Source organism: Sinohyriopsis cumingii, chromosome 16 (genome assembly GCF_028554795.1).
Source record: "Sinohyriopsis cumingii isolate HCF-2022 chromosome 16, ASM2855479v2, whole genome shotgun sequence".
Lineage (NCBI taxonomy): Eukaryota > Metazoa > Mollusca > Bivalvia > Unionida > Unionidae > Sinohyriopsis > Sinohyriopsis cumingii.
The window spans coordinates 34,475,912-34,620,090 of NC_142976.1; the positions used below are offsets into that span (position 1 = coordinate 34,475,912).

Consider the following 144,179-nt stretch of genomic DNA (forward strand, 5'->3'; position numbering starts at 1 on the left):
ACCGAATTTCTGAACCAAGCTTTCCAAAAAGAATTAAAGAAACGTGACATTCATTTTTTTACCACCGAGAATCCCGAAACCAAAGCCAGCATCGTGGAACGTTTTCAACGTACTTTGAAAGAACGCATGTGGAAATATTTTACGCATCACCACACTCTGAAGTACATCGACATCTTACCGCACCTGGTGCAAGCGTACAACCAATCTTACCATCGAAGCATCGGACGTGCCCCGCAAGACGTGACTCCCGACAACGAAGTGCTGGTGTTCGAGCGCCTGTTCGGTACGTCCCCGACGAGGGCTGTCCCCGAGAAAAGTGGAGTGTTGACCGTAGGAGATTGGGTGCGCATTGGCAAAACCAAACGCACTTTCGACAAAGGTTACTTACCTAACTGGACGACCGAATTGTTTCGCGTCACTGGACGAGTGCATGGCCGTCATCCTGCCGTCTATAAATTGGAAGACATGAACGGAGAAGTGCTCAAAGGAACGTTTTATTTGCCCGAGTTACAACGTGTCACCAAAAAAGAAGACGACGTGTACGACATCGAAAGCATTCTCGAACGCAGAACCCGTAAAGTGGGCAAACGACGTGTCAAAGAAGTCAAAGTACGTTGGAAAGGATATCCACCCAGTTTCGATTCTTGGATCGACGCTTCGCAAGTCATCGACTATAAAAAGAAGAAGTGACCATCATGCCCTTTCACACAGCAGACGCAGCTACGTCGACCACTCCTTCTTCCCCTAGTTCTTCTGTGCAAGATTTACAAAAACAACCCTTGTGGGTGTGGTGTGGAGAACGTGTGCCTAAAACGCAAATCGTCTTTTTCTGCCAAATCTTCGTGGTGTATTGTGTCATCGGGGCAGCCATCGCCAATTTGAGTTTGCAACAAGGAGACAAACAATTGTGGACCATTTTATTGAGCAGTTGCATCGGTTACCTGCTTCCCAATCCCTCCCTGAAATTCTCCTCGAACGGGAACGTTGTGTCCAGTGCCAGTGCCAGTCACCACTCCAACAACAACCAGAACCCCATTTTGGGTGGAGACACGCCTCTGACGTCCAGTAATATCCCCTCGGACAGCCACAGAACTCTAGAATTATGAGTCACCAAAACCAATTTTACTTAACCTTACCCAGTGACAGTTCCACGGAGGTGTTTCCCAATAACACGTTGTGCTGTTACACGGCCAAATTACCTCAAGCCATCCCCTTAGATCACGAAGCCCATTGGGAAGTGGCTTTAGTAGAAATGATTCACCCGACCCAAGTCCTCAATGTCCTTCCCAATCAAAATAAATTTGATGTGGAAGTTCATGACGAGCAAATGCAGCAGTGGATGGATACCCATAGCAAATATGACAAGAAAACCCGTACACCAAATTCAAAGTGGACCACCTATCACTTGTTCATTCCTCCAGGCTATTATTTTAGTGGTCAACATTTGGTCAACACCATAGCCACCAGGTTTAATAGTGTGTTTCTGAAAGCTTTGGAAAGTGTCAAAAAAAGTGTCACCCTGGAGTACCACAAAACAGCTCGTCGCTTCCTGATGAAATTTCCTGAGGGGCCCAAAATCATGTCTTTCTTATTTTGTCATGAATTGTTTGACATGTTGGGCGGTGACATGGAGCTAAGGAAGAAAGTAGAACAAGAAAAAGGTGAATTACCAGTCATTTCTGACAACGATTCTTTTGCCAAGTATTTTCGTACCCCGGTAGAACTGAACCAAGGACTGAATTTGATGTTCGTGTACTCCGATGTGGTGGAGTACAACGTGGTGGGACACACCTCCGTACCGTTACTGCGTGTCATTCCTTTCAAAGTGGATTCTGCCGCAAACGCTGACGAGGAAGGTGGAAACACTTACCACGTCCACCGCGAATTTGTCCATCCTCACTATTTACCTGTCAGCAAGTCGTATTTGGACACAGTCAACATTACTATAAAAGGAGATTTGGGACAAAATATTCCATTCACCAAAGGAAAAGTCACGGTGAAACTCCATTTTCGAAAACGGTTTTCTCACGACTCGTAAGTAAGTCATGTATCCAGTGTACCGAGGGGTTGCTCGACAGCGAGGACACGGTTTAGGAGACATGTTAAAATCGGCCTTTCGTTCGGTGGCCCCAGTGTTGAAACCGATGGTGACACGCGGATTGCACGCTTTGAAAGATGCGGCACTGACGCAAGGCAAAGAATTTCTCCAAAATGTCATCATCGACAAACAAAACCCTAAAGAAGCCTTCATGAGGGCTGGCAAAAATGTCTTGCTGCAAACGGGCAAAGACATTTTGGGCCGACGAGACACACCTATAAATGTTCTGCACGCTACCGAGTCAGGCATTCAGCAAGGACAAGGCAGAAAGAGACGACGAAGAAAACACCCTTTCACCAGACTTCAAGCGAGAAAGGCTAAGAAAAGAAGAACCGTTCGAGACTTAGACGTTTTCGATTATTGAAACACAGAGAAAAAATGATGCACCGAGAGTCTTGCGCTTGTTCCAAGACGGAACTGGATCTGTTTGCCATGCCCCCCACCATGATGACGATGCAAGAATCTCAATGGGTGGAATTTCATCCCGTCTCCTCATTGACAGCCTCAGCTCCCATCGAGTTTGAAATCAAAGGACAGCCCGAAGATTACATCGATCTGAATAGCAGTTACTTGTACTTGAAAGTCAAAGTTCTAGATAAGGATGATGGTGCAGTAGATGACACTGAGAATATAGCTCCCGTCAACAATTTCATGCATTCCTTGTTTAGTGGAGTGGACTTGTACTTGAATAACAAACTGGTCAGCAGCAGCATGGATACTTACCCTTACCGTGCCTACCTGGAAAATCTCTTGACGTACGGAATAGATGCCAAGGATACCCATCTCAATGCTTGTGTGCTGTGGGAACCTGACGAAGCGGGCAAGTTCGACCTTGTAGATGGAACCAATAGCGGCTTTGAGCAAAGAGAACTCAAAATCTTAGATAAGAAGAGTTTAGAACTGATGGATCGTTTGCATTTGGACATGTGGTTGCAAGAGAAATATTTGCTGAACGGGGTGAATGTTCGCTTGAGACTGAATCGCAACAGTGCCGCTTTCCATTTGATGGCTGATCCTGATAAGACTGGCATTCCTAAAAGCAAAATCGAAGAGGCCAAACTCTACGTACGACGCGTGGAAGTGTTACCCAAAGTGGCAAACGACATCAGTCAAACGTTGAGCAGAACGACCGCCAAGTATCCCATACGACGCGTGGAAGTGAAAACGTTCACCATTCCCGTTGGACATCATTCCATGATCGAAGATCATCTGTTCCAAGGACAGCTACCCAAACGTTTGATCCTTGGTATGGTCACGAATTCAGCCTTCAACGGAGCCTTCGCTCAAAATCCTTTCAACTTTCAACACTTTAACGTGAAGAAAATCGAAGTCAGTCGCGATGGCAAAACCTTGTGTACCCGACCTTTAGAACCTGACTTTAAAGAGAAGAATTACTTGAGATCGTACTTGTCCCTGTACGAAGCCACCGGACAGTTAGGAACCAACACCAGTCACGGTATTACGTACGAGGATTATGCAGGAGGCTACGCTTTGTGGGCTTTCGATTTCACTCCAGACCAAGGCAGCGACGAGGGACATTTACACCCTATAAAATCCGGCCATATTCGTGTGGAAATTCAGTTTAAAGACCGAGACCCTGATGAAACGGTGAACGTCATCCTGTATGCAGAATTCGATAATACCATAGAAATCAACAGTTTGAGAGAAGTCATTCTAGATTACTAGAAACCATGGAAGACTGTTGTCCCTCTTTACCTAGTGGAGAAACTTTGGAGATGGAATGTGAGGAAAAAGAAGAAGTGATCATGATGAAGTCGAGATGGCCAGAACAAGAAGCCCATTTAGTCTCCTGTTTTGCCAAACACTTGGTTGACAAAATGACGGAATTGATCAAGAAAAATTGTTATGGATGTCAAAACGATCATCCCAGTCAAATTCAACACGATAAATGCCTGATGTTGAGTGAAGAAGAAAAATTGGACGAGTATCTGGACGAAGCTTGGAGTCTCATCTCAAACAAAGACGTGTTGCACCAGTGGTATAAAGACTTGCGTGAACATTCTTGTCCACCATTAACCACTCAAGAGATCCATCGTATCGAAGCTCTCCTAAATCAGAGTGAGGAAACAGAACGAATAACCGTTTATTCGTCAGACATTTTCAAGCAAAAAGTCAGGATCGAATTGACAACTTATTATTACCTGTGAAGAAGAAGAAAAAAACAACACAGAAAACAATGGATACCTGGGAACTTTATTACCCTTTGAACCACAGTTCGTATACAGCTTCTTGGAATCCTGTCGTCTGTGCTAAAGATGAACTCCCTCATCGCAAACCTAAAGACCATCAAGCTTACGTGATCAACACGGACGACAGTCATCTCCCAGGAACCCACTGGGTAGCCGTCTACTTTCCTCAAGAAGGATGTGTGGAATATTTCGATTCGTACGGATTGCCCCCTTTGGAAGACGATATCATTGACTTTATGAGAAGAAATGCTCAAACCACCCGATTCAATAATGTGAAATTACAAGGCACAGATTCCTTGGTGTGTGGACAATATTGTGTGTATTTTCTGCATCATCGCAGCCTGGGCTATTCCTTAGAACATTTAGTGACTCATTTCGATCCTCGTTCTTCTGCTAGAAACGATGTGAAAGTAGATCGATGGTTTTGTGACCATTATGCTTATCTTTTGTCTCAAGCTAGGAAACGTAGTGTCCATCAATGGCCTAATGATTTCCAACAGTGGAAATCACAATTTCATTCACAACGTTGTCAGCCCTGTTCAAAGTAGTTAGTATTTGAAGAAAAAAATGTTTGTGATTAGAAAAAGGTTGTTAGATGTTATAGTGTTGGATTATTGTTAAAAATGTTAGAAATGTTGTTGTTTAGTGTTAAGTGATTTTTGAATAAAAAATGTTGTGTTTAGAAAAAAATGCCTTTGTCTTTTGTTTAGCTATAAGAATGTTGGATTGATGCTCTTTCATTTCTTACTATCTCTCTCATGAACGTTGCGGCAGGAAAAAACCGTGTGGGGGGATGTTTTCCTTCACGTCCGCGCTTTAACTTTAAGAACCGGTTTGTTCCCAGTCTAACCATCCATTGTCGACTCATCCTCCTACGAAGATGTGCTCCAAACTAGCTAAGCTCAACGAAGCCTACGTGAATTTGCATAGGGTCAGACACAGTCTGATACCGAAGCCAGAAGAAATAGAGAATGTGAGAATGTTAAAAATCACTGAAGACCTGATAGAAGAGCTCTTCAGAGAAGAAGTGAACAGGGAGAAAGAAGAATGGACAGAGAAGTACAGACTTCAAAAACAGCAACAACAACAACAACAACAGCAGCAGCAGCAACCTGAACCTGACAGAGGCTTTGTCGATTGCCGTATCGACACCAAAGAGTTCTTCTTCTCTTTCCGAAGAAGCAGACCTATCGCCAGAAAGTCTATCCTCAGAGGACATCGCATTCTTAGAAACTAAAAAAAGAATGCCATAGCAAACAAAAAAACAGCCCTTTTCAGGGCTACCCCAATACTCTAGAAAAGAAGTAACGATCGATTTGCCAATGTGTGTAGGTAGAGTAGTGTGAAAATAAACACTAACTCTTTATTAATAGTGGAAGTGTATGTGTTTGTGTGTTTGTAAGTGATAAAGTAGGTTGGTGTGGATAGTAGATTAAAATGATGTTTGGTTTTTTTGGGGCTGTTTGAGGTGTATATTTGGGGTTAGATTGGATTGCCTTGTGTATGTGAATAGTCTATTGAAGTGATTTATAAAAAATTTTAAATAGTAATGGGTAGCATAAAAAGTGAGTGAGTGTTTCTTTTAGGTCCGCGCGTTGTTGTTTTTTTTGGTCATGATCTAGGTAAGATGAATTTTATGTTATTAGGGGGATGTTTTCCTTCACGTCCGCGCTTTCAGTATAAATTGAAACTCGTTCGGCAGTCCAGCTACCCTTGTTGATTGATCAACACCAAAAAATGAACACGAGACTTGAGAAACTGTTGGAGCTTCATGTGCATCTGGAATATGCCAGGCGCATATTAAATGAACTGGCCGCGGAAGCCATTGTCGAGGAGGGAAGGATAAGAGAGGAGGAAAGAAGAAACAAAGAAGAGGAGGAGAGAAGATATAAAGAAGAAGAAGAAAGAAGATATAAAGAGGAAAGAAGAAACAAAGAAGAGGAGGAGGAAAAGGAGAGAAGAAATTTCAAAATCCCAGAGAGCGAAAATTGGGATTCTGAAGCGACATATCCTGCCTCTGCTCTCTCCCCCCAAAAGGTAAAAAGTAACTGGGGGATAAGATGTGTATGTGGCGCCAGGCCTGGAAGGTGCCACCATTAACCAGGTGCCCATGAAGTTCCAAACAAAACAGCCCTTTTCAGGGCTACCCAATACTCTAGAAAAGAAATAATGATTGATTTGCCAATGTGTGTAGGTAGAGTAGTGTGAATATAAACACTAACTCTTTCTTTAAAAATGTGAGGGTAAGTGTTAGTGTGATTGAGTGTTTGTGTTTGTAAGTGATAAAGTAGATTATGGGTTTCTTAGAGTATGTGAAGAGAATAGTTGGGGTTATATTATATGAAATGAAAAAGTAGGGGGATGTTTTCCTTCACGTCCGCGCGTTGTTGGGTCATGATCTAGGTAAGATCAATTTTATGTTTTTTAGGGGGATGTTTTCCATCACGTCCGCACTTTCAGTATAAAACTAACAGTGTTGGCCATTGGAGCTCATTCTACGGAATAAGCAAACAAGAAGATGCCAGCAGCTTCAGCTTTATATAACGATCTTATGGGAAGTTGGTATTGGATGGTAGATGGATTGAGTGTAGCAGAAAGGGTTGAACAGGAATGGAGGTATGAAGTGACAAAAGACTTCGTGTCAAGACAAGTAAACAGCCTGCACTTAGCCGTAAACATCGTGAAAGAAATGATAGAGGATGAGGAGAAGAGAATCAGAGGTTTCATTAACCCACCGTATGTGAAAGTGGGTAAGTTAAAAGAAGCAATAGATCATGTGACAAGTGCAAGGTGCTTTTTAGAAGACGTTGTAGAATGGACAGATTGGTGTTTCGCAAAGTGGGGGTTAGAAAAACTTAAGAAAGCTGAAGAACTAATGAGGAATGTGCTGACCAAAGAGGTCAAGAAGATCAAAGAAAAGTGGTCCAATGAAAGAAAAGACGAAGAAAATAGAAGAAAAAAGGATGAATTCGAAAAACTGAACACAAACTGGATGAAAATCCAAGAGAAGTTCAGGGCCATGGGCCACCCGGAATGGTTGCCGGAAACAGAAAAGAAAAAGAAGAAAGGAATGATGGACAAATTAAGAAGATGTTGGAAAAAGTTAAGAAGATAAAAGAAGAAGAAAAACCCAAAGGCCCTTTTCAGGGCCAGCCATATTTCTCGAAAAGAGATAGTCTTTGAATTGCCTACCCCTTTTTTAAAAATTTTTTTTTTAAAAAAAAAATCCCATGTTAAATTCCCCTTGTCCCTAAACAAGCCCAAACTATTCCCCATGTTAAATTCCCCTTGTCCGTAGAGTGACCCACGATTTATCGCCATGTTAAATTCCCCTTGTCCGTAAAGTGACCCACGATTTATTGCCATGTTAATTCCCCTTGTCCGTAATCTGACCCACGATTTTTCGCCATGTTAAATTTCCATTGTCCGTAATCTAACCCAGGGGGGTCTGTAATGCTAATTCCCATTGTCCGTAAAGTGCCCCCCTTAACTACTATCATACATGACCTGAGACAGAGTTGTGAAGTCATATTAATGGTGAGGACACCTCCAACACTGCGTCAAGCACCGTTGTCACTACCACCACCACCAAGAGCCACTGTCCCCATATTGAAAACTGGGAAGAATAGTTACTGAAGCAGCGGAAAAAGAGGGAGCCTCAGCTGCAAAAAGAGCAACCATGGGTGCCACCATCATCCGAGGGTTTGGAATAGAAGAAGGTGAGAACAAGTCTTCACTATCCCTCAAACTGAGTAATGGGATAGTGAAGCCACTCAAACCCCATCTGCGCTCCCAACAACAACAGTCAATTGGGAGAACGATTTGAACTGACCTTGCGTGTGTGGTGCCCGACCTGGGAGGAGATGGCATTGACCAGATGCTTCTAAAGTTTAGAAAACAGCCCTTCTCAAGGCTAATCAGATCTCTAGAAAAGATCAATTTACCAAAAATATGTTTGTGTGATGATATTGTGTGTATGTGTGTGTGTCTTTTTTCCCTTAACAAAATCATTGTCACTGCACTAATGAGTGTTTATTTTGTGTGAAAGGGAAGTAGTATGATTTTAAACACTTACCCACTTTTTTGGTGTAATATTGTGTGCGTCTGTTTGCTAGAATTGATGATTGTAAGTAATGGTTTGAGTATGATATTTTTGGACAGAAACAAAACACCCCTTCTACACTATGTGCTGGTATGAAGTGTAAAGTCATTTATTGGTAATAGTGTGTTGGATTGTAAAACATGTAAAAAAAATATTTTAGGTTATCATTAGCTCTTAGGGTTGTTTAGTATGTAATATGTGTAGTTGGTGTAAGGGGTGTTTTCCTTCACGTCCGTGCTTGAGACTTATAATGCGTAGCGTTCGTCATTCGCGCCATTCAACATTGGTTAATCAACGATGGCGAGCAATCACGTCAACAAATGCATAATTGCAAGGGTTTGTGGATAATTTAGTGATTGTAGAAGAGACGTTATTAAGAGTGGAGTATTGGTGTTATAACCCATACATAGTCAAGATGGAGATAAATAATTTGAGGAAAGCAAAGGGAAAGATTAAGAGAAGTGATAAAACAGGAAAAAGAGGAAAAGGAAGACAAGGAGGAAAAGGAACAGATGAGAGCTTACAATGAGAAATTGGTGAACGAGAAGGAAAATGAGGAGATGAAACAAGAGGAAGAGAAGGAGGAGGAAAAAGATGAGAAAAGAAGAATAACAACATGTCCTGGAGAAGATGAGTTGTTGGTGGAGAAGAAGAAGGGAAGAGAGAAAGTAAAAGAAATCCAAAGACCCTTTTCAGGACCACTCATATGCCTGGAAAAGATGTTTTTTCTCTCTTGCCTAATTTTTTTTTTACATACAAGATCATTTGTATATGTATGTCTGTCCAATTCCAGTGTCGCTAGACAGGTCCTATCTTCAATTTCCTTTGTCGCTATACAGTCTCAATCTCTTGTCGCTATGTTCAATTTCCCTTCTCGCTATACGGTTCCAATCCCTTGTCGCTGTGTTCAAATTTCCCTTGTGGCTATACAGTCCCAATCCCTTGTCGCTATGTTAAATTCCGCTAGACAGGCCCACCTATGTTCAAGTCGCTTTTGTCCCCAGACTAACCCATGTGAAATTTCCATTGTCCGAAGACAGGCTCACCCATGTTAAAATTCATTTTGTCCCCAGGGTACAACCCCCTATTTTAACATTGTGTCCCCATTGTCCTCACCTCTGTCTGCGTGGGTTCGTGTCTCAGGCTCGGCTAACGTGGGTACGTGAAAAAGCTTGCCAGAGCGTCTCGTGGGTCGGTATTTCTTCCCTGGCTTTCCCAGGGTTCTTCCTCCACCAGTAATACTGGTCGCCATATATAGCCTATCTTGTGCTGAAACATGGCGTTAAACCATACAACAACAACAATATATCCCAATTGTCCCTACGACGCCCCCTTAACTACCTATAATGAATTTTAATTTCTAAAAAACAATAACAAACAATGCAAATTAAATATACGTAACAGAGTATGTACTATTTTATAATAACTTGGTCATTGTTCTAAGTTCAATATTATGTTGATTTATTTATGATAAGGTCTCAGTATGTTATAATTGAATAGGTGCTCTACTAAATGTCACAGTTATTTGTTTCATATATCCGGTCCACTTACGAACTTGTTCTCTTTCTAGGCAAAAGAGTTAATAATTGACAATTCTTGCTGATTAAAATTTGCATGATTTTCGCCTGCTGATTTAAACGGTGGAAGAATATTTACTTGTTATTATGTGGATGGGCATACATTATAAAAGAGGGACCAATATTTATTTGTTGTGCCGGTGACGGGCATCCTTTTCCAAAACATGGATGAATATTTATTTGATTTGTTGGAGATGGAATACTGTTGTATTTTCTAATTTTATATTAACCAAACAGAAAATAAACAAACATTACTTTCAAATAACAATAGCGATTCGTTCCTAACATCTTCGCTGTCCAAGGTTCCAATATGATAACTCTATCTACATTAGGCTATGACATCGGAACCTTTGTTAGCGAAAATGCATTTCAAAGTGAGTCAGAAAATATATAAGATATTTCGTCACATACCTTATATATGATTATAACGTAGCTCGTTTTAAATGCGAAATAAATAAATAAACGATGAAAGGAAATATTAGCATTAAATAAAATTAAAACTACCATACACCATCAATTGCTAAGAAAAATATAAACGTGAAAGTAATTAGATGGGACAAAAACAAATAAATTATGTTAATTAAAAGAATACCTAACCCTAACCTAATAACCAATATATACAACTGGGAAATAGGATCACGATCATCGAACTGTCAGATATATCAGTTTGTATGGATAACACGTGTAAGTTAAATCACAAATATCCAGCATACAATCATCTTTGGTTTATGGGACAATCGCTGGAATAAAGTTTCTTCAAATCCAAGCGATATTTACAAACATGGAACCAATATATATATATATATATATATATATATATATATATATATATATATATATATATATATATAAACAACCCAAAAGAAAACAAAAACAGGTCCACATTTCTGGTCACACACACACACACACAGAGTATCAATCACATGTATGCCTGGCGTGAGACATACAATTTTATTAAACGTATAATGCACACTGAAATTTAAAACGGATTTAAGACCCAAACGGTAGATATAGCACAATAACTTTATAACTTATGCAAACAATACAAATAAAACAATATTGTACATATACAATTATCAGTACTGGATAATACACTAAACTACATTATCAGACAAACCGAATAAGTACGGGTATAAAAAAAGACGAAAAATAATAAAAGGAAAATATATTGAGTCACTAAGGATAAATCTCAAAGTTTATATATATATATATATATAAATTTAAAAAAACCCACCTAAAAACTCGTTTTCATTTGGTTGTGACCAAGCCTTGAAATGTGCCTATTTTATAAGCAGGGGCATAGTGTTGTGGGAACAACATTCCCTTCTCTTTATTTGCGCGTGCGTCCCCTTACTTATTTTGCGTTTGATATCCCTATCCCACCCATGTGAGTAACATTGTTATTGCGTTCGCTAACTTTTTTTGTAGCGCCACACCTCTGTTTATGGGCATTGTTCGTTATTATTTCGAGGAATGGTTGGCAACAGTCCTAAATCCATTGGTCAGCAAGATAATTTAAAAACTGATAAAAGTCATTTAAGTGAAGAACAATTTTTATTTTTAAAAAATTATTTTATGATTGGGGAGGGAGGGGAGTACCTTATCAACATCAACCTAAAACAGAAGTCGTTGTTTTGCTCAAGTACGTTCTTTAGGGAACCCCAAACGTCTTCAGCAATTTCCGCCAAAATGTTTCCGTTGACCTTGCCTAGGATAATTCTTGATTCATTAAATGCAGACTTTTAAATTCGATGACAACATTTGTAAGCGAATCCTAATTTTTAATGAGCTTCAAATGTTTCACAACAAAATCTTGCCAATAGTTTCGTTAGGAGTCGGAGTTGTTATCGGAGTCAAATATCGGGAATGGCTAAATTCCTCAAGCAAGATTTACCTTCCCACCGTGTGTGCCGCAGCTTCTAGTACAAATAAACCCAGCTTAACAGATACGGCAGTAGCATTAACACTGTCACCAAGTAAAAGAAGTGCAGAAATAATGAAATACGGTTATCCAGGATCCGATGTCAGAACTTACGACAATTTTGTACTATCATATGACCGGAGGAACAGAAATGCACATTGGGTATTAGAGCATCTCACACCAGAACTACTGAATATAAAAGACACAGATAGGAATAAATCCACATTTTTAGAAGATTCATCGATACATTATCATTTCAGAAGTACCAACGATGATTATAAGGGCAGTGGGTACGATCGAGGTCATCTTGCCGCAGCAAGAAATCATCGTCATTCGCAAAGAGCTCTTGACCAGACCTTCTTTCTGACAAATGTTGCACCCCAGGTATGGAAGAATATGTTGGTCTCATAAGTCGTTGATTTTCTGAATGTATAATATCTCTAAAAGTTTATTTAACAGAAATTTTAGTAAAATAAAAAGTATCATCTGTGATCATGTCATACATTTTGTTGTTGTGGGGTTTAACGCCATTTTTCAGCACACGATAGGCTATACATGGCAGCCAGTATTAATGGTGGAGGAAGAACCCGTGAAAACCCCGGAAAGAACCAGCGACCCATGAGAAGCTACTGGCAAGCTTTCTCACATACCCCCATTAGCCAAATCCGGTTCTTTCAGTACCTAATTATTTTTCGCTTGAAAAATGCTGCTAACTTACATTTGAAAGAAGAATTACAAGCATTTCCACAATTTTCATACTTATTAATCCATTCATGGTAATCAGACCGCAATATCAGGAGAACTACTCAGGGCAATTTAGCTGGTAGGTTAAAAATATTACCTATTAAAAACCAAATCTGTCTGAGAAAAGCCAGGGGCACCTTTCCAAGGGATAAAGAATTGGCAGGTCATTACATTGTGATTCGGGACCCTGGGTGGCAGAGCGGTCTATGGCAGTCGCCTTTTACATATTACCAGTGGATCACTTCTGTCTGTGTGTGTTCTAGTCTCAGGTTTGGCCAACATGGGAATGTGAGAAAGCTTGCCAGTAGCTTCCCATGAGATGGTGATTCTTCCTGGGATTTTTCCAGGTTCTTCCTCCACCAGATGTACTGGCAACCATATCATGTGCTGATGAATTGTAGCCACAACAACATTATGACTCCAATTAAATTATTGATAGTCAGCCATTATGTTGATATTATTTGCCTTATAAATATAGAACCTACGCAGACAGAAGTGAGATGGCAGTGATCCGTAATAGAGAGCGCTTAGACCACTCGGCCACTCAGGGACCCATACATTTTGTTCATGTGATGATCTGTTAAAACGGGTACTTTTTTTCTCAAGTAGTTTGAAGTATTGAATAGCAGTCACAGAAATCTGAGAATTAAAATTTGATTAATTAGACCTGAACCTTGAATGATGTGTCAGTTCTTTTGGGGTTTTAATTTTAGTCTGCTACTGTAAGTGAGAATATTTCATAGCATTCATCCAGGTTTGATAATAAAATAGGTCTATACCATAAAAATATTAAATGGCTTGAGGAAGGCAAAATTAGAACCATTCTAATACAATGACTCCTTAGATAAATATAAAAGAAATGGCATTTTCAGTTTGCAGCCCTTGATTTTTTAATTGTTTTAATTTACAGTCACTTTTCATTAATCTAGGTATCATTCTAATGGGATAAGTTATGCTCCTCATTGAGCTTTCACACATCTTTAAGAGTTAGACGTTGCAATTACAAGCCAGAAAATGTCACAAGTTATTATTTTGTCATCTGGTCAAAAAGAGTTTTATCAGTTCCAGATTGCAGCTTTATGGATCCATTATCCTGCCAAAGCAAAGATTAGTATCAGCAGATATTTCTTTCAGTACCTAATTATTTTTCGCTTGAAAAATGCTGCTAACTTACATTTGAAAGAAGAATTGCAAGCATTTCCACAATTTTCATACTTATTAATCCATTCATGGTAATCAGACCGCTATATCAGGAGAACTACTCAGGGCAATTTAGCTGGTAGGTTAAAAATATTACCTATTAAAGACCAAATCTGTCTGAGAAAAGCCAGGGGCACCTTTCCAAGGGATAAAGAATTGGCAGGTCATTACATTGTGATTCGGGACCCTGGGTGGCAGAGCGGTCTATGGCAGTCGCCTTTTACATATTACCAGTGGATCACTTCTGTCTGTGTGTGTTTTAGTCTCAGGTTTGGCCAACATGGGAATGTGAGAAAGCTTGCCAGTAGCTTCCCATGAGATGGTGATTCTTCCTGGGATTTTTCCAGGTTCTTCCTCCACCAGATGTACTGGCAACCATATCATGTGCTGATGAATTGTAGCCACAACAACATTATGACTCCAATTAAATTATTGATAGTCAGCCATTATGTTGATATTATTTGCCTTATAAATATATTACATATTTGACACTCGTCAGTGGAGACACTTAAAATTCTTCTTTTGTGTGTAATTTAGGAATAGGACAGTAAATTCTGCTTTACGAGACCACTCCTTCTGTCAACAAAATGTGATCTCTCAAGACGGGTGATGTTCAGGTCAGTGCCAGTTTGCAGGACTAACTGAAATGTAATCAAACACAACATATTAAAGAAAAAATTAGGGCTAGGTCTTGAAAATGTTATGCTTTAATTGTGAAATATTTGAAAATGTAATACCACTAAAGCATTTTAATTCACCAGATTTTTATCCCTCAGGTGGGTTCAGGTTTTAATCATGGAATCTGGAACAACTTGGAGAAGTATGTGAGGGCAAAAGTGAGAAAGAATAGAAATGTATATGTGTGTACTGGACCTTTGTACCTACCAAGGTAAATATTTATTCGTTTTCATTACTCATTTTACCTTTTTATGGTTTGATCAAATTTAAAGTTGAATGCAAAATTAGAATGTAACATTCATTGACGTGGATACCTTCACCACCCTCCACAAGCCAAGCTTGAGAAAGTTATGAATGCAGATGCATGTATGTTACACAGCTGAAGTGAATAACTCTACATTTAATTGAATACTTTTTGGTGAATATTCTAATAGAAAAGTGTTATTTTAATGTTCTCTTGTTTACTTAGCATGTTTTGATGCATGAAACCAGACCTGCAGTCAATCCTGCTGACCATGGTATGTTATATTCAGTAGCACTTTGTAAGAGAGAAACAGACAAGGCACAATACAAACAATGCAGTACTGAATTAACTAACAAGAGGATAACTGCAACCACTAAATCACCTGCAATTCAAGCACCTGCTCACAAGGTAATCATAATGTCCAAATTTTAAACAGTCACATTGCCAAAGACATTTCCATTTATATTAATTTCCATTCCAACACTTTTGAAGGGTAATTTATAGTACAGCAGTTTGATAAATAACATGGTATCAAACAGGGGACTTATCAAAGTAAAAAAGCCTTTTGATAAAGTAACTTTATATGTTTGTATCTATCTTTGTATATGTATGTATCTGTGTATGTATCTTTCTATGTATGTATGGAGGGTTGTCACAAGTTTGTGCTGGATGAAAAACTGCCCCATATTGTTGACAAAAATTCCATACACTCCATATAATAGCATGTTCCCTCGCCTGGTGGTCACCTGCATTGCCAACAAAAACATTTATGATGTTCCAGTATGTATGTATGGAAGGATGGATGTAAGGATGCATGCAAAATTTTGGCAATTTAGTGCCCAGCAAAACCTAGATAGCATCAAGTGATACTAAAGGCAAAGGTTGTGCAAAAAGCTTCAGGAAAACAATTCAACCAAACGTAAATGTGCACAATAAGATGCATGTATTTAAAAAGTTTAACATGGTATGGAAGACACAAAATCTTATACAGTGGCCAGATTAAGGCAAAAGAATGGTAAAATCCCAAGATCATAACCTTTCCATATAAATCACACCATAATTTGGAATTAATGCATGATAATGACTTACCTGGGCATGTTGACCTTAGAGACTGACCATTTAATTTTCATTTTGGGGTTGGGGGTAGGATGTGGGATTTCCTTTTGAACCAGGATTTTTTTCTTTAACTGCCAAATAATTTTTTAAAACTTATATGATTGATATAATTTTTGTCTTTTTAAAAAGCAGGGTCGCTCACCGAACCTCTGAAAATTAAAGCATCATTTCCGCATAGCAATAATGACTGCCAAGTTTCAGGGCAATTTATACAAAGCTCTATATTAGAATTATAATAAACCCTAAAAGGGCCACAACTATGGAATAACAAATTAGAGCATCAGAACAATCTGTGAATGTTAACTTTATATCAGTAATAATGTTGATCAAGTTTCCTGTCAATTCATGTAAAGCTGTGGCACAAGTTGTAGACATCAGTTATAAAATGTTCTGGAAGTATTTACCTTTAACACCAGAATGATGTATAATGCTTCAGAACATGACAACAGTCCATGGAAAATTGCAGGAGTATTCCATATGTGATGGGCAGACAAAGTTCTATTTTTGGTGGTAGACATAACAGCAAAAACTTGTACTTTATTCATTAAATTTACTTAACTACCAGTAAACAATAAATATACTTTTGGATAAATATTAATTTAAGTATTTAACAGCTTCCATTTTGTAATGAATTTATTCTTCTTCAAGCAACATGCAGTAATATCATATGGATAGAACAAAGTGTTTTGAAGGAGAGATGATATGAGCTCCTTTTGTACCTCAAAACACTAACTATGTTTTATGAGTGCATACATTAAATTTAGAGTGACAGTTATGTCTTTGATGAATTGTTTTTTGAAGATCAAGACCGTTTTTCAATTTCGATACCAATCTGAGACAATAAAGTATATTTTTTGAAATCTTTATTTGATATATTATAAAGAAGTTCTCAATTTTACATAAAAATTTACATCATACTTTTTCTCTCTTTCAGGAAAGAGGGTGATGGCAAGTTATATGTAAAATATGAAGTAATTGGACGTAATCATGTTGCTGTACCAACACACTTCTTTAAAGTTGTCCTGATAGAAGATAATAATGGTGACTTTGAACTGCTTTCCTTTGTCCTCCCAAATCAAACAATGCCAGACAACACCCCACTTAAAAACTTTATGGTTCCAGTAGATAGCATAGAGAAAGCAGCAGGTCTGTTGCTTTTTAATTCGTTACCAAAAGCCAAGTTGAAATCCATTAATGGAAACAAAGTATGATATTAAAATTTATATATTAGTGAGTTCCTTAATTTTTTCATTTTAAAAATAAAATTAATTCTTACCAAGATTATATAGTATATCATTGGCTAAATCAGGCTGTGGAAATGGGATGAAAGTCTAAAACACATGCTGAGGTAGCTGACCAGTTGTGGTTCTCTGGAATGAAAGTCCAAAAGACATACTGAGGTAGCTGACCTGGTTGCGGTACTCTGGAATGAAAGTCCAAAAGACATACTGAGGTAGATGACCTGGTTGCGGTACTCTGGAATGAAAGTCCAAAAGACATACTGAGGTAGCTGACCGGTTGTGGTACTCTGGAATGAAAGTCCAAAAGACATACTGAGGTAGCTGACCTGGTTGCGGTACTTTGGAATGAAAGTCCAAAAGACATCCTGAGGTAGCTGACCTGGTTGCGGTACTCTGGAATGAAAGTCCAAAAGACATCCTGAGGTAGCTGACCGGTTGTGGTACTCGGGAATGAAAGTCCAAAAGACATCCTGAGGTAGCTGACCTGGTTGTGGTATTCTGGAATAAATGTCTGATGTTCTACCAACTGACCTAACATGGAGTCCATCTTAAAAGAACTTCGGCAATAAATTATGAAGTACAATACACAAAACTGAAACTACCATGGCTCGCATTTTAAAAGATGTTTGGTAATAAATTAGGAAGAATAATACACTAAATTAGGGCAGAAATGTGTCATTTATGACACGTAGGACTTAATTAATGTCATGTTACTAAAACGATGCTTAGTTATATATGCAGAGTTTCAAGTCATGCCCAAATTATAAGTCTGTCAGTCTATTTTAAAAAATGATGAGAATCAAACGTTAGTTATGTTTTCTTAATATAAAGCTGAAATCTGTGAGGATTATGGAAAATTTATTGCCATTTTTTAAATAATATTTCAGAGGTTGTGATAATGCTAAAATTCACATTTTTCAAGTATTTTCTATAAATGTTGTGCATTTTTGTTTGTTACTTTAATATATGCATGCAAAAAAAAAAGATTTTGTGCCCAAATGTTTTATTTTTAAAAAGTTCAGAAATAATTATTTGTTTGGTTTCTGCACGCCAAGTTTGGCTTTAGATCATCATTTTAAATATAGCTGTGAAAAGCTTGTAATTCTAGGCAGTGAATTTGAAGCTTGAGAAGAAAAAAAGAGTCCTATAAACTATACGAGACATTTGTTGTCTGTTATTGGCACACTGTTCAGTGTTAAGAGGCATTTAATTTTGTAGTTTGTTATTGGCATACTGTTCAGTGTTAAGAGACATTTAATTTTGTAGTTATTGGCATACTGTTCAGTGTTAAGAGGCATTTGTAGATTGTTATTGCACACTGTTCAGTGTTAAAAGGCATTTGTAGTTTGTTATTGGCATACTGTTCAGTGTTAACAGGCATTTGTAGTTTGTTATTGGCACACTGTTCAATGTTAAGAGCCATTTTTATTGGCACACTGTTCAGCGTTAAGAGGCAGTTGTAATTAGTTATTGGCACACTGTTCAGTGTTAAGAGGCATTTGTAGTTATTGGCATACTGTTCAGTGTTAAGAGGCATTTAATTTTGTAGTTTGTTATTGGCATACTGTTCAGTGTTAAGAGGCATTTAATTTTGTAGTTATTGGCATACTGTTCAGTGTTAAGAGGCATTTGTAGTTTGTTATTGGTACACTGTTCAATGTTAAGAGCCATTTTTATTGGCACACTGTTCAGCGTTAAGAGGGAGTTGTAATTTGTTATTGGCACACTGTTCGGTGTTAAGAGGCATTTAATTTTGTAGTTTGTTAGTGGCATACTGTTCAGTGTTAAGAGGCATTAAATTTTATAGTTATTGGCACACTGTTAAGTGTTAAGAGGCATTTGTAGTTTGTTATTAGCACATGTTCAGCGTTAAGAGGCATTTGTAGTTTGTTATTGGCATACTGTTCAGTGTTAAGAGGCATTTGTAGTTTGTTATTAGCATACTGTTCAGTGTTAAGAGGCATTTTTATTGACATACTGTTCAGTGTTAAGAGGCATTTGTAGTTTGTTATTGGCATACTGTTCAGTGTTAAGAGGCATTTGTAGTTTGTTATTGGCATACTGTTCAGTGTTAAGAGGCATTTGTAGTTTGTTATTGGCATACTGTTCAGTGTTAAGAGGCATTTGTAGTTTGTTATTGGCATACTGTTCAATCAGTATGATGAATGTGTTTCCAAATCTTGAAACTGTTTTCTTGCACAATTCCACTTTGTGATAAAGCCAAAGATGTGGGTGCTTTATGCATTTAGATTAAAATAACTGTTGCATTTTGATATTAATAATGGTGGGTACTCTAAAATGATAGAGGTAAATATTAACTGTGACTGAGGCAATACATGTCCATTCAAGTCTTAGACTTAATACCATGTTTTATTTTGTGTTGAAAACTAGTCAGTTAATTATCATAATTACTGTGGATCCATGCTGCATTTCTTATGTTAAAATTTATTAGGGTCCAAGACTCAGCATGAAACTATAACTAGTATACTTTGTGTAAATGAAGAAGCAGTGCAAGTGAATGACATTGCAATTGTCTTTGGCTGTTGATAGTTTTTGGTGTATTAATTTGATATTATTTATTTCAACACATTGTAAAAAGTCTGATATTATATTATGGTTACTGGCCAGGGAAACAGGGTGATCTTATATTATGGTGTCTGTCCAAACAAGCAGTCTGCATGCTAAATTTCAAGAAAGAACATTTTTCTCATACAGATGTGCAGAAGTAACCATTGCCATTGATGTTTTTGAAGTTATGACTGTAGGTATTATAAAACGTCAGTGTATTGTAGACTTGTGAACACCCAGATTAGGGTCATCATGTAGATTGAAACCTCAATGAAGCTTTTAAATCCTGAAAGTTTGAAGGAGGAAGAAGAGGAAAGAGAAACATAAGGACAAGAAGCATAAGATACAGATGAAGAAAAAGAACTTCAAAGGGGTCAAATATTATTATTGACAATAGTGTTTAACATCGTGTTCCCAGTATGAACTACCAAATAATCAACAAAGATTTATAACAATACATTTGCATTAACTTTGCATATCAAAGGGGAAACGTGAAGATCAGCTGTATTCTTCACTAACATTTATTGAGATCTCACATTACAGACATGTTGGCACAGTGGCATATTAGACTGGTCCTTCAATCCTTTGGAAAATATAGGATATGGAGTGGACATTGTGGTAACCAGTCTGCTTGACTATTCTCATTGCATGAGTGACAAGATTGGCTGTACAAATATGTTAGGGCAAGCACACAAATGATCAATATAGGAATTGTATCTCAACTGACTAAAGAGTTGTGAAACCTTCTAAATTTCCCATTAGAACTGAATAAATTTAACTTGTGATCAATTAAGTTATGATTCATTTACATTTTTTGTCTGTCAGTGCAGTCATCAAGTGGTGACTGACTGAAAATTCTGTTTTTTAATGACTTTGATCAGTGTTTGCTAATATAAAGGGTTTATCCTAAGCAGTTAAAAAATTATTCTTTTCTGTTAATTGTATCCCCATTTCCCAGTAGCATGGGAATTCTGTTAGTTGATATAGATTGATTGATGCATGTGTAACAAAGGTCTGACTAGGACCTAGAGTAGCTAGCAAGAGGTGAAGTTGCTACAGGATTTGAAGAAATGTAGTCCTACATAGTAGGGTGGTGGATTGACTTAGAGGAGGTGAAGAAATTTGGTCTGGGATAACCATGTTGAGTGACTGGTTGGCTAGAGGATAGGAAGAAATTTGGTCTGGGATAACCATGTTGAGTGGCTGGTTGGCTAGAGGATAGGAAGAAATTTGGTCTGGGATAACCATGTTGAGGGACTGGTTGGCTAGAGGATAGGAAGAAATTTCGTCTGGGATAACCATGTTGAGTGACTGGTTGGCTAGAGGATAGGAAGAAATTTGGTCTGGGATAACCATGTTGAGTGACTGGTTGGCAAAAGGATAGGAAGAAATTTGGTCTGGGATAACTATGTTGGCTGGCTGATTGGCAAGAGGATGGGAAGAAATTTGGTCTGGGATAACCATGTTGAGTGACTGGTTGGCAAAAGGATAGGAAGAAATTTGGTCTGGGATAACCATGTTGAGTGGCTGGTTGGCTAGAGGATAGGAAGAAATTTGGTCTGGGATAACCATGTTGAGTGGCTGGTTGGCTAGAGGATAGGAAGAAATTTGGTCTGGGATAACCATGTTGAGTGGCTGGTTGGCTAGAGGATAGGAAGAAATTTGGTCTGGGATAACCATGTTGAGTGACTGGTTGGCTAGAGGATAGGAAGAAATTTGGTCTGGGATAACCATGTTGAGTGGCTGGTTGGCTAGAGGATAGGAAGAAATTTGGTCTGGGATAACCATGTTGAGTGGCTGGTTGGCTAGAGGATAGGAAGAAATTTGGTCTGGGATAACCATGTTGAGTGACTGGTTGGCTAGAGGATAGGAAGAAATTTGGTCTGGGATAACCATGTTGAGTGGCTGGTTGGCTAGAGGATAGGAAGAAATTTGGTCTGGGATAACCATGTTGAGTGACTGGTTGGCTAGAGGATAGGAAGAAATTTGGTCTGGGATAACCATGTTGAGTGGCTGGTTGGCTAGAGGATAGGAAGAAATTTGGTCTGGGATAACCATGTTGAGTGACTGGTTGGCTAGAGGATAGGAAGAAATTTGGTCTGGGATAACCATGTTGAGTGACTGGTTGGCAAAAGGATAGGAAGAAATTTGGTCTGGAATAACCATGTTGAGTGACTGGTTGGCTAGAGGATAGGAAGAAATTTGGTCTGGGATAACCATGTTGAGTGACTGGTTGGCTAGAGGATAGGAAAAAATTTGGTCTGGGATAACCATGTTGAGTGACTGGTTGGCTAGAGGATAGGAAGAAATTTGGTCTGGGATAACCATGTTGAGGGACTGGTTGGCTAGAGGATAGGAAGAAATTTGGTCTGGGATAACCATGTTGAGTGACTGGTTGGCTAGAGGATAGGAAGAAATTTGGTCTGGGATAACCATGTTGAGTGACTGGTTGGCTAGAGGAGGTGAAGAAATGTGGTCTTGGGATAATTATGTTGGCTGGCTGATTGGCAAGAGGATGGGAAGAAAGGTGTTCCTGGATGGTCATGTTTGTATCTTCAGCCTATTTGATTGCACATGAGCAGTAATTGTCAAATTTTGAAAGGCAGGTAATCCATGATGCTCTGTGCCCAAGAGAGAAAGGTGATGGCAGCCATGTTTGATGGTGGGCTGGTATTATTTTTGCAAGTTTGAAAGCCATTTATGTCCTGATGCTTTCTTTAAGTTATTTGGTTATTTAAATAGGTTTTTTTTTATAGTCACAGTGGCTATATCTGATGGTATATATGAGCATCATTTGTATAAAATTGAAAGACCCCAATGCTATGATGCTTTTTGTCACATTCTGTTGAGTGATTCTGTGAAGCAGTAATTTGAATGTCTTTTTATGTTTTTCAAAGTGACAGTAGACATATTTGATTTATATTTCATGCCAGGAGTAAAAATTGGTCAAATTCAATTGTAATGTATAGTTAATTTGTAGTTTTTGTTAGTTTTGTTCTCTCCATGATTATGTTATGGATAATGTATTTTGGGATTTACCTTGTCGAAAATCAAGTTCATTGTGTACCTGACCAGTAACTATTTTTGTAAACAAATCATACTTTGTATTTCTTTCTATGTATGGGTTAAATATTAGGATAATTATCAATAGAGGTAAACATGTTCATTTGGGTCTGGGTCTAGGAGATTGGGATTACTGGTCTAGCTTATGTTTAATCACTTTATTATAAATTTAATAACAGATTTTATCTTGCTGACATGAATTTTCTAGAAATGAACTCGTGGCTCTCATCCTGGTTCTACATTTGTGTTTTAGTTTTTAATATAATATTGTTTACTTGAGAAATTGCTCATTCTTGCATTTGACAACTGAGAGAGAATTAGTTTTATGTTGAGTTCAGTGTTTCATTGGGTGGAATTATTTATTCAAGTTATTATTCACTGGAAACACAAAGTACTTATCTATAATATTCTTGGACTGGAAGATTAATTTGGAATTATAGTGAATTCAGACAAGAACATTTTTGGATTATATTATTATGAAAAATTAAAAGACTTAACACACCAAAGCATTAAATATTGGAACTTATTTGGGGTACCACTGTAATTCAATTGGAAACTGGATTTGTAATAAGACTTAAGACTATTAGGGATTTAATTCACAATACTGTCAGTTCTTTTAAACTTTCTCTTTGTATTCTAGGGAATTGAATTATTTGCAGAATTTTACAAAACTTGTTGGTTGTCAGTCATTTACGTTACTTACTAGTAGAAGTCATTTAAAGGCCACATTTGATCAACATAATTAGTACAGATCTGATTAGTCTTCATGTCTATATGTTTCCTGCCAAGCTCAGTTGAAAATGGACTTGTCGGTTTTAATAAGTTAAAAATAGCACTTTTTGACAGATATATGGGATTTACTGTGTTTTAGTAAAGGTGGTGATATTTGAAGGAAGTTTGGTTTCTTACGTTCATGGTTCTTCTGCCAGGCTGCATTCCGTCAATTTTTTTTTCAGCATTCTTTGAAAAATCATTTAAAGTGGGTTTTGTCATAAAATTTTAGTAATGCTGGCCATATTGGACATATCAGTATTATCTGTACAAACATTTCATTATCTGTATAATGTTTGTAACTGGGGCATTTTTTGATGTATGTGGATATGAAAAACAACACCTGTTATGAAGTAAAAGATTTTTATTGTAATGATCAGTCTTTTAATGACAAATATGACCCTTCAAAATCAGCAATATGATAAATGGGATATACATTTACTGGCTGTTATGGAGAGAAATCTTACATACTGGGTTTAATGTGGGATTATCAGTTTTTGTACAAGAAGATACAGTATTTTCCAGGACCATTCTGGTGGAAGTCTGTGCAACTAAAACTTTACATTCATTAAGAATGATGATGGTACACTCTTATATTAAGATGACAATGATTTGATTGGTGGGAGGGAGTGGGAGAGTATATTGTTCATTTTAGACAAAAACATACATATGTATACAATGACAATAATACCTACCCTAAAGGCTTCTTTAACTTCTTAGCATGTCAGATTTAACTACAGTTACAACACTCCTTCGAACTTCATCTGTACATTAACAAGAGTTTTCAAGGGGACTAATGCTCTGCTGGATGAAAAGAATTTCCAGGAAGTCAAGATAAAGCCATGTATTCCATTTAACTTCGAGTTGTTGAAGCCATCTGATATTCTTCTGTGATAATAAGGTTTTTAAATTGGCTGCTTTGGTGGACATATTGGATGACAACTTTGCACCATTTTCATTTAGGACCAACAAGACATCCTAAACATTGTTTTCGAGGTGGAATCACCATGTTGATATGACATTTTGTTTTGGAGAAGCAAAGATAAAAAAAAAATTCAGGATGGATGCCATGGTGGCCATTATCAATATCTGATAGGCAACATTTCTGTTTAACACCAACCAGACTACAGAAGAAGTCTTTTGGTGAAAGCACAGAGTCAATATGATCTTCATCGGTAAGAAGTAGTGATAATATAATTTTCAAGATGGCCATTGTAGCGGTCATTAGAATTCAGATTGGCAAAAGTTTAAATTCTGACCAACTTTACATCATAAGAAGTCTTTCAGTGAAACACCCATGATGATATGACCATTTATTCAGAAGAAATAGTGATAACTAGATTTTCAAGATGGCCACTGTGGCATCCATACTGACTATCTGAATGGGATGCATCGGTCCAAATAGACATAAAAAAAACAAGTTGATACCATCTATTCAGTTATAGTGATAGCAACAGTTTTAAGATGGCCACTGTTTTTGTCATGTTGGACATAAACTTGATACCATTTTCATTTAGGACCAACTAGACAACATAAAAAACCCCTGTTGAACAAGCATCTATTATTCAATAGTATTGATAACATTTATAAGATGGCCACTGTGCTGAGCATCAAATTGATACAATTTTCATTTGGGACTATCACACAAAAATCTTACTTTTCATTATACATTTTATTTCACAAGGAGCAGTAATAATATGATTCATAAGATGAACTACAGCTCACTATAGATACAGATTTTGTGTGCTGAAATGAGTGCTAATTTTAAAATATTAGTATTATTTAATAAACAAAACTGTCTCAATCCCTTTGACATGGTTCCCCCACTTTTTTAAAGATAAATTTCCAGATTTTTTCCAGGATGACATTGGTGTTTTCAAGGTTCACATATGACCATTTCTGATTGGAATCAAAGAACATTTTAGCCTATAAAACGTGCATTTTTTAAAAATTTAAATGAAAGATGTTTCTATTTTGAGACTGCCAAAACATCTAAGTCAGAAAAGATGATTATGCACTAAACCACAAATGTATCACATGAAACGAATTTGACTACTGTAAGATCATTTCAATGTACACGATAAAAGTTCTAACTTTACTTGGCTGACCTACATTACGTTCATATAAGGAAACAACATAATGAAGATAAATTACTTTTGTTTCCTTTCAAACATTTAATTTTAAACAGATCAGAATAATCAGTTGTAAATAAGATAACAGTCTGCATGCATGTTATACAAAATAAACATTTCCAATCACAGTATGAAAAAAAAAAACTATATGAAAAGTATTGAAATTTTATCTTTTAAAGAAAAAAGTTTAAACCCTGAATTAATCTGTGCCAGTAAAACCCAAAACAAGATTTTTCAAACAACCTAATCTCCTTAAGATGATCTGGTCAATACCATGATTTAAAAAATCATGTACGAAAATGGTTGATTCAATTTTGACAAAAAGACCTTAAAAATTATATACTACTTTATAGAAAAGAACTTATTTTTCTGTAAAATCAATATGTATAATTTTATTGTGATATGCCAGTCCCAAAAACCTGTATTAATTCTCACAGGAGCTCGTCTCATTTTGTGATATTCAATAACAGTTTACGCACCAAAGTTCAGTTCAGAGATTCAACATTCTGGACTACAAAACTGACTTAAAACAAATGTGTCTGTTTTCTAATCCTGGTTTCCTCAAAAAATTCCCACCACATTTAGGATGAGATGTGGAGTCCGAAAAATTGCCTATAAAAAATTGGAAGATGCCACCATAGTGCTGTTATGAAATATGGTAGTAGCTTACCAGCGAGTCTAGCAAACTTAAATGATGTTACATTGAGTCATACCTGCATGAAATCAATAGGAAGAATGATTTATTTCTCAGAAATGGCAAGTATTCGTTATGTCTTTAATCTGCTGACAGACTAGACAAAACTGCAGTTTGATGAAACCTGACCCAGTATTCGCCATTTGCATTACAAGTCACATGACTACCCCATTGGAAATCCAATAGTCATGTGATATTACAACAAACACCTAATGTTCTACAAAAATTCAAATATACTAAATCAAAGTCGGATACCTTTTGTAAAAACCGGAAAGAACATAATTCTCAAAATATTTATTTCGAGAACATTGACCAGAAGCTTGTCCTTGTAGTAACAAACAGGACAGTCAGATTCATCATGCAGCCCTCTCAGTCTCGTGTTACAATAAACTCGATGTAGTTGTTTTCAGAATCAATTTATAAAGAATTTTTTGTCTTTGTTCTTTATTATTACAAGCAGTATATGACTCATTTTATATTTATATTTTTTTTCTATAACAATTGAAATGGATTAATACTAATATCACTTGACTACTGGAACTATGATGTCATGAACATGTGGGTTGCAAAATTTGTTTACTCATGCGACAAGGAATGCAAATCGTGAGTACCAGGTCATCAACGCCATGGTTTCATCGTCTTTCAGCAGACTAAAGATATAACGATGTAAATTTTCTGCAAAAATAAATAATTTTCAAATCAATTTCAAGCAGATATGATGTGATATAACAGCATTTAAGTTTGCTTCAACATCTTGTAAGTGGCACTGATTTGCCAACACCATGTTGGCGTCAAGTGATGATAGACTGATTTTCAACTTTAAATTTAAAAAAGGATGCCGATATTGAGCTTGTATGTTCAACAAACAGTCTACAAGCCAAATCTAATCCACTGAAATGTTTGGATTGGCTTGACAAATATATTTATGGCAAGCTCATAAATGATCCATTCTGCAACCTCCATATATTCTGATCATAAATCGATAAATTTAACTCATGATCAGTTTAGTTATGACTAAATTACATAATTATTTATGGCATCAAGTGTTGGCTGAAAATTCCCGGGTTTTTCCAAACTTTCATCAATATTTGCAAAATTCAAGGACTTTTCCCGGTCACACAGGAAATACTTATAATTTCTCCCGACTTTTTCCTGATATCCCGGTAGCGTGGGAACCCTGCTTTGGGACCCAACAATATCCATTTACTCCAAAATAAATACAGTACACAGGATGAAAACTGGCAAAAAATTCTAAGATTGGAAAATTGTGCATTTTTTTATACTTTGAAATAGTTTTATTTCCCATAATTACACCACAAGATTAAATCTTCACCATATGACTAGGTCATGAAACTAATTAAATAGCATGTAAACTTTCCCATATAATATATATTTACAAATCTTGAACTTTAAAGAATGAATTCAGTATCAAATGTTCAAGTTTGCTGACACATGTGTAGCTAATGAGCATAAATATTGTATACATTAAATCTCTTGATCTGCTCTACAGAAGTTATTTGATAACAGCAAGGCATTACTCATACGCATGAATCCCATTGTTAACTGGAGTAGCCTATAATGCATGGAGTGGTATGAAGGACAAAAAAAAGCTGAGGCAGGTGTGTATGTAAATGGTTTCATTAAATGCAATGCATACTTTCATGCCACAACACCAGATCAATACTGGATTGGACAGGACTGAATTCTGTAACTGAATGGTTTTGAGCCCAAGCTAATGGCTGAATTATCATGTGTCGGGAAAATATGGGATGTGGATGATGCATACAGTGAAAGTACCACTACAATAGTTAACTGAAAGGTACAATAGGTGAATTGAGATGGATTAAGCTTTGAAAAATGTTTAGCTAAGAAGAACTTACCAAATAATTATATGCAGATTCAGAAATGTATTGAAAAGGCTTGTAGTCTTGGTAAGATCTCAACAATGAAGTAAAATTAAATGAAGATTGTGTTTCTGATATTTTTAAAGAGTAAATTGTTGTTTTCTAATGAAATGAGTTTGGTTTGAAATCCATGTACATGTACTTTTCAAATACTACCGAGCATTTCCCAGCACTTTTTTGACCTGACATCAAATTCAAGCACTTTTTCGACCTGACCTCAAATTCAAGCACTTTTCAAGGCAATCATTCAGATCCAAGCAACTTTAAAGGCAATAACCCAAATTCAAGCACGTTTTGAATCTGACCTCAAACTGAAGCACTTTTGAAATAAATTGTCCAAATTCATGCACTTTTCAATGTAATCACCCAAATTCAAACACTTTTCAATGTAATCATCCAAATTCAAGCACTTTTCAAGATTGTGCAAACACAGAGTTTTGTCCATATGATGATGTGCTCTGCATGACCCATCTACAAGACTCCACATACAACAGTGTTTGAAAACTGCACAAGCTAATGACAAATGACATTTACATTACTGTTAGAGACGGTGTTTAAGAAATTATACTCAAGGTTTACCTTAACCAAAGTGTTGACATTGAACACGTGGACAAATGAACACAGTTATCACACAAATGAACACAGTGACATCATTAATCCATAGTCAAAAGCAGCTTTCCATCAATGAATACAACAACACTCCTTACAGCAGCCCAGAATTAGCAGAAATACATTGCAGGCAAATAACTGACACAACTTTTTATATAAGAACAGTAACAAAAACACTGACATTTGTTGACATACATTAAGAATAAATCAAAGTACTATAGTATCTCTAACTTTCACGGGGTACCAATTTTTGTGGATTTCTTTGTTGCCTGAACCACAAATTCAATGACCCAATGAAAAATCATCAACATATGATAAAAGAGTGCTTTCTCACGATATTTCTATCCTGTTGACATTAGATTCTTCTTGTATTTGGTTTCTTTCAACCCTTTAGAGGAAAAAATTGTAATGCATTTTATGTTGTTCCATTCACATACATCTATATGGTATCCATTATCTGCAATTTCCACCCACTGCCTTAAATCAATATGATGTGATATAAGGATAGAGAGAATGAGAAACAAGAAAAAGCAGAGGGTATGCAAACTTTGGCAAAACCATAAATTTAAGTACCCGCAAATGTTTTTTTTTTCTTTTTTTTATAAAACCATGAAAATTGAGACCTATGAAAACAAATGATACCAAAGTAATGAAAGTACAGATACCTTGGCCAAAACAATTTCAATTTAAACACGATAAAAGAACTAAGAGATATCGTTATTAATTGTCCATTTTTACTATGGTACAGATGCTTCTTTAAACAATCTTAATGATATTTGTCAACAGTTTCACTCAAGAATTTATATCAACATTTCAAACATCATTTGATAATTATAGCAATTTCCTTAAAAAAAGCATTTCCTATTGCTTGAATCATTAACATGGGTGAGATACCAAATGTAGAAAACTACTATCAGGTCTAACCATTTACCTAAGTTTAGCTCTCCCTCGACAAAACTGACACGAAAGACTCGTGAATATTTACTGTTACCAATGCTAGCAAGACCATATTTTTTTATCATTATTTTTAGTAACACAAAAAGGGCACTGTACAATAAGCAATGAGGGACTCAAATCCATACAAACTTTAACTTATGATGAATATAGCGATAAATACCAAGTTTGCTACAACATGATGGTTCATAGTATTTCCAATGTGCTTTGGCAAATGTTTTCAAAAAACAAATTGTAGTATGATCATTATTCTTAAGATTCTAGACCAAATGAAATACAAAAACTGAGCTTTTAAGTCTAAAGAAATCTGTACAGTTGACCCCTCTTGTAACGTCCTTATAAAGAAAGGTCTGATCATAGACCACCTTGCCTGACACCAAAATAGTACATTTTGATGCATTTATTTTCCCTCAAGAGAGGCTAACCGTTTACAAGGCCAGCTTTTCATTGCAGAAGTGGCAGTGATCTTGTAAGATAGGGACCACTGAAGCAACTGCAATTCTGTTGTTTGAGTACAACTGACAACAGAAATCTGAATGCACCAAACCAGCTGCATTGTAAAACTGGCCTAATGATGGAAACAGTCTGAAACTGATTCAAGATATGTGGGCAAAAAGTACCTTTCATGTAGGCCCCACTATAAATGTAACAAAATTTTAAAAGAAATTTAAATTGTTGATTATTAGCAGAGATGGAAGAAACATGTTTTATCAATTATCTTTATTGGGCAATATTTACTTCATTTCAAGGAATAATCAATTTTCACCCAAAACGTTTCACTAAAACGCTTTAAACCATTAAGTTTTACCAAAAACTATGGACATTTCAACTTTCACTTCTGACAGGTTAATTGTGCTGGACCACACCCAAGATGAAATCAGAAAAGGCAAACAAATACTTACTTTTTAAAATTTAATTTACATAGAGGTTTCTGTTGCATACATGCTGTTATTTAAATTGTGTTTAAACACACAATTAGCCGTTAGCCAGAAGGACTGATAATTTACAAATACATGGTTCTGAGACAAATACATCTGATTCAGTATTACATAAATTTAAAAAATACATGTGTTTAAAATGTTTACAGCAATAAAAACTATTATACATGCATCAAAACTTTTCACATCTCTGAGAGATAATACATAATTTACTTTTAAAAGAATCTATTCTTTCTCATTAATATACAACAAACAAATGATAAATAATATGTACATGAAATATACGATTCCACAGAACTAAATATGTGCATCTCTCACCAGCTTGTGCTATGTGTTAAACAAAAATTTTAAAAACTGCAAACGTAGAAAAATTTCATAGTTGAAGAAATGATTCTTGCTGCACATGTGCGATACTCTGCACATGCAGTAATAAAAATGCATGTAACATTTTAACTGAGTAACAAAAACACTGATGGCTTTAAGTGATACTAATTTACACAAGATGGGGAAGATAACTAATGCATAGTATAGTAATTTACTTGAATTAGACTTGCCTCCTTGGACATAAATCTGACCTGAAATTTCAGTATTTTCTATTCAATATTTGTTACACCATGCAGTTTGTTAGTATTGTTATATACGCTTTAGTAGGTAAAGAGGACTGAATATTTACTACCTTTTGCCTCCAGGTAAAAAAAAATCACAACTTTTACGGAAAATGCTACATAAATGTTTGTAGTATTATAAGAGAACGACAAGCTCGAAAGAAATCTAAAACCATTTAACAACAAAGAAAAATGCTGCATTAAATGTCTTCAAAAGTTACATTTGAACATATCACAAAATGTTAGACATGTTCTGGAACTCAGAAAAGTCATTAAACAATTGGCTCACCTGATTCACATAACAGCTGACTATTTCACTATGCAGTATCGTGTAGTAGTACACACATTCTGTGTAATCTCCCAAACTTTATATTATGTTGAATTTACCCTTTTTACTATGCAGTATCTTGAAGTAGTACACACATTCTGTGTAATCTCCCAAACTTTATATTATGTTGAATTTACCTATTTTACTATGCAGTATCTTGAAGTAGTACACACATTCTGTGTAATCTCCCAAACTTTATATTATGTTGAATTTACCTATTTTACTATGCAGTATCGTGAAGTAGTACACATTCTGTGTAATCTACCAAACTTTATATTATGTTGAATTTACCTATTTTACTATGCAGTATCATGAAGTAGTACACACATTCTGTGTAATCTACCAAACTTTATATTATGCTGAATTTACCTATTTTACTATGCAGTATCGTGAAGTAGTACACACATTCTGTGTAATCTACCAACCTTTATATTATGTTGAATTTACCTATTTTACTATGCAGTATCGTGAAGTAGTACACACATTCTGTGTAATCTACCAAACTTTATATTATGCTGAATTTACCTATTTTACTATATCTTGATTTTTAAAAATTCAAAAGATAAAGGTGTAATTAACATGCACAGCTTCCTGCTCATAACTGAAGCCATCCAAGATATTGGTGATAATAAATCAAGCAGATTAAAAATGAATTGGAAGCAAGCCAGTCAATATGATGCAAGAAGATATATCATTGATATGCATCAATCTTGCCCATTATTAAAACACTCCAAGATCCTGGAAATTGGAGCATATATTCCAAGCCAGATGGCCAATATGGCTTCCACACTGGTAACAAGACCAGCCATCAGATACAAAAGTACATTATAAATATGCATGGCTCTTGCTCATTATCAAACCCAAACATCTTAATAATATAAGCCAATGTTGTAAGTTTAATAAAAATCATATCAGAATGATGTCTTCCAGAGTAGTAAAAAGCTATGCCAATCTGATACAAGATCAACCAATTATTAATATGCAAGCATCTTATTTATTATTGAACCTGTACAAGAATTTGATGAAATAATCATGCTGTACTCCATGTTTGATTAAAACTTCCTCTGAAAATCTATCTTCACAGTGGTAATAGGTTCAGCCAATCAGAAGCCAGATCACCTCATCAATAAGTGTGGATCTCATTCATTACAAAATCCATGAAGATTTTGATGATACATGCATATATTCCATGTTTGATCAAAATCCGATCAGAAATATCGCCTCCTGAGTGTTAACAAGGTCATACAATCAGATTAAGATTATCTCAGTAATCTACAAGACTCTCACTAATTATCAAATCCAAGATGTTTTTAATATATAACCAATATTGCAAGTTTGATCTAACTCAGATCAGAAATATGGCATCTAGTGGGTATGCAAGCTCAGCCAATGAGATGCAAGGTTACCTAATTAGTATGCATGGATATCACTCATTATCAAAATCGTTTCAGACCTTAATGATATAAGCATATATTCCAGGTTCATCAAAATTGGATCTCATATAGAGCCACCAGTGTGATGACAAGCTTAGCCAATCAGATGCAGGATAAGCTAGTTATTATCAGTGTATTTCACTTAATTACTGTAATTGTCTCTGATCTGAAAGATATTAGCATATCTTATAAGTTGGATCAAAAATATGGCCTCCGGAGTGGTAACAATGTTAGCTCATGATATGCAAGATCATCTCATTAATATGCATGGTTCCTGCTCATTATGTGCAAGATCATCTCATTAATATGCATGGTTCTTGCTCATTATATGCAAGAACATCTCATTAATATGCATGGTTCTTGCTCATTTTATACAAGATCATCTCATTAATATGCATGGTTCTTGCTCATTATATGCAAGATCATCTCATTAATATGCATGGTTCTTGCTCATTATATGCAAGATCATCTCATTAATATGCATGGTTCTTGCTCATTTTATACAAGATCATCTCATTAATATGGACGGTTCGTGCTCATTTTTGAACTCATCCTAATGAATGAAACTGAAACAAAAATATGGAATTGTGTGGTAACATGCAATTGCTGAAGGACAAATGTACACAGAAGCAAGACCATACTACACATTCCACTGGCCTTAGGGTTCTGTCAGCTAAAATCTTGCCTTTTTAAAGACTGGGGGCACAGATTGGTACATACAATGTCTTAAAGGACATCTCTGGAAAAATTACAGTCAGCAATCACCTTTCCTGTTTAACTGTCCACTATACTTCTACAAATCATATCCAATCATGTCACAATGGTTTTAAGTCTCTATGGAATGGTGACAGAAATGCTGCATAACAAGCATGCTGCTCCAGATAGGTTGATTACATAATCATCAACATTTTCTTTAAAATTGCAAGAATAATGATGTTATCTTTAAGATTTATGAAAAATTACATGTATGAAAATACTGTGAAAAGTGGCAGTTAATGTAGGTGAGGCAAATATGCTACATGGTTCCTAATTGATTGGATATTATTCTATTCTAGGTCACTAACATACCAATAAACAAATAATACTATTAGCAGGGTTCCTAATTGATTGGATATTATTCTGTTCTAGGTCATTAACATACCAATAAACGAATAATACTATTAGCAGCTTACTATTTGCTAACAGTGATAAATACATATCATGCATTAGGATCAATTACAAGAGCTGTACACAGCAAACTATTTAAATTCAACACTTGTTTTGTTCTGGGAACATTCAGTGTAAAGTCTTAGCAGTATATTTATTACATGGTTCCCACACTTTTCTAAAGATAAATTTCCAAGTCATTTCCAGGGTTTTTCCAGGATGAAATTATTTTTTCAAGGTTCACATATGACCATTACTGAATGGAATAAAAGAACATGATTTTAGATTGTAAAACAGGCATTTTCTAAATCTAAAGATGTTTTTTTCAAGACTCTCCAAAACATCTAAGTTAGAAAAGATGATCGTGTACAAAACCACAAAATGTATCACACGAAACAAGTTTGATTATATTCCTATAAATTGGCATGTAAAGTCATTTCAATTTACAGAATAAAAATTCTAACATTATTTTGCTGACCTGCATTATGTTGCCAAGTGCGAACAACGTAATGAACATAAATTAGTTTTTTGTTTCCTTTTAAACCTTTAATTCTAAAGAATCATATAGCGATATATATATATCTTATAGAACGTAAACATTTCCTATTACAGTATATAAAAAAACAATAATGCAAATAATTAAAATCTTGTCTTGTAATGAAAAGAGTTTAACCCTAAATTTGTCTGTGCCATTAAAATCCCAAACAAGAGTTTTCAAACAACCCAATCTCCTTAAGACGATCTGGTTAAAAATCCATCATTTAAAAAATATTTTCAAATGGGTTGATTTAAATTTTGACAAAAGACCTTAAGATTATATACTGTTGTATAAACAAGGACTGAATTTTCTGTAAAATCAACTTGTCTTCTTGTAATTCGTTAAACCAGTCCCCAAGCCTGTATTGATAAAGGGGCTTGTGTCATTTTTAAATATATAATACATGGAACGACAATTTCTCATTTCAGCTCTGAGATTCAACAATTTGGACTACAACTTTGGCTTAAAACGAATAGCGGTGCATTTTCTAATCCAGGTTTCCTCTGAATATTCCCACCCCATTTTTCATATTTGGACATTTAGGTTGGGGTGTGGGGTCATTGCAATTGCATATCGAAAATCTGGAATTTGCCGCCACCGTGCTTAACGGCATATGGTAGTCACTTACCAGTGGGCCCAGCAAATTTAAACTTAGGTTATATCAACTCATACCTGCATGAAATCAGTAAGAAAATGATTTATTTTCTCAGAAATGGCAAGTATTATAAATGCTGTCTTTAATCCGCTGACAGACTAAACGAAACTAGGGCAGATGAAAATTGACCCTGTACTCGCCATTTGCATAACTAGTCACATGACTTCACAAATCTCAAACAATATCGGAAGTCCAATAGTTATGTGATATCAACAAAAAAATCCTTTTTGATGAAATTCAAGTATATTAAATGAAAGTCAGATACTTTTCGTAAAAACCAGCATTCTGGCCAGTCTGAGTTATCAAGCAGAGAGCACATGTCAACAAAACTCCAGAAGTTGTTCATGGAATTATATAAATATGGAGAATTTTTGTGTTCTTTTGTTTTTGTATTTTTATTACAACCAGCACATGACTTTCATTTAATATTTTTTTCTTTTTTTTTCTCTAAGACATTTGAAAATGTGGGTTGTTTGATTTGTGTACTCGTGCAACTAGCAATGCAAATCGCGAGTACCAGGTAACATTTCATCAACGCTGTAGTTTTATTTTGTCTTTCAGCAGATTAAAGACATAAAGATTTTAATACTCATAATATCTGAGAAAATGAGTAATTTTCATATCGATTTCATGCATGTAACACTCGATCTAACAACATTTAAGTTTGCTCGGCCATCCGGTAAGCGGCTACGTTTTGCCATGACCATGTTGGCCTCTTGTGATGCTAGACTGGTTCTCATACTTTCTATGTATCAAGCTGAGTTTGAAAATAAAAGTCTGCTAGATGAATCTAATCCCTTGAGCATTTGGATTCACTCAGCATATATGTTTATTGCAAGCACCCAAATGAGCCATACTGCACCCTCCGAAAATTCTGGTTAGAACTCGATAAATTTAACTCACAATCAGTTTAGTCACAACTCACTTACATGATTGTTTCAGGCATCAAGTGGTGGCAGAAAATTCCTGGGTTTTTGCCAACTTTCATCAATATTTGCAAAATTCAAGGAATTTTCACGATTGGGAAAAAAATTATCATTTCTCCCGACTTTTCCCCAATTTCCCGGTAGCATGGGAACCCTGTTATTAAAATAATTTGCAAATACTCTTCTGAAATATGAAAAGATAATATAACATTTACAGACAAATATGTTTCTGGGCTTTTATACTTTGTATGAAAGTTAATGACCACTGTCCATCATGGACAAAAGATGACAGTATTTTTTTAATATGTGGGACAAAAAGAGTAATTAATATATACCAAACCTGAAATAACTACCTGCCACTGAAATATGACTGACAATATTTTATGATGTATTTCATGACGTGGCCTTTTCTAGACTGATTACTGCAAACATAAATCAATAAATTGTATAAGGACTTTGTTTTTAACTATTCATTGTCCTAACATTTGTCTGAAATGTTAAAAACCATTCAGAATGAGGTATTCAGCAAGTACATTTTGATGTGCTGTAGTTATTTCAAATTTACTATAAACGTGAGTTTTTGTTATTTCCCTTTTCCCAGTGTTTATATATGGATTTCTAATACATAAGCATAATAAGAGCAAAATAAACTGATTCAGTAATACACGTCTTGTGAGCTGAAGATGTCTTATTCCAATGTTCAAGATCCAGAAAAACCAAGCTGGGAATCAGCAATTTTGCTTGGGTCATAGTCCTACAACTCCCTCTATCTTGATCTTGATAATTAACAAGCATCATTAACATAGGAAATATCACATCTTGATTGTCTGGTTTTTGAGTTACATAAAATGCACTATCATTTAGAATGAGAACAGACAGATAACATTCTTTTCAATTTGTTTTTTGGGGGACCAAGTTGACCTGGTTCCAGACCTAAAAGACATTAACAAAATTCCATGACACAGGGATTACATTTTTATGAAGTTTAAAGACTACTTAAGTCTACTTTGGATAGCTTCAGTTATATAAACCATCAATTCCTACTGACTTATTAATCAGTAACAAGCTCGAACATTTCATTTATACTTGTTAAAACAAAGCCTTGATAGACACAGAGCTAGCAAATCAAACATGCCTGCTAGAGTTAAAACAAAGCCTTGATAGATACAGAGCCAGCAAATCGAACATGCCTGCCTGCTAGAGTCATGCTTACAAAAAGGTTTACTGAAAATGTTGCTCGTTTTGAAACAGAAATTTGACCAAGTCCAATATGTTGATCCTGATAGTGATAACAAAGTTTTCAATGGAAAGAAGTGAAGTAACTTAGTATGTATGCACTGAAGTAACCTAGTATGTATGCACTGAAGTAACTTAGTATGTATGCAGTGAAGTAACTTAACATGTATGCAATGGATTAATAAGAAGATAAGCCATGCATGAAGCTTTGGAGACTATCGCCAAAGTCTGTCATAATCTGCTGCATTAGAAGTATTCCATATCTGAGGTGTGTTCAGGAGCAATCAAATTTATCTGCTGTCTCTCCGACCTGATGCTGATCCTCCATTATTTCATCCAAGGTCCTTGACATTTTCTCCTTTTAGAAGCTCAAAGAGAAGTCCACAGGTCTGAGAATTTGAAGGCATCCAGCTCTTCAAGTGATCTTTCAGCATTAAACTTATTCGAGAAAGTTCCGACAATCGCAGTAACATCTCACCAAACTTGTTTGGAGACTGTATGTAGTGGCTGTTTGTGTACACCTGTAAAGCTTCGCAAATCTTTTCCTGCAGTTCTTCAAGTTTCTTCTGTTCTCTTAAACCTCTGACATCTGTAAATAATTCAAAAAAAATAAATGCAGTTAAAACTGACTGTAAGTCAACATGACTACAAGTTGAATATTACAAAGATGAGATACAGTGATAGCAGCAAATACTTTGCACAATCCAATATGGTGGCTGAAAACTGGCATACCAGCCTCAATTTCGAATCAACCAATCATATTTTAGAACTCTATATTCCTATATGCATGCAATACATTTGCTCTAAAAATGGAACCAGGGATCTTTCTAAACAAAAAATTACAAGGAAATGTTTTCTTAAAAAATGTTTTTTATTATGAAAACATACACCCATATTAAGGTCTAAAATACAGTACAAATATGGGGAAAATGGAACACTTGGCATCTAGGTATGTGTACATAGGAAAATATTTAATTGCATCTTTGTATAGATACCTATTGTTAATGGACCCATGTGTACATGGGTAAATATCCAGTGAAACCTGTGTATAAAACATAAAATGTTAAAGGCTTCATGTCAACATAGTTAAATAATTACAGTCAAGCCTGTTTATAACGACTTAAAGATGATGTGTTAATGATCCCTTTGTACACAGGTAAACAATCAGCCTTGTACATAATGGCCAAGTGTTAGAGGTTCCTTGTGTATATATGTAAATATTTAAGTCAGCCTTATGTATAAAGACAGGTAAATAATTAGTCAACCTTGTGTATAAAAGCCAAGTGTTACAGGTTCCCTGTTCATATATGTAAATAAGTCATTCTACCTTGTGTATAAAGACCAAGTGTTATCGGTTCCATGTGTACATAATTTTATGTAAATAATTCAGTCAACCTTGTACATAAAGACTAAGTTTACACAGGTAAATAATTAAACAAACTTGTGCATAATGAAAGGGCAGTAGAGAACTGGGAAAGACGGAAAGAACTGGTTCTTAAGTCAACTCTGGTGACCAACGACCACATGGGTTATTGGATTGATGATGATAATGATGATGATGATGATGATGTGCATAACGACCAAGTGCTAAAGGTCTCATATGTATGAAGGTATATAATTACAGTCTACATTGTGTATTGAGACCAAGTATTAGTGTATGAACAATTCCAGTCAAGCCTGTGTATAAAAACCTAATGTTAATGTTCAATGTGTATATAGGCAAATAATTAGTCAAGCCTGTGTGAAATGACCACTCACGAAATCATCTAGAGGTGTTATTTCAGTGTTCTTCCTTGGGTTCTGAACAAATAGCAGGAATGCTACATTATCATGAGAGGTTAACACTATTCAAAGACGCTGCAATGCTCTGTGATCTAAATGTTATGCTTCCATGACACTGCAATACTTTGTGATCTCAATGTTATGCTTCAATGACACTGCAATGCTTTGTGATCTCAATGTTATGCTTCCATGACACTGCAATGCTTTGTTGTCGCAGTGCTACGCTTCCATGACAGTGCTATGCTTTGTGTGTGATTTAGATTTTTAGCGTAGCTTTTAAAAAAATCAGTTTTATCGCTACAATGTCTGCAGTGTGGCAGTTTATAGTGATGTCTAGCACTGGGGCATCATGCTGCAGACATGTAGCATTATGTCCCACCCAGTCATATTATCCTGAAACCAGGCTGACCAGTCCTAACACTAACCTCTTAAAGCTGAGTGCCAAGCAAGGCAGCTGTTAGTACCATTTTTGTAAGTCTTTGGTCGGCCGGGGATCTCAATGTTATGCTACCAAAATGCTGCAGTGCTTTGTTATTTCAGTGATATGCTTCCAAAACACTGCAATGCTTTATGATCTCAATGTTGTGCTTCCATGACACTGCAATACCTTGTGACCTCAATGTTATGCTTCCATGACACTGAAATGTTCTATCTCTGTGCTATTCTTCCATGACACTGCAATGTTTTGTGATCTCAGTATTGTTTCCATGACATTGCAATGCTTTGTTATCTCAGTGTTATGCTTCCAAAACACTGCAATGCTTTGGCATCTCAGTGCTATGCTTCCATGACACTGCAACACTTTATGATCTCAGTGTTATGCTTACATGACACTGCAATGCGTTGTGATCACAATGTTATGCTTCCATGACAATCTTGATACACTGGATGACGTACACCAATCAGTATACATGTAATGCTTGAATACTGTCATCTGTTTTATTGTGATGGCAGTCGTCATCTATTTCCATTAAAAGTGAAGATACAATTCACCTCTCAATAAAGATACAAGCACTATCTTGATTATATATACTAAGCACTTGATCTATAGAAAAGTAAAGTTGAAGGAGTACTGTATTCTTTTAGTCAATTAAGCATTTTGTCAAGAGTTGAAGATCCCAGTTAAATATGATCAGAGAATGAATGAGATCACATAGTGTGCAGCAATGACTTAGCAGTTCTACAGCATAAAAGAACAGAAATCACAAACATGCATGCAAGTAATCCATTTAAAATCCAATGACATCAAAAACAAGCACAGCACTTCATATAAAGCACTAATCCAAATGGAATAAGCACTGTTCACTCTGTACACTGTATATGCCTGGCTTCAAAACTGCAATTCACTCATCACACAACATAAATTGTCAATCAGGTAACTGAGTTCCTGATGTTTCAATACACTCTAAACCCTAATTTCCCATTAAGGTGACATCTAATTGTCTTATTGGACCCAATTTTTAGTCGCTACATTATGTAAATGAGATTCTATCAGTAACTGTCCTGAATACATTGCAGTACTTCAGTTGCTAGTTTTGCAAAGCATAAAAGGTTACTGATGGCCTCTGTTTCTTGCCACATAGATGGCAACAAATCACAGGAAGGGCTAGCAAATTAATGTTTTAGATGTGCCTGCATTATCAGCAAGATGTGTCTACAGAGCTCAAGCGTATGACATGCTGGATTGGCACATTCTATGCCTGTCCATTGTTTATTAGTCCTCGGTGTAGATAACTAAAGTTTCTGTGTTGAAACCATTTTTATTCTTTATCATAGTGGCTCGGACATTTCACTTTTCACCTTTTTCTTACCCCTTAACCATTTTCCTTAATTTAGTCACAGCAATCTTGACCTTTAATGTTTTGAACCCAAATCAATAATCTTCTTCCACAGCCCAAAGGTGTTGTAGTTGTTGTAGGGTTTAATGCCATTTTTCAGCACAAGATAGGCTATACATAGCGGCCAGTATTAGTGGTGGACATTGAAAACAGGACCCCTACTGTGTGACATGCAATAAAAAACCACATGTTGGTATGGCCATTCAGATAGGAAAAGTAGCTATAACAAGTTTTGATGGTGGATATCATGCTGGCCATATTCAATGTCAGATTAGTACCATTTCATTTACAGCCAACCAGCCATGATATGAAGTCATGGTGAAATCCCCACATCACTATGACCACATGTTAAAGAAAAGTAGCAATAACAAGATCTGGGGACCATATTGTAGGTCAGATTGGCAGAACTGATGGGATGACGGACAGGCAATCTTTTCAATTCAGGATCAAGATCTTGTGTTTTTTAGCGAAAAGCCTGTCTTAATTCCATGAAAATTCTGCAGTACCAGTTGTAGTATAAAGACTTTCAAGATGGAAAACATGGTGGCTATATTGGATTTCAGATATGCACTATTTTCAATACAGAAAATCTTGGAGTGAAAACCCCAAGCTGACATTAGTATCTATTGAGGTGGAGTAGTGGAGACATTGTGACCATGTTAGACATCAGATAAGTACCATTTTCATTCTGGAACAACTAGACATTGTAACAAGTGAAAACCCCATGGTGATATGATCATACATTCAGGATAAGTAGCAGTAACACTTTCAAGAAGGCCACTTTTGGCAGCCATATTGGCTGTGTCAGAGGGCACTATTTTCATTAGGACCAACAAGATATTGAGACGATTATGTGTATAAAAGCTTATGGCAACCCTCCATGTAGTTTACGCATAGCAACACTAACAAAATACTTGTAACTTCTGAATGTTGTAAAGATGAAAGGCTGTTGCTTTAGACCTTTTCTATCATCAGTGGAGCTCATTAAAAAGTACTTTTGGATATTTTTAACTGAAGCTTATAAAGTGTTATTTAACATAGGATCCTGACAATGTATGATTTCTATTAAACTAGACTGTGACAATGTATGATTTCAATCAAACAACTAGATCCTGACAATGTACAATTTTGATCACATAACTAGATCCTGAAAATATACAATTCTGATCACACAACAATTCTGACAAGGAATGATTTTAATGACACTATTAGATTGTGACAATGTATGATTTCAATCACACCACTAGATCCTGGCAACATACAACTTTGATCACACAACTAGATCCTGACAATGTACAATTTTGATCACACAACATAATCATGACAATGAATGATTTCAAACACACCTATCTCCTGATGTATTATTTTGATCACACAACTAGTTCCTGATGATGTACAATTCTGATTGCACAGCTAGGTCCTTACAATGTATTATTTCAATCACACTAGACCCTGAAGATGTACAATTTCGGTCACACAACTAGATCCTGACAATGTATGATTTCAATCACACAACTAGATCCTGACAATGTACAATTTGGATCCCACAACTAGATCCTGACAAGGAATGATTCCAATCACACAAAAAGATCCTGATGTATGATTACAATCACACGAGATCATTGCAATGTACAATTTTGATCTCATAACTGGATCCAGATAATGTATGATTTCAATCACACAACTAGATCCTGACATTGTTTGATTTCAATTACACAACCATAACACGATACCTAATGATTTCATTCACACTACTAGATTGTGACAATGTATGATTTCAATCACACACCTAGATGATGACAATGTATGATTTCAATCACACACCTAGATTGTGACAATGTATGATTTCAATCACACACCTAGATTGTGACAATGTATGATTTCAATCACACACCTAGATTGTGATAATGTATGATTTCAATAACACAATTAAATCCTTACAATGTATGGTTTCAGTAACACAATTAGATCCTAACAATGTATGATTTCAATCACACACCTAGATTGCGACAATGTATGATTTCAATAACACAATTAAATCCTTAGAATGTATGATTTCAATAACACAGTTAGAACCAAACAATGTATGATTTCAATAACACAATTAGAACCTAACAATGTATGATTTCAATAACACAATTAGATCCTAACAATGTATGATTTCAATAACATAACTAGATCCTAACAATGTATTATTTCAATCACACACCTAGATGATAACAATATATGATTTTGATCACACAACTAGATCCTTACGATGTACGATTTTGATCACACAACTAGATCCTAACAATGTATGATTTCAATAACACAACTAGATCCTTATGATGTATGATTTCAATAACACAACTAGATCCTTACGATGTACAATTTCAATCACCCAACTAGATCCTTACAATGTACGATTTCAATAACACAACTAGATCCTTACGATGTACAATTTCAATCACCCAACTAGATCCTTATGATGTACGATTTCAATCACACACCTAGATGATGACAATATATGATTTCAATCACACACCTAGATGATGACAATATATGATTTCAATCACACACCTAGATGATGACAATATATGATTTCAATCACACACCTAGATGATGACAATATATGATTTCAATCACACACCTAGATGATGACAATGTATGATTTCAATCACACAACACCTGAAAATGTACGCCAAAATTTTGTATCCGAAGTAGTTCACAGAAACCATCTGGTGCATCTTCTTTTGATTATGAAAATAAAACTAAAGAATAACAAAACAAAACCACAAACTAGTTTCTTAGTATCTTTGTACAGACACATACTGATGACTGGAAGTAGGTTAAACATTATGCAACAAAATAATGGTCTTGGAAGCAGATTATAAACTCTATGCAACAAAATAATGGTCTTAGAAATAAAAGAAAAACAAACTTTGCTGAAAATGTGAACTGTAATTTTAGGTAGCAGTTGGTTGAAAAAGAAAAGGTGGTGATATACGAATTTTAATTAAAACAATCCTTATGCTGTGGCCAAGTTGATGTACTTTTCCCTCATTATAAAGTACCCCAGTATAGTGTATGAAATACTGCACAATTATGGTCACAGATCCAATTGTTTTGGGTGCATTTAGTGTGGAAATTCATTCATGATCTTGTTGTTGTTATAGGGTTTAATGCCATTTTTCAGCACAAAATAGGCTATACATGGCGGCCAGTATTAATGGTGGAGGAAGAACAAGGGAAAACCCTGGAAAGAACCACCAACACACGAGAAGCTACCGACAAGCTTTCTCACATATCCACATTGGCCAAGCCCGAGACTCAAACCCACACAGACAGAGGTGAGATGGCAGTGATCCGTGATGGAGAGCGCTTTAGACCACTCGGGGCCCCCATTCATTCATGATCTTGTAAAGTTATTCTGCATACATGTACTAGATACCATCAGCTTGTTTATAAATTATCTCTGACAGCATAGTGTTGCTTCATCCAGACTTGTTTACCCAGAAGTCTATCCGAGTCCTGTCTACCTGTGTGTAGTTTGCAATCCTAACACTGATGGCTACTCCACGCTCTTTATCAAGCATATACAACGTATATATGTGCCTAAAATTTCAGAATATCAGCTAGTACCCCTTTACACTAATTGAAGTGTCTAAGGCAAGGTAATAATTCATGTTGCACAGGCTCATTTCTATTTATCAATAAACAACCACAAAATCTCAGGCCTTTACTTTGGCTCAAATACACCACATGGTGGCCCAGATAGCTGCCTGGCCGTGTAAACAGACCATTTAAAAAGCTCAGCTGTTTCCTGCCTGTAATGTCATATGTTCTTGGTGACTCCTGAATATGCCTAAAGGCCAGAAGGGGGTGAGGCATATTTGCTCATTTTATTTTTTTTCTAATTTATCAGTAGAGACATTGCCATAACATGCCAGTTGACATAGTGAGACATGACAAATAACTGGCCAAGAAAATAAGCATAGTCTGCATTAAATAACGGATTTTGTCTGGTAAACCATCTGTAAGCAACGCCCCTTTCAGAGTCTATTTTCTACTTAAGTGAGAGTAACTTCTACCTGAACAACAATCCTGACAATGGGAGAAGAAACATAATTTGGTACAGTAATATTATTATATTTACTTATGTTTTCAGACTGCAATAATCATTTTTGGCTATCCTAAATGACTTCATTTGGTGTTGAAAAACAATAGAAGACAATAGATCAACCCTGAATAAAATCTGAACCTACTATAATGTACTACCAATGGAGAAAAAAAAGTCAAGAGCAACATATATTACTTCCCCTGTTACTGTATTTGATATACAGTATAATCAAACACCTGAAAATAGTCATACATGAATCAGTGCCACAAGTTTGTGTGCTTTCCAAGAAAACCGACATGTTTGTTATCTCTTGCTACCAGTTACTATTTAATTTGTACTCCTAAAAACCAACAAATGCAAAATGTTTCATCAGCGTGTTAAACAAAGTTTAGTTAAGTATTTTTGGCTCACATTATTCTGTAAATGTAGTTATAAAATTACATAAGTTTATCAATTCACAAAAGTATGATAATGAAGCAACAAACTATCTGATAGAAGCACTGACAATTCAGACATACAAGGAAAGTGAGCTTGGGCTTTCACAACGGACACTTCAATTATATAGTTTGTGTAATCTAATTAGAGGCTGCTGACAACTAATCACACAGAGTTTACAATTGGATAAAACAAGTACCCACAGTTAACGAAATATGGGATTCAACAAGGGTACTGAATGTGTCAAATCCAAAGACCCAATCAAAGTTGTCATCTATGAAAACAGTGTGCTGCCTTGTAAGCTAAGGCTTTAGTTACAACATGAACTGGTTGACCATTCATGGAGTGTTACCTGTAAAATATGTGTGGTTATGAAAGGAAGCAAAAACAAATTTAGTCAAGACCTTTATTGCATTAGACAAAAGGTTAACAGCAAATACACAGGAATGTAATACAAATATGGAACATCTGAACCTGCACGAAAATGGAAGCAAAGTATACCCACAAGTAAACACTTGAGGTTATTATTTTTTTCTTTCCTTCTTTTTTCATTTGTTCATGTTTGTAAAATAAAGAACTAGTTAATTAACTCTATAAGAAATGGTTAATAATCACCTAACTTTAATTTAAAAAATGTAAAGATGAAAAAATCAACTGCTTGATGACGTTTTGCACTCACTATTATACATATATTTCACTGCCATCATGGCTCGACTTCATGTCAGAGACAATGTCATTGTGGCCTGCATAAAATGGCAGCCATAACAATTGGGCAAATCTTCTCTCGCAAAGCACACAATGGATTTATAATAACATTAACTATTCCTAGGTACATAATCAGATTAAATACTTTTTGCTAAGCAAGCTCTGGTGTTTTCTGCAGTACTTGGTACGTATTCACAACTGATGGAAACGACCTTGTCCATGTAACTGCATACAAACAAAACTGAAACGTTTAATTATAAATAAGACCCCAGAACTCTGGTAAAACTAAAGTTATTATGTGGAAACACAACACAAAAATATACATATGTAAGAGTTTGTTGGTGGTGGTCATGGTTTAATGACATTTTTCGGTACAAGGTGTCAAGTAAATCTGGTGGTGGAAGAACCCATGAAAACAAAGTGTGCATTAGATCTATAACAACAAATTATTAGAGGCAAAAGAAGTACAAGTCAAACTGACAAGAATTATTCTTCCTCTTCCCTGGCCATCTCTTCAGCTTATATAGCTCTATTTAATGATTTCCAGCCTTTACTCCACTACCACATCTTTTTATGGAAGATTCGAGGTGAAAGATCTACTCAAAATTTTTTAAAAAAGCAGTCTGTTGTAGCTTTTAATTCATTTTGCTCGACTTTGTTTCTTCACCCAATTTTTTTAAAATCAGAACTTTGCTGGCATGTTCAACATTAAGTTTACTTGGTAAGCGATTAGTACAACTGCAATCATGGAAAGTACACATCATATACACTGTAAGTAAACTTGCAAGAATATTATACACGTGTAGTTAAATCTAGAATAATATACCCATTGTAGTTAAACTTACAAGAATATTATACCCATGAAGTTCAACCTATAAGAATATTATATCTGTAGTTAAACCTACAAGAGGGGGCCCCGAGTGGCTGAGTGGTCTAAAGCGCTCTTCGTTACGGATCACTGCCATCTCACCTCTGTCTGCGGCGGTTCGATTCTAAGATTCAGCCAATGTGGGCATGTGAGAAAGCTTGCCAGTAGCTTCTCGTGGGTCGGTGGTTCTTTCCGGGGTGTTTACCAGGTTCTTCCTCCACCATTAATACTGGCCGCCATGTATAGCCTATCGTGTGCTGAAAAATGGTGTTAAACCCCACAACAACAACAAAACCTACAAGAATATAATACATGTGTAGTTAAATCTACAATAATATACCCAATGTAGTTAAACTTACAAGAATATTATACCTGTGTAGTTAAACCTACAAGAATATTATAGCTGTGTAGTTAAACCTACAAGAATATTATAGCTGTGTAGTTAAACCTACAAGAATATTATAGCTGTGTAGTTAAACCTACAAGAATATTATAGCTGTGTAGTTAAAACTACAATAATATGATACAGCTTAGTTAAACCTACAATAATATTATACCTGTGTATTAAACCTACAAGAATGTTATATCCATATAAATAAACCAACAAAAATATTATATCTGTGTAGTTAAATCTGTAAGAATATTATACCTGTGTAGTTACACCTACAATAATGTTATACCCATGTAGTTAAACCTACAATAATATATCTGTGCCATTAAACCTACAAGAATATTATACATATGTAGTTAAACCTACAAGAATATTACACCCAAAAACTTTATCCCTATTTCTTCAATTTGAAAATCGCAATCAAAATTGGTAACCGTAATGTTGATATATTGCCCGTTTTATAGTCGAAAACAGTACACAGGACCGGGAAATTTTAATCATCATTTTGAAATTATCAACTTCTAATAAGAAGTCATATAACTGGTTAAATTTTCTTTCCAAACAACATTCTTAGAACACCGTAATTAAAGATATTCAAGTTAATTTTGATCAATGAAAATGTCAATTACACGTGGTGTAAGCAGTATAATACTACATCAATATTTCAATGCCAATTAAATAATTTTTATTAAGTGAAATTTGTATTTTAATTCTCTTTTAATTCCTCTAAAGTGTAATCTTCATTAATGCAATGTGTAGGTAAACGTAAAAAGGTGTCAATATACCTTAACAGCTATGTCTGCAAGCGTTTCTCTGAGAACCTAATCAAGTGCCGGCCATGTTTTGATAACTGACTTGTGGAAGTATTTGTTGTATTGCTGTACTGAATTGAAAGCTGGCCTCCTTTGTATTATCACATTAAATATATCTTCTGAATCAAATAAAGGAGGTGGAATAAAAGAAAAGTTAAAAGGCATGCAAATCCTACATGCATAAGATTTATTGGCCCCGGTCATATGTCAGGTGAACTCACTTCATCTGATCAATCGAACATTGTTATAAATGTTACTGTGTTTAAATAATTAACTACCTTAAATTATCCAACTCAATGATAACTGTGATCTAAGATAGCAAGGCAACCAAGCAAAATGAATACTTTGTAAAATTAAGAGCTTGGTTTCACAGATATGGACCATAGTGGGCAATAGAGTTTCAGAGAATTCCGTAACTGGCACTTACAGATATCCTCAAGGATGATAAGAAGTTTCACTATTACTTTCAGTGAAATCACAACATCAATATTGTACTAACTGAACAATACAAAATATTGATGTTCGATGTTGATGATTGTCTCACGAAATAAATGTCACTAGTTTTTGAGAAAAAAACGGAATCTTGTTTGGTGGTGTGACAACAGTTAGTCTAGTTCCCTGCTACTCCGACTCCTGACTTGGGACTATACTATTAAATACCACTCCGGGAACCAAACTATTCAATAATACAAAAAGGAGTGATTTAATACACGTATGTTTTTGCATACACGTGATGGTTATTGAAACCAGTTTGAATGATGTCTCACCATGTTGGACATTTTGAAAATAAATGTTATTTATACAGAATAATGAACAACTTCATTATAAAAAGCACGTTATTAACAAGTTATATCGACACGATTATAAAACGAGGATTCAGCCATTAAACAGCCCAGTTCCCAACTCCCACTCCAACCCCGTGGTTTTCTCAAAGTCTAAGTGGATTTTTTCAATTTTTGGAGATCCCTCTGTAACTCACACCCTCGCTTACAGTGCAGTCTACGTTTGTGGACCCAATTGTGCACGAGCTATCGAGGGAGAGGTGTAGTTAAACATACAATAATATCATACCTTTTCAGCCTATCCAACAGTCCAGCAGACTTCAATTCAATAAACCTGACTGTAAACATTTATCTACTAAAAAAAATTATTTTGTAAAAATTATTCTGGATATATTTTGATTCACCTGCAGCAGAACAAACATCTCCCTTACCATAATTTCACCAATAACATACTAACATTTGCTAACGTTGTCAAATGAATAAAGAGATCTTCAATCGTATGTGACAAATCTCCATATCCTCAAATCTTGTTAAACAAGAAACTCTAGTTCTACACCAAAACCCTCCAAATCTAATATTAGTAACAAGCATAGAGAATACCTAAGTCATATCGAGCTGGCAGATTAAAAGAGGGATGTAAGTTAAGAAAAAATATGGATGTACCATGACTGTAGCTATTTTTTAATTAAATGTGTATACCATCAAGCACACACACACACACACACACACTTTTTTTAGGTTCTTACAGACTGCTATAACTATACTGCAGTAAAAATACCAGTTTATTGAATACAAGCACATGGAATGATATCCAATTCCATAACAGTTATTCCTAACAAGTTTTACTTGGTAAAGACCTTCTTACCTGGACCAATCAAAATTAGAACTTTGAGCGCCACATATTCATACTGATCAATCACAAGACGTCGTAGATGGTCAACAAATTCAATCAGTTTTATAAACAAATCCATAATTCCCAAATATTTGGCTTTCTTCTCATCAATAACTTTTGAATTGTATATATGAATTTCATCATGTCTGTGAACTGATCGCCAACAAGAGTTCAAGGCCAAAAGATCACACCAGCAGTTTTGAAGTAACAGGATCTGATCATCTGTCTGAAAAAAGAAAACTTTTATTATTCTTATAGTCATAAAAATCTAACATGTTGACTGGAAGAAATATAGTACATAATAGGCTAAGGTCAAGAAAACTAATATGCCAATTGTTGTTGAAAATGTGATTAGTAGGGAATTTAAAGAGACTGACGAGTGCAAAAGAGACCCAAATCAGAACTATGTTTTACCTAACTACAGAAGGCCAGCCAATGAACCAGTTCCGCACATTAATTGAACTGCAGGTAACAATTTTATATCTCAATTACTTTATTGTTTTAGAAAATAAACTGGGTCTGAAAGCTTTGTAAAAAGAAAAATATTTATGTCTGATACAAAAACATAATTCCTATGATGTTATTATGTTATATATGCAGTGGATAACACAAAATCCAGTTTGATCAGAGTTTCTTATTACCGAAAGTCACATTTTTTTTAGAACTATTATAATTGTTCAGATACTGTCATTTTTCCCCATGATATTAATATGTTTCTTATGCTCATTTATGTTGTCTGTTATTATGCAATTTAATATTTTGTACTTTATGTATTTATTTGTATGTCATATTTATATGTTAAGATACAGAACTGGTTTTGTCTATATACAACATTTTAAAATATTTCTTTTGTTTTTACCAATTTTGAAAATGCAATCAATGCACAATGACACATGCAACACATTAACAATTTTAGTATTTTCCACCCCCATCATGAGGATGAGAAGTGGGAGATTAAAAGACATAAAGCAGAAGTCACAATTCATTTATTTTCTTTCTGAAACAAAATAAGTGTACTGGATTCAGCATGTACCTTGGTGGGAAAGTCAAATGTTGGATACAATCAATGTGACATTAGATGAGAAACTAAACAGTACATTCTTGTTTCAGATTTTACAGCAATGATTGAAGATGAAAGTACTGATGTGACATAAGAAGTTAAAGGTATACAACAACTTTACAGATCCGAAATGGAATTAAGATAATTAAATAAATTAATATAGAAAAGTAATCTCTTCCTTGATTCCTTCTAACTGCACAAAATTAAAGAAAGGATAAGTAAAGTAATTGAGAATCGTTATAGTCGTAAAATCATAAAGAATCATTTAATTGTTTATCATGCTTATCAACTGCCAATTTTTCCATTCATTTACTAAAACATTAAATAATGGTGACACAACAATATATACACAAGGAAAAAATAATTGCTAATGAGATGTGATCATCATAATATTTACAAAATTTCATTGCAATCAATCAATACTATGAAACTAGTTGTGCTAACATGATTGTGTCATACACTACGTTTGATTATGAAATAAAAACACATTACTCGTGATGTACATTTTTGGGGGCAATATGTGCATCTTGAGGTGATTAACATAATACATGTATAGTACTTATTATGATTAAACTGTGCACTAATCGAGACCACATGGTCGATTAGAATTGATACTGTAAAGAAGCAATTAAAATAACCTTATCCTGAACTAAGCCATAGCTGGATTATAATAAGCAAGTGTCTGTGATAAGTTAGATTTTCTTGCATAAACAAGAAAGAGGTAAGGATAACAGGAACCCATTTTTATCTAAATGACCCCCACCTTTTTACCTGAAAGGAATTCTGGGTCTTACTTTTTCCATTTCTGAAAAGAACACTGCTGGAGTCACAATTTGAAAAACCATTGAGATGTGCACCCAAGGGGGCTGTGCTGGCTCAGTGGTTAAGGCACTGGACATGTGACCAGAAGGTTGCAGGTTTAAGTCCCACCATCTGATCACCCTGGATCAACAAACAAATATATAAGAATATTTTTAAAGGTCAGATTTCTTTTGCTCTTTGCAAGTCAATTCAGAAGTGTTTCAGGAGAAAAAAACATTCTTATTATCATGATTATATTTTTAAAAAAACAATATTCAATGCTTACAAAAACAAAATATATATCTGAAGTAATTTATGAGTAACAGCAATGAATATATGAAATGCCTTAAAAATAAAGCACAATCCATATGAAGACAAACAAAAGTCAACTGAAGATGAAAAACAATTTCAGGAGACCACGATAAGACCAATTTTTCTTTCCTTTTATTATTTGTTTACAGCTAAGCATTGAAAGTATCTCTGTTATTCTTGAGAAACTTCAAAATGTTTTCTTACAGGTTTAAGTTAACATATCCAAAAGATATTTTTGATTGCAGTACAAAATTTATTGTCATGTCCTTTGACCCTGAATTTGTCTCAAATAATGTCAAGATGTTCAAGACCCTTTCACAGAAGTGTAGATATGTTGGTCATCTTCGGTCAGAACCAATTAAATATTTAGTGAAAATCCTATGACAATGCCACCATTCATGCAAAACAAACAGTTACATGAAGATTTCTAAGATTGCCACTATACTAACCATGGTTCATAAAGCTCCAGTGGGTTGTTTTTTCTCCAATGACCTTTCCATGAGTTTACAAGAACTTTCATAAGTTTGCAGGAAGTATTTTTTTCTATTGAAAGTTAAACTATTTCCATGTTGCTGTGTTTATAATTGCATAAATATAAAATAACTAACTAGCATGCTACAACAACAAATGCACACTATTCCATCAGTCATTTGATCCATCCAGTTTTAATCCATTTTAATTTTCATTTCTTTTTACTTGGAAAATATGTAAATAAAAATCGTAAATTTAAAACGTGATATATCCAATTTAGTTCTTACATTCTATGTTCCATCAGACTGATTCACTGAGCTTGTAAAAACAAATTTCAATGAGAGTGACAACAAATTAAGGAGTTTTAAAGGACAAAGCCAACTTTTTCAAAATTCCGGGAGTTTTAAGATTCAATCTCAAATTCAAGGACTTTTTTGTACAAACCATATGCAACATGTCTTAAGTCAGAAGAACACTATTTTCATTCAGAAGCGGCAACATATTACTATAAGCGTTTCACCAAAAATCCCATGCTGATAAGACCAGATACTCAGCAAAAATCCCATGCTGATAAGACCAGATACTCAGCAAAAAACTCGTGTTGATAAGACCAGTTACTCAGTGAAAACCCTGTGTTGATAAGACCATCCATTCTGTCAAAACCCTGTGTTGATAAGATCATCTATTTGGTGAAAACCCCAAATTGACAAGACCATCCATTCTGTCAAAACCCTGTGTTGACAAGACCATCTATTTGGTGAAAACCCCAAACTGACAAGACCATCCATTCAGTGAAAACCCGAAGTTGATAAGACCATCCATTTGGTGAAAACCCCATGTTGATAAGAGCATCCATTCAAAGAAAATCATGTGGTGATAAGACTGTCTATTCAGCAAAATGCCCAAGTTGATAAGACCATCCATTCAGTGAAAACCCTGTGTTGATAAGACCATCTATCCACAAAAACAAACAAAAAAACAGGATAATACAACCACCCATTTTGTGAAAACCTCAAGTTGATAAGAGCATCTTTTCAATGAAACCCCCATGTTGATAAGACCAGCCATTCAGAAATAAAACCCATGTTGATATGACCATCCATTTGGTGAAAACCCCATGCTGATAAGACCATTTGTGAAAACCCGGTGTTGATAAGACCACCCATTCAGCCAAAATCCTGCGTTGATAAGACCATCCATTCGGTAAAAACCCCATGCTGATAAGACCATCTGTGAAAACCCAGTGTCAATAAAACCATCCATTCAGCAAAACCCCCCGTGGTGATAAGACACTCCATTCAGTGAAAACCCCATGTTGATAAGACCATCTATTCAAAAGAATCACATGTTAAAGAACCATCCATTCAGACCCCAAGTTGATAAGACCATCCGTTCAGTGAAAACCCCAAGTTGATAAGACCATCCATTTAGAGAAGAAAAAAAACCATGTTGATAAGACCATCTATTCAGCAAAAAGCCCATGCTGACAAGATTATCCATTCAGCAAATATTCCATGTTGATAAGACCATCCATTCAGCAGAAACCATGTTGGATGATAAGACCATCCATTCAGCAAAAACCCATGTTGACTGGACCATCAATCAGCCAAAACCCCAAGCTGATAAGACAATCCATTCAACAAAAACCCCATACTGACAAGATCATCAATTTAGCAAAAACCCACGTTGACTGGACCATCAAATCAGCCAAAATCCGAAGATGATAAGACAATCTATCCAGCGAAAACCACATACTGACAAGGTCATCAATTCAGCAAAAACCCATGTTGACTGGACCATCAAATCAGCCAAAACCCCAAGATGATAAGACAAACCATTCAACAAAAACCCCATACTGACAAGATCATCAATTCAGCAAAAAAAAACATGTTGACAATGTCATTCATTCAGTGAAAACTCCATGTTGACAAGCCCATCCATTCAGCGAAAATCAAATGCTGTTAAGATCATTCTGTCAGTGTAAACCCCATGCTGATTGGTCCATCTATTCAGCCAAAACTCTACGTGGACAAGACCATCCATTCAGTGAAAACCCCATGTTGATTGGTCTATCTATTCAGCCAAAACTCCAAGCAGACATGACCATCTATTTATCAGAAGACTCAAAAAGATTTTCAGAATCGTCATCAAGACTGCCATTTTTTTTTTACTGATATCATCTTCATTTTAATACAGGAATAACTTCATAATGCAAGAAAGAAGTGTTGTTTTGTTTTTTAAACAGCAATATGACTATCCATTTCAGAGATGCAGCTGCTGTGAAATTGGTAACATTAACATCATCTTCACACAGGCCCAAGTACTTATAAGGAGAAGTACTTTAGTGAAAACTCCATGATGGTACAACCATTCATTCATGAGACGGAATAACAAGATTTTCAATGATGACTATTGCTCAGTGCCCTTTTTTTTAGTATCATCTATATAAGGTAAGAAGTTTTTTGTGCAAACCTCCAGGTCTAGAGGAACACATGTTCAGAAGAAGTAGCAATAATAAGATTTTGAATATCCTACCATACTGGCCATATTGTTGGTCTCATCAACACTATTTTATTTGGAACCAGCTACATATAATACAAAGTCTTATTTTACTACAACTATTAAGTTTGGAGAAGCAGTGGCTACAGGGCCGATACTTGTTTTTTGCTTTCTTCATGCACTTGACTAGGACAGGTGGTATCAGAAAAATTAGTTATTCCCACCTACCTTTTACTTGTCCCAAAATTTACATCTCTTGCCCAGATTTGATGAGAAGGATGAACTTTAATCTAATATGTTATGTAAATTTAATTTAATTATTTGTTCGTTTTTTTTTTTTTAAATTTATTTCATTACATGCTACCAAAATGAAACATTGTATGCTGAACTTGACCTTGTCCAAAACTGAGTTCATTCCTGCCTGACCTAACTTTTTTTAATACTTCATCTTATGTCAGCAACTATTACATAGCTAAATTATTCTCTGTGCATTCTCTTGGCTTAATATCCAAATCATTATTAATAGAAGAGGTAAGTATGTTTATCTGGGTCCAAGTTTTGGAGTTTCCTAAGTAAATTTTACATGATCTACTTTATTGTGTTGTAAACACCAGGATCATTCTAGAAGGTCATTTTCCATAAACTGTAAAACTCTATCCAACTTTTTCAAGATGGCTTCCAAATATTTAAGAATTAAAAGTATGGTCACTCTTCTAGCAACATTTCCCTACAAATAAATTTATAAACTTTTAGCTTTTTCTAGTAAACATATGTGTAAGAAATTATGGTAACTAAATATATTTATTGATGTGCATCAGAAAAATATTTAGTTCTTCTACCTTGAGGCTACACTGAATTGTTAGTAAATTTTGGCACAGATATTTTTCCAGAGTAAAACAATTATTGCTGTACATCAAAGATATAGAACATATTGTTTTGGCTGGAACTAACTATACTCTAAGATGTTTTGCCTAATGACACAAAAGGACAGTTGTCCAGTCTGCTCTGGGAATCAAACCCAGTACTCCTGTGAATGAGTCTGGCATGCTATCCACTGGTAGCCACAAACTAGTCTTATAAATATAACATTAACAAACTATTATTAACTTAAGAGTCTACATATTCTATAGTTATTTTAAATCTTTCTTCAGTCTGAATTATACTTCATTGATTATAATCCCTAAAGCAGATGTCTCAAACTCAAACCACCCTGAGGGCCATATGAGGGCATTTTTGATGGCCCATGGTCGCACCACCTTTGTTATCTCTCATGACACCTTGTAATGAAAATCATTTTGCAGGCCGCATGAAACGTCTTGGTGGGCAGCGTATTTGAGACCAATGTCCTAAAGTGTATTATTTACCATTTCCATAGCTTGCTCTTATGAAATGCATGCATCTTGTATTCTAAAAGTAACTAAGTATCTGTTTTAATAATATTTTTCTGCAAATGGAAAAACTGCTGCATAATCCCAAACCTATAATTCTAAACAGTCCCTATCATAGCTTACTTCACTAGCTCTGCTCAACAAGAAAACTGGCAGCACGTTTTCTGTTAAAATGTATTCCAATGCTTTTGATTGCATATATTATGAAAGCAACTGTTCCAAATGCTTTTCTACTGTTACTAACAGCAGTCAGAAATAATAAAGGTGAAACAACAACAAAATTTAAGAGCAGTTTCTGATATGGTAGCACAAGTACTGCCACCCAAAATCAAAAGCAGTCATTTAAAGTTTATATTATTTTAGTAATTACAGCCACATCTGAAGGTGGATCTTCATCATTTTATAAATCTGAAAGCCTTTAAATTTAATGGCAAAATTCTTTGTCAAATTTGATCAAATTCTGTTCAGCAGTGTTTGAGTCATTTTCTGGCTTTTCTACTTCATGCATACAAAGTCATCTACACCCGGATACTGTGTTAAATTTGATCAAATTCTGTTTTTGAGAAGTCATCAGGTAGAAGTTTTTCTGCTGAGCAGTTGTTTTTAAAAATAAGAAACTGTAAATAAGTTTCTCTATTTTTTTGTAACTGTAGCCATATTTTACGATGGACTGGCACCATCTGAACAACTCTGACCCTTGTACCAAGATGGTTTCCACCAAATTCTGATAAGTGGTTTTTGAGAAGTCATTATGTCAAGACATTATAGAATTTAGTGCCCAATAAATTATCGACTTCAACATTTGGCAGTTTAGTGCCCCCCCCCGCCTCCAATGACATTGCACTCAGATTGGTCATATTACAAGTACATTTCATGTACATGCCACCAACAACTTTAACACAAAACCTATGCATTGTTAATAAAGCAGATGTTAAACAAAAGTGATTTCTGCTAATGCAGGTGAGACAATAAATCAACTTTTGCAAATATAGTCAGATCTGTGGATATTGACCGCTCAGAGAGGATCCTAAGTAGTTTTATGAATAAGTGCTCCCTACCAGATGTAACTTTGTGCTAATTAAACTAATTACACCTGGTTGTGATCATAAAACACAACTGCAGCATGAGTTTCCACTATCAGCCTATCAGAAGTAACCTTTCAAAAGTAAAGTCATCAGTGATAGGCTGAACAAAACATTGAAATCAAACTTCAAGGTCAAGAGTTTTATGATTTCCATGCCAGGTCTTTATGCACAGGTGGGCCTTATATGCAGGTGGTTGCTAAGGCATTTTTGACTGCATGACAATATCATTAAATATATTAAAACAACTTACTGCAATACTAGCAAACTGAGGTAGGTTTCTTGCCCATCTTACGATCTTATACAGTTTCAGTTCTGTCAACTGAAGTACTGTCAAAAACAAATTTGGATCATCCTCAGTAAACTTCTCTTCCATCAACTCTGGAGGAAGGTCTTCCTCGCACATTAAGGATTCCAAATTCATTACATCTGTAAGCACTTGTGGCACAAAGGCTTTTCCAAGTTCTTGTGTTGTAGTTCCCTCTCCTTTGTTCAGAATTGCTACAAGCTGGCTGCTTCCATAACTAGCTCCACTTGTAGTGGACAGAAGGCTCATGTTGGACACACTTGATTCAGATGTTCTCCGAACTGGTCGTTGACGTTTTTTCTCAGCTATCAGTGCTTTAGTTCTGCCATGTGAAGAGCATCCATCATAACTACTTCTCCCACCTCGTGTTCTATCTGTTCTTATGGCTGAAAAAATAACCAACAGTATCCCTTAAACTGTATAATAAATTGTTCATGCAAGCTGCTCAACTCCTTTAAGATGAAATCAAACATAAACAAAATTACAGAAACCTCCATAATGTCTCCAGAGGAGTAATGAATGTTGACGATTTTCATGCAGACCACTCTACTAGACATACTCGATACCTAAGCAGTACCATTTCGTTTAGGAACACCTAGACATTGGGATGAATTTGAGTGTCAACTTTCACGGCAATCCTTCAAGTACGCATTTCTCTTCGTTTACAACAAGCCCAAAAACAAATACCACATTATCAGCAAGGGCATGAGTCACTAAGAGACCCAAAACAAAATTAAGAAGGGAATGTGATCACCTCTGGACATCAATCAAAGGGGGGGGGGGTTGGTTTAGTGAGTAAGGAACAGGATGTTTTATGGCTGAGTACTTGTTTTACAATAACTTTGGGAATGACTGTAAATAAAGAGACATTATACAAATTAAGCTGTTTGCTTTGTTGTATATATTAAATTATTTTGAAAGATTGTCAACAACATGGTCTAAATGGTTTCAACAATCGTCATGTATACCTGAAAACTTGTACAGTGGAACCCTGCTATAACGCGCCCCAATTTAACACGAATTCAGATATAACGCGGTTGTGGCATGGCTCCCGATATTTCGCATATTCACACATGAAAAAAATAATTTTTTTTTGAAAGTACATGAAATAGCATATAAATAAATTAGTATCATTATGGAGAGGAGATCGCATATGGATTTAAATTTAATGATCGTGGCGTGGTTCCTGAAATAGGGTGTAAAACGTTTATTATCATTTTGGGGGAAGAGTTTGCGTATAAATTTTAATATAATACGATCGTGGCGTAGCTTCTGAAATTTAACAATATCACCAGGTTCTTAAAGTGTTATGAAAAAAATAAACATTATCGGAAATGTTACTTATTACTGATCCAGTAAAAAAAGCCGCCAGCATGTTTGCTGGGCTTGCTGGTGTTATTAGATGAAATCAGTTGACCAGTAAATTATGTCCGCTTTTTTAGCTGGAAATTGAAAGGGTATGAAATCGAATTTTATATGATTGTGGCGTGGTTCCTGAAATTTTAAATACATGTGTATTTTTCTCGTACCGGGAATTTTTAAAAAATTTTTTTTTTAGGTACGAGAAATAGTGTGTAAAACGTTTATTATCATTCTGGGAAAGAGTTCATGTTTGAATTTTAATATAATATGATCATGGCGTAGCTTCTGAAATTTAACAATATTCACCAGGTTCTTGAAGTGTTATGCCAAAATAAACACAATTTAATAAACATCAAAAAACGAAAGCCGCCAACATGTTTGCTGGGCTTGGCAGTGTTATTAGACGCAATCAGTTGACTAGTTAAAAAATGCCCGCTTTATTAGCTGGAAATTGAAAGGGTAGGAAACTGTACATGCGTTCAGCTTTAATTTTTTAATTTTATAAGACTGACTTGTGGCCATTTGGGTTTACTTATGAACTCGTTATTGTGCAACTGATTATTATCATTTTGGGGAAGTGATCGTGTATGAATTCACATATAATACGATATAGAATACGATCGTAGCGTGGTTCCTGAAATTTTAAATAATGTACGTGTATTTTTCTCGTACCAGGGAAAATACTTTTTTTAAGGTACGAGAAATAGAGAGTAAAACATTTATTATCATTTTGGGAAGAGTTCAAGTATGAATTCAAATATAATACGATCGTGGCTTGACTCCTGAAATTTAACAATTTCACCAGGTCCTTGAAGGGTTATGCCAAAATAAACATCGGAAATGTTGCTTGGTACTGATCCATGAGTAAAGCCAGTAAGTCGTCTTTGTGATTGTCTTCAATTAATTCTGTATACAATCGTTCCTAAAAACAATAGCCGACATGTGTTTCTTCTTTAACTGCATACACAAACAAGCAGCAGCCAATGCAGTGGTTGATAAAAGATTCTCACAATTTAATAAACATCAAAAAACAAAAGCCGCCAACATGTTTGCTGGGCTTGGTGGTGTTATTAGATGCAATCAGTTGACTAGTAAATAATGTCCGCTTTATTAGCTGGACATTGAAAGGGTATGAAATTGTACATGCGTTCAGCTTTAAAAAAATTTATATATAAAAGTGATTCGTGATCACTGCAGGCCTACTGCAAGAAGTTCTCGGGTTTTACATGGGTATGGTGTTTATGAACTCATTATTAATTTCCTATTTATTTTTTTTTAAAAATATTTTACCGTTATGGGAAAGCTAGTTTGCAAACGCAATTCATTCTCTGCACTTTGCACAATGATTAGTATAGTAGTTTTCATACGTTTCTTTCTTTATTCACAAAATCTGAAGTAAAAGTTTTTGCACGCTGAAACCATGTGTTGATTGGTAATTATTCTTGTTGCAGTCATTCAAACGAATAGGTGTACAAGCGTTAATTATTGGAAATTTGCAAACGATAAATGTACATGGAAACACATATGAGAAAACTTTAGCAGTATGAAATTTGTACTGACACCGTTCATAGACCCAGGAACATAATGAACCGTACACGTGCTTCGTCTTTCTTAACCTAATTTTGCTCTTGATTTTTCCCATTGAGTCCAGACACACAATGATGTGTGAAATATTTATTGAATAGTTTACATATGTATGCAATTCTTACAATGGAATTATATATTTTATGGATTAATTTCAAGCCCTGACGGTACGATATCAGACGGCAAGAAATCGGTGTTGATACTCTGTTCATGCTATATATTAAACGCTGAATTCAGACACAATGATCTGGGAAAAAATATTGAATATTGTAACTCTGTGTGCCATTTTTCAATGGAATTACATGCATTATAGATGAACCGAATTCCACGACGGCATGATAGTAAATGGTGTTGATACCCTATTCATTATATACATTAGGCACGAATACAGTGAGTTGTTCTCTGAAAAAAGTAAAATACTTTGAAACCCCACATTAACGCGACCCTGATATTAACGCGATCCAATTTTGTGGACCCCAATTATCACGTTATAGCGGGGTTCCACTGTATTATGTCTATGCTTTTGTTGTTGATTTACAACAAAACAAAATTCGTCTTTTTTAAAAATACAAGTGACAATTTGTGAAACAACAGTCAACAACGGTCAGCATATTGCATTCATTATGATTATAAACTCACCTTTTCAAAAATGATTCAAGTAGTGAAATAATAATACCATGATTTCACTGCAAGTAGGGGCCCCGAGTGGCCGAGTGGTCTAAAGCGCTCTTCGTTACGGATCACTGCCATCTCACCTCTGTCTGCGGTGGTTCGAGTCTAAGATTCAGCCAATGTGGGCATGTGAGAAAGTTTGCCAGTAGCTTCTCGTGGGTCGGTGGTTCTTTCCGGGGTTTTCCGGGTTCTTCCTCCACCATTAATACTGGCCGCCATGTATAGCCTATTGTGCTGAAAAATGGCGTTAAATCCCACAACAACAACAACAACAATCACTGCAAGTAACAGTGAAGTGTGTGTGTGTGTGTGATTTGGATTTTTAACGTAGCATTAACAATTTTTCAGTCATATCGCTACGATGTCTGCATTGTGACAGTTATAGATATGTCTAGAACTAGGGCATCATGCCGCAGACATGTAGCATGATGTCCCACCCAGTCACATTATCCTGACACCAGGCCGACCAGTCCTAATATTAACTCTTAATGCTGAGCGCCAAGCGAGGCAGCTGTTGGTACCATTTTTTAAAGTCTTTGGTATGACTTGGTCTGGGATCGAACCCACGACCTCCCACATCCAAGGTGGACACTCTAACCACTAGGCCACCAGAGCAGTCAGTAACAGTGAAACTTCTTCCCATATTCAAGGAAATCTCTGAGTGCCAATTCAGGAATTTTAAGTTAGCTAAATCATATCTGTGTAATAGCTTTTTATTCACCAAGTACTCATTTTGCTTGGTTGCCTTGTTGTTGATCACCTTTGTGAATAAGTACTCGAAGGTAGTTATATTACTTCATAAAAATGTTAATAACCTCAACTGATCAAAATGAAATGAATTTACCCAACACATGATAGTGACTGCTAAGCTCTTACACAGGTAGGATTTGAATGCTTTTAAACTTTTATTCCATCTCTTTATTTGATTTGATGCAAAGACATAATAAATTTAATACTAAAAACAGGTCTTCTTTTAAGTGAGTGTAATAATAAAACATACACTTCCGCAAGTCAGTGATCAAAACAAGGTCAGCACTTAATTAGGTTCACAAAGAAACACTCGTAGATTGACATTTCTCAAATCTGAGCACAAGAGGGCACATTGCATTTATTATAAGTACACTGAAACTAAATAAAAAGACACAACAAAAATTTTACATAACCCTTGAGTGTATGTTTTTTTAGCCCTCCGATACACATGAAGCAAAGTTACTCAGTGCAGTGTGCTATAAATTGAACAACTGTTACCTATTCGACTCCACACACATAGGCCTGTCTGTTAACTGTTAAGCAGTGTAGTGTATGATACGTTTAACAGCAATTTTAACCATTTTACATTTTTGGTACTCATCTGTTATGTGTGGAAAAATTTAAGATTTAAGTCCAAGCGTTATAGCTGTGTAATTATTTTTCATGCAAGAATTTGTTTTTGTGTTTTAAAATCTTGAGAGAACTTGTTCACCATCAAGTCAGTGAAGCCGCGTGACCAACCGTAGCTGCCATTTCTCATACTCGAAATTTACAAGTTCTTCGTACGCGTCTACATCACTAAGTCATCTGAATTTGATAATTTATAAAAACTAATTGCTACCTACATCAATATCAGAGCCTTTACCTAAGTTATTGAAGCTTTCATAGTTGTTATTCTAATCGTGAAAAGTACTGAACGAAATCCATGACCTCCATTTTGGAGAGTGGAGAATACGACCCAGTTACTTTAAATAGCAGATTTCGACCATAGCATAAATAGCGACCACATGATCTGATGTAATGGTCATTCACAGCAATTAATGAGGTATGTAAAGGGGGTTTTCCCCGTAGGTCGCACAACGAAAACCCGCTAAAAATGGCCAATGTTTACAGCAGATGTCAAAAGGCACTTCCATGCGAATGGAGTAAAGGCATCAAAAGACACTTCCATGCGAATGGAGTAGAGGCGTCCAAAGGCACTTGCATGAGGTAAAGGGTTAATAAAACTTTTTTAACTGGTATTTATGTATTAAATTATTACCACCAACTAGCATTAGTGATATTTTCAGTTACTGAATGTTGTTCAGAAAGAAAATTCAACAGTTTGAAATTTTCTTCAATAAAAAGAGACCAATATTTTTGGTATTTTCAAGTTTTAAAAATGGGATCCATGCCTGACCCCATGTTACAAGCTCGTTCATGAGCTATCAGGGTGTGAGTTATCATGGGAATGGTGTAGTTTAGGAGGAGCAATGATGACAATATTGTGCTAACAGCTGGATACTGGACAGATGACATAAATAGATGAAATACATCAGGGTATCCCACGTTTTCTTCTGGTCTTTGACCAACAGAGCTAAAAGTGAAAATGGAATATCCTGTTTTAAAAGTAACAAGAGTCCCTTGATGCAACTGATGCTCTACAGAGTGAAAAGGATTTCAAGGATTCCAAGATAAGACCATTTCTTTATTTTAACTTCCGAGTGCTGAAACCATCTCACACATTCTTATGTGATAAAAAATTTGTTCAAATTAGTTGACATAATGGATATCAGATTGACACCATTTTCATTTCTGACCAACAAGGTATTATTAGCAGTCTTACTGTGATCCATGCTACAATGATTATCCATCCAAGGTGAGTAGTGATGACAAGATTTTCAAAACAACCATCATCATAGTCATTTTGGAAACACAGCTTGCACAATTTTCCTTTGGGATTAAACTTAGTATCATACTGATATGGGTATCCATTCTGTGAAGCAAAGATAACAAGATTTTCAAGCTAGCCAACATGCAGCCATATTGAAAGTTAGTCATTTTCATTTAGGCTTGGCTTGGTTTTGTGGGTTTAACATTATCTTTTTGTACATGACAGGCTATAAATGGCAGCCAGGATATCTGGTGGAGGAAAAGCCCAGGAAGACCTTACATATACTGTATCATTTAGTATGTAATGAGACAGTGAGAGCTTCCAATGACCAAGTGGGAAAGATAAACCTTATCATAAGAAGCCACAATCTAAATTACCCAAATAATAATAAAAATAATAATAACTGCAGAACAAGTTTGTAAAAAACTATATGAACATAAACTGTCATTTTAGTAAACAACCAAAAAAACAATTACAGCATCCTGTTACATGTCTCCAACCAATTCATACTGTATTTGCCATATATACTGGGACACAATAAAATAGTTCACTTTTTTCCTGTCCCGGAACAAATGGTGAAACTTTTGTCACCTAGGTCACATGTCCAAAGACTTAAGAAACTAAATAAATTTGTGTTGAATTTGCACCACCCATTGCAATGAACTTGATCAACAAAATGCTTATTTCTGATAATAAAATAAACGAAGCTAACCGTGTATTGTTATCATTTATTCCTCTTTATTTACATTGAGCAATTTAATGAAAGAAAAAATCCTAAAACTCCTAATATGTAGCATATGCCAGCTGGCGTATGAATTCGTACTGTACTGTGTATGTCAGAAAACACACAAACATGGAAGGTTTAAATATGTTACCAGACTGAAAACTGGATCCAACAAATCACAAATATGTGAGAGAGAGAGATAGAGTGAAAGAGAGAGAGAGAGGGAAGTACCAACCGATTGCCTTCAAAGCACCTGCCATTCATGCATGAATAATGTAAGACGCAAAATAACCAAGATTGTATTATACCTAACTATATGACAGTATCTCGCAAATAAAAAACATTATTTGAAAATACATTCACTGTGAGTGCAAATTACAATGCACCTAATGTATCCATTATGATTATAAATGATAAAGAAACAGAAGCCCAGGTGGTGAATAAACTCAACTGGCAGCAAGCAATAAACTCATTGTTTGAACTAACTGACAGGACAGCAAATAGATTTTATTACAGAGCATGCTGACCCTAAAAACTGACTTTGGTTTCTTTTAAGTGTGCCAATATTTTATTTTAAATATAAAGAGTTGGCAGACACAGGGAAGCCAACTTTGGTTTATTTTCACTAGTATAATATATTGAAAAAATGGAACAATCTAGTCAGTGGTTCCCAACCCACAGGTCATGACCCAAACCAGGGTCATGAGGATGTTCTGGAGGGTCATAGAGGGTTGCCAGATTATTTTAATCCAATGCACCATCACCTCATCTCCTGCACATGTATGATCCATCCTTTTAGTGCATGAATATTCGTTAACTCCCTCATGTTCTAAAAAATTATCATTGGAGGCAACGCATCTCCAGCTTCAGAAACAGCAAGGACTAAAGTAAGATATTTTTATATGCACCAGTTTTGCGAATTCTTATAATTTTAACACCCTTCTTATCAACAGTCTGTCCAGGAATGAGATCAAAGTAAGCTGGAGTTTCATCCATGTTGATGATCATATTGTCTGCAAAATCATCTTCACTTCTGGCCTTCATGAATTTATAGAATAATTTATTTTTCTCCACCAAATCTTCAGGGAGATGCTCCAATTTTTAAAGGTGTTGTACAGACATTCAATTATATTAAATGAAAGTCAGATACTTTTTGTAAAAATTTGCAATCTGACCAGTCTAATTTATCAATCAGAGAGCACATGCTTCAAAACTTCATAAATTGTTCTCGGAATATATAAATATGGAGAAATTTGTGTTCTTTCATTTTTGTTTTTCTATTGCAACCAGTATACGACTTTCATTTAATATTCTTTTATTTTTTTCCATAAAACATCTGAAAATTTGGGTTGTTAGATTCGCGTACTCGTGCGACTGGAAATGGAAATCCTGAGTACCAGGTCACATTTCATCAACGACATAGTTTTATCATGTCGTTCAGGAGATTAAAGACATTCGATTTTAATACTCAAATTTCTGAGAAAATAAGTAATTTTCATATCAATTTCATGCATGCTTCTCTCAATCTAACAATGTTTAAAGTTTGCAATGCTATCTGGTAATTGGCTATGCTTTGCTACCACCATGTTGGCCTCTTGTGATGCTAGACTGGTTTTCATACTTTCCATTAAGAAAAGATATCGATATCGAGCTGACTTTGAAAATAAAAGTCTACTAGACGAATCTAAAGCATTGTGTGTTTGGACTGACTCAGCATATATGTTTATTTCAAGTAACCAAATTATCCATACAGCACACGCCGAATATTCTGGTTAAAACTCTATAAATATAACTCATGGTCAGTTTAATTATGATTCAATTATGTGATTGTTTCGGCAGTCAAGTGGTGGCAGAAAATTTCTGGGTTGTTCCCGACTTTCATCACTATTTGCAAAATTCAAGGACTTTTCACGATTGGGGAAAAAATTATCATTTCTCCAGATTTTTTCCCCAATTTGCCAGTAGCGTGAGAACCCTGTATCTCTCAACTTGGCGTAATTCTTGGAAATTGTTTTCCATTTCACATGACGACGGCAATCATATCTCCCATCACAAGACATAATCAAATTGATGTGATGTCCAATTTTTGTAATCGTTTCTTTTCCAGCTTTTATTCACAATAATCTGAGTACTCCTATTTATTCTTCTGTGTTGATTAGTAACACTTTTCTAGAAGCTTATTTTCCCCTTAAACACGCATCTCTTTCTGGATGCCATTTTTAAAAATTCTATAATCAAAAGTTTGATTATGCAGATGCTTCACATGAACAAATCGGTGCAGTTTAATGCATCTGGAATGCTTTTGTAAAGTTAGTCTGGTTCCCTGACTAATTTTACCAATTCTAAAATGAAACAGAGATACAAATAAAACATGGATGAACCAATTATCTGGACTTTTTGGCAAAGATAAGTTTTCCTTAGTTTTTGCTAGTATGCCGTAAGTCTGTATTTTAAAGGTAATTTTCATAAGACTTAACAGCAAAATCGTAAGAGTTGTCAGGTCCATAAAAGGTGTCCCACAACATATGACTTGGAAAAAACTAGAAGTCCCAGAACATACAGTGCATAAAAAATTACTTAACAAAATAATTTATGGTGTCCCAATACACATATGGTAAATACAGTAAATACAGATGTTCAATGCAGTAAATAAGAACTGGTCCTTGGTGTGTCTGTATAACACAATTACAAAATCTGTTCCATATTTTCAACACAAAAAAGTGCATTTGCACACAATACCTATAAGGAACTATCTCTGTTCCTATGGAGACAAATTGACCCTAATGAAGTATCTCAAAAATACAAAATATATGGCAACTTGTAATAAAAATGACATTTTTAGAAACCTCTGAGATTCAACACAGATTCTATTGCATCAAATTTCTTTCATCTCATTAGAAGTATTCTCCATCAGCATGTTGCAGGTGGTGTCAGATTTTATCTTTCACTATCTATCTACAACTCAATAACTGCTCGTCTTTGGAAATAAACATTTCCAAATAACATGAATTTCAAAGGCCTGTAAATATTTAACACATTGGTTCAGCCATCAAATGGGCTTTTCTTTCTCAAATTAGCAATGAAGTCCACTTTCACTAATTGTTCAATGGAATAAACTCACTGCCTATATTATACAGCATCCACCTTGGATGCAGGAGGTTGTGGGTTCAAGCCCCAGCAGAGTCATACCAATGACTTGAAATGATACTAGCAGCTGCCTCAGTTGGTGCTTAGCATTAAGAAGTTAGGACTGGTCAGCCTTGTATCAGAATAATTTGACTGGGTGGGACATGGTGCACCATGATGATAGGCATCACTATAAACTGCCACACTTCAGACATCGTAGCAATATGAGTAAAATTATTAGAGCTACATTAAACATCTATAATATGCTGCAACTATCTTTGTTGTTTCAGCATACAAAAAAGTCTTAGGAATAATTCTGAAAAACACTTCCAAATCAATTTGACAGGTGTTAAAATTAACACATCGATATATTCTGATAAAGCGTACCTCCAAGCTTCATCCCCATTACCAAACATTTTGCAAATCGGCAGGCGGGACACCTCTTTCTGTTCTCGATGTTGATCTCACATTCTCCACACCGATGACAAACAAATGTCTTCTTATTTTGGACAGTCCGCTTAAAAAATCCTTTACAGCTCTCACATGTGAATATACCATAGTGATAACCTGCAAAAAAATGTTTGATAACATACAAGTACAAAACTAAATACTTGGTCCCAGATCAAAAGAAAGAACACATGTAATATGGTGTAGGGATATGTCCAATCTGATTAAAATCAGACCTCCACTGTCCTAGGTGAACATCTGACAGCAACTGCTTAGGGATCATGTTCTGGTGACCTTTGAATTAGCCAATGGAAATGCGGCTTTCAAAAATCTAACAGTGAATCAAATCATTCGAAACACATTGATGCGCTTCAACCATACTACTCAGTCTCCAAAATACAAAGACTTCATTTGATCGGCTGATAAAATATGTGATTATGATAATACCATAGGTCACCAGAACATGACCCCTAAGCGGCTGCTCTCAGATCTTCATTAAGGACAGTAGAAATCTAATTTTAATCAGATTGGGGATATGTCATGTCATGACCTTAAAACCTCAGTGAACTCATATACCATATCAAACCAGTTACTCCCTTCCCCCCCTCCGGACTCGGATAAAAACAAAGTGTGGATTTGTATTTATGGCATGCCCTCTCTTTAAGGTTTTCCAAATATTGTTTGATATTCACTGTGAATGGAATTTGAAGCAGATTGGATTTTATTAATATCTGATCAGGTAAAACTAAAAATATCAGCCAATGGCTGACTAAAAATTGTTCCTGTCTAGATGTGAGATACAAAAGAATGAACTCAACAAATGTACAACTAAATGGATTCGAAATATTTAAAGCAGATACATTTTAGAAAAGAATTTAAAAGAATTTAAAAAATTGCATTTGAAATAATGTAAGAACTTGTAATTATGTAGACATGTCTTTTAAAGAGTAAAAATATGCCAAGGGAGTTAAGCATGTAATATACTCAACAGTACACATAGCAAAGCATCCAGCTCTTGAGAAGAAAAATACGTTACATTTGGGAATCTTCTGTCATCTTCCTAAATGCCTTGGATTTTTACATGAAATTTGATGGACATAAGTTTTAGGGTTGAAAGATTACCAACTCTACTCAAAACAGCAAGTGAAAATTCCTGGTGGTCAAGTGGATTTTTCAATCACTCAATCTGATGTGTGCTTCTTCAAAGAGGACCAATGTTTCTTTTTGATAACAAAGATGTTATATCATGAACACGACAGACTTACTGAGAGTCCAAACTTCAAATTTACTTTAATGAACCTCATACAAATACTCTGCTCTCATTCTTCAATACTAATAAATGCTTACCAAATTAAAAACAGACTGGTCTCATTTTGCTACAACTGGTGTTACAAATAAGTTCCCAACAACAATCATCAGATTTATGAGGTTAGCATCCTTAACTTCTATATTTCTATAACAGCTGGCTGATTATAAGTTTATTCTGAGCAAGTAAATATGTTTTGCAAATATCTGATAAGTGGAATTTAAACAAAAAATGCAACCCCTGGATTGATTTATTGTCCAATGTCTCTTGCAAAGGTACATATATCTCATCTACATGTTACATTACTTGTCTTCGACAAAAATATGACTTTGGGCTAGCATTTTAAAAAGCCAAAGAAGGGTTTCTCTCCAAACATAAAATAAAATTTTTTATCTTGTTCGATCGTTTACTATACCATTTATCAAAAACATTAGACATGAACAAAATCTTCATGCAATTATACTGCACACAACCAACCTGATACAACATCTCCACAAATAGGGCAGGGCTCATTGTGATCTTCAAGAGACAAATGATTTCCTGTGCTGATGGACACTGAATCCGATGCACTTGATTGAACCTCTACCTGTTGCACATCGGTCATTTCATCCTCATCTGTTGAAACACGGATAACTCTGGTCATATTCTCTGATGCTTCATCATCTGAAGATAGTGCTGTCTGGAAAATAATCTGACTACCATCTCCATGTCCCAGAATTGATGACCCATCTTGTGAAACATAAACTTTCCTTCCTAACTCTGGATTTGAGCTACTGTCTTGGTAGCAAATGATCACTTGCGGTGAAGATGTATTGCAAGATGTGCTAGCCGAGGTTGAGGCTACTGTATGTAACGCAGACTGAGATGCACTTGTCACTACTCTTGCTGATTCTTTCAGATGCTGTGTAGCTATTGCGGTCAACATGTCTACCACATTTGTGTCTGCACTATCTTTTGCACTCCCTGTGACAATGTTTACAAATTCTTCTCTGTCATCCTCTCTTGAATCATCCAAGTCACCAGAGTCTTCCATATCCTCTGTACTACTGTGTGTAACAAGCTTCATTTTTAACAATGACTTGACATCATTCAGGGTACCCTTGCCAAGTCCCCCTTGTCTTTCAGGATGCTCTTGTTTTATCTTCTGTTGCGAGAGAAGTGAAATGGGCTGCTTCATGCCCTGTATGATGCGTGACATGAGCTTCTGGGGTCTAGACGATTGATCTGAATTCTCCATTTGCTCTTTATTTAGTGGCGCTTTTGATAAGGTCTGGCTTATGACTTGCAGCAGTGCTGGTGAAATTCCACTATCACTGAGTAGACTCATTCTGTTGCGTACTAAAATTTAAAAACAAAGGAAATAAATAATTACCTTCAAAAGTAAAGATACTTCTAGAGATCTGAGAGCTTTCAACACATCTTGGACCTTCAAATGCTAGTCTTAGTCCCCTAACATTCTCTGACTGTGCATCTTGTACTGGATATGAACATGTCTGCAAAGTCATAATTTGCTGCCATTTGGACAATACAAATTCAACAACCATGTGTGCATTTTGGCAGGAATTCCATGGACAGTAATTATACTTCTGGCATTGTTATCATCAAAATAGCACAAAGCTGACTAAACACCAAACAAATCTTTTCCCCCCACTTTTTACCTTCCTTCCTTGAGGGAGATTTGCCATAAAAGTTTACATTTTGCTTAAACTATTAATGCACTGTACTGAAACAAAAGTGGGTTGGTGGAATCAAGGTAAGATGAAGCAATGTTTCCTCAAGGCCTTTAAGGATAGAAATAAAGTTACCCTATCACAATAGCTATCCTTCCAAAGATAGCTTAAAGCCCACATGCCGTGCTTCAGCAATTGTTCTCTAATACAATGGATGTAGATTTTTTTCAATATCAGATGTATAAAAACATTATATATGTACTTCAAAAACAGTGCCACAATGGTTTGTTTTCAATGTAGTCACTAATCAGCGTAAATTAAACATAAACTTGATTAAGGTGCCATAATCCACCTCTCAATACAGATGCAAGCTTGACTTCATTTGCTAAATTGTATATGTGGTAGTTCTGTAAAATTAGAATTGATTCAGTCATGTGATATTGCATAAATCCTTGGCAGTGAACTTCAGTCTAAATATGTAGAGTTATTTGATATAACCACAACCACAAAATGTATCAGTTAAAGGTCCGAGGGGGCAACCGTTAAGCAGTGCAATCCACTGTGACAGCAGAATATCTTGCTAAAAGCATGTCAATAATACACATCAGAGTTCAAAATAACTGGCAGCAACAAAAATGTACATTTCAGCAGCTATAACAAGACTCAAAATGGCTGCCACTGTGGCCATACTTAACATCATATCAGCTCCGTTTTCATTTAGGACCAACTAAACATCATAAAAAGTCTTTCAGTGGAATCCCCATGTAGATATAACCATCCATTCAAAAGGAGTAGCCATAATAAGATTTTTAACTGGCTGCTGGGGTGGCCAACTTGCCTAGGGTGACTTCTGAACTAAGCATTTGATATCAAATGAAAATTGTTGGTCCAAAGTGTTGATCTGATGCTGCTGTTGTTATAAAGTCTCTTTACAGTACGCAATCAATGTAAATTTTTCCAAAATCTGATTTTATGCAAAGCAATGTTATATTGTGTAACTTTCATAGACAATATACAAAAGTCACATTACTATGACTAGCAATTCTGTTCCACAAATGTTATGTTGTTGTTGCATGGTTTAACACCATTTTTCAGCACACGATAGGCTATACATGGCGGCCAGTATTAATGGTGGAGAAAGAACCCGGGAAGAACCACCGACCCACGAGAAGCTACTGGCAAGCTTTCTCACATACCCACATTGTCTGAATCTGCAAATGTTATGTGAGATGCACATGTTAATTAGAAGTAATCAAATTATACACAATCCTCGACTGAAAATGCTGTATTAAATTCAGTTTAATTAGGTGCATGTGAGTGCTATCCTCTTAATATAACAATATACAAGAATCACTAAAAGGTAACAAAGTTTTATGACTGCCATTTTTGTTCCGTAAAAGTAATGTGATTTGCAAACAGGTTGGTCAGAAATAAATATTTTAAATGCACTGTAAGAAGACCAAATGTCGATATTAAGGCTACTTTCAGGCATGTCAACAGGATAAATTGGTATAAAATTTCAGTTATGTTTATAACTACTACAGCTGTATATGCACAACAATGTAACATGAATGAACACTTCCGGTCTGTAAATGTTATGTAAGGCTCATTTCGATGTCAGTCATAAGTGACCATCTCCAGAATGCCAAGAAAATATTGGTGTTTCGCAGAATTCTTTCATTTTAATGGTCATCACATATTTGTAATTAAAGACAAACAATTTATGTTAAGTCTATTTGCTACCCATTTAAAGAATTTTCTTATTTTGTCACATATCACATATCTTATTGGTTCAAATAACCAAGGACTCTGCTAGGCTTAGCATTTGTTGCAAAATGTGAAATAAGTTTGTAAGTGGCACTATTTTTTTTACTGACTGACAAAAGTTGCTGGTGACGAATTTTTACATAGTAAATTTTAGTTTTTCATTGATATAAGTGACTTAGGCCATTTAACAACTTTTTTCACTAGCTGTGGCAGTCAGTGGATCATGTCAGTAGATGATGAATAAGACATTATTCAAACATGAATGCAGCAAGCTGCAAGCTGTAAGTCAATCTGGAGAAGCAATTAAATGTGATTAGTAGGAAATAAGGAATGACCAGGAGATATATTCTACTGATGAACAGTTCAGCAAAAAGATTCAGTGTCATTTGCATATATCGTTAATTTATGTTTATTGCAAACTGTGAGTGTGAGATGTACTTATGACTGCTTAGTGTTTTAGAGATTATTTACTTATGCAACACATTTTTGAACCTGAACTTAACTGAGTAACATAGGATGCCACTACAAGGATGCCAGTCATCGACTGTAAAATGTCTGAGCTGCTTATATCAATGAAAAATTGAAAATTAACTTTATAAAACAAGTTTGTATCAAGCACAAAGAATATGGCTAATATAGCTCTCAAAAACAAAGATTTTTATCCAGCTGCATCTGAGGCAGCTACCAGATTACTTGTTGCCTCTCTTTCTATTGATGGGCCCAGTGTTGAGAATTTTGGTTTTAGGAAGGCATTTAAGAAATTGTTGGGGGAAAAAATGAGGCAGATATTGATGAAAAGTCAGGGACACTTTTCATAAAGTCTAAGCAGTATTTTGTATTATCAGTTATAAAGAAACATTCTTCTTCATTCTTGCTTTTCATATTTGCAATTTTTCATTGATATAAGCAACTTAGGCATTTTACAAAAATGGAAAATGTTCCCATCATGAGTGGCCACTTTTTTCTTCAAATGTATTCAGAACCAATAATTTATTCATACTGTGACATAAGGTAAGTAATCAGAGTATCTCAATCATCGATACATGTCTCCCAATGTCAAGTGTCCGTTACTGAAAGAAGTGTTGACTGAAGTATATGAAACACTATGATTAATATTATATCATTGCCTATAAAAGCGGACATTTACAGGAAATGGGCTAAAAAATATCATGATAGTTTTGGGCTTAACACATGTCGCGTTCTTCTCTTTGACGATTACAACCAGATGTAATTGTCAAGATCATAACAGGGTCAGCATAGGCTAAAAATAGATTTTGTGCATCAACACACACACACAGAAATTAACCTTGACCTTGAACAAAAGTGGGTACCAGATAAAGACCCCAAAAATCATGTTACAACACATTTATCGCTTCCTTTATGAAGAAGGCATTTCGTCGACTCAACAAAAGTTCTGTCTGCATAATTAAATCGCATACAGTAGGCAATATCTGAATAAATCATATAAAACATTAACATGTCATCACGTAAATGGAGACATTATTTTCGAAGAAAGTCGGTTATTCTACTCTACAACATCAGGTGAGGTGGGGAGGGGGAAATAGGCAAACAATTTTATGTAGAAAAGACTTGAATAAACGACGTCATAACCAATAAGGAGGTTATTCAGCAGCAGTGGGAAAAAAGAAGCAAATGGAAAGTGAATTACGTATGCACCAAGATTTAAATGACGTTTTTTAATGGTTTTGCAATGTGCATGACAACAATACCCACTCACATATCAAGCTTACGTCAAGAATAAGAACTGTTAATGTATTGTATATTCAGCTGAAACAAGTCTATTATTACAACAAAAGGAACCTTTAATAATGAATGCTACTTTTAAACGAAGATATTAAATGCTTTGAAGTATGTAGCTTTCTTATTACTTACATTACATATACTTCTCACAAATTTGTTTTAGCACCCCTCTGGAAAGGCCACCCATCTTATAAGGCCACTTTCCTGGTGCAGAAAAGGTGGTCGTATAAAAAGGGGACCACTGTATTTAATTTACTGGAAGTATTATGACAGGGCCAGTTGTTAAACATCACGTAACTGGTTGGACAGACACATCACATATAACAGTGGGGTGATAAAATTCAATTTTTAACATCAAACTTCCATAGTTTTATGTATTTGTAATGATTAGAAAAAAAGCTATTTTAATTTTAATGGAGTCAATCATTCAAAACAAAAACTACACAAATATAATGTGGACAAATTATGCCACTATTCACAATAACAACAATTCTAAATGAAATAAAATAATAAATCCTCAACATAACATTTTTGGCTTAAAAGTTAAAGTACTAAATGACTTCTTACCAATATGACTTGGGGTATGAATTGGATACTGGGTGAAACAACCATATTCATACAATAGTCCTACCTGTAAGACCCGACGCTGATATTTATGTTTTGGGCGTCAGGGTCTTGCAGCCTAACTAATGGCGCTGTGTAGTGTGTTTTGATGTCGACTAACATCGTTACAAAAGTAAAATTTTCATGAATATTTCACACAACTGACAACTAAAATAACGACGCTTTTCTACAAAGTAAAGTTATGATGTTTTAGTCAGACTTTACTTACTATGATGCCTTTTCTCTAATAAATTCAAATTTTCACAAAAGAAATGGACCCGTTTTCAAGTTTCTTTGGCATACATTTCAGTTGGCTGGAAAGCGATGAAAACCGAGAATGCCGAAATCGAATAAAATTGAAAAATTAACTTTTAACGAAACGAATACAACATATATTATGCCTATTGGAACTGTAAGCAACGGTTCGTTTTGTTCAAAAAACAGATCCCCAACATGAACCTACTTGAACTTACTTCGGCATACCTTGACTACCGCTGCATTGCAACAAATTCAAATGTACATCGACAGAACGTGAAAATGCATCCATTTGCTAGTGTCATATTTTCATTCCACCAGGATAAAGACAGCACAGTAAGTATATTAATTGCACATAAATTAGTGGAAAAATGTTGATATAGGCTGCCAAGTGTGTGAGATTTTCCTGAAACTTTGATTACTCATTTCGATGTCAACAACATCGGAACACACTATACAAGGCCGTTATTTGGATAGTAAGACATAGCACCCAAACAAAATCAAAATGTGCTATGTCTTACATGTAGGACTAATTCATAGAACTGTTTGGTTTTTTTTCCTTCTTTTTCTCAAGCACAAATGATTCTTACAAAATCTAAACAGAGCTGGAATAGATCTGTGTAATTATGCTGATTTTCTCTCTTGACAAGAGGTCACGGGGTCAATAGGTGTGGCTGACCATTAATTAACCATAGCTCGCTTACTACGAAGATCGTTGTATGTGCAAGAAAACCATACGCGATTTCAACCTCCAGGTCATAAATTCATTGACTACTAAATTAATTACTTGAAAATTGTTAGTCATTACTTAACCAGAATACACACGGAAATAATTTACCATTGACAGACAGGGAAAAGTAACCCGATATATCGGACTTGGACCCCATATAAATACATGTAAACGTGATTATATAGAACACGACAGCTGTTCTTCCCGTTTAACTTTTGGTTCTTAAAGACAAATATACACCGAAACATTGGGAAAAATTGTTTTTGTGTACATTTTGTATAAATCTAGGTACTATCTGGTTTTATTTGCGAATCGTAGATCATTCCTTAGGTCGTGGTCCTAATAACACTTGCCTGATTTCTTTGTCTACCTCAACTGTGGCACGATATTTACATCGCACTTCGGCCATGACCTTGCTGTTTTCAACGTCCTTCACAGATATGTTTGTTTATACACAGCCCTACTTCTCGAAGAAATCCGTTGATCAAGAATACAAATTACTTTTGACCATACAACGAAGAGAAATATGTCGACTGTTTCGTTTACAAGCATTAAGCAATGGCGGCAAACAGTCACACCGATAAAGAAAGACTAATCGGAGAAATCACTCCGCGAAGCAACATTTAGTCAAAAGTAATGGATAACTTAATAAACGCCTCAATTGAATTCGTTCTTCAGAACAAATTCCGATTTAATTGTTTACTTTGATCTACGTTTATGCACCAATTATGTATGGCAAGTTGTTTGAATATAAATTCCTATTTTACATATATCAATACTATTTCACATATATGAAGAAGAACCCAAGCTGTTTTACGTATGTGCAAAGGAGTTGTCTATAATTTAAATAAAGGTTCAAATGGGAAGTGCTCCAACATGTATGCACAGTTTGATATAGCTCATAGTGATGAAAGTATGACACAATGTACCTCATTTTTCTTACAAAACTAAGTACCATAGAGATTCTATGATTTCTTTAGATATTTTACATGTTCTAATTACCGTGTGTATACGTAATTTACATACGCACTGACAGCATCTATTAATTTATAGTAGTGTAGTGGGCCACTATAGGGACATGGGGACTTACCATGCAAAAACGGTCTATCCACTATAGGGACAATGGGAATTTAACATGGGAATTTGAACATGGATGGGTTTGTATAGGGACAAGGGGACTTACCATTACAAACAGGGTATATACACTATGGGGACAATGGGAATTGAACAAGGGGAATTTGAACATGGATGGGCTTGTATAGGGTCAAGGGAAATTGAACATGGATGGGCTTGTATAGGGACAATGGGAATTGAACATGGATGGGACTGTCTAGGGACAATGGCAATTGAACATGGGAATATATCGTGGGCCTGTATAGCGTCAAGGGAAATTGAACATGGAAGATGGAGAGAACACAGACAAGAGACAAACACTGATTGGACGTGTGGTGACTGAATTTTGTAACGCGTGTTTGGATTGGTCAACCAAATCAATCCGTTTCGATCCTCCCTTCCGCTATAAATAGCCTCAGTCCATTGCATTCCTTCACCTGTTCTCGTCACCATCATGTGGACATAGTAGAATGTTCTGTTCTCATATCGTCAATGCTGTTCCGTACGGACTTACCCATGTATGTCAGATCATCGTGGGTCATTGTCAAGTGGACGGATACAGGCGTTTGGAAAAGAAGAATTTATGTAGAGAGACAAGGCTGTTTAAAGAGAGTGATGATCTACGGACCGGAAGTCAGACAAAGTTTGAGGAAAAGAAGAAGACCAATGCCATGTCCTCTATGTTAACGGAAGGATGTTAACATAAAGCCAAAGACCCTTTTCAGGCCCCCTCATAGGTCTCGAAAAGACATGACTTTCTTGCCTAACCCCCAAACATTGTTGTATCAGTGTTTGTCTCTTGTCTGTGTTATCTCCATCTTCTATGTTCAATTTCCCATGACGCTATACAGGCCCACGATATATTCCCATGTTCAGTTCCCATTATCCCTAGACAGTTACACACGAGAAGCTACTGGCAAGCTTTCTCATGTACCCACATTGGCCGAGCCCGACAATGGAACCCACGCAGAGGTAAGATAGCAGTAATCCTTAACGATGACCGCCTTAGACCATTCTGGGCCCCAGTAGTAGTAGTAGTAGCAGTAATAGTAGTAGTAGTAGCAGTGGTAGTTTGCTGTTTAAGGGTTCAGCGTGTTTGTCCTATTGACAGTGTATTTTGTCTTAGTTTAAAAAATATATAATGGTGAATTCTGTATAAATGTCAAAGCAGATGTTCTCAGATCCATGAATTTATGATGTTTTTCCGCCACGTTTCTTTCACAAAACAGTGCATCTGTGAATGGTTTCCTGTTCTGCGTTAGATTTGTTGCTATCTCCACATTAACAGTGATGTTTGATGCTATTTGGATTTTTAACGTAGCTTTAACAAATTTCCAGTCATATCGCTACGACGTCTACTGTGTGGCAATTTATAATGATGTCAAGCACTGGGGCATCATGCCGCAGACATGTAGCATGATGTCCCACCCAGTCACATTATCCTGACACCAGGCCAACTTGTCATGACACTAACCTATTAATGCTGAACACACTGCAGACGTTGTAGCGATATCACTGAAAATGCGTTACAGCTGCATTAAATATCCAAACAGCACACACACACACACACACACAAACTACAACGAAAACGGGTAATATCATGTAGGTAAGGTAGGGCGCCTACTGTAAGTTCTCTTGTATGTTACGGTAGACCCTGTTCGAACGGTCATTGCCGGATTTTAGTTTAGAATTTATATAATTAACACTTCAATGTTTAAGAGTTGAGTGCTGTTTTTATTGATCAAAATTAGATATTTTATTATTTTAAATATGATAACCATACAAGTTATAGGACACACGGCACTAATCGTATGGAAAAATGGGAACCAGCCTATAAAATAGAGTATATACGGGTTAGTTGGCCAGAATTGGTTAATAATATATGTTATGTTTTAGGAAAAATAATCTTCTGAGAACTTATCATAGCTGTAAGTGATAAAAGAGAGACATTTTGTTGATGGAATTTCAGTCCTTTAACAGTCTTGAGTTTGGAAAACTCATTGCTAAAATTAGCACCCGACTCTTTGGTGTGGAATTGGAAGCACATGTTTCAAACACATGCAAGTCCAGAAAATGCTGCAGCTCATATCCTTTCCTCTACACAGAAGCTGACATCCAGGTTTCATCCAAACTGAAAGATATTGGTTTGCTCATGAGTACTCAAAAATTTGAAGTTAATTAATTTTTAATATCATGGTGTTCGCATAGGTTTACAATGGGAACTGAATTAGTACCAGAGTCCTCTGCGCGTGTCCTGAAGAGTAGGGGATAAGAACTATGTTCTTACTGGTATCACGGTACCAATTGTTTTTCCATATACCTCAATGCTAGTGTTTTGTGAAGTAAATATACTTTCTATCCTACCTCAGCATGCATGTCACACACTTTCATAGAGAACAATGCTAGATTGTCGATTTGACAAGGACAAAACCAGGTACTCCAGTGCATTTAAGAAAGATAACTCTGCTGGAACTAGACAGGGATAAGAGTTATCTAGTCACAACAGACACAGTTTCAGCCATGTGTACCACATTTAAAAAAATCATAAAAAATACAAAATATGATTTAGATCGGAATTAACATAGTCTCACATATTGCCAAGAGGCTTAACTTTTTTTATTTAAGCCTAACAGAAAATACAACTCTTACATAATGCACCAATCACAGCTAGTGTTGTTCTTTATTTCTGAATGCAATGTACCTACACCTTATACTCCGCCCACCTGGACTTGCGCAATTGGTACCGTTATGGTGGCGCTCTATAGTTTCGTATTTTGCAAAAGGAGGATTTTAAAGAAAAAGAATTTCCCCGGCTTTCCTCACTGGTTATACTGGCTATTTAAAACAAAAGACCTTGTACATCTTAGGTATAATTCAAACAACCTTTAATTCCCTTTATTTTGGTATGTGATTGATGGGTGTAATATGGGTTATAGAGTATACAGCTTGGCCTTACTCCAGATATGCATCTTTCAAAACAATGCTAGCTCCACTTGGTCATTTTCACTTCCTGAACTTCATAGGTAAATTGTATAAAAAAGAACCGATAATATTTTAAAAATTTTATACATTTTATTTATTTGGATAATTCATTCACTGCACTTTCAGAAGTTGGTATTGTCTAGTCTGGCAAATTCATTTTCCCTATTTTAATAGCTGCTGTGGATGGTGTACTTGACTAATTCAGGCTGATTTTTTTAGCACAAGGGAGCATTTATTTTAGTTAGCAGTGTGTTTAAATCGTGTACAATTTCCAAAAGTACAATATCCAAAGAAATATCATCCAAATTATATTAATGTAGCATAGATGTATGTCACCATTCTCTCCACTGTGCATGTTTTAAATGCAAACAACTTCACCTTACATACGTCATTCTCTCAAAAGTACATAATAACTGGTGACCGCCCCTATATCTACTTTGCCAAAGAACACAGTTACGTCCCCTGAAACAATGAACGCGATAACATTCGTACTTCCTTCCATTTACAGTATAATATAGGTGGAAGTATGACAGTGAGTCAGTTTCGTACCCTGACAAGGGCAGGTTACATTAAAGATGAGGACCTTGTCGCATAAATTGCCACCTTACTTGAGTTTCTGGTATGATAAGCTGCGGTGCGATGGGGGGGGGGGGGGGGAGAGATGTCCCCCGGGGCTAGGCTAAGCTGGTGGGCGCCGTCTGTTTTCTTTTAATTTTGCAGCTTGAATTTTGATAGTATTTCACCACACATTTCTGTAACGGGACAGTTTTTCTTTTACAGAACTAAAACTGTGTGTGTGTGCGGGGGGGGAGGTGCTTGTTGCTTATAATTTAAGTATCAGTCATGTACTATAAAATATGATACTAATAATTAAATAGTAGGCAACGATAGGAGCCCCTGTGAGGCAAATGACTAAACTGTTGCTGTAATAGGGGCGCCACTAACGAAACATGGGCCTCGGGCACTTGGAACCCTTGTGTTGTCGAAACATTTCCTCTTCTCTGTTTCCTGTCGGTGTTCTTTGACCTATTATTCACCAGTAGTCCGTTCTTGATCAGTTTGGTGATGGTATTATTGCACTGAGTTTACAGTGGACCAACAAGTTATCAGCTTTTATTATTATTATTATTATTATTATTATTGTTTACAGTGGACCAACAAGTTATCAGCCTTTATTATTATTATTATTATTATTACTGGGATAATGATATTCTTGTTCTGCATTTCCTCAGTACAGTGGACCAACAAGTTATCGGCCTTTTGTTATTATTATTATTATTATTACTGGGATAATGATATTCTTGTTCTACGTTTCCTCGGACAAACTTAGTGTTAGACCAATTATTATTATTATTATTTATTTGACATATCTGGTGGCGAAAAACAACAATTGTTGGTCTTGACGTTACATGCTGTCTAAGATAGTGTTAACTCTGGAGAGGTGGGGTGTGTGTTTGTACCTTCTATTCCAGTGCTATCCAACTGTTTTGACACCATAGGCCACTGAAAAATGTATTTCTTGAAGCAGAGGGCCGCAGCAGAAAACTGAAAAGCAACGACTATATAGCTGCTTGAGCTTTGGCGGCCAATTTAAAATCAGCCCGCTGGCCCCATGTGGCCCACGGGTTGGACAGTACTGTTCTATTCAATAAAGACAAATGCTGATATTGTATTTACATTTGGTTATGGATGTTTTTGTTGTTGCTTGTAGATACTAAAGATAGGTTTGATGTTAGTGCTAAAAGAATGTTTTGCTTGTACACTGGATGAACAAAGACTTCATTATACAGAGACGGTCTTGAGTGGCCAAATGGTCTAAAGCACTCACCTTTACTGATCACTGCTATCACACATGTCAGCATAGGTTCAAGTCTTGGCTCGGACAGTATGGGTATGTGAGAAAGCTTGCATGTAGCTTAAGATGGGTTGGTGGTTCTTACAGGGTTTTTTCTATGTTCTTTCACTGTCAGTTATATTTACTGAAAAATGACACATAATAACTATTGTATAGAGGCTACATGGGGTTAGGGTCATGGGGTTCGGGTTAGGGCATGGAGATATTTTATATTAGATTTTGATTAATTCTCTTCAAAATATAATCCAGAGTCAAAATCCCTCAATAGACAAAGACAGGCCCATTGGGGGTTGACACCTATTGTGTGCTTTCTGTCAAGTTTTCATCCCAACTTGTTTTGTTTCTTTCCTTCACTGCCTGACCATCACTAATGCCATATTTTCTTTCTTTTTCACAGTCTGATACATAGGTGAACAGTGTGGTGGTATACAGTAAGTTGTTTTTTTTTAATAGTAATAAAGTGAAAACAGGGTGTTAGGAGTTATTTCCATTATTGCAGACAGATTTTTACAACATGAACTATTATTAAGTTTTGTCATAGATGTAAATGTGATATTTACAATTGTTTCAAATATGATATCATTATTTCTAAGGTAGCTTGAACAGTTGAAAACTGCATTTACAAAGACAAAACTCCTGTTTTGCATCAGATATTGATGTTTTGTACACAAATAAAATAATGCAATAATGTTTATCTTGCATTGCCAATTTAGTAGTGAAGTATTTTAAACTGAGTGCCATTCACCTTTGTAAAATATTGAAATAGTAAATTTTATTTTGAGAATGATACAAATACTAACACACTGAAAATAATCATAAACACGAGGCACATTTTGTTTGATGAAAATATATTGGCCTGAGATTTATTTCAAATTAATCTTTATACTTGTGTGTGAAAAAAATGAAAATGGAATCCTGTACCATTCGCAAAATTGAATTCAATACAGTATCATGTCTGAAAATCGTCTGGACCTTATGTTTTCTTTATTGTAAACAATGAATAGTATTTTGGTTAAAAACCTAACTTTGATTAAAGCTCATATGCATTTTGTTCAGATTTTAGCCAGAAATTTACGCAAATTGTTCAAATTGATTGGTGCAGAGACTATTAGACCCTTAACATAAGAACTAGTTTATTTAAATTTACAAGCTGAAAATCAGCGTTTTACATTCTTTTACTACTTTTGGAATAACTGCTTATATAACAGCGTTCTTTTGCATACCAGGGCCCAGCAACATGGAATGAATTGCCCACTGAACTTAGACACAAAGACACAGTGATCACATTCAAGAGGGCTGTCAAAACTCACTTATTTCGACTGCAAGAACAAACTTAAAGACCTAATAATGTTTCCTACCTGAAATATTCTCAGCATGTTTTTTATTTTTTAATGTTTTTCTAATTTTGTGTTGTTTGTTTTTGTAATAATATTATTATGTTTGTTATCTTATAGGTATTGTCTAATGTTGTAAAGCGCTTAGAGCTTCTAAAGATTAGGCGCTATACAAAGTCCTCATTATTATTATTATTATTATTATGATTATTATTATATATATTTTACTAAACATCAAAAAATTTCTTCCTCAAGTTGTGATTTTTGAATATTATCATATTGTCCTGTTTGCTTAGAAACAATGATTGTTTGCTCTACAGTACATTCAGCATACACCAGGGACTAAAATAGTCATAAAATCTTGTACTTGAGGAGTCTTGCCTTATTTCTGGGACATTTCATGGATTTTCTCAAAATATTCCTCAGCTCCTTATTTCAGGATTAAAAAGTTTCCAGGTGTTAAATTTTTAAAGTGAAAAGTGGATTTATGTATTTATCTTGTCTTGAGAAAAATATTTCAAATATTTGAAGCATCGTAAGCAAGATAATCAAAAATCGCAGTTTGAGGAGATATTTGGGAAATGTTTTTGCAATTCGGGGATTGGAAAGTGAGGTGTTTGTCACATTTCCAGCAGTGGCAACAAGTTGGTCTCTACTACCATTTTGTTGATGGTTCTTGTTGTTTTACACTTGTTGTACAACCACTCCGGTGGCCTAGTGGTTAGAGCATCCGCCTCGGATGCGGGAGGTCGTGGGTTTGATCCCAGGCCGAGTCATTACCAAAGACTTACAAAAATGGTACAAACAGCTGCCTCGCTTGGTGCTCAGCATTATGAGGTTAGTGTTAGGACTGGTTGTCCCGGTGTCAGGATAATGTGTCTGGGTGGGACATCAGTGCTAGACGTCACTCCAAACTGTCACACTGCAGACATCGTAGCGATATGACTGAAAAACTGTTAAAGCTACGTTAAAAATTCAAATCACACACACACACACACACACACACTTTTTGTACATCCATCCTTCTATCCAGCCAAAACAACTTTGTTACATGTGTGTATTTAGGTCTGTTTCTCAAGCTTCATTGGTCTGCTTTAATAATTTTGTGTGTAAATGGAATAAGGTCAGTAGACCACCTTCTATAAAAAAGTGGGTCACTGGGACTTTTATTAAATTTTCCATCAAGGTTACTTTGGGCACACAAGCATGCCGTTTTGTTTGTAGATGGATCTAAGTGTCTTGGTATAGGTTAGCAAAGCTAAAGTAAAGTTTGAAAATAGATGAAATATTATTGTAAATGGACCATGCCAATATTCTCAATCCAGGACAATTGCTGGTACACACATGAAGGCACACATTTTACCCGTTTTCATAACAAAGGAGGCTTACCATGTCTTTTTATTTACATCATTTTTTTCTCTATGTGGACCAACAAATATAATGTTGCTTATCCATAATTTGGGTCACAGTAACCAGTACTTCATGCTTCTGTGACTAGTGAGTTCTGCCATCATGCAAAATGAGTTCTGCCATCATGCAGTTATTTGGTGTGTATTATTAGCCACTGAGTCAATAAACTTTGTTGGCATACAAATGTTAGTGAATGCAACACCATGCCATCAAATATTAATTACTGTGACCTGTATTTAATACTTAAATGGTTTCTGTTATATTTCGTATTTAGGTCATTGTCAAATGCACATTTGACAGCTGGGATGAACTTGATTTTACATTACTTTTTGCAGTGGTGGAAAACAATTTTTGGGGACTACAGGGACTGTCAAACAGTCCACATCAATGTAAAATTGTGTTTCTATTTTGAAAGTCAATGAATATATGTACCATAGTGTAGCGTGTCATCTTGTTGGTTGAATTGGTTTATTATTTGATTGGGGCTTGACAGCATATTAACACATGCAAAATTATATTGTGCTGAAGCATTTGGAGTAAACTACCTTTCCCAGAGACATCCTATGGCAGCTGGTCAGGTTTGGACTTGGTAGGATTCAAACCTGCAGACTCTTGGTCTCAAATCTAGCATGCTAGTCACTGGACCAATTCAACTCCCTTGTGTTCTGTGGAACCTTGTTTCTTCATTGTTTACCCTTGTGTTTCATGGAACCATGTTTCTTCATTGTGGTTACCTGTCTGTTCCAGACCAATCCAGTGGTCTAGTGGTTAGAGCATCTGCCTCGGATGCTGGAGGTCATGGGTTGTTTCCCTGGCCGAGTCATTCCAAAGACTTACAAAAATGGTACTAACAGCTGCCTTGCTTGGCGCTCAGCATTAAGAGGTTAGTGTTAGGACTGTTAGTACTGGTTGGCCTGTTGTCAGGATAATGTGACTGGGTGGGACATCATGCTAAATGTTTGCAGCATGATGTCCCAGTGCTAGACATCACTATAAACTGCCACACTGCAGATATCATAGCGATACGACTGAAAAATTGTTAAAGCTACGTTAAAAATCCAAATCACACACACGCACACCGGTCTGTTACATGGAACCTTACTTCTTTGTTATGTTTACCCTAATATTCCATGAAACTTAATTTATTATATTTAACCTTGTTATGGTAAATTTTCTTATTATTTCATTGTATGCTTGTTTCATGTATTCTTCCTAATTTTTTCCATTTCAGAGCAGATGTTCCATCCACATTCCTGATTTACTCTCTCCCACTGAAACATGGCTTCAGATGTTATGGGCATGAGTGTGGGTACTGTGTTGCTTGTCATTTTCTTCATCATACTGTTAACATACTGTGTTGTTGGTGAGTATATTGTACCATTCAGTTGTGATTTTTGTTGAACCACAGGGATTTTCTTTTACCCTTAGAGAGATTTCCTCACTCTGTGACATCTGTGAAACTGCATTTTCAGTCCTCCAGTATTTTGAAGCTGGACTTGAATAACAGGGCAATTTTAGGCAAGCAATTCTAGAGCAAGTTCAGGATGGAGCAGCAAGGTACACATGGCCATTAAGGTGTCTCTGAAAGTCATTGAGAAATAAACACCTCATTTTAAGGCCTTGAAAGTCATTGACTTTTCACCTAGGTCATTGAAAGTTTATGAATTTGAGAGAATTCGCTTAAAAATAAAATACGATAGAAAATGTACTGTAATTTATTTACTGTTATGTGAGCAGGGATCGTCCTGGGCTTCGCCAATGTCGCAAATTGCGATTTTTTTCCCTTATTGGCGACACAAATATCCCATCTGGCGATTTTTTTTGGCGACATACTTTTTGGTTATTTAATTTGTACATACAATCATGGATTTGGACTGGATAAATTAAAAGGAAGAACGAAAGGAAGCCACAAACTTGACTAAGCAATGCATTGGAATCAATCTGTTACACAAATGATCCTTTGTTCGTATTGACGACCCCATCTTTACAGTGCATTGTTACATCATAATCTGCTTATGCTGACATCTGGGCTGAGTACTGTATGCTGCGATAGTCAATCAAGCTACCGTACTATACCTACAACTGACCGACTTCTGAAGACGCGAATAGAACAGATACAATTAATTGTATGGCTAATCCTTCTGTGTGTTTTTTTGTGGTTTTTTTACATATACCAATACAATAGTTTCGCTGAACCTTTATAGAAAACTGATAACGTTTGAAGTACCCACTACGTATAAATACAAAGCAAATGGAAAAAATCTCAATCATAATTATATCTGTCGCCAGTGCAGCATTTTACTCATTGATCTTTTCCTTTTGCCATCAATTCCGTGTTATGGCTGCAGAGACTTAAACTCCACAACAAGAAATAGCACAAAAAAACAGTTTTGCATAATTAATAATAATTATTTATTTCTCAAAATACAGGAGTGAAAGAATCCCTAAATTGGGTGTGAATTTATGCTTATATATACGGTCCAATATTGCCAGGTGTTGACTCGTGTAAGTTTCATTCGCGGGAATGGAGATCCTATTTTACTTGTCGAGAAAATTTATACAGCATTCATTGATCATTCTTGGGATTTAGGAAGAAATTCACTACAAGTTTTGTGAAGCTAGCCATAAAGGGGTGGGGGTGGGGTGGGGCTGCTGAGAGACTACTGGTGTCACCTGTCAGCACTGTAGACTGTGAATGTGGATTCAGTAAGATGAACCTCATAAAAACTGACATCAGAAATAAGCTGTGCATCTCATCTCTCGAGAATTTAATGAGAATCAGCATGTACAGATGTGAAAAATTAGACTTTGAAACTGCATTCAACAAGTGGGCAGTCCTAAAATCGCGACAGATCTTCATGTAACACTTTGTAACATTTTGTTAACGCTTGTTGTAATTAAAGTATTAACTAACCCATCTTTTGTAATTTTCATTGCCTGTTACATTAATAGACTAAATTAGCACTTGGAAAAATGTACACTACTTGTTTTGGCGACACTTTTTGTAAATTGGCGACAAAATATTGAGGTTGGCGATTTTTTTGGCGACAGCTTTTTAAAAGCCAGGACCATCCCTGTGTGAGGATTGGAAATATACACCACTCCCTTGATAACTCATGCCCTGATAACCCGCAAACCCATTTATAATGCGAGGTCAGTCAAGATCCCATATTTGTTTTATATAGAAAGTACCACAGATTTGACCCCAATTTGTTGAACATGAAGAAAATCATGATCAAAATTGGTAATTTCAACCTTGATATATTGCTCATTTTATTGTTAAAAACAGATGATATGATCTAGAAATTTGAATCAACATTATGAAATGATCAAATTTTAATACCACAGAATGTCTTTTTTAAAATTTCTTTCCAAACAACATTCTTGGTTCAGCATAAATAATGGTATGTATTGAAATTTTGATCAAAGAAAATGTCACTAATACTTACTTGAGGCAGCACTATAATAAATAAATACCAATTAAATATGTTTTTTATCAAGCAGAATGCGTGTTTTAGTTACATCGTTTAGTTCAGTTTAAGTGTAAAGATCACAAATTCAATGTGCCCTGTTGTATTCAAATGTGAATTATGTCAATTTTCCATAATAGCTATGTCTACCAGAACCTAATTAAGTGTCGATGGTGTTTTGATACCTAATTTGCGTAAGTATTTTTGTATTGTTGCATTGAATTTTAAGCTGACCTTATTGTATTACCACGTTAGTTAGACTTTTGCATCGAATAAAGGGGGTGGAATAAATGAAAAGTTAAAAGGCATGCAAATCCAATCCAAGAGTTAGCAGCATGGTCGAGTGTCAGGTCAACTCATTTCAAGTGATCAATTGCAGACCTGCCAACCCTACTGAACAAATTGGGAGAATACCGATTTTTGGACTTATCTCCCGATTCCCCGATTTTTAAGAAAAAAATCCCAACTTTCAACTCCAAGAGAAGTAAAAAATCCATATTTTTTTAAATACAAAAACATCATTTTCCGTTTCCCTGTTCTGTATCTAGTTTTTCTTTGTCTGGGATGTTTTTTTAGTACTTTACCAGCTCCGGCTTGATTTTCGGTTTTCAAAGAGATTGTCTGAATAATAAATTAACTAAAGTATTAGAATTGGATATTGTGGGAGAATCATTGAACTAATATATAAATACAGGGATAATTTAGGAATATGGGATAGAGGGAAGAACACTTATGCTATATTAAATGATATGGCCTCCCAGGAGAAACAAGATAGAATTTTTCTATCCAAATCTAAACTGGCCGGGCCCTTTTGGAAAAATTTGGCAGGTATAGGATCGGCCTTCATACAGGGCAGGCTCTTCCTATAACTGCACGGTAAATGGCTGACAGATGAGGCTGCCTTCAAGAGGCATATTGTAAGTGTTATACCACATTGTAGATTATGGGCAATCATTTGAATTCAAAGGATCACTTAATACTCATAGAACCTAAAATAAATATAGAAAGACAGGAGTTAAAGAATACAATTTTAAATAAATACGGTATACTAGAAGATAAGCAATTTCTGTTTATAAATAATATTAATGACAGGAAGATTTATAATGAATTAATAAATTATATTAACTCCATAATGAAGATAGTAAGGGAAGACTTTAAAATCAAATAATATCCACCTTCAAAGCAATTTAAATAATAGTATACCATAACCCTTTACATCATGCAAGCGCCTTTGGACACCTCTACTTTATTCTCCTGCAAGCGCCTTTTGATGCTCTACCTTATTCACATATAAGCGCCTTTAGATGCCTGATGTAAACATAAGCCATTTTGAGGTGGTTTTCATAGTGCCACCTTAAGGGAAAACCCCCTATTAGATAGTACGTTCATTGCTGTGAATGACCATTATGTCAGATCACATGGTTGCTGTTTAAGATCTGGTTGAAATCTGCTATTTAAAGTAACTGGGTCATATTCTCCACTCTCAAAAATGGGGGCAGTGGATTTTGTTCAGTACTTACCTGAGTTTTCACAATTAGAACCACAACTATGAAAGCTTCAGTAATTTGAGTAAAGGCTCTGATATTGATGTAGGCAGAAATTAGTTTGTATAAATTATCAAATTCAGTTGTAGGGATGTAAATGCAGACAAAAATTTGTAAATTTAGATGAGAAATGGCAGCGACATTTGGTCTCATGGCTTCAGTGACTTGATGGTGAATGAGTTCCCCCTTGTGGACCCCCTTGCGTGCAAGTTATTGAGGGAGTTGTGTAGTTTGATTTTGAATCATCTGCTAGCCATTCTGCCATTATCGCTCCGGTGGCCTAGTGGTTAGAGCATCTGCCTCGGATGCGGGAGGTCGTGGGTTCGATCCCCGGCCGAATCATACCAAAGACTTACAAAAATGGTACTAACAGCTGCCTCACTTGGCGCTCAGCAATAAGAGGTTAGTGTTAGGACTGGTCAGCCTGGTGTCAGGATAATGTGACTGGGTGGAACATCATGCTACATGTCTGCGGCATGATGCCCCAGTGCTAGGCATCACTATAAACTGTCACACTGCAGACATCGTAGCAATATGACTGAAACATTGTTAAAGCTACGTTAAAAATCCATATCACACTTCTGCCATTATCAGAATCCATGGGAGGTAATCAGACATGTGCATGGTATCCCTTTCAGATGATGTACTTAATACATGCACACTCTTTCACTTCCACATGTTTCTGCCAAGCAAGAACAGTTCATTAGCAACAGAGTCCTTTTAACAAGTGATCATCTTGAAGTGCAGGAGTGCACACTCAGGAATAGTTCACTGCATGGCCAGGACTTCATTATGTGACTGAGAAAAGATGTGACTTTGAAGCGCAGAATGCTTTGCATTGCATAGTGTGCAAGAAAAATATAAATATTGCAGGGATGGACATGAAGTAGACATGCAAAAGGAAAGAAATAATTGGAACTAATGAAAACAAATGAGCATGTTGTTACTATGTCAGCTCTCACCGAGTCATTACAAACAACATAATTAATTCTTTGTCATTACTGTTGTTTTCATCAGTCAGTGTCAACTATGTCATTGGGTTCAACAAATTCAACAGCTGATAGCGAGGGCTACAGTTTCTGTGGCAGGTTTCAAGGAAAGCAATGATATGTTGAATGCTGAAATGTGGATGTCTGCAGCTTTCTCCAGGCAACAGACAAACTGACAGGTGAAACAAAAGAGAAAGGGACAATCACACTAATGTCACCAGATGAAATGAAAAAGAAAAAGATCATGTGAAAGCACTAGAGTTGTAGCTTTAGGACAAAGTGCAGCAGTGAAAGAGCAGTGTTTAATATTTGAGTCCAGTTACAATGATTTTATTTAAATGAATAAAATTGAAAATCTGAATACAAAGTATCACTAGCAAGAAATGTTTAGCAAGCAAATTATTGGCATATTAGAATTTCAGCTATTGAAAAGTTAGCTTGCTAGCATCAACTTTGAGTCCTAATACTGAATGATTTTGTGCAGTACAGTGAAACGATTGATAGTATCCTCTATAAATTTGTTTTAAGGCCCAATAAATATGCACCAGATACTATATTCCCATACTCTAAAAGATCTCAGTATACCCCTTATTTTATAAAATGGGTATGGTAATGAGTCCATTAAATTGCTTTAAATTTAATTTATCATTGCTGATGAATCTATTTCACATTATTTGAGTTCTTCATTAATGAGATGCAATTATAATGTGATTTCACATCATTAAATACTCTAATGGCAAGTTTTAGTGCACTTTCATGACAAAGCCTTTTTGGGACACCCCTTTGTTTAAGGCTCCCTTGAATAGCACTATAAAGAGGGAGCACTGTGCTAAGGTGTATTTTATCAAAACTGTACCATAATAGTGAAAAAAGTACAAAATTAATAGGGTGTTTTATAATTGCACAGTTCACAAATCATTTAATACAATCAAAATGAAATAGGTAGGTACCATAGAAGAACAATAGAAGAATTGTATGTGTAGGTAATCTAATTGGATCCAAGACCATAAGTACATCATCAGAAGGGCTGTGATATACAGAGATAGTTTTTAAAGAGGGAACACTATATTTTGGCAGAGGTCCATTATGGTGTCCTTATTTATTAATTGCTCATTGCAAATAAGCCAGATTAAGCTCTGAGGGAAATATTATCAAGACTATCAAAACATAGGTGTAAACCAGTAAGAATTATTCAACACATTCATGGTCATCATTTACTTATTAGTTTAATCAAATTAATATATTTGACAAATATGCTTTTAAAAGTTTGCTTTTTAATTTTAACAGGAGTACTGTTTAACAAGGCAGTAAATGGAGGGTGTGGTATGGAACTGATTCCAAATGCCATGTTTTGGATGTCTCTACCAGGTCATATTAAAGATGGCTGTTTGTTCTTCATTGGCCTCTTTTGTAGAAATAGAGCAGAGACTACAATATATAGACAGTTATGACAACAGCTGCATAACAACATTTTTACGTACTGATCATTGACACATCCACAGGTATATAATCAGTCTTAATTACATGGTATGGGAGCCAAAAAAACCAAAGAACTAACTTTGAGTTAGCTGTTTAATTTTTGACTCCATTTCTGGAATGTTTCTTGCATTTTCATTGGTCAAAGTGTGTCACATGGGACTGAAACTTTGTCAGTAGAAAAAATACCTGGCCTGCAGACATATCATTTCCTTGCAGGTCACTAATAAACCTTGTATGGAATGATACAAAGTTATTTGGGAACTTGCTAGGTGAGGTGCTTGTGCCAAGCCCAGGTAAATTTTCTGCAAACTTGGTATAATTTTACACTTAGTCACAAACCATGCAACCAGTATACTCCACTGAAAACTTTAATGATCTCGTTGCACATTTGTTTTAGAAATTTGCATGTTCAAGCATGGCCAAGTAACAATGAGGAACATCAAGGCAAAATAATGTCATTGATGATATTGTAACTCACTGACCTGATATCTTTCTTACTGCCCCTGTATGGTCACATGTCAGGTGCTCACATGATTCACTTTAGCCAATGAGAACACAAGAAATGAACCAGAAGTGGGGTAACTAATAATTCCTGAATCCTGACATTAGCATCTGAGCATCAATAGCACAACTTGTGTCAAACCTGCTGTAGTCATGATGTATGGTACAAAAACCATGTCTTAATTCAGTTAAACTTTTTCAGTTAAAAAGCTTGCCATCAAAATTAAATTTTTTGAGCCAATTTAAGATTTGTATTCAAGACTTTGAATGTGATACACACCATCTCCCTTTAATTATATACAAGCCAAATTTTTAGGTGTTCATGACATTTAATATCCTATTTAATGCTTAATGAGTGTAAAGACAGTAACGGGTATAAATTTGGTATGCAGTATTTTGGATTGGGATTATCTGGTGTAACAAAAGTTGCACAGCAACACAAGTTTGTTGCATGGCCAGTACATCAAAGGCTTTGACAGACACATTCTCTGAGTGACTGGATGGAGTTCTCCAAATCTATTAGGGACTGATCACTTAATTTTTAGGTAGTGTGCAGTGATGGCTGGGATGTTTTGGGGAAAAAATAGTCTTGCATTTACTTATAGCAGAAACAAAACTATTATATCCATTATATAAGTTGAAAAAATAAATTATCTTGAAATAAAAAGTATCTTGGCTTGAAAGAAAATCTCCCTCCCCATTAAATGGCCAACCCATTATATCAGTTGGTATTTGATTTATTTATCCATTAAACTGCCAAATAAACACCATGATAAAGTAAAATTTAAACAAGACTATTTTACAGATTGCCTTTGTTGGTCAATCAATGAAAATGTTGCAGGCTTAGTCCAGAATAGGTCTAGTTTGCAGACGACCACTAGAGGTGTCATAAACTAGCCATGTTTGGTCCTTATATTTTCCCAACTGTTAAAACTCTCTATTGGCACAAAACACAAGACAAAAAAAACCCATATAATTAAATGATTGCCTTGGGGCCTGTACTGTAGACCTCATGCCAGTCCTTTGCACCACATGGTTTGTGTTGTACTATACCAACACACTATCTTTTGAACCAAATTTGTGAAATATAAGCCTGATTTAAAAAAAAACATAACTTCTGTTAGAGTCCATGAAGACTTATTTGGGACTTGATTGAATCAAACTTTTTTTCACCATCCAGTTTTACTGGAAATGTATATTTGAAGGTAGTTAGTCGGCATGTTGTCAAACAATAATTATTTTTAAAACAGTGCAAGGGGGCCACAGGTGGTCAAATGGTCTAAGGCACTCACACTTACAGACTACTGACATCTTGCTTCTGTATCAGTGGGTTCAAGCCTTGGGCTCAGCTAATGTGGATATGTGAGCATGGCTGAAGCTTCCCATGGGTCAGTGGTTCTTCCTGGGGTTTTGCTTTCACCAAATATACTGACTGCCATATATAACCTATCATGTGCTGAAAAATGCTGTTACCCCAATAGCATCAACAACAAAACAGTGGAATAAAATACAGCTAATAGTTGTCTGAAATGAAAATGATTTTTATTCTTTTTAGTACTAACTTTGAGAGGACACGAGTTAATTGTGGCAATGAAACATTATCTGGAACATTTAGTGTTTCTTTTTTGTCACAACTTCTCACTGAATGTTTTAATATTTCACAAATACATAGATGCCATGTTTAATTTTCTCTTTGCATCAATGGCAGAAGATGAAATCCTGAAGAAATCACTAAAAGTTGATGTAGGGAAAATGGTTTTGAAAGTCAGCATTTTTCTTTTTTCAGCATAAAGTTTGGCAGCCTGTGTTAAAATTTACTTGCCCACCAATGCTTTTTGGTTGTCCAGGCTAGATAGGCTATGGAATTTCTCATTTCCTGTGTGTGCAATATATACATTACATGTATATTTTGCAAATTTTCAGGTTTAGAGTGAGCATTGTATGTATGAGAACATTATCATTCATCAAACATATGTGATAATTAATTTCAATGATTAAAAATACAATTTGCATTTTTTTAAAAATCTCCATTATCAGCAGATTGGCATTGATATTTATTATATCAAAGGCAGTCATATGCATTAGAACTGCATGTAAAAGTAGAGTCATTACCACCAGATACTAAAAACTGTAACAGTAGATGAATTACCACCACACACACACACACACATATATACATATATATATATCTTAAAAATTACATGGCTTTTAAAGTGTTGATATAAAGCAATTTGATATATCAGTACTATTGGTATATCAAATTGTGATCTGCCCATGGCACAATAATATGCATGCTGTTGGATCTATTCCTATAGATCAATGATGAATTTCCATTCATTAGTGAGGTATAAAAATAATGATAAAAGGTAATAATAATCCCCATTTTCTAAATAAAATTAACATGGTACACAATTTAATCTCAATCCCTTCTTTTTCCGTTTTCCCCTCCCCTCATGCACAATGGACAAATTATGCAGAAAGCTGGAGTGAGAGAAAAAGAAATTGGGCTGGAAAAAAAAAACATGAAACTTAAATTGCACCAAGTAACCTACAATATCATTCTTCATAACGGTATGTTTACACTTCCCTTGTGACCTATCAAAAGTGTTTATATTAATCAATGATACAAAGTTGCAATTGCCGGTTGACACAGTAGGTAAATGTCTTTTTATGGGGCACACATATGTAATGTATTTAAGGCTTTGTTGACTGTTGTTGTTTCTTAAACCATTATAAATTCCTAAAAATCGATTATTATTAATTAAATGTGAAAATATCCCAAGGCCGCCCCCCTCTCTTTCTCTCTCTCTCCCTTTGTTGACCATCATGTCAAGGACGAAAATCCATGAAAAGATGAGAATAGAGGATTTTCGCTTATATAATATCACAACGTCTCTGGACCTATGAAGAATGATGGTAAATGTTAAGTCAAACTAACCAGAGGAAGAGAGAGCGATTTATGGTTGGTAGTAATGTTAATTAAAGTAGAATAATGACTCAGATCAACTTTAAATATATTATAATATTTTAATTACCTCTTGTTGGTTCGTCGTGTCATTTAGATTCTACTCCACGCTAATTTCCTTGCATCTGTACGTCAATGCATTGATGAGGGTTCAGTATTCAAGAATCAATTTGTTTGTAGGCCTAGTGCTCTACATTCTTCATTAAAACCATCTTCATGTATAAATCATAAGTGTAACTTATATTGATTTAATCAATGTGAATAAAAATAGAAACTCAAAAATGAAAACAATCAACTTGTCAATATGAAAAGGCGATTGCGAATAAACACAAAAAGACAGAACTACATTTTGTAGTGGATACACTCTGCAGGGTTGTGAGTTCATTCACCCAGTTAATACACAATTGCCTCTCGTCAATCTAACTGTTCAAATGGCAAATATATGTAATTGTATATGATATAAATAAAATATATGTATAGTATGTATGCTGTATCAATGATATGCCACTCGTATACATTTTTTATTAAAGTAAACTCCGCAAGCCTCGTTTCCATTTAATGAAAAATTTATACATCTGGTGGTATATCATTGATACTAACAGTGTACATACTATATTATATATATATATATATATATATATATATATATATATATATATATATATATATATATATATATATATATATATATATATATGAAAAACAAAGATTATACATTAGTTGGAAATATATGGCAGTTCGTGTATGTTGTATTTTTAGTCCCTCCCCACATCTTCCTCTCTCTCATATATTTCTGGAAAATACAAGTGCCTTACCAATAATATGTTATTGCTGTATGTTTGATATTGGATGTACCATTATGTATTTTTTTTGTTAACAAGTTATAAAAATAAAATATTTTTCATTGATGTGATATAATTGCACAGATGTACACATATTTTATGGTTCATTGTTTTAAACAATGTGGATGATTCAGTATTGTTGTGTACATGGAAATATGTAACAGAAATTGAGTCTTAGTTAATTGCCACCTTTTTTGGGATCACTTCTTGTCTTATTTTCATATACACACATAAACACACACACACACACACACACACACACACACACACACATATATATATATATATATATATATATATATATATGTATAGACACACACACACTGTATATATTTGACAGAACCTGTATATATGATCAGATCTGTATACAATTATAATAAATGTTTTTATTGCTTACTGTATGTACACACACAAGTCAAGTCTAACTGCAAGCAACAAAGACCATGATCAGCTAATGTATAATCTGCTGGCAGATAAGGGTTTATGTTTGTCCTACTGATTACTGCACACAAACTGCATATGCCCAGATCTATTGGCACATTATGTGACAGCAAGGCTATGTCTATGCAGTTCGACTCGACCTATAAGCGAGTATAAACAGCTAATTGATATGCCTAAATTGTGTTCTCAACAAACCAAAGGATCAAAATGTTTTTGTTTGATTTGATTTTTTTATACTTTACCTTACTTGTGGTGACTACTAATTAGTCAAGATTTTGTTGATTAATACCAGTCAACCCTATACATTCTGGTATAAAGACTTTTACAAGTATCATTTTACTACTGAATATTGAATTGACTACAGTATTTAAAAGTAGTGACTAATGTTTAATGACCACACATACTAAAGATTTATAATTACATGTGACATTTTCTTCCTTTATTTTGGCTAAATTGGGTATTGATATAATACTATTCAAACTGCAGATTTCGGGTGTGCGTAATTGATTATGGTACAATTTAATAATCACTGCCTATATCATAAAATCATCTGAAAATTTGTTAAGAGGTTTTGTATGTTGAAAATGTTTTGTAAATATCATATTGCATCTGCTATGGTTTAATAAGATGTATTTTGTTTCTGTAGAATAACTTAAGGTTTTGACCAAGTATCATGACCAAACTTTGTTATTACTTTGTTGATTTTGGGCTCAACAGTTGCAGATCAAGATCAGAGTGATTATCAAAGAAGACAAATTATTTTTATACCATAACTTTAGTAGTTCAAGACCACATAGCTTGACTAATGTTACTGAAATAGAATACAATTTTCATTTCAGTGCCATTGAACTTTGATGATGGCATGTTTAAATGGGAAGAAAATAAGCTATTAATGTTGAGTAAAACAGTTTAGGATTTTGAACAAAATACATTTTTCACAAATCCCAAAATGCAAGTCATACATCTCAAAAACTGGTAACTAAATTTTCAACTGAGAATTAAGAGCAAGAAATTTAAGTCCCCAAAACAGGGACTCTCTTTACATAAATGTTTACTTTGAATCCTTTTTTATTTTTATCACATATACGTGTTTATCTAGTTTTGTATTGTTAAAAAAACTTTCTCTCTCTCTCTGTACACACACACACACACACACACACACATATTAATGTGTGTATACATAGTTGTATGTGTATAACTAGTCCAACATTTTCGAATATTGATATGCTCATGATTACAGCAATTTTTGTGTGAACATGATGGATATTAACATCCATTGTAGACATGGCAAATAAAATGAATTACATCATATGATGCAATGTACAGATCATTGTAAACCTTTTATATGTTTTTATCTTAAATTGATGGCATAATACATTTTTAATTAAGTACTTATAAATCTCTTTTGATAAATTCCCCATCCAAGTATATAAAATTTAATTTCAATTTTTTTTTCTATAGTAAAGATTTTTTTGCAACTCAGAAGCCCATGGTGGAATCCTGAAACTTTAAACAGTTTGCAAGGACTTCTTGGCTAATAATGATGGGTGAAATACCCTAATACCCATTCACAACTGCTTTTGTGACTAATAACGTGATGAGACCTTGTTTCATTTATCATATGTTATTGATACATCTGAAAATGGAGAATAGTTTCCATCATTTGTTCAGTGTTGTCATTTACAACTTTTCAAAACTTCCAAAACAGATGTGATCCAAATTTGACGGAAAGCATCCTGGCATAGTCTTTCAGATTTTATCAAATGACATCAATCCACCACCAAATATGGCAACTGCTGCAAAAAACAGATAACCCTTTAAAATGGCTTTGTCTCCAAAAGTTTACCAAATTTGACAAGTCTCCTGACATTAAGTCCTCCTAAATGTATACAAATGATGCTGATGTGCTTTCAGAGATAATCACAGTTGCTAAACATATAAAAACCATTATACCATGTTGAACAGAATTTTATCAAACTTGACAGAAAGCATCCTGTACATGCCAGTTTGTTTATCAAAGCAAGGGAAGCAACCTGTGATGAGACTGATTGAAAATCACAGGTCTGGGTTGCACAGAATACAAAATGTTTAAATTTTAGTGACAACAATTTCTGAATGCAGGATGCATAAATTAAAAATAAAACAAAGTTTTATAAGTTAGAAAAATATACACCATGGGGGCTAAAGTAAATAGTCATTAATTTACATATGATGAAAACTTAACATAGAATGATAACAATTAAATAACCTGATGATTTTTTTTGGAAAAGAGTGAAGTATGTGCAATCTTGCTGTATTGTGTCCTTTATCTTTGCACTCATTACATGACAAATACTTACTAAAGACCTTAAGGTGGTATTGCTATATTCAAGTACCTGACATTTTTGTTTTTATGTTATTTCATGTATATGCTTTACTTTTTGACATCTCAGTGCGATTAGTTAAAAATAATTTTAAATTCCACAAATTATTTTGGAATTTTATCTGGTATTTTTTTGCTTTTAATAAAAAAAATACAAAAATAATGATCCTAGTATGTCTTTCTTGTGAAACACTTCCAGATTTAATTTCAGCAAGCATGGAAACCCCCAGTCTTAGCTGATCCAAGCTGATTAATGGTGGGAATTTAACCCACACCTTTATAGTCATAAATCCAGTGTCTGAACCACTAAGTGAGCTGGAATAACCCTGTCAGGGATTTAACTATAGTCCAGGCAATGACTCCAGTGGCCTAATAAGTAATTACACACCCAGCAATCCATGATGACTGCATAAATTAACACCATGGGTGGGTAGTGAACAGTTCTTAAGTTGGGAACCTGGTGGCTAGTCCCCATGGAGTACTGAAAGTCACAGAGGCAAATGCTGGTTGCATGAATCATTTTTCCTTTCAAGAAATTGTATATTAGTTTCGGCAGTGTTTAGACAGCAAGAAATACATCTTATCAGTTGTTTTTTTGGTCAGAAAACATACTAAATGTTTTATTTGTGTGTTCAAAAACAGTTACATGAAAAATGCAAGCTTTGGCAACTAAACCCACATGATATTAGGTTATTCCTTTGGTCATACACTAAGTAATTACACTTTACATGTACATTAATGAATGAAAACTGACATTACTTGCAAGGTTTAATCTATTTTATCCAAATTCCCAAGAAAATACAAGTACATGTATATTAAGAAGCACAACTTCACCTGTGAATCAAAAAAATTTGCCATGTCTTATATTTCATATACATGTGTATATATAATATATATATATATATATATATATATATATATATATATATATATATATATATATATATATAAATAAAGAGAATTTATGATGCCAATATCAAAGAGACAAATGAGCAACTAGCTTTTCTTTCTACTCCATAGTTTTAATTTTCAATCGTAAACTAAAATGTCCATTACCTAAGCAAGTAATATCATGAACACTTTGGTCTCATTACAAAACTAGTTCAACTTCCAGTCATGCATTTTAAAATAAATAAAATAAAAACCTGAATTGGTCAGTATGTGACAACTAGCACAAAGTTTACAAAGTAAGAGATGATCATTTATGACCTAGAGGTCTGCATGTGGAACCCATGCCGAAGGTAATGCGGTAAACCTTTTGACCTTAACCTCAAGGGAAAAGGTAGAGGTAGCATGTCAAAGAATGAAATTCTCACTCTGATTAAAATGGCGATCTACTTATGAAAAAGTTTCCACTTTATACTGCAACAATTGTTGCTTGATTGTGTACAAATCAGTTTATAAATCTTACAGATGCTTGGTCTGATACAGTTAGGGGCTTGGGCTCTGTCTGATATATTTAGGTGGCGCTCTACAGTTTCTTTTTTTGCATAGGGTTAGAATTTTAAAGAAAAAGAATTTTCCCGGCTTTCCTCACTGGTTATACTGGCTACTTAAGAAAGACCTTGTATATCTTGGGTATAGTTTTCACAGAACCTTTAATTCCATTTACTTTGGTGTATGATTGATGGGTGTAATATGGGTTATAGAGTATACAGCTTGGCCTTACTCCAGATATGCATCTTTCAAAAAAGTGCTTGCTCCACTCGGTCATATTCACTTTCCTGAACTTCAGAAACAAATTGTATAAAAAAGGGCTGATAACATTTTTGTTACATTTTATGTATTTGGTAATTCATTCATTGCACTTTCAGAATCTGGTATTGTCTAGTCTGGCAAAACTCATTATCCTTATTTTAACAGCTGCTACGGATAGTGTACTTCAGACTAATTCGGGCTGATTTTTTTGTGCACAAGGGAGCAGTTATTTTAGCTAGCAGTGTGCTTAGATCATGTACAATTTCCAGACATACAATATCCAAAGAATTGTCAGCCACATTACACTACAGTAGCATAGAGGTATGCCAACATTCTCTCCACTGTGCATGTTTTAAATGCAAACAACTTCACCTTATATACATCACTCTCTCAAAAGTACATGATAACTGGTGAGCGCCCCCTTAGGGACTTGGTCTGTTACAGTTAGGGTCTTGGACTATGTCTGGATACATCGAGAACTGTCCCTTCAGGAAGCCTCTGTGCAGAGGCAAAGGAACCATTAATTTGGACCACTCCAGGGACCTAGTGGTTAGAGCATCTGCCTCGCAGGAGGTCATGGGTTCGAACCCTGGCTGAGTCATAACAAAGACATAAAAATGGTTCTAGCAGCTGCCTTGCTTGGCACTTAGTGTTAGGACTGTTCGGCCTGGTGTCAGGATAATGTGTCTGTGTGGGACATGATGCTAGACATCACTATAAACTGCCAAACTGCAGACATTGTAGCAATATGACTGAAATTTTTTTAAAAAGCTACATTAAAAACCGAATCACAAACCATCAATTTGTCTCATATAAAGGAATTACCAAATTATCAACTAATCCATATGCTTATGTCGTATTTAAGTACAAATACTAAACTTTATAAGCTCCGAAACACAATTTTAATCCAACATTTGGCATAAATATTTGTTCTCACTTAGAAACAGCAGAAGTTAATGTTGGAAATGATGCACAAGTCTTATGTTTCAAAACCATCATCTCAGTTATCAACATCACTAAAATTAGATATTTTCCATTTCAAAAAGTTTTTAACAATTCTCTCCTTTTTCAGAGTTCTTCTAAAAAATTCATTTTCTCTAATCATGGCCATACATCTGTGTAGATGGTTTGAAAGCTGTAGCTGCCATTTCAATATTCCATGGCATCTAAAGCTGATTACGGGATACAGCTAGTTTTTACAGCAGAAATTAAAGCACAACTAAAAGCTTTTTAAGTACACACAAACCTTCAAAAAATTAATTTCATCCTTTATTTATTAAGTTTTACATTTTGTACTACCTTGGGTAATTCAAGGAGTTCTGCACAAATATTTATGCAATTTTTCAACAAATTCAATAACATTTCAAGGATAATAAACCTTTTTTTTTTGTAAAGTAAATGAGTTTTCGAGGCAAACTATAAAATTCATGGATTTATCAATGTACAGTGAACTGTGGGATACTATGCAAAAAGGTGGGGTGGGGCATAATGATAATTATATCTATTGCATACAATCATTGAAAATCCTGCCTCCCTTTGGATTTCAGCATTTAGGACACTGATAATCATATAAAGACCATATGCTGGAGACAATACACATTTGTATTTAAAGCAAGTGACCCTCTGTTAACGTAAAATTATTATTATTATTATTATTATTAATTGTTATTATAGTTAAATGTTGACCAGCTTGCCCCTTTGGGAATCATAGAACAGGATAATGACTAGCAAATGTCTGCAGCAATGAAGTATTATTCAATACTGTATGGGTGACATTTGGGAAAAACTACAATATTGAAAAGTAGGCCTGGGGTCAAATAGGCCCTCTTTTGGGTCCAGGGCAAAGCCCTGTTGGGGGCTCTAAAGAAGCTAAACATGGAGTAATTTTGACAATTATTGCATGAAAACTGCATTTGAACAATCCAAAATTCTGATTCTTTAATATGATGCATAAATCCTTGAGCCTCTTTCAGTTAACAAATAACCATAATTGCTTATTCTAAAAGGCTGATATTAAACAATTCAATTTTCATTCACTTACTCAACGAATAGTATTTTCTCTATCTTGAATTTGTTAGCATGCACTTCTTTTGTATGTTAACTGCCTTTTATGTTTCAAAGTCAATAGCCTATTATCACCTTGAAAGTCGGTGAGCATACATGTATATACATTGTATCGATCTGCTGAGATAGACAATGCAATACAGGACCAGCAGTCGGGAGAAGCAGGCAGTTATGGTTTGAAGTTTCAACTTAGGAAAAAGGAGTGTGCTATTCTCTTAGAAATCTATACATCTGTAAATGTACCAAAATGGAGAGAAGGAAAACATAAACGCAGTTATTGTCTGTGAATTTAGTATGGGCAAATCATCCTGACTAATGACTATCAAGCCAAGATAATGCAATAAATTATTTGTTTTGGTTAAAATTTTGGTATGAAGCAAAGGAGGGTGGGAGGTAGAAAAAACAATGGTAAAATGATATACATATAGGTATAGAAAATTGGTCTCGGGTCTCACTCAAACAATTTAGCACCCTATTTCTGCTACCATTCCTATGAGGCAAATATAGGATATGAATAGCAGTGGAATAATAATATTAATAATAACAATAATAATAATAACAATAATAATAATAATATTAATAATAATAATAATAATAATAATACTTTATTTACAGAGGGTGACTCAATTAGTCAAGGACTAATCTCCCTTGCAGCCCTCTTAAGAAGAGTATAATAATATGCATTGTATGAAAGATAACAGTAATTACTGTTTGTTTTAATGTGTTCAATAGTTATTCAGGTTTCTGTAGAAGGCAGTGAAATGTAGAGTGAAATATGAACCTCACGATTCAGCAGAACACATCCGAGTAGTGAACTGAATACTGCATTAAAACTTCCATTTGCACAAACATTAATAAATCATACATTTAAAATTAAGTATTCCTAAGCACTGGTATTTTTTCCTACTAAATGCTTTCCAACCAATTTAACAACCAACCCATCCAACAACAAAAAAAACACTCAACAGATTTGCACGATTTGGAAGATTAACCTGTGGGGGCATTCTGAAGATGGAACTTCCATCATATGATGGAGAACTTTCACCCATAATACTGTTCTCTGTTACCACTACCCCTCACCTCCACCCTGGGATCTCCTGAGTGGTCTAAAGTGCTCACCATTATGGATCACTGTCATTTTACCTCTGTCTGCATGGGTTCAAGTCTCATGTTCAGCCAATGTGGGTATGTGAGAAAGCTTGCCAGTAGCTTCTCGTGGGTCGTGGTCCTTTCCAGGTTCTTTCTCCACCTTTTATACTGGTAGCCATGTATAGCCTATCCTGTTCTGAAAAATGTCATTAAACCCCACAACAACTCACCTATACCCCTAGGGTTCTATCAAAATTCCAAAAATGCAGTGCACATCTACAGGCGATCCCAATTTATATATATATATATATATATATATATATATATATATATATATATATATATATATATCCATGTCCCCACCTCGCTCCTACATGAAATTCTGAAACCTCTGTTTGCATATACAGACCACCACATATATTCCAAAGTCTGAAGTATTATCTTTGACAACAGCGTAGATGTTATTGTTGTGGGGTTTAAAGCCATTTTTCAGCACACGATAGGTTATGCATGGTGGCCAGTATTAATGGTGGAGGAAGAACCCGAGAAGAACCACCGACCCACGAGAAGTTAATGGCAAGTTTTCTCACATACCTACATTGGCCGAATCCTGGACTCGAACCCACGCAGAGGTGAGATGGCAGTGATCTGTAAACGGAGAGCGCTTTAGACCACTCGGCCATTCGGGGCTCCGACAACAGCGTAGAAACAGCTGTGTAACATTACACATGCATACATATATGGTCATAATAAAGAATCCCTGCCATTTCTTTGAAAAGAGTAATAACTATACAGTCAACCACTGAATATAACCATTGAATATATTTCTTCTAATGGTTAGTTCGGTATTTATGGCATAGAGTACTTGCCCTTTGGTAAACAGACCACCTATGGCAGCCTGACAACATATTCTGGTCAAATTAAAGCTGTTATATTAATTAATTTAGAACAGAGAAAGCTATCTGCCCAGTTTTTTTCTGGACCACAAGCTATTCGGGTAATCTTTACCAACACCCAGCAGAACACCCTGCTGTCCACACAAACTTGGTGCAAATAGTTTGGTCTGTTCCATGCAAAGTTAAGAAAAAAAACTGATACTAACTGAACCTCTGTATACTGACGACCTCCATAAACCACCCAAAAGTTTCGTCCTAACAGTGTCTGGTTTAGGGAAGTTTCCCATTACTTAATAATGATCATAGCAAGTGTAGTAGTTGGTTGAGATGATATTCCCTTTAGCCAATTAGTAAAAGTGCCTCTGATGTATCAAGATTTCACTGTATAGCATAGTGGACTAGAAACTAAATCTGAATAAACGTCATAAATGGAAATATCGCATGTATGGTTCAAGCAAGTCCACACACTTATCCTGTGGAATCCAAATATTATAGACCAGCAAATATTCAACTATTCCTAATGCAAATCCACACATCACATCCAAGATATGATGTCTTCCAAGAAGGACTCGGGATGAACTGACCACAAGTGACCATAAGATGACTAGTATCCTGTGATAGGCATTGTCAACCACGTGGAAGAGGAAGAAACACACCAGCATGGCTGCTCTGCTTGCATGACCCGAGGGGAAGGAATAGTTGTCTATAGATACAGTTGCAAACATGTCCATCTGGTTGTGAAGTGGACGCTGTCGTCTGAAGAGGAGTTTCACAAAAGCAATGATTATCAGGTCTAGGATTAAAGCTGGAAAGAGAACAATTACAGATAATTAGAACAATTCAGATAATTAGAACAATTACAGAAAATCAGAACATTACTGTCTCACATTTTTTTAATTTTATTTGTCTACGTGTCATTATTCACAGATAAAAAAACATCCATAATTATTTTCTTCAGTATCTACTACTGATGAAGTTTTCTATACACAAAATTTAAGTATGTTTGTATTTGTCTTTGACCAAATAGCGAGTCCGTCCCTTTCTGAAATGTGTAAAGATAAGACTAGGGCTCCCCATTTTTTGCAAGGTGCTTTATAAACAGCACTGGACTCAGTGGCACTCTCGGTGCTACAGTTTTTATAAAAAAAATGGCCATATAATGATTTGTGTGATATTTTTTTAAAAAGGTATTAAGAATTACAAACAACCCAATAAAATGCAGTAAAAAAAAATAAAGAGCAAAATACAACTTTCACTATCTGTTATGTTAGTTTATTTTCAAAGCATGATAACGTCATATCAAGTCCTTAAAAGGGATCGACTCTCTAACAGGTGAAAAGACTTAAAGAATTCAAAATGAAACTATTTTTTCCTTTTTTTCTTAAGAGCTGAAACCCTTTCTGATATTTTTTTTAAAATATGACCTTCAATACAGGGGATTTAGTGACAGCAATATTTTCAAGCTGATTGTGATGGCAGTCAACTAGATGATGACTGGTACCATTTTCATTTAGGACATACTGAGTATCAAAAGTCTGATATAACCATCCATAAGGAAGGAGTAGAGATAACAATATTATCAAGATGGCAATTTTGAGGGTAAGTTTCCATCATTTCATTTAGCATCAAAAAGATACAGTTATAATAAATCTCTTATTCAAAACCTCTATGTCAAAATGACTTTCCATTTAAGATTGGTAGCAATAATAAGATTTTCAATAAAGCCATCTTGGAGGTCACACTGAACATCAGACCATTCTCAAGACATTAGCATTTCCTATGTTAATGTTAATTTGACTTTTAACTTGGGAGGAATAATAATAAAAAAATTTTAAAGATGGATACAATGGTAGCCATAGAGAGCATCAGATCTGCACTTACATTTAGGACCAACTAAACATCAGAAACCTTCTGGTGAAAATAAAATGTCACTATGATCACACATCAAAAAGTAGTAATAATAACAGTTGGCAGATGGTTATTGTGGTGGCCATGTTTAAGGTCTGTTTGGTACCATTCTCAATTATCAATAGGAAGACACCATATTAGTCTCTTAGTGGAAACTCCATGCTGATATTATGATTCATTCAGAAGAATTGGTGATAACAATATGTTCAAGATTGCCAGTGTGGTGGCCATATTGAGTGGCAACATTGTCACTTAGGACCAATAAGAAGACTTCTAGTACAAATGCCATCTTGATGAGACCGTCCATTCAAAGAGGAGCTTGTGATAACATATTCTCAAGATGGCCGTGTGTCCCATAATGGATTTGCAAGTTGAATCCTTTTCATTTAGAACCAATTAGATATCATAAGAAGTCTTTTTGTAAAACATCAAGTCAATATGACTTTTTTATGGCAAAGTAGCATTATGATTTTTAAATGGCTCATGTGGTGGTCATACTGGACTTCAGATCAGCACAATTTTCAGTTAGGACTAACAACACATTATAAGTCTTTAGTGAAAACCTCATGCACACAAGCTGATTCATACAGATGGAGTACTGATAACAAGATAGCCTTAAGAAATTTTTGACGTCAGATCAGCATAATTTTTGCTAGATCCAACCAAACATCAAGTCTTTTAATGAAAAGCCAAAATCAATATGACCACTCATTCAGGAGTAGCGATAAAAAATTTTTAAAAATGTTCAAGTGGCACCATTTTCATTTAGGGCCAAGTACACCATGGTATGACTGTATGTTAAAGCTGTACCAATGTCACTTTTTGCTGATAATGCTGATATTGCATATAGCCAGTTATTAAAATTGCCGATACTGATTATGAGACCGATTACTTCAAGAAACCGCCTGTTCTACAGCTAGTGAAAGCACTAGCATTTGATTGACAAGTAAACCATGCCCTATTTTTGTTATAACCAACAATGCCTAAAATGGGTGCGGATTTATGTTAACAGTTCAAATGTGGTCTGAAGAATCCATACATGTGATAACTATTTCACACATTTTATATCCCACCTTATTTCTTATTGTTAACTCATATATGCAAATAAAACTCTTTACTAAATAACATATTTATTCCGAATTAGTTTTCTGGGGGCATATATGCTCTGTGATATGTTTCTTCATTCCTTCTTTTAATTTAATGATGGTAATCAATGCTTATATATACGGTACAGTAACGCCAGGTCAAGTTGACTCGTGTAAGTTTCATTGGTGGGAATGGAGATCATAATTTGCTTGTCGAGAAAAAATCTACAGCATTCAGTGATCATTCCTGGGATTTTTGGAAACAATTCACTAACAAGCAAAGCATGTAAAGCATGGCAAAAATAAATTTCTGAACTCCTGGTTGACAGAGATGTACTTTGTGAAGCTAGCCATAAAAAAAGGGGGGGGGGGGCATTTAATTCCTGAATGCGTGAAATCTACAGTCGCATTATATGTCACATATCTTACATTGCAAAGTACGATCATAGGGTTTTAGTATTAAAATGTCATTATCTAAATAAAGTTTCTTACAAAACTATTATTTGGAAAATAATATACATAATATAGATTTGCTTAATACCTGATGTTTCTATTTAAAAAAAGAGACTGTAGGAAAGTAGATATTTTACATTTGATAATGCATTTATTTCAGGTGACAACTGCTAGACCTATGCACTAACAGTGATGTGCAATGCAAAGACCATGGAAGTAGTGCAAAACAGTCATGTAATGATTTATTTTGTAATATTATGGCTGTATTGCTTGTTGTCAATAAAGTAATAACTATCCCATCTTTTTCAATTTTCATTGCCTATTATAAAAATAGACTTGGAAAAATATTCACTACTTATTCTGGAAACATTTTATGAAAATTGGCAACAAAATATTGAGATTGGTGATTTTTGTTTTGGCAACAACTTTTTCAAAGCCAGGACCATCCCTGTAATGTGTATGCTGGAAGTTCAACAGCCACACAAGGCCTCATTGGCTGGTTGGCTGCTGTGATTGGGATAAGTGCATGCATGGTATTGATAATTTGTTGTGAGCAGACAATCAGCTTTAGTTTACAGCAAGCATGTTAAAAAGTATACTTTTAAGAATATACTGTCTTTCAATTAACCCCAAAATCAAATGTTTATTCCTTAATTTCCATTATTTAATTCTGATTTAAAATTCAAGCCATGTCAAGATGAATGTTATGATTAGATTTATATTTTGGAAATTTGTTTACATCGGCACTGATTATTTCTGCCGATACCGATTATACCAAAAATCGGCCTGATTATGAGTATGACCGATTAATCGGTACAGCTTTATTGTATGTGTAAAGTCTCATGGCAATCCTTAAAGTAGTTTAGAGATAAAATCATGATGACATAAAAATATCATTCAGCAATGGAAAAACTCTTTCTAGTCATGTGATACTCATAACACAAATTAGAACATTTTTTCCTCATTTGAACAGTGTTTTCTCTTTTCAGTGTGAGTCAAATTATTAACTTTCTGAAAGAGACTTGGAGGTAATTGTAGTGATACTTTCCAAAATTGGCAAAGTTCTGGTGAATGAAAATTGTTCAAATGGTTGATGAATACAGTAGCTCCTTATAAAATGATAGCTTTTGAAAATAATACTCAATAACATTTAAACTATAAATGAACTATCTGCACATCCAAAAATGAATATGTGCACTCCTGGTCTCAAATGCAAGCCATCCACATAACTTGTCAATGTAGGTGATAACGAACTCCAGTCATCCAGAAATTGATAACAAACTCCAGTCATCCAGAAATTGATTTTCTTCTCAGGGTCAATGTGACCTTGACCTTTGCACCCCAAAACAATATTTATTTTTTATTTGTTCAATGCAGGCTATTAACAAAATCTGTTTAAGGCATCCACCATACAAATAAAATTATGGTATGGAAACACTTTTTATTCTTTCACATTTGACCTTGACCACCAAATCCCAAAAGAAACAGGATGCATGCTACTACAACCCAGGAATATAGCTGATAGTGCAAAATTCAAGTTATTGTGCAAAACCAAAATAAGTTATAGATGGACATCATAATTTCCAGCCAAAGTTAGGGCTTTCCTTATCAGCCAGGAGCTCGGCGATTTACCCAACTACTTTAACTTTACACCAAACTACTTTTTTAAAAAAAACAAGTATGCTTTCGGGGGAGGTCACCCAGAACCCCCACCTACTTTGGCAACTCACCTCCAACTGTAAATCTAATGGTAGGCCCTGACAGTGCAAAACCAAACTAAAGAAAAAAACAGACATCATAACACAAAATAAGGAACCCATGGACATATTAATACTGTGACAATACACTCTTCCTTATTGCAAGATTATAAAAGCTGACATTTTCTTTTGTGATATACAGAAAACTGAAAAGTAATTGGTATTTTTTACAAGATCAAGCAAACTTGTTTATGGCAAACAACTGTACTGAAAACTGAAAAAAAAAATTGTTTATAAACCTTCACAGTAGATGGTTTCCTGTGAATGTCAATACTATTAAAACCTTAAGAATTCTCAATGTGTGATATGGATTTTTAGCATGGCTTTAAAAAAAAATCTGTTGTATCACTACAGTATCTGCAGTGTGGCAATTTATAGTGATGTATAGCACTGGGGCATCATGCATCAGACATGTAGCATGATGTCCCACCCAGTCACATTAACCTGACACCAGGCCGACCAGTCCTAACACTAATCTCAATGCTGAGCGTCTAATGAGGCAGCTGTTAGTACCATTTTTATAAGTCTTTGGTATAACTCAGCCAGGGTTTCGAACCCACAATCTCCCACATACGAGGTGGATGCTTTAACCACTAGGCAAACAGGAGGGAGTAATAATAATAATAATAATAAAGACTTTATTTTCAAAGGGCCTCTCAATTAGATACAAATGAGAGAAAAAACTACCTTGAGGCCCCCCTTTATGTACATACAAAATACAAGTTAATAATATGTTCTCATGCATACACACACAAATAGTCTTTGGTATCACTGTCAGGGTTCGAATCCGCGACCTCCTGTATCCGAGGTGAATGCTCTAACCACTAGGTCATTGAAGTAGTCCCCTTAAGAATTCTAGGATTTCCTGACTTTAGGTAAATTACAGAGCAATGTGGTCAAAAATTCTCTAACTTTTTGCAGGGCTTGAACATAGCAGCAGTCCTAAGGCTAGTAAATTTCCTGCCAGACAGTTTTAATAATTTCAATAGGGTGATGGCTACTAGGCTACTGAAGTTTCAGTCATTACCAATGTTTATTCATGATATCTTAATAAATGAACAATGTCCAAGTTCTCTCAAAGCTAATCACATAATTCCCCAAGATTCAAATGCTCCCGTACACAGAAAAAAGGACAATTAAACAAATTATATTTCAAAACATATTTGGTAAAGTTGAATGCCAAGGACTGTTGGTCCAAGTTTCCTCTGACCTTTCCTACCTTATTTGAGAGACTTTGACATTTATGTTTGGGTGCAAGGTCAGAGCACATTGTATATGAACAAGCTGGAAGTCACCAAAACCATGCAGTGTAGGCATAGGGTAGCTGCTAACTACTGGGCCACACCAATTTAAATGACCTTACATCATGTCCTATCTGCATGAAATTAATAACCAGATGGGTAGGGACTGAAGTAAGATTATTTAAGTTTTCTAGGTAGTCGGAGGTTAAATTATGCCGACACTGCACTGTTTGGCAACACCAACTTTTTAAAAGACAATGAGCGCTCACCTCACACCCCAATATAAATGTCAGAATATTTAAAATGGGGCAGGAAAGATCAGATGGAACTCGGACTAAATGATTGTAAATTAGACTTATGAATATATCAAACCACCATTGTAGTGACATGGTCATCAAAATCCCTAATACCTCCTTCTGTTCTTAAATGATTAGCATCATCATGACACAAATTTTGTTTAAAGGTTTTATCTATCGTGAAAATCCAAATAACGACTATAATTCTAATAGAGATATTCTCACCGTACTACCAAAAATCGTACATCTATGGAGTTATGATATGTAAATGAGGTCATGGTCCTTTATCTCTGTTTAAGTTGTTTCTTTCCTTTTCTGGATAAAGCAGTTTTAAAATTTCTTTACTAAGTGGCCTTTTGTTAATTTATGGACAATAAGTCTGTTTTCTTGTGAACTTGTGAATAGTTTCATGTAATCTTCTCAAGCCAGTATTGTTCTTATGAATAATGAATGTTTGTGATATTTAAGTTATAAAAGTGGCATTCATCGAAATCAAGTGTCTGCAACCTATAGCACTCATGTCAAAGGTGGTGCACCAAACACTTTTGAAGGCACACTGTACAAACTTAGTTTTGTATTGTACGTAATAAAAATGATAATTCAAAAAAATGGATGAACATGACTTGGCACACAGCACTCTAGAACTGAACGGACCTGGCAAAGAAGTTTTAAAAGATACATGTCAGACATCATTTTGTGTGAAGGACTAGTAATTTTTCAATGTACTAGTCCGTCTGGCTAGAAATATTTTGTTAAATTCTAGGCCTGTTTTGTCCAAATTATGCATGTGTGTAAAATGCTTATTTAAATCTGAGAACTAAGTTCTGGTCACTAAACAATACTAGCCCTATACAGTAACTCATCTAGAATAAGAATAACAGGGTTCATACAGGTTAATATGAAAACAAATTTAAAGGACAATTCAAGAACAGAACCCAGATTCTCAAGCAGTAACACAAAATTATGATATAAGCTAAACTGCCTCTAAATTAAGTAAAGTAAACATAATGAGACAAAATAAATACTTGAAAGCAAGCTTTATTTGCCATTAACTCAAAACATAAAATTTTATTAATACTGCAATCCAAAGGACATGGTGCATAACTAACATATAAACAACAGAAGAAACCAAAACCAAAAAATACCCCTTAAAATGCTGAGAGTATAAAAGAAAAAAAAGAAAAGAAGTGGGAGAAACTTCTTATTTGGAAAGCAGGATGCTTTGCTAGCTATGGTGACACATGTTATTACCATAAATGCTAATTTTATCAGCCAATCAGATGAAGTCATATCTTTGCATTTGGGAGACTAAGCAGTGTGGCTGATGAGCATCAATGTGTGCTAAAAGATTTGATTGTGATTTTTACAAGGTGCATTTCCACTGGCTAATTCAAAGGTCACCAGAACATGACCTCTATATGGTCACTGTCAGATCTTCACCTTGGACAGTGGAGAACTGGTTATAGTCAGACTGAATCTCTGGCTCAGCCAATGTTTGTATATGAAAAAGCTTGCCAGTAGCTTCTCATGAGTCAGTGGTTCTTCACAAAACAGCTGATGAACACGTTGTACACCCTTTATGAAGTAGAAAACAAAAACTACTCCCAGAATGAATATGTTCCACAATGATGTATAATGGAGACCACTCACAAACAGTTAAAAGATGACACATTTGCTCGCAGACCACTAAAATCTTTGAATGTTGATTTTTTCCCGTCAAAATATGAATAATAGAGCATAAGAAATGCAAAACCATATAGTTAAAATATATTATTTTGTTGTCACTTTCATAAAATTCAAGTATATTCAAAAGCAGAGATAACATACGGTCACAATTCAAGCATATTCAAGGATATCAAAAGATTTCAAAACCCAAGGATATTCATGGTGCATACAAACCCTGAATAAACAAAGACTCCTAAGTTTAATAATTTGTCTTTGAAAACACAAAATCAAACATTTAATTCACAGTGTTATCTAATGTCTTCAGAACAAAACTTTGCTGCAGAGACATGATTTGGCATTAATTTTAAGCAGTAAACTGGCTCACTGACCAATATCTGTCAATGTTTATATCTATATGGTTCGTCCTACTAAGTGTGTGCATTACACAGTACACAATGCAAAAAATGATCTCTGCTACTGGAAACTCCACTGGCTCCCAAAGATTACCTTTTCCCTTCTGATATGCAAGTGAGGTTGCCAGTGGTCTGTTCCAACTGGATATTGAACAGCAAGGGTACTGTGCACACAGGCTGTAAAAATCCCAGCTGACTTAACCTGAAACTTGCTGTATATGTACCACCTTTTATTTTTTCATGCATGAAAATCTGCATCACAACCATGCCCTTAAAAATGCAAAAAGAAGCTGCTCTATCTACTAAAAATAGCATTTCTTTAATGCTCCACTCATCACTGATGATTTTATTTTTTCAAATTAATAAATTTGAGTTGATGCAACAATGTTTGGTTTTTGAAATTTGTAAGGTTTAAGATTAAAAAGTCCTCAGCCTGATATTAACTTTGCCATCCTGGAGATGGGGTACGATTCCTACTGGACTGGAGCCAGACAAAAGTTGTATGTATGCCTGACTGAGATTGACAAACTGGGTTTGATTCCTCTTGATGACAGTTAAATCCTGTATCCCCTCCTCTTACATTTCTGGGCTTGTACAATTCTTCATTAGCTGGTGGCCAGGATGGGAAAGGGGTTCGACTGCTCCACGAGGTTTATTTATGTGACTTTCTATGATTAATCTGATTGACCCAAACCGTCCATCATTGCACGATGATGCTACTGGTACCGGTCGGATGTGAGTTGCGTTGCATGACAGTCCCAGCACATGGGCTCGTTGCAAATGAAGTTATGGGTAACGGTCAATGTACATAGGGCTGGGGGTCCGAACCTGTAACAGTATGACACGGTTTCTTCCCGTCCCAGCCCTCTATCCATGGACCGGTACTCTTTAACTTCGTTTGTAACGAGCACTTGTGATTCAGAGTAAAAGACACGCTTATTTTTATCCATACCTGTCAAAAGATTAACCAATATTTCAATGTGCTCGGTCCTGTGTACAGACAATAGGAGGGCCAAACTACCTAGTAACCATGGCACCCCGTGACAAGAAATTTCAATTATCTTCATCAGCGGCCTCAGATAGCCCATAGGAGAGTCGGCCTGAGCACAAACACTGCATGCACTTGTGTATCTTTCATCCAGAGCGAATATAACGTCGAAAACGTTATTGTTCTCTTTATCGTCACTACTGTCTGTGTGTACACTGTCTTCATTCTTTTCATTTGACTTGCGATGTTTCAGCGACATGTTGGTGCAAAATGAACGTTAGTAAACGTGCATATATTACTTAACTTCTACACCTACGGAATCACGAGGGTATTTCTAGCTACAACGGAACATGTATACAAAAGACTGATGGGAATGTTTCCGTTCCGCAAGCTTATTTCCGGGTATCCCAAAAGTCAAAACTAATAGATACTTTATTGTGCTACTTAAGTCATCAAGCTAAATTCCCCCGTGTCCTGAGCAAAAGCTTAATTAAATTTTAGTCATTTGATAAATAGACGTTTACTGGTATTTTCGTTTCCAACTGTACATCATAATACACACAATACAAAGACTAATGGAAACCCTCAAGGATATGTTGCAAACAACACAAACAGCAGAAAGAATAGGAGATTTATTAGAATACAAAACAAGAACAGATGGAGGAAAGAAAAGAAAAGAAAGACAGAAATCGAAGGAGGAAACGAAACTGTTTTGAACATTTCTAAGCGAATTCTAACTAATAGTGATTACATTTTTCTAGGTAAGGGACTATCATACTGTCCGAGAACCAAAGTGCATGATGATATTAATCATGTACATATTCACAATATAAAAGTAGTTTTCATCTACAAAATAAGCCCTTTTTCAATAAAACAGAATCAACATTTACATCTTCTAGTGGACGAGATATTTATCTCGATTTTTATATTGAAGCAACTAAGCAAGAAATTTTAAATAGCATTCCTAAAAGAAAACATTTTACAAACATATCTAAAAAAGAACTTAATTATTTACGTACCTTATCACAAGACGAAAGTTTTATTGTTAAACAGCTGATAAGTCTAGCTCCATAGTAATAATGCATAAGGAGGATTATATTAAAGAAGTAGAAAGACAATTAAATGATGAAGAATATTATACAAAACTTTCCTATAATCCTCCTGAAGAAATGAAAGAAAAAATAAGCAAATGTATTAATCAAATCTCCATACACAATTGTTCCATATATGACGAACTAGACATCTTCCCGAATACAATACGCACACCTCAGTTTTATATTTTACCAAAAATACATAAAACGGTTGATAAGTCACTACCTTTAGGATATCCAGGTAGACCCATCATTTCTGCATATAACTCAGTTACAAATAATATATCGCAACATATTGATCACAGTTTACGACCGCTAATGAAATTATTACCTTCATATGTCAAAGATACTTTTGATTTCATTAAATTGAAATCTTTACCGAAACTAACCGATAATTCATTCCTTGTTTCACTTGATGTGGTTTCACTCTACACGAATATAACACACAATGATGGTATCGAAGCGTGTAAATATTATCTTGAAGAAAACGAATATACATATAAACTATCGAAAGAACATGTTTGTGATTTGATAAAACTTGTGCTCGAAAATAACTTTTTCAATTTGGTAATACAAACTATCTCCAACAAATGTGAACAGCAATGGGTAGTCCTATGGCACCTGCTTATGCATCTTTATTTATGGGAAAATTAGAAAATGATTTTCTAAATAAATGCCTCTTAAAACCAAATTCATGGTTAAGATTTTTAGACGATATCTTTATTATTTGGAGTTATTCATTAGAAGACCTTTATTATTTGATAGACAGTTTAAACAATTTACATCCAACAATAAAATTTACATTCAATGTGTCTAAAACTAAAGTATAATTTTGAGACGTAGATGTCGTGAAAATGAAAATAATGACATTACTACCATGGTTCATGTTAAAAACACGAATATTCAACAATATGTTGAATATTCTTCATGCCATCCTAAATCATGTAAAAAAGGGATACCATATAGTCAAGATATAGCAGAATTATTTCGGATGACGCTGTTTTTAAAAAATCTTTGACAGAGTTAGGTTAGCATTTTTTAAATAGAAATTACCCTATTGACATCATTAATACTGCTTTCCTAAAAGTATCTTCTCTTACACAACTTTAATCTTTACAATGTAAAATCAAAAATAGAAATGAAGATATCATTTCTTTTGTTATTGAATATAATCCATGTTTACCTAATATAGGTAAGATTATCAATAAATATTGGGATTTATTAAAATTATCATGTAAAGCAAGTGTTCAATTGTTACACGAAAGCAAATCCACACTGGCTTAAAAAGTGACTAAAAATCTTAAAGATTTCCTAATTAATTCTAAATTAGAAGAAAAAAAAAACATCATATAAAATAGGATCATCAACTAAACGTAATAGACCTAGATGTTCGAACTGTTCTTTTATTAATGAAAATACTTATTTCAATAGTAATAATACGAAAGAACCTTTTAATATGCATTGTGATACTAATTGTGCAACATCAAATGTTATTTATTTGATCACATGACAAAATGCGGCATCCACTATATTGGACAAACCAGTCAACAACTGTCTAAACGTATGAACCAACATAGAACAGATATAAAAAAATTATATCGATCAATCATTTTCATCTAATGTTGCCGCACATTTTAACATAATTTCCGTACTTTGCAAGATTTCTCCTTCCAACCTATCGTTAAAGCTGATTCTGAGATGGAACGTCTGCTAAAGGAAACCTATTGGACGCACCATCTTAATACGGTATATCCAAAAGGTCTACATTCAAAAACACTATACGACATTCATTAATCCTTTTTTTCTTCTTTTTTTCTTTTTTGAATTATGTACCCCGTTTACAATTAGTTAAGAATATTTTATATGACTCTACTTTGCAGAATAACTTAATTGGTGAAAGTATAAACTAATCTCTTAAAAATAAGTTTACTAATTCTTTAAAAATGAAATTGCATTTATAAATTAATTCTCAATATATTATGATTAATTATTTATAGAATATTTACTAGTAAGTATTATGCAAGCCATAATCTTTTATTATACAAATAGAGTTCTGACGAAATATTGAACATTCGTCAATAATATATCAAGATATAATATATTTGTTTAAATATTTTAAAAAATATTTATTTTATTTTTAATTTGTAAATTTATTTATTTATTTTCTATATCTTTAATGAGTGCGCATTATACATAATAAAACTATTAATAAACTATTTATCTCTAATTAGTCATAAATTTCATAACACACACAGATATATATATATATATATATATATATATATATATATATATATATATATATATATATATATATATATATATATACACACACACCAGTTTTATGTGCGTTGTGGGCAGTCATCCCGAAAGTGGGTTTACGGGAAGGACATGATATAATTTAAATTTCAAATAAAATATAGTGACATAGGTAGTATTTCTCATATATATATATATAAATGCGTTCTCGAGGAACAAATATATATATGACGATAAGGTATAACGGTACCAATTGCGCAAGTGCAGGTGGGCTGAGCTTAAGGTGTAGTTAGATTGCATTCAGAAATAAAGAACAACACTAGCTGTGATAGCTGTGATTGGTGCATTATGTAAGAGTTGTACTTTCTGTTGTGCTTTAAAAAAAGTTGTGCCTCTTGGCAACATGTGAGATTATGTTAATTCCTATCTAGATCATATTTTGTATTTTTATGATTTAAAAAAAAATGTGGAACACATGTCTGAAAATGTGTCTGTTGTGATTAGATAACTCTTACCCCTGTCTACTTCCAGCAGATTTATCTCTCTTAAATGCAATGGAGTACCTGGGTTTGTCCTTGTCAAATTGACAATCTAACACTGCTCTCTAGAAATGTGTGTGACATGCACGCTAAATTAGGATAGAAAATATATTTATTTCCCCAAACATTAGCATTAAGATCTATGGAAAAACAATTGGTACCGCGATACCATAAGCATTTAATTAGCGTATTAAAGCAATATGTTATGGTCAGCGTACATCTAGCGAAGGCGGGGTATTTCTAGCTAAGCTAAGTTATATGTAGTCTTGTTTTCTGCGCTGGGTTAGATTTTTTTGGCAGGGCCTATATGATTTTCAAAATTGCTATTTTAACTTCAAATTCAAAGTGTACTGCACATTGCTGCAATGTGCAATCGCAGTGCCTGTATTGAATCCAACAGGAATACCTGGTGTGCTTAGACTATCAATATCTAGACAGGTAACTTCATTTTGTTGGGGGGGGGGGGTATTTTTATGGGGGTGGGGTGGGGTTGGTTGTCAACAGTTGAAAGACCATATAGTGTTGAATAAAATCTTCCCTTCAAACAATCGGAGCACACTCGTCTTTTATACGGTTTGTTGCTGACTATATTTCCAGTGTAACAATTTGTGTCTTGACACCATATGGATTTATCTGTGCCAATAAAATGACAGCCTTTGCTAATATTTGACATTTGCTGTGAAGATGATCACTTATTCGCTGTTGTTGATTAAGTCATAGCATGTGCGACCGCACATAGTGGCAAGGGGCTGGGGCACTTGCCCCTCCGCCCTTACCTCTAAACATGATTTAACCTGCATCTGTAAAGCTCAATAACTGACCACGACATGTCTGCCCCCCCCCCCCCCCCGAAAAATGTTATGTGAGTAGTATAGTGGGATACTCTAGGGACAATGGAAATCCCAGTCAAAAAGGTCGTGGGAACATCTGGGGACAATGGAAATTTATCATGGGAAATTTTAACATGGGTGGGACAATAAAGTGACAAAAAGGTATTGGGCTGTCTATGAACAATAGGAATGGAACAAATGAGGTAACGTCACTGTGCTGACAATTAGCAGCAATGTAGCAAGGGGGTGATCTCAGTCATACCAAACAGCGGGGAAAAACCTAAAACGTTTGGCGGGACAGAGGCATAGATAACACATACAACATTCACAAACGACTATATATAAAAAAATTAGGCAAGAAAGCAAATATTTTCGAGGCATATGAGTGGCCATGAAAAGGGCATTTGTGTTCTTCTAGTTTCTCTAGTTCTTCTACCATTTCCTCACTTTCTCAATAATTCATTTCTTCTTCTTTTTCGTTTCTGGAATCCAGGATATCCCATTGATTTAAATGTCTCCAGTCTTCATTCATTTTTTCAAACTCCTCTTTTTTCTTCCTGTTTTATGTGTCCTTCTTTCTTTAGCCCATCTGTATTTTATCTTCTTCACTTCTTCTTCCATCACTTTTTTCATTATTTCTTATCCTTTCTTTAGCTGGTCCAGCTCCCACTTTACAAAGGACCACTCTGTCCAATTCAATGTGTCTTCTAAAAAACACCTGAGTTTCATCACATTATCAAGGGCCTCCCTCAAGGTTCCAACTCTCACATGTCGAGGTTGAATGAAACCTCTTAACTTTTCTACTTCCTCTTCTATCATACATTGTACCAGGTCCCTGGCTACTTTCAGGCTGGTAACATGACTTGTCACAAAGTCTTTGGTAACTGGATACCTCTAGTCATGTTTTATCCTTTCCACCACATAGGAGGCATCCACCAGCCAGTACCAACTGTCCTTCAATTTGCTGAACAACTCTGCTGTCATCTTCGTTTATTCAATGTTGAATGGCACGAGCGATCATCATCATCCACATATTTAAATTATAGACGTAATCGCCCACACGGGCATGAACGTCTGTTTACTATTGGAAACGGACTATTTAATTGGTCGTGGGGAGCGGAATGGTGCCACATTCCCCAGGCATTACTGTGCATAAAAGGTAGTATTTAATTGAGCCGTCAGGTCTTGGGTCAATATGACTGGGTCATAGACTCTAGCGACCTCGGTGTAAGGCTATGTTCGAGTGGATATAGACCCAGCACACACTAGAGTCAAAGGTAGTAGTTCATTCTGTCATTAGCTGCGTTAGGTGTCGACCAAGCAGTATGTGACGCCAGTAGCGATTGGTCGCCACTATGACGTCACATCGGGACATCTAGGTTCTTAATTCCCATATGGAGGGTTGATTAATTGTTCCCGAAGAGAGGAAAAAGTGCCTCTCCCTTCATGTACTTAATATGTGCTGGGCACATTTATTAATTCAATGTTCGGCAGTGAAAAGGAAGGAGGTTCAGTCAGGGAGGAGCCAGCGCACTCGGAAGGAACATTGGTTTATCCAGGGTATACATTTTGACCCCCTTGAAAAAAGGTTAATGAATTGTCTTGACCTATTTTTGAAGACATATTGGATATATATTCTATGCTGTTTTAACTAAATATAGTACCGCACAAGTGACCGCTTTGTGATAGTCTGTAGGGATATGTCACTTTATCTAGTGTGTCTGATTCGGGTGGGGTGATTCTTAGTTAGGGTTCACCCTTTTATGTATGGCTAATTTAGCTTTCCTAGGCTGGTTAGTGTGCCGCTTTGTGCAGCTGGGCCTGATGGTCCATGGGATTTGGACCACGTCATATATTCTTAAGTTTAGGGTCCAAGCTAGTTTCGCTAGGACTTTAGTTGCAGCATTGTGCAGCCTGGCCTGATGATCCTTGTGGTTTGGACCACTTTATAGATATTAAATTTGGAGTCATACATACGTTTTCTTATCTTGTTAGACTTTGCCACCTTGTGCAGCGGGGTCGATGGTCTTGGACATTTTAGACCACCTTATATATTCTATTTTTTTGGTCTTATCTAGGTGTTCTGTTTTTTTTTTAATACCTCGAAGAAATGATGTGCCGTAGTGCAGTTGCATTTGTTATAATACAGGTAATCTGTGGTCATCTTGCGGTAGGAAAGATGTCAATAACCTTAATTTCATTATTTAAGATTTTGGGACCCCATCAATAGAGTTGTTTATTTTTATGTTCCTAGTTGCACATTATTTATATGGTGTTATTGTAATGTCAGGCTAAATTGTTTTTGTTAAGACAAATACATCCGCCGAGTATTCGGGTCTCTATGACTTGTCAAAGTTATCTGGTCCTAATTTGTGTCCACATTTTTACTTTTTGTTAGCCTGTCTCCTAGTTATATTGAATTGTATGGTATTAAGTTTACGTACTTAGTGGTATATTTAACTGTTTTAATTAAGACATGTCTTTGTCGAGTATTCGGGTCTCTATGACATGTCAAAGAAATCATATCTTATTTAGACCCTATTAATAGTTTTTTTTAAAAAAAATAGATTATTGATTTATTAGTTATATTAAATTGATAATAGAAATTTTTAGTTTAAATCCCCGCGTTGTATATTATTTATATGGTGGTATTTTAATGTCAGACTAAATATATTTTATTAAGACAGATACCTTTGCCGAGTATTCGGGTCTCTATGACGTGTCAAAGGCATCTGGTCTTATTTGCGTCCTAATTTTTGTTTTGTTAGCCTGTCTCCTAGTTATAGTAAATTGTATGGTATAAATTTACTTAGTGGTATATGTAATTGTTTTAATTAATACAGATGTAGTTGCCGAGTTTTTGGGTCTCTATGACATGGCAAAGACATCATATCTTATTTAGACCCTAACAATATTTTTTAAAAAATAGATTATTGATATATTAGTTGCATTAAATTGATAATAGAAGAAGTCTTTTGTTTAAATCCACCTTTTTCCCAATGTCGGTAGGGAAATTTATAATATTTTGGTAAGTAGTGCCCTTATTTAGGGTTTGTTCTTTGAGGAATGCTGGATAGGTCGATGGGGACCCTGTTTTGTGTTGTTTGATCCTAAACCTAGCTCTTTGGGTTCTATACTTATGGCAGGTGTTAAAAACATGTTCTAAATCCCCTTGGATTGGACAGTGTGGGCATTTGCCATTTGAGTTTGTGTTGGTTGTCAAATATTTCCCAGAGCTGTTGACTAGTTTAGTTCTGCATATTGGTATCCTATTAATAAGTGTTTGATCCTGACTTCTAACGAGTTGTGGTGGTTTGGTATGTCTTGTGACTTTGTTTAGTATGGAGTATAGCTTGCGTTCCTTTTTGCTGATATCCCATATATGTTTCCACTTACTGTCGATCTTAATTCTGATAATGCTGTACAATTATTGGACGCTGTAGTATAATGCTATGGAGTCAGGTTCATGGGGATATTGTTGGGCTACTTGATCTGCTTTATCGTTGCCAGCTTGTCCGATGTGGGAGGTCACCCACATGAACTCTTTTATATGTTTGTTATTTAGCATTTGTTTGATTAAGTGATTCATTCCCATCAGAAAGTTGCTTCTTGTGAAAAGAGTGGTTTGATTTAATCGAGTTGATGACGCTAAGGGAGTCGCTAATGATAACTGCCTGTCTAGTGTTTGTTAGATGGACCAGTTTTAGAGCCACCGTAATTGCCGAACATTCGGCTGTGTAAATGGAGCAGGTGTCGGGTAATCTCGTTCCGAATTTTCTGTTGGTTTCAGGGATTACTATTGACGATGCAGTTTTGTTCGGATTTGTAATTTTTGAGCCATCGGCTTATATCTTTGTGTGCCCTATGTATTTTTCTTCTAGTTCGGCTAGAATTTTGGTCCTTACATCATGTACCTGACCTTGTTTGTTGCCATTAGTAAGGACGATTGTGTTACAATTAGGGTTACCTCCCGTCCATGGTATTGGGTCGGGGTAACTGCACTGTTCAGCTTGTAGTGTGGATAGGATGATTGATTGGTTTTATTTTAACGGCGCACCAGCACTATAGGATATTAACGCCATACAAAATGTTGTATGTATAATCGTTTAAACCTTATAAAAAGTCATATATCGACAAGTGATATCAAAACCAAATAGTTGCAATTAAAAAGATAAGATGGTAACGGTGAAAAATAAAGCTTCCCGATCAACGGGGGATGTAAATGATGTATGTTAATGAAGACGATGAAACGGATTGGGAAAAAGGGACGATATACATATTACATAAAACTGTTCTATGTGATGGCATAAATATTAGAGTTTAGAGTAAATGTTCCAAGAACTCTATAATGTAAGTGATGTTTATTGTATCAAAACGTGCCTTCATGTCATGCACATTGTAATACTGATCGCGTGTAGGTTGCAGGTCGAAACACTCTATCTTAAAGTGCATAACAGTGAATGGTTCATTGCATAAACGCACTCTAGTGGGTCATCACCTTTTAGTATGTGAGAGTGGGTTATATAAGTATGACCAATTCGAATTCTTGCAATGACTACCTCATCCCTACACATAGTTCTGTAGGAAGGAATCTATTCTCCTAGGGTTGTCTTGATGGCGTGATGTTTATTATTCACTGCATCATCCCATGATACCTGCCACTTCTGACATAAAGTCTCTTTGATACTAGGTTTAAAATCAGTATACGGTATTTTAAAATCAGTTGGTTCTTGAGATATAGCCATTTTAGCATCGCGATCTGCTTTTTCATTACTTTACAACCAATATGGCTTGGTAACCAGCAGTATACGATATTGTGGTAGGTACTCAGCTTAGTATTTTTGACCAGAATAATGGTCACCAATGGGTTCTCTAGTTTTCTTTTGCGTAATGACTGAAGTATTGATAGGGAGTCGGAGATGATGATGCTGTTCAAAAATACGTTTGTTTTCGATATATTGCAGAGCATTGATTGATTGATTGTATTTCAAGGGAGCACCAGCGCTATTAGGCTATTTAGAGCCATGCAAAATGTTATATGAATAATCGGTCAAAAATTATAAAAAGTCTCATATCAACCAGCGATATCAAAACCAAATAGTTGAAACCAAAGCGATAAGATAGTGATGGTGAAAAATAAAGCTTTCCGATCAGCGGGGGATGTAAATAGTGTATGTTAAAGAAGAATGATGAAAAGGTATTGAGAAAAAAGGACGATATATATATATATATATATATATATATATATATATATATATATATATATATATATATATATATATATATATATATATATTTCATAAAACTGCTCTAGGTGATGGCATAAAAGTAAGAGTTTAAAGTAAATGTTCACTGCTTTCAGGAATTCTATAACACATGTGACGTTTATTGTATCAAAAAGTTCCTTCATGTCATGCATATTGTAATACTGGTATTAGGTTTAAAATCATGACACGGTATTTTAAAATCAGATGGTTCATGAGATAGGGCCATTTTAGCAGCGCGATCTGCTTTTTTATTACCTTTGATACCAACATGGCTAGGTAACCACCAGTATAGGATATTGTGGGAGGAACTCAGCATAGTATTTTTGACGATAACATTGGTCAACAATGGGTTCTCCAGCTTTCTATTGTGTAGTGACTGAAATACTGATAGGGAGTCGGTGAAGATGATGCTGTTTAAAATGTTTGTTCTCGATATATTGCAGAGCAGGGTATATTGCTCTGATTTTGGCTGAAAAAATTGATGTGCCATTTGGTAAGCGAACTTGTACAGTGTGATTTCCACTAAGGAAGGCTGCAGCTGGCTTTTCCTCATCCTTTGATCCGTCGGTATAAATTATTGCGTAGTTTTTAAATTCGGTGAGGAGTTCATGATAAGAGTTGTGGACGATGGAAGGGTTTGTCTCGGCTTTTTTTCCATCGTGAAGCGTGAAAAGTACTTTTGGTTGTTTAAGTAGCTTGGGTGATATTTCGGGGATGGACGTTTTCTGAATTTTGGAAAGATCAATTTTTATACTGTCAAGTCTGGATGATATTCTAATGCCAACGGAAGGTATGGGGTTTGGTTTATTTTCGTATAAGGTTTTGTATTTGGGTTGAAAAACAGCCGAAAATCAGGGTTCAGAGGGTTTGATTTAAATTTGAGAGCATTCTGTGCGGAAAGCATTTCTCTACGATGTTATGAAGGTGGTTCGTTCGCTTCAGCTGGAAGGTTTTCACACGGAGCAGCAGGGAAGTTTAACAGACCATTGTGAACAGACAAAATAAAGCTTCCTACGCGAACTTTCTCCGTAGAAGCCTCAGATTTCACTTTTAAAGCCTTCTACGGAAGCTAATTTTCGTGCATTTCAGACCGGATGCATCGGTTGGTCGCGCCGGTGTGTTAGTAAATATAGCGTCCAGGACAGGAAAAATAAATTATCGGGAATAATATTTTGTGTTAATTTTTTTGTTGCAATGTGGGGCTGCTTTTCCCAATTTTACGTCACATTAAAATAATATACTTGAAAATAATATGAGTCGGAAAACTAGCACAGTTGGAGAGCCTCATTCTGCAGGATTAGCGCGAGAAGAATTAGCGGCGGTAAGGAAACTTATCCCGGCAAAAGAATTATTTAAGAAAAAAGTTCGTGATTACGAAGATACGCAATATGGAATTACCGAGATATCGTCGAAATGGCTAAAGCCAGTCACCGAAACCGTCGAGAGAGTCGCATATGGTGACAAAAGAGACGATAAGGAACTCAGGAAACGCGGAATTGTTCCCATGGTAAAAGATATTGAGGAACACACTCGAGTAGTGCCAGGTCAACTTGAGCAAATTCACCAAGGACAAACACAAGAACGAGTACGAGCACAAACAAAAAATCTACAAGAAAAATTGAGAAAAGCACAAATACGAGCACACGTACAAGCACAAACACAAAGGCTAGAAGAACAATTGAAACAAGCACAAAAACAAGCACAATTGCCTCAAGAACAACCACAGCAAGAAGAAGAAGAAGAAGAAGATGAGAAAAGCGATAGAGAACCTTGGGAAATAATAAAAGATAAGTTTACTGATGATGGTTGGAATACGATGGAAAAACAATTTAAATTATCTGGTGAAAATATTGATGAACTTGGTGCATTTGCTGAAGATTCTTTTAGCGTTAGGGCGAAATTTTTAACGAAGGATGGATTAAAAAAAATTAAATCGCGAGATCTTTGGTACAGGAATATATACCGAGCTAGAGCTAATTTACCCAGGATAGCTGGGGGTGACCAGATTTTTTATCGATTTTACAAATCTGCACAGGATAGATTTGTGTATAATATGAGTCAACCTCGGGAGGGGAAAGGAAAACCTAAATCTTCGGTGACGCCACAATCTTTGAAAACAGAGAAAATACCACCAATAAAATCCATCGATGAACCTTCTGCATCCCTTTCCGCAGAACCGAAAGCCAGAATTACAGGAAAAGTTCCTCACACACATTTCGAAGAAAGTTCCATCGATTATTTCAACAAAGACGAGGATAATTTAATCAACATTGCCAGATTTGGCTTCGATGAAAGAAGCAAATATTTGAAATCTGGGCGTGCTGATAAATTTACTAAAGAAAATTGGGCTCCCGTGGTATATTTTGCTTCAAAGAAACAATCCATTAATCTTGATGACCCGGGTTACCAAAATTTTATGGGAAAAATAAAACAAAAAGAAGAAGAAGAAAAAGAAGAAGAAGGGGAAGATATATTGTCAGGGTGGGGAAGTAGTCCAGAACCAAAGACAGGAGAAGGATATACCATTTGTCCTGACAGCGTTGTCAACGATGTGTCTCGCCTCGAAATATTAATCGGAGGAAAACGAGCCGGAAATAACTCTCGTGAAATAATCAACGAGGCCTCAGATATTTGTCAGCGATTATTCCGCGGCGGTGTCATCGACTCTTACATTTACAAGGAACTCGTTGACGAACTCATCGATTAAAACAACATAATTGAAATAACATGATTGTTCACAAACATCAGCGCAGACCTAGACAGGTTCGCATAGTTAACTCTCGATTGCCTGTATACAAATATATTCACGGTAATGGATTCGGTGACATCGTTAAAAGCCTCGTTACGCGAGTAATTCCTAAAATAGGACCCGCGGCTAAGCAATTTGCGTCAAAATCAATAGGAAAAATCGGCGAGACTGTCATTTCTGGTGTTGGTAATTTGGCCAGTAAAGGCTTCGATTTTGTCAAGAGTAAAATATCAAATTTAATGCGTAAAAAGCAGCCTGTCAAATTACCTAGTACCAGCGAAATGCCCCCCGAAATCAGCAAAGCCATAAACGACGTAGCAAATAAAAAAATAAATGACCTAGCACAGGAAGTTGCTAACACAAATCTCGCAAAGGAAGTAGCAAGGGAAGTCGCGAACACAAGTTTCGTATCGGGTAGCGGTCTTCGTTTTAGATGATATTCTTAATAATAAATGTTCGCACAAGTGTCAAATGAAGTGTTCGACATGGACGAGCCTGTAGGTAGGGACATATCCGTACGAGATTTCCAGTATTTTTCGTATATTGCAGTTGAACCAAATACACCTAATCGCTTGGAAATTCAAGTTCACGATACAACAAGATATTTTCTTCCATCTGAGGCATATATCGAAGTTATTGGGGAAGTTGTTAAAACGGATGGTACCAATTATGGGGCAGATTTTAGAGTCGGATTCGTCAATAACGGTATTATGGCATTATTCAAGAGCGCCACTTACATGATCGACGGAAGAGAAATTGAGTCAATTACCAACGATATTGACTTAGCAACAACGATAATAGGCCTAGCTAGATACTCGGATGATTTTACTAGATCAGCTGGCCCTAGTATGATGTTTGCCAAGGATAATACTGATCGTCCCGAAAGTAGGCCGTTCCTTGTCAGACAACCCAACAATCGCGCCAATCCTGCTGTTCCCAATGATGATGTCGAAGATATGATCATTAAATCTTATCCTGATTATAATCTCGGATTTACCACGCGAAGGTCTATGCTAGCACCAGGTAACAGAAGATTCTCTTGTGCTATCCCGTTATCCCATATATTCGGATTTTGCAGACATTTCAGGAAAATTATCTACGGAGCAAAACACACCGTTACGTTTGTCAGAAAGGAAAATAGCAACGATGCTATCTGGCGAGAAGGTGCTGTCGATTACGCTACTGGCGTGATAGGTCCCAATGATGCCGCGAATAATAACGGCATAGTAAGATTACTTAAATTTACTTTGTGGATGCCAGCGATAACTCCATCAATAATCGAAGAAGAAAAATTATTATCATTCATGAACCAAGGCGGTAAATCTGTCATGTCATGGCTGACAACAACAACAGATTCCACAACTACCAATATTAATGGTGATTTTACCTGGCGTATTGCATCGCAGCAGGGTACCTCTGCGCCTAGGCATATCTTTATCGCTTTTTTGCGTACCAATAGATATCATCAATTATACAGTCACATGATATTTGATCACATTGGAGCAACAAACGTATCGTTGAGAATAAACGGGCAACAAGAGCCATCCGAGGAAATATCGATTGATTTTGAAAATTATTCGACGGCTCGTGCGTATCATCGCTTGCTAAGTTTCATGGGTCGCGATCAAAATATCGATACGGGATTGCAAATATCGCAGCTAGATTTTAATAAATTTTATCCTATCTATTACTTTTCCCTGGAGCATCTTGATCTGGTAAGGCAATCTGTTGTTGATATCCATTTCAAAGCCAGAATTAACACAGGTGGACTTAATCACAAAGCGATCGCGGTTATTCTCAGCGATAGAACAATGATCTTGGAAGGAATTAGTGGCAGAATGAGAATTATCGACGCACCTGTTGAGAAAATGTAACTTTGAAGATTTTCTAAATTTAGATTAAACGATTATTAATATGCCATACGAACACGTCAGCGTAACTCTGACCCCGGGTCAGATGAAAAAGCTCCAATCAGCGATATCAAAGCGATGCGGTTTGAAATTAACCTTGAAAAACGATCAAATTCAGGGCGGACCTAACAAACTATCGCTAACTAGGGGTCAACGTGAACGTTTCACCAAAGCCAAATCAGCGAATTCCGGCGTTCATGTGAATCTTAGTATAGGTGCCATCAGAGACATGGTCAAAACGGGCGGAATTTTCCCTTTCCTAGCTGCTATTCCTGGATTATTATCCGGGGCTCTTCCGGCAATTGCAAAAGCGATAGGATTAGGTGCGGCCGGAGCTGTAGGCGACAAACTAGTACACAAAGTAATGGGAGGGCGATATGGTAAAAAAAGGGAAGCGGCCTTTATCTAAGACGCCCCCCATACGGATCCGGCCTAAGATTAGCACGGCCTATTCAAATTTAGATTTATTCAACGAAGCAAAGAATAAAAAAATAAAATTTTTCAGAGGCGTATTTATGCGGGATCAACTACCAGAAAAACCAAACCCCACCGAGACAGGAATAATAAATCTCGATTCAAATACTGGCCCTGGCACACATTGGGTCGCCTACGCGATTAATCCACGCGAAGTTGTTTATTTTGACTCGTACGGATTAGCGCCACCGAAAGAATTTATCAATTACGTGTCAAAGTTAAATATTCCGATTTGGTATTCGACACTTCCGACGCAGACGTTAATGGATCCACCGATATGCGGCCCAGAATCAATTGATGTCCTCGACGCAATTTCAAAATCATCCGGTCCGTATCATAAAATCGTATTTGAATATGCCATAGATAAATATCATGGTTGATATTTACGGGAGATTCCTCTACAGGAAGAAGGAAGCAGAAGTTACTGACGTCGATCTATCAAAATTCGCAACCAGGGATGATATTAATAATCTTCTGTCGTTGTCAGAAGTTGATCCTGGCGAAGTTGCTGTTTTTCAGAGCCGCGAAGGAAGATTACAAACCAGCAACGTGAAAATAACCGATATAATCAAGCGAGACGAATATAACGATCGCATTAATCAATTTACTAGCCTATCAGATTCGGTATCAAAATCCATCGTTGATATCGCCGATATTATAGCGAAGTTACCCCTGAAGGCTAATATCGCGGATGTGGAAAAAAAGGACAACGAGTTATCAGCAACGTTGCTTCTGAAGGCCGATAAAACATTATACGACGATCTTCAGGACAGAGTGACAAAAAGACTTAACAGGCTAAATAACGATCTTAAAAAACTCGACGATACCTTAACTAAATTTAGTAAAAAAATCGAGGAAGATATAAAAACATCCAGCGATACTTCCTCCGCCGCAAACGAACTAGCAAAGAAAAAAGCCGATCAAGCATCGCATGACGATCTTAGCGATAAAGTAAGAAAAATCAACGAGGATATTACTAATATTCTCGCCGATATTACCGAAATAAATATCGTAATGAGTCAGAAAAGCGATAAAACATCGCACGACGATCTCAGCGAGAAAACAAAAAAAATCAACGAGGATATTGCCAAAATCAACGAGGAAATTAACGTGGTACGTGAATTGGCGCGTCAAAAGATCGATGTATCGTTGTACGACGGAGAAATTCGAGATTTTGACACGAAACTTCTCGACGCAACAGCAAAAATTAGCGATATTAACACAAAAATATCGTCAATGAATCTTGGAATATTAGCGCGTATTTCGATACCAGCGGAGGTAGAAACAAAAAATCTTCCCTGCAATGTACCATTTGTGGTACAAACACAAAAAGGTACATGGACACCCGAGAATAACACATTTAGCTTTACCGCGCCAATTTTTGGTATATATCGAATATATGTTATTTCCCCGGTAAATTTCAATGTAGTTGTCAGACGTGACTTCTATGAATATCATCCCGGATTTTTAATATTTCCCGTATATGATTCCTTCCAATATACATTCACGCTATCACCACCAGGCAGACACGTGACAGAACCACATCCCTATTTTGTAATTTTCGAATTTTTAATCGGAGGATCAATTGGTTATTAAATAATTTAATAAATGACCGCATCAGACTACCGATACAATCAGGCGCGTTCATGGCAGGATTCGCTAAAAAAACTTCTCGACGAATATCAAACAAAAATAAAAAAATATCAGCGTAGATTAGTTGCCATCGATGTTGCTGTGTACGCGGTAAGTGCAATAATCGCCGGCGCAGGTATAATCTTATCCGCGGTAATAACAATCGCGCCGATCGCAGCAACGATAATAATCTCATCGACAACGACAATCGCCGGTGTTCTCAATATCATCGCAAAAAAAATATCCTCATGCACAAATGAAAAATTGTCCCTGTACACGAGTAAACTATCCCAGGTCAACGAGGCGTATTCGAAATTATCATCGTTGCTTTCTGAGAGTCTCAACGATGGCGTTATATCCGATCTAGAATTTTCAGCAATGATAAATATCTACTCTGAGATTGAACAAATGAATATCAATAATGTCGGAACTAACTCAAATCGTGACAAACACGACACCGCCGATAACAACGCTGATATCGGCAAGCTCAACCAGGCCAGAATATAGTATCGACTTTCCAATACCAATTAGCGTCAAGGAAATTGCGCTATCACAGTTACGCGTCTATAATAGCTGGCCCAATGTTAGATCGAAATCATTTGGTAGATTATCATCGAATAATTCGCTTGTTTTTGCCAATAAAAACCGTCTCGATGGAACTCCCGATTGGATCGTCGTTGGCATACCAACAGGCAGTTACGAAATTGAGCAACTAGATAAGGAACTTACCAGTAGGATATCAAATATAACCGGCGATGCTACACCAGGAATAAAAATATCCTCGCACGATCCAACATTGTCGTCGATAATCGAGGTAAAATCGCCATATATCGTTGATATTTACCAGTCATCGATTAGGACAGTTCTAGGTTGGCCCGAAATCGCACCTCTGGCAAAACCAGAAAAACCAGATTTTATTATTCCAGGTTGGCACGAAGAAGCTCCTCCAGAGCTACCGGAGCCAAAAAAATCAGATTTTACCACCGACGAAGGATGGTACGGAGATATCAAACACAAGCCTCTGATCCACAGCGCCATCAACCTCATGAATAACCACAAATTTAACCTGGTGGTGTTCGCTTTTACTTTTAGGGACGAAAGAATTCTCTCGTGGTTGCCTCTTCCTAAAATTCCCCCCGGTGTGAAAATCTTCGACGCTACCAATATTAACAGGACAATATTCCCCATAGATGGTATCTTGGTAAGAAAAACCCTCGACGAATTTATTCAAGAACATAAATTACAATTAAATTTATTGCGGGAATCCTTTCATGAATGCATCTTAAATAAATCAGGCTCATGTAGCGAAATTATCGAATGCGTGAAGATTTTAAATCAACTCGCGAATGATGTTGAATATTATCATGGTATGTTCATTCGGGCGATAATCGACGATATATCAATTGCCGATTATGTTCTTCCTATTAGCAAATTCGAGTTGATCAGAAATTCAGGAGAAAAACAAAAATTCATGAGAGTATTTGGATTAACCGAGGAAACGCTACCAAATTTCAAATTTCCTGATTATGATGTTGATAAAATGAGAAAATCCGTCACTGATACCATCGATGATTTATTTCCGAAATTACATGCCGCGTGGACTAAAAAAATACAATCAGAATCGATTCTCAAACACAATAATGATCCTGCCGGGCAAGGGCGGCATATCTCGCCGGGTATCGTCAATATAACGGAAGTTATCGCGATTTATCTTCACGCGGATGTCGTCGAAGGTAGCTACAACGTGGATTCGTCTGTGTCAGAGCAGGCACAGCAGGGATTTATCTTATATTCGTTTTCACCTAGCGCCTCTCCGGGTTTTTTGATAATAAAAGAGCCAGTAAATCCGTTTTACCTGCGATGCCACAATCGATTATTATCGAAGATAAATTTCAAACTGACGGATCAAAACGGAAATTTGCTTGATATACGCGGGGAAACGTTAAGTATCAATTTGCTGGTAAGATCGTGAAATAATCTAAGATTCTAAAGATTCTTAAGATTCTTATATCTGCCCGCAAGATAAAAATAAATAAAAACCAGGAAATTTTTCAAAATTAGTAAAATTTCTTAATTTTGATGGGGTAAATACCCGTCAAATTGAGTAATTTATATAATTTCGTAAATCTGTTGGGGTAAATACCCGTCAAATTGAGTAATTTGTGTAATTTTATGTTTTTGATGGGGTAAATACCCGTCAAAATTAAGAAAATTGCACAATTTCAGTAAATAAATTAATTCAGTAAATAATAAAAAAAAAATAATAAAAATCAGGGAAATTAAGAAATTTGTGTAATTTTATGGTTTTGATGGGGTAAATACCCAACAAATTGTGTAATTTATATAATTTCGTGAATCTGCTGGGGTAAATACCCGTCAAATTGAGTAATTTATATAATTTCGTAAATTTGTTGGGGTAAATGGTAGTCAGAAACAAGAAAATTGCACAATTTCAGTAAAATGAATAAAAAAAATAATAAAAATTAGAATTAGAATTAGAATCGAAGATTCTTAAGATTCTTGAAATTTTGTTTGTTTTTTTTGTGGCAAGAATGAAAATCAAAGATTTTTAAGAATCTTAAGAATCTTTGACGCTAATTTTACTTTCATCGACCAGCTTTTTTAGCTGCCTGACGCGCGAGCTGGTAATTTTTCTTGACTCATATTCGTCAGACAAACTCGACCTAACTTTTTCTACCAGCGTCGATAATTTAACGAAATCCTCGATTTGATCATCGCTGACTGTCGCAAGCGATTGGTACATCGCAATCTGGATTTTCTTTATAAATTTGTATTCTGACGGTAGCGTGTACCTGTATTCGAGCTTTCCCTGGACAATCGTCTCAAATTCGGACCGGATTTTACTTGTGTCCAAATCTGAGGATAAATTTATATTTTTCTTTTTTAAATCCTCGATGGCCTCGATGATGTTATTTATATTTTTCTCATCCATTTATATAATTTTTGTAATATTCAATTAATTTTCAAAATCTTCGATTTCACTTTCTGAGTCGAAAATTATCGGAATATAATAAAACTCGATCCATTCACCAAATTCGTAAGAAAACGTCGCATTTATTTTTTTTTCTGCCGCTCGCCACACTGAGACTGGATTAATATCAAAATATTTTGCAGCAACACTCATCGATTCAAATATAAGGTCCTCGCCTGTTTCTCGATTTATCGATTTGACCGCCTTAGCTGGTCGATATCCGCGGCCGGTATTGCCGGATATGCAGTTTTCACTCTGTGTCACCGCTCGAAGATTAGACAGTTTGTTGTTGAGTTTATCTCCGTCGATATGGTCGATTACCAAATTATTATTGATGGGTCCATGAAAACACTCGTATACGAATCTGTGACAAAAATAATTTGTGCATCTTCGATCTTTATTTTCGTTAATAGTAAATTTGAGATATCCAAATCTATTAATACTACCAACTTGATATCTCGTTCTGGTATTTCTGACAACGCCATCCGTTGACGCCTCGTATCCGGTAATCGTTGGATGAGATTTGAACTCGGAAATCATTGTTGATTTGAGAATCTCTGATTCTGGAATCGCTGATTCTGGAATTGCTGATTTTGGATTCATATCTGATAATCTATTTGTTTAAATCGTTATTTGCTTTGAATCGATTAATATAATCTTCTTCGCAGGTTATCACCGACGAGGATCTTTTTTCATAATATCGCCGCAATTCCCTATAATTTTTTCCTCCACAATCCAGGCACAACCGAGTTTTTCCTCGCGTGCCAACTTGACAAACTAAGCAACGTTGTGGTCCTTTACTACCAAATCGCGTGTATATGAGCGCCGCAATAATCGCCTCTGCAGGATTTATCACAGAATTTTGTTGAGCCGATTAATATCCATTTGCAATGCATTATTATAATTTAAACATTTGTCTAAAATATAATCATGGATGCATTTGATCTTGATGAGGCAGAATATATTATACCTGAAGTTGACCGAGCCAAGAGAGAATTCTTCGACGATGGAGCCATTCACACTTGGTCGACTTGGAAAACAAATTCCGTTGATGCTACGATGAATCTGGAGCGTGCTAAGAAAATAATCGAGCATATAAAAATCGAACACTCCGAAGAGCGATTTATCTTTGGAATAAAATTTATCGCACAAATGCCCGATGATACTTGGATTATTCGCGATAAACGAGATCCAGTGCGTGGCGGTAAGAAAAATGTTGTTCTTGATAAAAACTCTAAGCATGGATTGTTACTTGGAATCGATGGCCCTTATTACGCCAGGGCATATCCATCCAGTGCAGTCGTTTATGGAATTTATCGGTTAAATAACAACCCGGACGTGAAAAACCTACCTGCGATGAAAGAATCGCCGATGATAAACTGCGTGGCCGAGCGCGTCATCGAACACATGAAAAACGCCCGACGTGGATCTGGTTTGACCCAGTTGAGGTTGAATAAAATTAACGCATGGGCAAAGACTGTCGCTGATGGTGCATCTGTGGACGATGTAGCTGTGTTGAGCAAAAAACTTAAATTTCCTATTACGGTGAAAACGTTATCGGGAGAAATATTATACTCGTCGCCGTATAAATCTCGAGGAGCGCCAATCGAGATTGTCGATCACAATTCCCACGCGTGGTCGCAGTCGATGATGATATTTCCGCGAGATCATGTTGTTAAATTTTATCCCGTTGACACCGCGAAGGACAATTCCGATGCCATGTTCAGATTTATCAAAGAATTAAGCGTATCTAATCCAATATCGATTTGGTTGTTCTCGAGCGAAGAAAGATACGACCAATTTATCTTGCCATGCGGTGATATTTACCGGGATGAGATATTACACGAGTCGATTTATCTTGCCATGCGGTGATATTTACCGGGATGAGATATTACACGAGTCGATGAAAAAACTCGCGGTGAAATATTCGTCGAATCCCGATCAGTTACTAACGAATTGCTTTACAATTCCGTCTGTTGCTGCTCACGCCGCTAGAGAGAGAAACTCGTGGAAGCCTACAAGGAACGAATTTCTCGCTGATATTCAACTTAGCTGTATCGAATACGGCCATGGCGGATTGTGGAATACCAAGTACGATTTCGAAGATATGATCTCCGTTGACATGAGCGCGTGTTATCCTAGAAGTTTCCTCGGATATGGCGATTGTGCCGATTATTTTGCTAAATTCGGCCATCCTACCGGCGAAATGACAAGAGTAGCAATTAATGGACCGTTACCTGATTTTGTCATGACCGGATTCGCTTGTGTTACTTCGTTCGAGTTTGCTGAAAATTTACATAAAATTTGCTATATTTGGTTCGGTAGGAATTTCTCCCAGCGCCGTTGGGTTCCTACGGTGTTGTTGAGATATATGCTGGATTCGTCGATGTTAGTATCGTTGACGGTGAGCGAGGCGATTATATCCTACAGAAAACAGATCGAGGTGTGGTTGCCAACAGATTGTGACAACGCGAAAGATATCGGAAGAAAAATAATCGGTAAATTTACTCAAGGTGGATCCGTTGATCATAAACACCGGCACGCTAGATTATTTATCAACGATGCCGAGATGGATTTTATAATCGCCGATACGGTATCGCGAGGAATATTCTGCAACAGAGAGAATATTATCATCGATGGAGCGAAGTTAGGTACCGTGATTAGCTACCTTGACGGAGAATCAGCACAGTATACGCATTTACGATCGTCGATGCTCGCTTATGTAAGCATAAATTTGCTGTCGATGATAAATAAATTTTCTGATATCGCGGTAAGAGTCGCGACGGATTCATTTTATATCGATAAAAAATACCAATGTAGGCTGGAAAATTTAATCACCGATGGTAGTTCCTGGGGAACTTGGAGGATAAAAAACGAGGATATTCTAGATTATTGTGAAGACGCCGATGTTAAAGATCGCGATGAATTCCACCGAGGTAGATTTGAAGAATCTTCCAAGGCCGCATCTGCATTTGACCCAATTTCACGCAGTAAATTCGTTTACCTAAATGGGCCTGGGGTAGCGGTAAAACAACACGAGCGATAAATTTATTTGCGAACTCCGATATGATTGTGTTGACTCCGACTCACAGATTAGCGCGAGAAATAAAGCAGCGCGGAGTTGGTTCTTGCACGTATCACAGTTATTTCAAATACAGCGGTGGATCATGGGATTCGGCTCGTATGGGAAACAAATATATCAACAAGATTATAATATTTGATGAAATTTGCACGGTGAATCTAGATATTTTAAAATCGATCTTGACTTGGCTGGAAGGGAAAAATACCGCTGTGATAATGTGCGGAGATCACGGCCAACCTGATCCTATCGATGGCGAATCGCCTCACGAATGGCTCAGAAACTTCGTTGACTATTATGAAGAAATCGACGCCGATTATAGATCGACTGATATTTTACTGACCGAATTTAAGAAATTGATTCGACTACAACCGAATAAGATTCAGTGTGACGTAATGAGAAAAATAATCGACGAGACTCCGATGAGCGAATTTCTAAATTTGTGGCGTCCCGATCATTTGATCGTTGCTAGTAGAAAAATTATTCGTGATATTATTCAGGAAATGTTATTCAAGCTGCATTGCGAAAAATTTCCAACGCTGCAGGTACCATTGTGCTACAGGCCCGCCAATACTAGGAAACAAAATATTAATATTATTTTGCCATGCGGAGAGGAAAAAATTTTGGTCTTGAATGATATTATCTTTGTTGATATTAATCTTGTCAATGACGCGATAAATGCAGAAAAATCACCGTGGAAACTAGGACACGCAACAACGATACACTCATCGCAGGGATTGACCGTAGATGGCCAAGTTTGGATCGTCGATGATAGAATTTCCTGGTCAAATTTAGTGTATTTAGCCGTGTCGAGAGTAAGAAAATTATCTCAACTAGGACGAATTCGAGTAAATCACATAAGTGACGCTGGCGGTAGTTGAGTATCTTCTGGTACTATTTGTAATTCTTCCTTGGTAAATCCGCGTTGAGGCGCTAACGAATCTAGGATATAAATAGCTGGTCTTCCTGACGATCTTGTTACGGCGGATATTTTATGTGTTGTGACGCTCCAGGTTGGGTCGGTTGCTCTTTTTCTGCCTCCTTCAGCTTCGCCTTCCTTATATAAATATCTGACCGTGACACTACCTAGTACAGGCTGAATTGTGGAATCTCGCTTTAGGGGTATATTCGATTTTGTAATTGCAATTGCGGGTTTCATTGCTATTGTTCGAGTCGTCTCATTATTTAACGCGTTAATCACATGAGGCAATCTTGATACCCAATCGTGAGATCGATTATCTTGAATAAATTCACGCGCGTATTGGTATCCGAATAATCGTTCTGCGAGCGTTTTGTTGAATCTTTCGACGATAGCTTGATTGTGATGAACACCTACAATACCGCGACGGATTTTAACATTATTCGTTTTCATCAGTGAAGTAATCGCACCAAGAAATTCTCGACCCGGATCAACCTGGAGAAGATTCGGCCAGGTCAACGGGGATCGTGAATAAATTTCGCTAAATGCCTTGGCAATTTCTGTTGCTGTTTTATTCGATAACGGCTCGGCTTCTTTGTACCTACTAGCGATATCAACGACTGTTAAAACATATTTGTACGTGACACCGTCAACGGTATCGTGAGGAAGAAACATAAGATCCGCTTGATGGACTTCATTAGGTACACTGACAGTGAAACTCGCGTATGGTATTTTCTTACGTGGAGGGAGATATATTTGCCAGATTGCCTGTTTCGATAGCCACGATTCAGCGACGGATTGTTTTACTTTAGCGGCTTTGGCGAGTTTGGCAATTGCTGATTTTCCTCGCCAGAATCCACGCGGAGAATAATATATCTGCTCCATTATTATTTACCAGCGCCGAGTACTAATTTACCTTTCATCGCGCCTTTTACCAGCCAAGTTGCTAATTTCTCTTTGAAACTTTTATTAGGAATCGCGTCTAATGCGTGAATTAGCTTGATATCAGCGAGATGCCTTTGTTGTAAATCCCCGCTGAGATATGCGAGATCGTGATCATAGCAAGCTTTATCGATAGCGTTTACCGGATCTTCACCTTGCTTTGGTTGGTTATTATCGTCGAGTCTGATATCGAGCCTCGTTCCGGGTCCACAATAATTGTATCCTGGCAGATGCTTTTCTCCGGGATATTTTGCCCAGGGAGTTCCGGGTAGATTTGACAAGGAGGCGGCAATATCTCCTCCGGTTCTAGTTTTTTTTTTACAAATCTGAACTTGCGTGTCTTGCAAACTTCGCATTCTCCTGAGATCGCATTCCTGTTGTTACGTGTGACGATTTCGGTTGGATTTATCGTGGCTGTGTGCGTGCGGCACTTAACACAATATAGATCCATGTATTTTATTAACATGAATGTAATTGATTTTTCAGCCACGAAACGACGCGAGCAGATAAAACATCACGCGGTATTACCGAATTCGATTAGAATGATAATAATTGGCCCATCTGGATCTGGTAAGACGCAGTTGTTGCTAAATTTGATTATGCGATGGCTGAAATGGGACAAATTGTATTTGGTTGCACCATCCGTTGACGATCAGCGATGTTATCAAGTGTTAAAAGAATTTAGCGAAAATACCGACGAAGGCACAATCGAATTCATCACAGACATCAATGAAGCTCCATCCGTGGAAAATTTAGACGGTGATGTTAATAATCTCGTTGTATTCGACGATGTTATGCTGGACAAGCAAACCAACCCGGCTAGGATATTCTCGCGTGGCAGACACAAGAATACCGATGTTATTTACGTAACACAGAGATATACGCAGATTCCAAAGGTGATTAGGGACAATTGCAATATCTTGTCGGTGTTCAATGGCGTAGACACGCACACGCTGAGAAATATCCATCAGACCTGGTGTAACGGCGACATGGACATAAACAAATTCAAAAATTTCTTCAGCCGCGCTCAGGCAACACCGCACGGTTTTATTACGATAAATCTTCACGATCCACGAAGTCGGTATCGTATCGGCCTTGATCAAATTTATTCATGAAAAAGCAGCCCCGCGTTGCAACAAAAAACATAACACAAAAATCTTATCCCAAATTCTTCTTTTTTCCTGTCCTGGACGCTATATTTACTAACACACCGGCGCGACCAACCGATGCATCCGGTCTGAAATGCACGAAAATTAGCTTCCGTAGAAGGCTGTAAAAGTGAAATCTGAGGCTTCTACGGAGAAAGTTCGCGTAGGAAGCTTTATTTTGTCTGTTCACAATGGTCTGTTAAACTTCCCTGCTGCTCACACGGTTATGCCTTAAATGCTCCCAGAACGAGTCTTATTCCTTGATTAAGAGTTGCATCAAGCATTCTCAGATATGACTTTATGACTTTCTGGCTGAACCACAAACAATGCAACCATAATTCAGTTTGGAGCGAATAAGCGTCCTATATAAATTGTGGATGACTTTTTTTTTCAGCACCCCAGTCAGTGTGTGCTACTACTTTGAGTAGATCGAGAGATTTTAAGCATTTAGCTTTCAAGTTCTTTACGTGTGGAATAAAAGTCAGTTTTCTGTCAAAGATAATACCTACAAACTTTGTTTTCTCAACAACTGGAATAGGTGTTCCGTCCAGCGTGAGATTAGGTTCATTGTGATGTCTTCGTAACTGACAGAAATGCTTGCATACCGTGTTTGACTTCGAGAATTTGAAACCGTTAGTACTGGCCCAATTTTTAATGTTGTTGATATTTTGTTGTAGTTGTCTTTCAATTGCATGCATTTGCTTTGATAGATATCATATTATAAAATCATCAACGTATAACGAGCAATCCACACCAGGAGCCAAACAGTTGGTGATGCTATTGATTTTGATGTTGAAAAGTGTCACATATATAATACTGCCTTGGGGCACACCCATCTCTTGCTCGTGCAAATCTGAGAGGGTAGAGTCCACTCGTACCTTGAATTCTCTGTCTGGGAAAAAAATTTAATATGAAAGACGGCAGACGGCCTTTTAGACCCAGATCGTGCAGGTCATTTAGTATCCCGTACTTCCATGACGTGTCATAGGCCTTTTCTAAATCAAAGAAAACAGCTACTAAATGTTCCTTCTTGATAAATGCGTCGCGAATAAATGTTTCCAGTCTAACCAGATTGTCATTGATGCTGCGGCCATAACGAAAGCCACTTTGGAAAGGAGGTATTTCATTATTAGTTTCCCAGTACCATACGACGAAGAAGATAATGGTGGTATACATGTATAATGAAGATGGGTAAGAGGGAACGACTTAGGAATACGTAATTTTAATTAAATGCTTATACTAAGGAACTAACTAAATAACAAACTATGAAGTAACTAAATAAATCAACAAAAGCAATCACTGAAGTTTAAAATGAAACAATAATTTCGAAACCTATTTCATCCTGTAAGAGAGTATTCAAAATATTTCTCCGTATCCCATCATTTTTTTAAAACCCTGTAATGTTAATTAAAAAATCCCTAAAAAATAACAGGGATAAGAGTATATTTATTGCACGAAGCAAACTATTTTAATTGGTCAAGGTGCAAAGTGATGTAGTGAGATGATTTTAAAAGATATTCAAATGTCATGGTCGTTACGCTTGTCGTTTGAAAAAGTCTCACCAAAACTACTAAGCGACTTAGTCTCACCCTTCCACCAATGGGTTCATTATCCTGCCTATAAACAAGTAGACGTAGTCTCACCCTTCCACCAAAGGCTTCATTATCCTGCCTATAAATAAGTAGACGTAGTCGCACCCTTCCACCAAAGGCTTCATTTTTCTGCCTATACACAAGTAGACGTAGTCTCACCCTTCCACCAAAGGCTTCATTATCCTGCCTATAAACAAACAGACATAGTCTCACCCTTCCACCAAAGGCTTCATTATCCTGCCTATAAATAAGTAGACGTAGTCTCACCCTTCCACCAAAGGGTTCATTATTCTGCCTATACACTTGTATACGTAGTCTCACCCTTCCATCAAAGGGATCATTTTTCTGCCTATACACAAATAGACGTAGTCACACCTTTCACCAAAGGGCTCATTATCCTGCCTATATACAAGTAGACGTAGTCTCACCCTTCCACCAAAGGCTTCATTATCCTGCCTATAAACAAGTAGACGTAGTCTCACCCTTCCAACAAAGGGTTCATTATCCTGCCTATAAACAAGTAGACGTAGTCTCACCCTTCCACCAAACGGCTCATTATCCTGCCTATAAACAAGTAGACGTAGTCTCACCCTTCCACCAAAGGCTTCATTATCCTGCCTATACACAAGTAGACGTAGTCTCACCCTTCCACCAAAGGGCTCATTATCCTGCCTATAAACAAGTAGACGCAGTCTCACCCTTCCACCAAACGCTTCATTATCCTGAGTACAAACAAGTAGACGTAGTCTCACCCTTCCAATAAAGGGTTCATTATCCTGCCTATAAACAAGTAGACGTAGTCTCACTCTTCCACCAAAGGCTTCATTATCCTGCCTACAAACAAGTAGACGTAGTCTCACCCTTCCACCAAAGGGCTCATTATCCTGCCTACAAACAAGTAGACGTAGTCTCACCCTTCCAACAAAGGGTTCATTATCCTGCCTATAAACAAGTAGACGTAGTCTCACCCTTCCACCAAACGGCTCATTATCCTGCCTATAAACAAGTAGACGTAGTCTCACCCTTCCACCAAAGGCGTCATTATCCTGCCTATACACAAGTAGACGTACTCTCACCCTTCCACCAAAGGGCTCATTATCCTGCCTATAAACAAGTAGACGCAGTCTCACC

General features: G+C 35.9%; 4 protein-coding genes across 13 annotated transcripts; 2 read left to right on the forward strand and 2 right to left on the reverse strand.

The window, feature by feature from the left end:
• The first annotated feature begins 11,557 nt into the window (after positions 1–11,557).
• Positions 11,558–17,120, forward strand: LOC149780190 (endonuclease G, mitochondrial-like). 7 transcript variants are annotated; one of them, XR_016415024.1, is made up of 5 exons: positions 12,155–12,292; positions 14,396–14,469; positions 14,629–14,741; positions 15,000–15,182; positions 16,825–16,962. XR_016415024.1 is itself a non-coding variant. In XM_089936942.1 (3 exons), exons 1-3 carry the CDS (start codon positions 11,720–11,722, stop codon positions 17,099–17,101), a joined length of 924 nt encoding a protein of 307 aa, XP_089793068.1. In that variant the 5' UTR covers positions 11,558–11,719; the 3' UTR covers positions 17,102–17,120. The 7 variants fall into 7 exon arrangements, 2 of the variants coding, with proteins under 2 accessions (XP_089793068.1, XP_089793067.1); XR_016415022.1 differs by lacking the exon at positions 14,629–14,741 and having other exon boundaries at positions 12,154–12,292; positions 14,390–14,469; XR_016415025.1 differs by lacking the exon at positions 14,629–14,741 and having other exon boundaries at positions 12,154–12,292; positions 14,390–14,469; positions 15,064–15,182.
• A 12,468-nt stretch (positions 17,121–29,588) lies between these two features.
• LOC149780191 (nuclear hormone receptor FTZ-F1 beta-like) lies at positions 29,589–77,385 on the reverse strand. Its single transcript, XM_089936940.1, has 6 exons — positions 77,139–77,385; positions 70,477–71,337; positions 68,634–68,813; positions 58,102–58,541; positions 50,209–50,461; positions 29,589–38,220 (listed from the first exon to the last, which is right to left on the reverse strand). Exons 2-6 carry the CDS (start codon positions 71,324–71,326, stop codon positions 37,964–37,966), a joined length of 1,980 nt encoding a protein of 659 aa, XP_089793066.1. The 5' UTR covers positions 71,327–71,337; positions 77,139–77,385; the 3' UTR covers positions 29,589–37,963.
• Positions 77,386–81,347: 3,962 nt separating this feature from the next.
• On the forward strand, positions 81,348–109,562 carry LOC149780192 (cation-dependent mannose-6-phosphate receptor-like). 4 transcript variants are annotated; one of them, XR_016415027.1, is made up of 5 exons: positions 81,348–81,499; positions 83,133–83,166; positions 86,711–86,842; positions 92,770–92,984; positions 109,426–109,562. XR_016415027.1 is itself a non-coding variant. In XM_089936947.1 (4 exons), the coding sequence occupies exons 3-4, from the start codon at positions 86,758–86,760 to the stop codon at positions 92,931–92,933; spliced, it is 249 nt and encodes an 82-aa protein (XP_089793073.1). In that variant the 5' UTR covers positions 81,392–81,412; positions 83,133–83,166; positions 86,711–86,757; the 3' UTR covers positions 92,934–100,235. The 4 variants fall into 4 exon arrangements, 3 of the variants coding, with proteins under 3 accessions (XP_089793070.1, XP_089793073.1, XP_089793072.1); XM_089936947.1 differs by lacking the exon at positions 109,426–109,562 and having other exon boundaries at positions 81,392–81,412; positions 92,770–100,235; XM_089936946.1 differs by lacking the exons at positions 81,348–81,499; positions 109,426–109,562 and adding an exon at positions 81,874–81,982 and having other exon boundaries at positions 92,770–100,235.
• LOC149780193 (polyisoprenoid diphosphate/phosphate phosphohydrolase PLPP6-like) lies at positions 103,026–115,957 on the reverse strand. The gene is made up of 2 exons (XM_089936943.1): positions 115,590–115,957; positions 103,026–106,624 (listed from the first exon to the last, which is right to left on the reverse strand). Exons 1-2 carry the CDS (start codon positions 115,882–115,884, stop codon positions 106,242–106,244), a joined length of 678 nt encoding a protein of 225 aa, XP_089793069.1. The 5' UTR covers positions 115,885–115,957; the 3' UTR covers positions 103,026–106,241.
• Positions 115,958–144,179: the final 28,222 nt, after the last annotated feature.

Excerpts from the sequence above, each read along its gene's own strand:
- LOC149780193 (XM_089936943.1), bottom strand. The coding sequence starts at position 115,884 with ATGTCGCTGAAACATCGCAAGTCAAATGAAAAGAATGAAGACAGTGTA. Across the intron at positions 106,625-115,589 it reads ATTGGTTAATCTTTTGACAG|CTTTAATCCTAGACCTGATA; the intron begins GTATGGATAAAA and ends TTCTCTTTCCAG.
- LOC149780190 (XM_089936941.1), top strand. The coding sequence starts at position 11,720 with ATGCAGACTTTTAAATTCGATGACAACATTTGTAAGCGAATCCTAATT. Across the intron at positions 12,293-14,628 it reads TGACAAATGTTGCACCCCAG|GTGGGTTCAGGTTTTAATCA; the intron begins GTATGGAAGAAT and ends TTTATCCCTCAG. Across the intron at positions 14,742-16,824 it reads GGACCTTTGTACCTACCAAG|GAAAGAGGGTGATGGCAAGT; the intron begins GTAAATATTTAT and ends TCTCTCTTTCAG.
- LOC149780191 (XM_089936940.1), bottom strand. The coding sequence starts at position 71,326 with ATGAGTCTACTCAGTGATAGTGGAATTTCACCAGCACTGCTGCAAGTC. Across the intron at positions 50,462-58,101 it reads CTCAGTTTGCTAGTATTGCA|ACAGATGATCAGATCCTGTT; the intron begins GTAAGTTGTTTT and ends TTCTTTTTTCAG. Across the intron at positions 38,221-50,208 it reads TCTAATTTTGATTGGTCCAG|ATGTCAGAGGTTTAAGAGAA; the intron begins GTAAGAAGGTCT and ends AATTATTTACAG.
- LOC149780192 (XM_089936944.1), top strand. The coding sequence starts at position 86,758 with ATGGCTTCAGATGTTATGGGCATGAGTGTGGGTACTGTGTTGCTTGTC. Across the intron at positions 86,843-92,769 it reads GTTAACATACTGTGTTGTTG|GAGTACTGTTTAACAAGGCA; the intron begins GTGAGTATATTG and ends TAATTTTAACAG.